At 43.5% G+C, this 144179-nt stretch overlaps 1 protein-coding gene across 3 annotated transcripts; it reads right to left on the bottom strand.

The window, feature by feature from the left end:
- Positions 1-44156: 44156 nt before the first annotated feature.
- On the bottom strand, positions 44157-125819 carry SEPTIN7 (septin 7). Of its 3 annotated transcripts, XM_073678237.1 has the most exons (14): positions 125748-125819; positions 109855-109957; positions 83336-83442; positions 80286-80386; positions 79919-80053; positions 67391-67508; positions 64229-64321; positions 64005-64101; positions 60971-61022; positions 60312-60437; positions 52867-52887; positions 51630-51765; positions 51045-51184; positions 44157-45214 (listed from the first exon to the last, which is right to left on the bottom strand). In XM_073678237.1, the coding sequence occupies exons 1-14, from the start codon at positions 125802-125804 to the stop codon at positions 45175-45177; spliced, it is 1326 nt and encodes a 441-aa protein (XP_073534338.1). In that variant the 5' UTR covers positions 125805-125819; the 3' UTR covers positions 44157-45174. The 3 variants fall into 3 exon arrangements, with proteins under 3 accessions (XP_073534338.1, XP_073534339.1, XP_073534340.1); XM_073678238.1 differs by lacking the exon at positions 52867-52887; XM_073678239.1 differs by lacking the exon at positions 125748-125819.
- Positions 125820-144179: the final 18360 nt, after the last annotated feature.

Here is a 144179-nt window from a genome sequence, read left to right as displayed (position 1 = left end):
TGTACTCACTGATTTTAAAAATAAATAAATACAATACTCACCGCTCCTTGTTCCCCCACTGCTCCGGTCTCTGCAGCGTGTCTCCTCACCTCAGCAGCTCCACTATCAGACACAGCGTGGCGTGATGAAGTGACATCATCGCGCCCACTGCGTCAGATGCAGAGGAGGAATGGTGGGAGAGGTCATCATTCACTGGACAGGGGGAAAGGTGCAGGGCTCAGGTCTCATTGTTTGAGCTTTTAATCAATTTACATAGTTGGTATCCCCCTGCTCTGTAAATCAACAACTAGCTGACTTAGTACAATATGTAATTAGCATATTAACAAACACTATTGTTCCCCAACACTGCGTCTCTGCCCTCCTTGACCAGCCAAAGAAACACACACAAGTCTAAAGTCAACACAAACACATTTGTGTATTTCTCTTGGCCTAACAAATCTAGACATCTGGCTAATTAAGATTAGAAGCTGTGTCATCACAGAGAGTCTCCCACATGTCTTTTGTGTGCAAGTAAAGGCTTTTTTTCTGTCCACTCTTCCATAAAGGTCACCTCTTTGGAGTGTGCGGCTTATTGTGGTCGTATGGACAGATACTCCAGTCTCTGCTTGGGAACTCTGCAGCTCCTTCAGGGTTACCTTTGGTCTCTGTGCTGCCCATTAATGCCCTCCTTGCCCGGGATGAGAGTTTTGGTAGGTGGCCCTGTATTGGTAGGTTTGTTGTGGTACAATGTTCTTCCATTTGATGATAATGGATTTGATGGTGTTCCGGGGCATCATCAGAGATTGGGATATTTTTTTATAACCCAACCCTGACTTGTACTTCTCAACAACTTTATCCCTGACTTGTTTGGAGATCTCCTTGGTCTTCATGGAGTTGTTTGGTTAGTAGCACCTCTTTCTTAATGGTGTTGCAGCCTCTGTGGCCTTTCAGAAAAGGTGTGCATATACTGACAGACCATATGACACTTAGATTGCAAACAGGTGGACTTTCTTCCACTAAGTATGTGACTTATGAAGGAAACTGCTTGCACCAGAAATTTTTAGGGGCTTCATCGCAAAAAAGGTGAATACATATGCACATGCCAATTTTTAGTCATTTGATCCCATAAATTAAATTTCTGCCTATATTTTTGTCACCTCACTTCACCAATTTAGACTATTTAATGCTGATGCATCACACACAAATCGGATTACGAAAATATTTCAACACAGGTTGTACTGTAACAAAATAGGTAAAAATACAAGGGAAATGAATACTTTCGAAAGCTACTATATTTCTGAGTCACCAACAAAAACATCATCAAAATACCATAGACCTTATAGTTTGAAGTGCCTGGCACCTCCTTTGTTCTCTCTTCCCATTTGGCTGACAACTATTGCATGTGAATGATCAACTTTACTCCGAGCCAAGCATTCGGATGTATGAGGGTGTCAGGAAGATTGTGTTAGGCTGAAAATTATCTAAGTTGTATGCTATGGACACTTTAAGACAACAGCAGGCAATTCACCATACTGACACAGTCCATGGGTCTCAAAGAAAAAAATAAATTTGTTCACATAAATTTAATGTCATCATCCCAGTATTTTTAATTTTTATTGTTTTTTGAGCTTTTGGATGATAACTGAATCAATGTTTTGTCTGGTTTTGAAAACATTTCTGAAGCTAAGATACATCATCAGAGGGTCTTCCAACTCATCATTTCTTAGCAATACTGTACATCTCCCCACTCAGTAACAGATGAGCAAGTAGAAATATACAATGGCCCAGCTTTCTATAAAGTGCTGGTGATTATCATACACTGGACACTATGGTCCTAGGGAACAGTATAATTATCTGGAACAAAAGTCAAAGTTCTTTATGTTTAAACAAGACCATACAATCCAGCACGATGGCATAACCAGGTCAACGACCAGCTTAGCAAATATTGTGAAACATTCTGCCTTAGGGAGTACTAACAGGGTTGGACTGGGTAGTCTGGGGCCCACAGGAGGAAGTGACACTAGGGGCCACCCTACAGCTATATGCAAATACCTGTTAGCCGTTATCCCTGTTATAGTGGAGCATTGACTGTAAAACACAGGAGGCTCCTGCACATCTACTGTGCGCACACCATAACTGGAATGTACAGACATAGCCAAAAGTGATGACACCCTTGAAATTGTTCCAGAAAACAAAGTATTTCTTCCAAAAAATGATTGCAGTTACATATGTTTTGCTATACACATGTTTATTTCCTTTGTGTGTATTGGAACAACCCAAAAAAAAAACAGAGAACAATAGCAAATTGGACATAATATCACACAAAACCCCAAAAATGGGCCGGACAAAATTGTTGGCACCCTCAACTTAATATTTGGTTGCACGCCCTTTGCAATAGATAACTGCAATCAATCACTTCCTATAACCATCAATAAGCTTCTTACACCTTTCAACTGGAATTTTGGGCCACTCTTCTTTTGCAAACTGCTCCAGGTCTCTCATATTTGAATGATGCAATCCCAAAAGCAATTTTAAGATCTCTCTACATGTGTTCAACGGGATGTAAAGTGGTGGCCAAAAGTAATGGCACCCCTGCAATTCTGTCAGATAATACTCAGTTTCTTTCTGAAAATGATTGCAATCACAAATTCTTTGGTATTATTATCTTCATTTAATTTGCTTGCAAGGAAAAAACACAAAAAGAATTGTACTAAAGCCAAATTGGATATAATTCCACACCAAACCTAAAAAAGGGGTGGACAAAAGTATTGGCACTGTTTGAAAAATCATGTGATGCTTCTCTAATTCGTGTAATTAACAGCACCTGTAACTTACCTGTGGCACCTAACAGGTGTTGGCAATAACTAAATCACACCTGCAGCCAGTTAACATGGATTAAAGTTGACTCAACCTCTGTCCTGTGTCCTTGTGTGTACCACATTGAGCATGGAGAAAAGAAAGAAGACCAAAGAACTGTCTGAGGACTTGAGAAACCAAATTGTGAGGAAGCATGAGCAATCTCAAGGCTACAAGTTCATCTCCAAAGACCTGAATGTTCCTGTGCCTTCCGTGCGCAGTGTCATCAAGAAGTTTAAAGCCCATTGCACTGTGGCTAACCTCCCTAGATGTGGACGGAAAAGAAAAATTGACGAGAGATTTCAACGCAAGATTGTGCGGATGGTGGATAAAGAACCTCGACTAACATCCAAACAAGTTCAAGCTGCCCTGCAGTCCGAGGGTACAACAGTGTCAACCCGTACTATCCGTCGGCATCTGAATGAAAAGGGACTGTATGGTAGGATACCCAGGAAGACCCCACTTCTTACCCCGAGACATAAAAAAGCCAGGCTGGAGTTTGCCAAAACTTACCTGGAAGAATGTTCTCTGGTCAGATGAGACAAAAGTAGAGCTTTTTGGGAAAAAGCATCAACATAGAGTGTACAGGAAAAAAAAGAGGCATTCAAAGGAAAGAACACGGTCCCTACAGTCAAACATGGCGGAGGTTCCCTGATGTTTTGGGGTTGCTTTGCAGCCTCTGGCACTGGACTGCTTGACCGTGTGCATGGCATTATGAAGTCTGAAGACTACCAACAAATTTTGCAGCATAATGTAGGGCCCAGTGTGAGAAAGCTGGGTCTCCCTCAGAGGTCATGGGTCTTCCAGCAGGACAATGACCCAAAACACACTTCCAAAAGCACTATAAAATGGTTTGAGAGAAAGCACTGGAGACTTCTAAGGTGACCAGCAATGAGTCCAGACCTGAATCCCATAGAACACCTGTGGAGAGATCTCAAAATGGCAGTTTGGAGAAGGCACCCTTCAAATATCAGGGACCTGGAGCAGTATGCCAAAGAAGAATGGTCTACAATTCCAGCAGAGCATTGTAAGAAACTCATTGATGGTTACCGGAAGCGGTTGTTCACAGTTATTTTGGCTAAAGGTGGTGCAACCAAGTAATAGGCTGAGGGTGCCAATACTTTTGTCTGGCCCATTTTTGGAGTTTTGTGTGAAATGATCAATGATTTGATTTTTGTTTCTTTCTCGTTTGTGTTTTTTCCTTGCAAGCAAATTAAATGAAGATAATAAGACCAAATAATTTGTGATTGCAATCATTTTCAGGAAGAAACTGAGTATTATCTGACAGAATTGCAGGGGTGCCAATACTTTTGGCCACCACTGTAGATCCAAATTCATTGCAGGCCACTTCAGAACTTTCCAATGCTTTGTTTCCATCCATTTCTGGGTGCTTCTTAAAGTACGTTTGGAGTCATTGTCCTGGTGAAGACCCATGACCTAGGACGCAAACCCAGCTTTCCTACACTTGACACCATATTGCGACACAAAACCCATTGGCAATTTTCCGCTTTCATGGTGCCCTGCACACAGTTAAGGCACCCAGTGCCAGAGGCAGCAAAACAGCTGAAAAACTTTTTTGAACTTCCACCATATTTGATTGTAGGTACTGTGTTCTTTTCTTTGTAGGCCTTATTCTGTTTTCAGTAAACAGTAGAATGATGTGCTTTAGCAAAAAGCTCTATCTTGGTCTCATCTGTCCACAAGACACTTTCCCAAAAGAATCCTATCTACCCATAAATGCAGGCTTTAGCCTAGGAGAGGATTCACATTAGATAGGTTCCCAGCAAATCGGAGATCGCCTTTTCGTTGGCTGTTGGGCATTCATGAATTGGCCAAATTATGTGCTAATCATCTCCACTTTTTCTTATTATCTACAGCAGTAATGCTATTCAAATTTCATATATTTCATGTTTACATGCTTTAGCACTACAAAGTGCAACTTTACTTATTTTTCATGCTCATTCTAACGACTGCGGTTACCGGCGGGCCCCCTCTATATCCAGCAAGGGGACCCACCGGAGTATCGTCTGGTGTCCCACTTGGTCAGTCGAATGCAGAGTACTACGCTTTATCATGACTTATTTCAAAGTCACAATTTCTCTAAGGTCTACGTTGCCCTGAGTCTCTGTAATATTTATAAATATTGGCCTGCTCAAAATGTTATGTCTTCAAGGTTGGAGTTATAAATGTAAACTTGTCTAATAGTGAGTCTTAGACTACATTCACACATCCATATGACACGTTTTTTTTCTCGGATTGCAAACTGACCCATCGATATATATGAGTGACTGTGATCATATACATCAGAAAACTCATAGAAAAAAACAACAAATACAAGAAAATGCACCAAAAATGCATCAATAACACAGCTAAAAAATTTTCGCTTTCTGAATTGCAATTGTGTGACTGATTCTTTTTATTGGTAGATTTTGTTACATTTTAAATTATTACGCATTTCTTCTATTTTGTGTGAAATAAAGTTCAATTAATGTGGGATTTAAAGAATGTGTGGTCACGCTCCAGGAAGAAGCCTGAGGAATAGGCGAAACCCAGAGTAAAAAAGGCATGTTTAATCAGCTTCTCACAGGTTGGTGACTGTTACCTACATTAGACCTTATGATTTTAATATACTGAGTGCTCTTTTACATAACATGATTGTGAGTATATAGGATAAAAGATTGAGTCTTTCTATAGTCCAATGGATCTGCACTTTTTTTCCATCGTTCTACAGGTAAATAGCTCTATTCTTGATGAGAAGACCAAAGGGCTTTTTTTACCGGGAGTAAAGTCCATACACTGCTGCTTTGGAGAATGGATCTTTCATTAGGAAAATTTATGTAGGAAATTTGTGTCTGTGTTTTCCCTCTAATTAGCAGTAGGAGTGGTGAGTTATTTGCTTTCCACACAAGCTTTTTTCATGGCTTAAAAAGGTGACGCTCGAGCACTCATATATAGTGCTGAATTTATGGGACTTTACTGGACTTCACCCTTTTGATAGTAGCTCTCTTTTGTGGCATCGCAACTTGTGTTTGAACTGATCCATAGAGTTTGGCCATGGCCCCACTATCAGTATTTGGTCGGTATTTTTTCTCAGGAGTGGGAGCCAAAACCAGATGAGGAACAATCAGAGAAAAGATATAATACAAACAAATGCAACAATTCTGCATTTATCACCCACTCCTGGTTTTGGCTCCCACCCCTGAGAATAAATACTGACCGAATACTGACCAAATACTGATAGTGGGGCCGTGGCTTTTCATTGAACCTTCACACATCAATTTTAAAACCAGATCCATATTTGTGGTCCATGAGGCTTAGAACATATCCTATTTTCATTCATTTTGCAGATTGGACTCGGCCATTAAAGTCTATGGGGATCCATGTAAAACGGATGAAGCTAGGAAGACATACCCTGTACTTCAGGGTTTCAACCGTTTTTAGCTAACACATTGTTAAGGATAAAAAAAAAGTTCGGACAGTCTACGTGCTTTGATGAAAAAAACGAATGAGAAAAAAAATGGATGCAACTTGGATGGCACTTGAGAAATAATAGTCAGTATTTTACATCAGTATTTGTAAGCCAAAACCAGGAGTGGAACAATCAGAGGAAAAGTAAAATAGAAACACGTCACCACTTCTGCATTTATCACCCACTCCTGGTTTTGACTTACAAATACTGATGTAAAATACTCACCAAATACTGAAAGTGTGAACGTTGCCTAATGAAGCATAATATGATTTTTTTTCAGATAAAAAAAAAAACTATGTATACTTTAAAATTGAATAAAAATTATGTAGAGGTACATTAGAGGGCCCATGCACTTTTATGGAAGACTTATGTGACGCGCCCCTGGGCCTGTGTCGCGCTGCGTTGCGCACGCGGGAGCTTACCCGGAGCCGGATCTCTTGAGGGTTGTAGTCTCGTGGCGGTGATCCGGTCCGTGCCCAGGGAGTCAGACTAAGTGGCGCTGTATTAGCGGTAGATGTTGGACGACTACGCCACCCGTTGAGTACAGCTAAGGAGCTGCCGCTGCAGGGCAGACCGCTGAGGCCGGTGGTAGGATTGTGCAGCGTGATAGTATAACCCCCAACGGGAGGGGTATGGCCTCAGGGCAGCCGACGTGGATGATGGAGGTAGCAGGAACCACTTGGAGACGGTACGGTGTAGTTCAGGGTCTTTACTGGTGACAAAGATAGACCCTCCCGGAGTACTGGCTAGCGATTGGGGCCTGGTCAGTCCTTGAGCAGATGGGATCTCCCCTGGCCAGGCGGAGTTGTAGGCCTCCCAAACTAACGATACTCTTCCGGCTACCTTGCTAGAGGCGGGTATAAGTAGCCCACGTCCCTGAGTGTACCGTGTGGTGCTCACCCGTATGGCCGGTGACTCGGGGCCTTCTAGTAGCTTCCGCTCCAAGACGGCGGTGCTGGTCCCACGCGTGTGACCGTGCCTTCGGGTTTCTGGGCCAGAGGACCTGCAATCCCCTGCCGGTCGGTTTCTGCTGCTGGATAGGAGTTAGTCCCCACAGCCTCGGACTCCGGGTCCGGTGATAACTTTTCAGTCAGGGCGAGCTCTGCAGCTGCCAGCCCCTGACTCCTTGTAGTACTGCTCCCACAGAGCTCCTGATGTTCTTTTCCTATATCTGCTTCTCTGTCTCTACTTCTTCTCTACTCACTAACCCTGCCTCAGCCCTAGGTTTATATAGGGGAAGTTCTTCCCCTCCCAGGACTGGGCAGGAGGTGTGGCATGCATAGGATCCCTGACCAAGAGACCTCCCACCTGCTCTCAGACATAACATTGCCGTTACTGTGGAAACCAGACCCCTGGGGTGCCACATTCCCCCCTAGTGAAATTTAGTACTCCGGGACTAAACATATTTTTAGAAAAACATAACAAGGTATAAACAATAATAATACAATAAGAAAAACACATAAAGATGGTCACGGCGTGTCCGCAACCGGGTGCAGTTTTTGAAGAAAAGCAAGGTGTCCATTTCACCAAAACAGGGAGACGTAACCAGGTAGGGGTCTGTCCTGCCCCGAGTTCTAACAGTCTTTAGTCCATTCCTAGGTTACGCTCCAACCATGTACAAAGGATTCCCGGTAAATCCACCAAGGACTCCTATAAATAACTAGAAACACATAATTATACACAAGCAACAAGAAAAACAGGTAACCACAAATAAAACAATTTATACATTTCAAATCCTCCAACGTGCGGGTAACTGGCCTCTAGTGGCCCTAGTGGACCTACGGAGCTGACTGTCTAGCCCTGAACTACAGGGTGTAGGAGCTGTCAAGGGTAAACTGGGCAGCTGTCTACCGGCTCTTTGGCTCACTAGGGGTACGGCAGGCTCACTATAAGCAGAGGGTTGATCCTCCTGTTCTGCTTGTGTGGAGTCTTCTGCCTCCTGGACCGGCTGTTCTTCCAGCTCTACCTGTTGCTCCGTTGGTGCTTGGGATGCTGGTTGGAGGAAGGTGAGTACGGGTACCACAACTGCGCCATTGACTTGAGTCCAAGACCGAGGGAAGTCTCCGAGCACAGTACTAACCATGTCTTCCCTTTCCTCTACGGGTCGAGGGTCTTCTTGTTCCTCTTCAGGGTTCCGTAGCTGTTCGGGACACTTCTTCAGGTGATCCCGGGATACAATGGTTGTGGTTTCCCCTCCGTCTTTACTGATGGTACAGACCTTTGGGTTGTCGTGGCTTGAGGGCAGTACGATGTACGGGTCCTTCTCCCACTGGTCGTCCAACTTGTGGAGCCGCCTTTTCCTCTTCAAGACCTGCTCTCCGGGTACCAGGGGAACAGCGGGAGCATACTGGTTGTAAGTTTTCTCTTGTCTTTCCCTAGCTTGACAGAGACTTCGCTCCACGCTCTCCTGTACTTTCCGGTACTGCTGCTGCCTCTCTGTGTCCCAGTCTGCTTCTGGTGAAGTGTCCTCGGGTGTCAGGACTCCCATCTCCAGGTCAACAGGTAGCTTACCAGGTCTTGCCCTCATCAGGTAAGCCGGGGTACAGTTGGTGGAACCTACCGGGATGTGGTTGTATAGGTCCACCAGATCGGGCAGCTTCTCAGGCCACAGACTGCGTTCTTCCAGGGGCAACGTTTTCAGAAGATCCATTACCACCTGGTTCATTTTCTCACAAAGTCCATTAGTTTGCGGATGATAGGGTGTCGTCCTTATCTTCCGGCAGCCATACAGATTGCAGAATTCCTGGAAGACCTCCGCTTCAAAGGCAGGTCCCTGGTCCGTCAGCACTTGGTCCGGGTACCCGTGTGGACGGCAGAAGTGCTGCTGGAAGGCTCTAGCTGCTGTTCGAGCTGTTAAGTCCTTGACGGGGACGACAACCAAGAACCGAGAGTAGTGATCCACGATGGTTAGTGCGTAAACGTAGCCACTTCTGCTTGGGGTCAGTTTTACATGATCCAAGGCTACCAGTTCCAACGGCTGCCGGGTGACGATGGACTGCAGGGGAGTCTTCTGGCTGGCACGGTCCTTCCTTCTTAGGTTGCACGGGCCACAGTCTCTGCACCACCTCTCGATGGTTCCCCTCATGCCTACCCAGTGGAACCGCCCGCGCAGCAGGAACTCCAGCTTCTTCCATCCGAAGTGTCCAGCCCCGTCGTGGTATGCCTCCATCACCATGGCTGCGTCTCTCCGTGGCACCACTACTTGCCAGATTAGTTCATGCGTCCGGGAGTTAACCATTCTGCGGCACAACTTCCCCTTGTAAAGGAACAGTCGACTCTTCTCAGCCCACAGTTGCTTGGCTTCCTCCGGAGCGTCTGGGTCAAGGCGAGCCTCTGGCCGAGTCAGCATCTCTTTTACCAGCCGGACGGCAGGGTCACTGTCTTGCGTTTCCTCCCAGTCGTAGTGAGGCAAGGGGTTAAACGTAGCGGCTTGCTTACTCCTTACCCAATGGGAATACTGGATAGTCCCATGACGGTGGAACGCGGGGAGTTCGACTTCTTCCAGTCCCTCTGGATCTTCTCCTGGAGTGGAAACCTGTAAAGACTGCACAGTTCGGGTTAGCGCAGCAACGCTTTTAGCTAGCTCTTGGACCTGATGGTGCAGGTCTGGAGCCGGGTCATTGTTCAAAGCCTGCGCATCAGCCCCCACAGGCCCTGCCGACAAGGGCGCCGCCTCCTGGTGGTAAGTGGCAGTGGGGCGTCTGGGGGTCACAACGCCACCTGGTGCCGGTTCTCGAAGCACCCGGATGGCTCTGTCCTTGAACTGTGCAAATCCCAGATGAGGGTCCAGTAAGGCCATTGCCCGCAACTGGGTTCGGTGGGCATTGCAATATAAACCCTCTATAAATTGTTCAGTCAACAGCCTGTCCTCGTCTCCCACGCCGTCAGGGTCGGTCTGCTTAATGGCTCTCAGGGCCTCTTGTAGGTTCAGGGCATAGTCCCTTATACTCTCATGTGCCCGCTGTTTGCACCCGTAGAATCTAAGTTTGATCTCGGCTGAGGTGCGGGTATCAAAGGTGTCCCTCAGCTGGGTTAGTATCCCTGCGACAGTCCTCCCCCCAGGTGGCCAGGACTTTACCTCCCTTTGGGCTGCCCCGGTTAATTGGGCCACCAGGATGCTCACTTTTTGCTCCTCTGTGAGGGGGTACACCTGGAAGAGGCTATCCAGCTTTTCTCTAAAGTCATGCAGGGTATGTGACTCCCCTGAGTACTGGGGTAGCCAGGCTGCCCCCGGGATATAGGGCATGGTGAAAGGCATGACCGCAACAGCGGTGGCGCTGGCGGGGGTTGAAGCGGTGAAGCTCTCCTCCGTATCCGACATCCTTCTCCCCCCTAGTGGACCGTGGCCTACCTTGCGATGATCCTCTTCCGTAGGCCGCGGCTCCGCAGTGGATCGTCAGGGTTGAGGACCTTCCGTCGCGCTCCTGTGACGTCGGCGTCTGCTGGGCTCCTTCCAGGACCTTACGCAACGTCCGGACGTGAGGCGGGGCTTCAGTTCTCGCGCGCTTTCGGAGTCCACGCCCCCTCTTCTTCCCGCGCGGCGTCTTCAAGATGGCGTCCAACGGCGGGAAAACTCCACGGAAGGCAGGAAGAAGGCTGAAAATGGCGCCGGATGGCGGGAATCTTCACCGATGGCGGGAAGAAGGCTGAAGATGGCGCCGGATGGCGGGAATATTCACCGATGGTAAGTTTAAAAGTCTCTTTTTTCAGGCACGCAGTACCCGGTGGTTGCGGGCACGGAATCCTGCCGACTACGCCAAAAGTTGACGCGCCCCTGGGCCTGTGTCGCGCTGCGTTGCGCACGCGGGAGCTTACCCGGAGCCGGATCTCTTGAGGGTTGTAGTCTCGTGGCGGTGATCCGGTCCGTGCCCAGGGAGTCAGACTAAGTGGCGCTGTATTAGCGGTAGATGTTGGACGACTACGCCACCCGTTGAGTTCAGCTAATGAGCTGCTGCTGCAGGGCAGACCGCTGAGGCCGGTGGTAGGATTGTGCAGCGTGATAGTATAACCCCCAACGGGAGGGGTATGGCCTCAGGGCAGCCAACGTGGATGATGGAGGTAGCAGGAACCACTTGGAGACGGTACGGTGTAGTTCAGGGTCTTTACTGGTGACAAAGATAGACCCTCCCGGAGTACTGGCTAGCGATTGGGGCCTGGTCAGTCCTTGAGCAGATGGGATCTCCCCTGGCCAGGCGGAGTTGTAGGCCTCCCAAACTAATGATACTCTTCCGGCTACCTTGCTAGAGGCGGGTATAAGTAGCCCACGTCCCTGAGTGTACCGTGTGGTGCTCACCCGTATGGCCGGTGACTCGGGGCCTTCTAGTAGCTTCCGCTCCAAGACGGCGGTGCTGGTCCCATGCGTGTGACCGTGCCTTCGGGTTTCTGGGCCAGAGGACCTGCAATCCCCTGCCGGTCGGTTTCTGCTGCTGGATAGGAGTTAGTCCCCACAGCCTCGGACTCCGGGTCCGGTGATAACTTTTCAGTCAGGGCGAGCTCTGCAGCTGCCAGCCCCTGACTCCTTGTAGTACTGCTCCCACAGAGCTCCTGATGTTCTTTTCCTATATCTGCTTCTCTGTCTCTACTTCTTCTCTACTCACTAACCCTGCCTCTGCCCTAGGTTTATATAGGGGAAGTTCTTCCCCTCCCAGGACTGGGCAGGAGGTGTGGCATGCATAGGATCCCTGACCAAGAGACCTCCCACCTGCTCTCAGACATAACATTGCCGTTACTGTGGAAACCAGACCCCTGGGGTGCCACATATGCACTTATGCAAAATAATGTGTGAGGTATGGGCAGTGACTGTTACAGGCACCTGGGACTTTAAGCACAGTGAGTAGGATAATACTCAACAATTAAAAAGAATCGGTATCTCTGCTCACATATTTACTTTAGAAAATGGGAGTATTCCCCATGAAAAGCTGGAGCGGCTTTTTAGAGCTCTTCATTATGCTGTTCCTCATTATTCCTGAGATATTTATGAATGAATCGACAGCTGGCTGTTACTATTCTCCTTGTCACAGGACAGTGCCTTCCCCAGTCTGATACTATCAACATTGATTAGACAGTGTCACCCCCAACTAGTAACACCCAGTTGTCCATTTATTCATAAATTTTTAAGGGCGATAATAGGGGAACGACACAACAGAAAGATGTTCCAGAATGGTTATTTCACGTGGAATACAGTTAATAACTAAAACAGACATGTCAGGAATTGTGACACATCCTTGTTAAATCCAACTTTTTAGGTGGCTTGCACTTAGAATTGCTGCAGTCCACCATCAGGGCTCTGGCGCATTCAATAACTAATTGAACTTTAGCCACTTGTATACAGTTGCTTGTGTCCACCATCTGGATCCTAGCAGGTGTCCGTCTATATGTACCATTTACATGCACCACATCTAATTGCACCTAAATGTACATTTGCCGGTGTCTATCATCAGGGCTCTGGTGAAATTGTACCTTATACCCTTTCTATTATGGTGCACATAGGCTGATATCCACCTATCGGGTCAATTTAGAATTTATAATTGTACTTTATCTATCTTGCATAATTGCTGGTGCTCGTCATATGGGTTCTAGCATTAGTATAATACTATTGTGCACTTAATAGAGAGTCCATCACCCCCAAAATGCATTTTAAATGTGTTATATAGTGTTATTGGGGACTTAGCCCTTATAGCAACCATACGAGCACTGTACCTGTTACTGGTACAGTGCCTGAAAAAAAGTAACTTTTAATTCATATGAGCAGGAGAAGATTCACATTATTTATATATAGGTTCTCTGACTGAGCACTCCACCGATCAGCCGTGGCAGTTTTAATTACTGCAGGATCCTACCTACCCATATAAATGTAGGCTTCAGGCTAGGAGAGGATTCATATTAGGATAGGTTCCAAGGAATGAACGTTGCCTTGTCATTGGCTGCTGGGTATGCATGAATTGGCCAAATTATGTGCTAAGTATTTACATATTTTTCTATTATCTAGAGTAGTATTGCAATTCAAGTTTCATATATTTCATGTTTACATGCTACAGCACTTCAGAGTGCAACTGTTATGATAGGCTACAAGCACTAAGGAAAGACAGGAGATCTGTCCCTACATTAGAACTAAGCTGGATCCCTACGATGTAACGGGGAACCTGATCCTGCGATCAGACCCGCTAAAGTCCTCAGCTAGTCTGAACGAAGACCTATAGATGTGAGGGAGGGATCCCTACAAGAACTAGGGACTGGGAGAAAGATGGACACCTCCTAGCAGAAATTGTAGCAGTAAAAAGACAAACACACAACATAGAACATAAAGGTCAAAAGACCTAGCTAAACTGACTGAGAAAGGTTACAAAGCACCTGGCTAGCTTAAGAGTAGAAATTACAATGAAGTCCAGCATGGCCAGAAGGGCGGAGCAGGATTAAATAGGCAAAAAGGTCATGTGACCAGCAAAATAGAAAAAACCTAACAGGAGAGTTCTAACAGTACCCCCTCTTCTAAGAGGATCCTCCGGATCCCCTAGGCCCAGGCTTATCTGGAAACTTCTTGTGAAACGCTCTGACAAGTCTGGAAGCAGAAACATCATCCGCCCTCACCCATGAGTTATCCTCGGGACTGAAACCCTTCCAAGCGACGAGATATTGCAAACTCCCCCTATACCATCTAGAACTAAGGATGCGGGAAATTTCATATTCCCCGTCCTCCACCACCGGAGGAACAGTGGCAGTGGCGTCTCTATCTGATACATCAGCTTTTTTCAATAGAGAAACATGAAACACGGGATTAATCTTCCAGGAGGTAGGAACCTCCAACCTAACACCAGATTGGTTAACTACCTGAAGCACATTAAAGGGCCCTACAAACTTGGGACCCAATTTTTTAGAAGGAATCCTCAACCGCAGATTCTTAGAGGACAACCAAACCATGTCACCAACCGTAAACAAAACCTCTTGACGTTTCCTGTCAAAGTACCTCTTAGATTTTTTGTTAGCCTCCTGAAGATTACCACGCACATCCGTCCAAACTCTCTCCAAATCACCGGAAAAACTCTCCTCCTCAGGCACAGCCGATACCAATTTGGAGAATGACCCAAAAGACGGATGTCTCCCAGAACAACAAAAAAAAGGCGAACACCCAGCAGAAGAGGATGTATGGTTGTTAAGAGCAAATTCAGCAAGCGGCAGAAACTCAGACCACCCCTCTTGATTGTCTGCCACAAAACAACGCAAGAACTGCTCAACATCCTGATTCTTCCTTTCTGTCTGGCCATTAGACTCAGGATGATATCCAGATGAAAACAACAAATGAACTCCCAACCTGTCACAAAAGGCATGCCAAAAACGAGCCACGAACTGAGGTCCCCTATCAGAAACAATGTCAGTAGGAACATCATGGAGTCTGACAATTTCCTTGACAAAGGCCTTAGCGAGTGTCTTAGCGCAGGGCAGTTTGATGAAGGGAACCAAGTGACACATCTTGCTAAAACGGTCCACGACCACCCAGATGACCGTGAAACACTCAGAGGAGGGAAGGTCAGTAATAAAGTCCATAGCCAGATGTGTCCAAGGTGCACTAGGAACCTCCAGAGGGCAAAGCAACCCCGCAGCAGGAGTATGAGAAGACTTAGATCTAGCACACACAGTACATTGACACACCCACTTAATGACTTCCTTCTGCCATCCAGGCCACCAAAAACTGCGACCCACAAGTCTCTTGGTCTCAGAAATTCCTGGATGACCTGCCAACCAAGACTCATGACACTCAACAAACAAATCTCTCCTAAAGGTCCTAGGCACAAACAACCTCCCATGGGGAGTGTAAGATGGGGCATTCTCCTGTGCTTTAAGAATCTCATCTTCCAAAACGGAGTCAAATGCAGCAATCACAACACCTTCTTGTAAAATGCTCTCCTCCTCCTCAGCACCGACCATGGGAGAAAAGCTGCGAGACAACGCATCAGCTTTAACATTCTTGGTACCCGGGATGTGAGTAATGGAAAAATTAAACCACGAAAAAAAAAGTGCCCACCTAGCCTGACGGGCATTCAAGCGCTTGGCAGCATCAAGATAGATCAGATTTTTATGATCAGTGAAAACCTGAATGGGAAATTCAGCACCTTCCAAGAGATGACGCCAGTGTTGAAATGCGAGTTTAATAGCCAGCAATTCCCGATTACCAATATCGTAATTAAGTTCAGTCTCAGAAAATTTTTTTGAAAAAAAGGCACAGGGATGTACTCCATCCTTATTTTCCTGAGACAACACCGCACCGACCCCCACAGAAGAAGCATCAACCTCAACCAAAAACGGCTTAGTCACATCAGGCTGCATAAGGATGGGGGCAGAGCTAAACCTCTCCTTTAGAAACACAAACGCTTCAATGGCCTCAGTAGTCCACTGAACCGTATTAGCACCTTTCCTGGTGAGATCGGTCAGTGGTTTAACAATAATAGAAAAATTTTTAATGAATTTTCTGTAATAATTGGCGAAACCCAAAAACCTCTGTATCAATTTCAAACCAAAAGGCCTAGGCCATTCCTGCACAGCTTGAACTTTCACCGGGTCCATCTCAAAGCCCTCGCTGGAGATAATGTAGCCCAAAAAACGAATTCTCTGTACAGCGAACTCACATTTCTCTAGCTTAGCAAAAAGCGAATTGTCAATTAATAACTGTAATACCTCACGTACGCTCCGCCAATGAGACTCCAGATCAGGCGAATAAATCAAAATGTCATCCAAATACACAACCACATTTTTGCCGATCAAAGGTCTAAGGATGTCATTAATAAGATTCTGAAAAAATGCTGGTGCATTGGTAAGACCAAAAGGCATAACCAGATTCTCAAAATGACCCACAGGAGTGTTAAAAGCAGTCTTCCATTCATCACCCTCCTTCATGCGCAACAAATTGTATGCCCCCCGGAGATCAATTTTAGAGAACCACTTGGCCCCACTAACTGGTTAAACAAATCAGGAATCAATGGCAGTGGGTAGGGATTACGTACAGTAATTTTATTAATCTCGCGAAAGTCCAGACAAGGACGTAAACCGCCGTCCTTTTTTTTAACAAAAAAAAATCCAACAGCCACAGGTGACTTAGAGGGTCTGATATGACCGGCGGCCAAGCTCGTCTGTATGTATTCCTCCAAAGCCTTTCTCTCAGGAATAGTAAGATTAAATAAATGACTTTTAGGAAGAGTCGCTCCAGGGACAAATTCAATGGTACAATCATAGTCTCTATGGGGAGGCAAAATTTGCGACTTCTCCTCAGAAAAAACTTTCCAAAAATCCTGAATAGGTACAGGTAATTCTCCTTTATCCACAGCAGCAATGCGCCCGTTACAACACTTGTCATAACACTTCGGGCTCCAGGACTTAATTTCATTAGTAGACCAATCCAGTACAGGATTGTGCAATTTTAACCAGGGTAACCCCAAAATTACTGAAGAAGGCAAATTATTTAATACTACCAAATCCAAATTTTCTTGGTGAATACCATTAATAGTGAGGGGAAATTCATAAACCTTGTGAGTAACACGTTTCAAGGGAGAGCCATCGACAGAAACCACGGCAATAGGGGATGACAAAGGTTTGGGTTTTAATTTAAGTTTTTCCAAGAATCCCCCATCAATCACATTCAGAGTAGAACCACAATCCACAAATACCCGAAATTCAATTAATTCTTCCTGAGCTGCAGTAGTAGCAGAAAGAAATACCCCCTTAGTGTTTAAACAGGCTATACGGGCGTAACTGACCTTTTTTTTTCCTTGTTGATACGAAGCACACAGTTCTTAATGAAATGGTCAGATTTTCCGCAATAAAAGCACAAACCTTCAGAAAACCTGCGGTCTTTTTCCTGAGAGCGGGGTGACATCGCCCCAATCTCCATCGGCTCTCCAATGTCAGTACAGACTCTCTCAAGACTAGGAGCTGACATGGCAAAGGATTTACTCTCATTAACCCTTGCACGCTGTCTCCTGTCCACCCGTATAGCTAATTGCATTGCCTCCTGCAAGTTTCCAGGTGTAGGGTAAGCAATAAGCAGATCCTAAACCTTTCACCTAGCCCAGCAAGAAACAAACTTTTCAGAGCTGAATCGTTCCACCCCACCTGAGCAGACCACCGACGGAAGTGAGTACAATAATTTTCCACATTACCTGATCCCTGTCTCAAAAGTCTCAATTCCATCTCAGCTGATGAGACACGATCAGGATCATCATACAACAACCCCAAAGCAGAAAAGAAACTATCCACTGATCTAAAGCACGGATCACTAGGTTGGAGAGAAAAGTCCCATCCCTGAGGTTCTTTGCGCAAAAGAGACATCATGAACCCTATGCGCTGTGATTCATCACCAGAGGATCTGGGTCTCAAACAAAAATACAATAAACAAGCATTTTTAAAGGAAAAAAAATCTTGTTGTTCACCAAAAAATAAAGCAGGCAATCGTACCTTTGGCTCCACAAAATGCGCTCCAGAACAGCTACTCACGTGTTGTTGGAGCTCGGCCACCTCCAGAGAGAGTCCCTGCAGTCGTTGAGCCATATCCTGAACCGACACCATGATGGAAACTGGAGGTCTTTCCTTAGAGATATTTTTGGGCTGAACTTACTGTTATGATAGGCTACAAGCACTAAGGAAACACAGGAGATCTGTCCCTACAATAGAACTAAGCTAGATCCCTACAATGTAACGGGGAACCTGATCCTGCGATCAGACCCGCTAAAGTCCTCAGCTAGTCTGAACGAAGACCTATAGATGTGAGGGAGGGATCCCTACAAGAACTAGGGACTGGGAGAAAGATGGACACCTCCTAGCAGAAATTGTAGCAGTAAAAAGACAAACACACAACATAGCACATAAAGGTCAAAAGACCTAGCTAAACTGACTAAGAAAGGTTACAAAGCACCTGGCTAGCTTAAGAGTAGAAATTACAATGAAGTCCAGCATGACCAGGTGGGCGGAGCAGGATTAAATAGGCAAAAAGGTCATGTGACCAGCAAAATAGAAAAAACCTAACAGGAGAGTTCTAAACAGCAACTTTATTAGTTACTAATCAGAAGAGCCGATAGGGATGGCAGCAGGTAGGAGGCTCGCAGGGCTCGAGTGCAGTGGCCACAGACTGCCAATGTGGCCACTGGACCAGGGTCCTACGAATTTATTTCTTCAACTCTATTGTTCTCATAAGGCATATGCATATTAGGTCTCAATCAGATGTCTGTTTTTTGTGTACCTGTGCTATTTGTGTGTCACGGGTTTACCGCGACAGAGAGGAGATAGAAGACCATGCTGTCTGATTTCTCCTACTCCTGCACTGATTAGAAGTACTTCACCTTCATATTAAACAGTGCAGGTTTCTCCCAGCAGTGCAGAGGTTAATCTGTTCAGTTGAGATCTCCTGGAATCTTACCTGTCTTAATGCTCTCAGCTGTTCAGTGTTGGCCACTCCCCTCTCCTATACATACTGGCCTCTGGCAAGCAAGCATTGCCAGAGTTAGCTTCATGCTGCATGGTTTCAGGAGTTGGTGGAGTTTTGTTGTTTGAGAAGGCGTTTGGTGGATTTATCTAAAGACTGTTGCTTGGTTTTGGTTGTGTGCAAATCCTTTCTTTCTTATACTTTGGTTGTTTCCCTTCCTTCACTCCCCGATGTTCCCCTCTGTTGTTTGTGAGAGCAAATTTGTATGATTGGTATTTTCCTTTATTCCTGTATGTATTACCTTTTCAGTCTGGTGGGTGTATTGCCATACATTACTACTCCCCTCTTCCCTGGGTGAGGGGAGGGAACAGGCTGAGGGCGGATTCAGGAGCTCCGGAAGGGGAGCAGGGATAGCTATGGCGCCTCTAGCATTAGGGACAGGAAAGGAGCCCCTGGATACCCTACAACAGAGTCGTGACACCGTGTTTTTCAAGGCGTCTATGGTTACCATAAAGAATTTCAAACTGTCATTCAACCAACCACAGAACAGTTTTTTATCTTTTCTCAGTCTGTTTTAAATGAGAATTGGCCTAGAGAAGATGGCAGCGTTTCTGGATTGTGTTGATATACAGTATGGCAAGGTAGAGCATTTGCAGATTCCATGGCAAATTGTGTTCACCAACAATGATTTCTGGACGTGATCATGACCAAATCATGCCTGTTTTTAATGCAATGCCAACTGAGGTCCCGTAGATCATGACCAACCATTGGCCTTGTCCCTTGTGTACATAGGTTTCCCTAGAATCTCTGAATCTTTTGATATTATTTGCAGTAGATGGTGGAATATTCAAAGTCTTTACAATTTTATATTGAACATTTTTCTGAAATTCTTCCACAATGTTTAGACGCATTTGTTCACAGATTGGTGAACCTCTGACCATCTATGCTTCTGAGAGACTCTGCCTCACTAGCATGCCTTTTTTGTACAGTCATGTGATTTAGTTGAAAATTTACCCTACAGTTGATTTTCTTTAGTGTCACTTATTTTTTTGGCCTTTGATGACCCAGTCCCAACTTTTTCAGATGTCTTGCTGCAATCAATTTCTAAATCAGTTAAGTTTTAAAAATTAAATTGAAAACTTTCACCTTCTGATCTGTGTTCTATGTTCTTTTTTGAATAAAATATGGCTATAAGAGATTTCTAAATCATTATTCTTGTTTTAGTTACATTTTCCACACAGACACAACTTTTTTAGAGATGGGGTTGTAAAAACAGTCTTCGTTTAATTTAACTTCTTCAACATCAAAGTGCAGCCAACCAAAAAGAAGGGTGCCACATTGCTGCACTGCCTGTAGATGTAGGTTACCATTGAGATGGAAATTGCCCCTTTCTTCTTATCAGACTTTATTCACAATTACTTGTATGGTGGCATTTCTGTAGCAGTTCATTGCATACTAATTCGCGTCTGGCTCTGAAGTAACCTCATTGGCAGTGAAAGGTTCACAAATACAATCTATGCAGTGTCGAAATGTGTGTGAAAGAGCTTCATAAAGAACACTCCTGAATTTCATTAGGTTTGGAAGCTTTTTTTATAGACTTAATGGTCCAGTAGAAAAAAATCATCTGATGGGCTGGTGTTTTGGGAGCTATTGTTGTGAAGAAAGTACAGTCCTCCCTGCTTCCGGGGCAGTTAGCTGTTTTATCTGCAGAACATCCATTGAAAGTAAAAGCCATTTAAGTCCAAGATCTCCTTCTTTTATAGCAGTTTGGCTGCACATTTTGCAGTAGGAAATAAAAAAAGAAATAAAAAAAAAGCAAAATTAAATAAGCAAAATTATTTTGGCAAATTATATCTTTATATTATTAAAACCATCCTTAGACCCATGAACAATGAGGGTTGGGGAGATTAATCATGCGGGGGATTTTTATCAAAGTTTTGCGCAACGTTTGATACATTCGATGCATGTTTACATATAATACTTTTTTATAGAGATGTTTTCCACTGTATAAACTCCTCCATCCTACTAGAGTGACAATTGCACTAATAAATTCCCCAGTGAGTTTGTATTATCCTTTCATGGGTAGAGTAACTTCAGCAGGAAAGTGAATTTTGGATGGGAATGCTCTTTACACTTTGTGAAGCTATTGCAAAATCTATTAGGACACATTCAGTTTGGATTTTATCCTCAATAACCCTGCAACCTTTATACAAAAGCTGATGACAGACTTGCGTCCCCACGATTGTATTAATCATTTCCAAGAAAAGTGTTCAAAGTTAACTATGCGATAGTGTGTGTATCTGCTTGGTTGTGTATTTGTGTGTGTATGTTTTATTTATTGCTTCTTTATATGGAGAGATTGGGAAATGGGGATTACTTGGATTAATGACATCTGAATTCTGAAGACTAGGGCAGACAAGAAGTAGGTAAATTGCCCCTCAGGCCGGGGTCACAGTAGCGTAGATTATCTCATGCGAGATAATCTGTCGGAGTTAGATCTGAGTGTTATCTTACTGTGCTCCAATTCTCTCGCATGAGAGAATCGTATAATAGGTGCGAAGAAGACGGAGAACTTAATTTCTCCATCTTTTCCATTGTTCCTGTGTGAGTACATTGGACTGCACTCGGCTGTAATCAGAGTGAAGTCCGATGTTTCACATGCACCCATAGACTTGAATAGGTGAGCTTGATCCGCTCAGATGCACTCGCAGTGTGCTGCGATTTTCTCATGCCGAATCAGCATGAGAAAAAAATAGCAGAACTGCACTACCCTAGAGAATAACATTGGGCCGAGTGCTGTCCTATAAAACATCGCATAGCTCTCGGCCATGTTATACGCTAGTGTGAGCGAGCCCTAGCAATCATACCAGCTATCATGATATCGTGCTCTTTAGGAACTTCCTTACTTATCCTTTGCACTATTTTTAATACATTTCTTGTATATGTTCTTGCCTACAACCACCTGCTCACATACCAATTTGTTTGCTTATAACCTACGAGGTGGGGACTCCTAACGAGACTCCTATTCTTAAGGCCCCGTCACACTTAGCGACGCTGCAATGATCCTGACAACTATACAACCTGTCAGGGATCGTTGCTGCGTCGCTATGTGGTCGCTGGTGAGCTGTCAAACAGGCAGGCTCACCAACGATCAGGGGAGCAGCGTCTGTTACTGGTTACCAGCCTGCTGAAGCAGGAGCAGGCTGGTAACCATGATAAACATCGGGTTACTAGGGGCACACGCGCACCTAGTAACCCATAGTTTATCATGGTTACCACTCTGCTACGGTGAGCGGGAGGATACTGCTCACTTTAGCAGGCTCGTAACCATGATAAACAGCGGGTTACTAAGTGCGCGTGTGCCCCTAGTAACCCGATGTTTATCATGGTTACCAGTCTGATCGCTGCTCTCTCTGGTCACACACAGTGATGTGTGCTGACCAGCGGGAGGGCAACGACCAAAAAATGGTACAGGACACTTTGCAGCGATCAGCGACCTCACAGCAGGGGCCTGATCACTGCAAAGTGTCACACATAGCGACATCGCTGGTGAGGTCGCTGTTGCGTCACCAAAACCGTGACACAGCAGCAATCTCGCTATGTGAGACAGGGACTTTACAGTCACTACAATCATCTACCAGGAGACAGTGAGTTATCTATCTGTTGTTGCATTCCTGAGTAATTAGCATTTTCACTCTTAAGCATGTGAGGTGCTAAGTGCTCTGGGTGAGACAGAGCACTTAACAAGCCTCTGGTCCCAGAGCTTATTCACCTGCCCTATCCAACACAGCCTCTTTAGCTTGTGTAGAGATCTGAGGTTGTGGGTTGTAAGTAATAAACTAGGCAGGTTAACGATGCAACAATATTTTATTGATCACAGCCATGGTAATAAAGCAATTCCAGGTAAATGGCCAAAATACAGTTCTCTCAGTCCTCAAGTTCCCAATCTGGGTTCAGTAGTTCCACTGGTTTTGTATAAGGCCATACTCACTGTCTCCCAACTTTTGGTTGGCCCAAAGATTTCGTATCTCCAGCCAGTATAGTCTGTAGCCACAGTCCATGATCCTCTAGACGGCAGAAAAAACGATGAAAGAACAGGTATCCAGTAGCAGCAGCTCTTTTAAGAAAGTTTAAATCCAAATGACATAATCCATAATGGTAACATGTTTATCAATCCATCCTTCCAAGTCCACGGACTCCATCCTCTTCCTTCAATCCTTCCACACAACTCTTCCTAAAACATGACTCTCCTTTCTTTCACTGGGATCAGTCCCCTCCCAGGTCAGAAGTGATCACCCTCCCCCTTAAGCATTTACTGTTAGCTAAAAAAAAATGAAGAATATTCTAGGAGCCTTCATCTGAGACTGCATGTAAGACCCCCTGTGGTGACAGCTCCACTGTGTCTCAATCTACACTCACCTTATGAGATTATTGGCTGTTGAGACAATGGACTCCTGAGATAGAGATTAGTGGAATGCTGGACATTTTACAAGTGAATCTTACATACTGACAAGTAAGCAGAAATATATAAAACATAACAAGTAAATCACTAATAATACACAATAATGATATTGACAAAAATGGTGGTCCGTTGCTGGAAAAGTATCATAGTCTTTAGTAAGTGGGCAGCTCCTCACAGCTTGATTGATAGCTCATTATCTATGTGATGTCAAGTGCTGGGCAAGTAAATCAAGCGGTGAGGTATCCATCAAACTGAAGAGACTGGTGCTGGGCAGGGAATCAACCCGGGAAGCAGAGGATTGTTAAATGCTTTGTCATCCGCAGAGCTTGGAATGCCTCATATGAATGAAACCGCTAATTACTTGGAACTGCATGGCCATATATGTGGTTTTGGAGGGGAAGGGTGTAGCGTCGGCGTCCCTGCCTCCTGCTAGGCAGAGATGCCGTTCCCCTCACCTCCCTGCTCCGTCCTCGGCGTCCCCTTCCCTCGCTGCTGGCAGCACTCGCTGCTTCCCGGGCACTGTGCTTAGGGGCGCACGCTCCCTCTCTCTTAAAGGGGCCGCGCGCGCCGTCCTAAGGAGTCCCCGGCCAATTGCCGTTGGAGCTCCCATATCTAAGGCACCTCCCCCAAAATGGAGGTGACCGAGCAAAGTTGTTGCAAAGCCTTTCACCTCTGCTTTAGCCCTCAGGTCCTGTTGCCAGTCTGTTTTCCAGCTCTGTCTACCTGCTTGCATTCCCTGCGGTCCGACAGTCTGTCTACCAGCATCCGCCAGTCTGTCTATGGACCAGTCTGCCTGCGGATCAGGAAGCACCTGCCTGATACCTGGCTGATACCTGCCTGATACCTGGCTGATACCTGCCTGATACCTGCCTAATACCTGCCTGAGACCACCTGCCAGCCAGCCGAGAGACTCTTACCCGCTCACCTGCTACCCGCCAGCTAGCCTACCTGGAGGCTCTGCCGTCACTTGCCGTGACCACCTGTCAGCCAGCCAAGAGACTCTTACCCGCTCACCTGGGAGCGCTCACCTGCTACCCGCCTGCTAGCCTACCTGGAGGCTTTGCCGTCACTTGCCGTGACCACCTGCCTGTCTAGAGACTCTTACCCTGCTGTCACTTGCCGTGACCACAAGTCTGTCAAAAGACTTTCCCCGTCACTTGCCGTGACCACCTGCCTGCCTAGAGACTCTTACCCTGCTGTCACTTGCCGTGACCACCCGCCTGTCAAGAGACTTTCCCCGTCACTTGCCGTGACCACCTGCCCTTCTACCCAGAGACTGTTCCTGTCACTTGCCGTGTCTACCTGCCCGCCTTCCCTGGGAGCCACCCGCTTCCTTTCAAGGACTGCCCCTTTGTATAGTAGCTCAGAGGTTCCACCTCCCAGACCCGTTACAAAGGGTAGTTGAACTTACTGACAGGTTCCCTTTAACTAAAGCTCATTTAGGATGAGAAGGTTGCAGCCACTCGGCACCCGCTATTTGGCAGCTGACATGTCACGCCCCCCAAAGGATGTTGATGCCGGCCAACAGTGGACATAGCTGCGAGAGCGCAGGAACAACGCACTTCAGGGACATGGTGCAGGGTTTTGGTTTTTTTTACTATATACCCATGTGGGCCAAGTTAAGTTGAGTGAAAATATAGTGGAAAAACTCTTTAAGGTGGCTATACACATTGGATTGGTAAGAATCCATACATATTTCAGTCCATATTTACCATTACAGTCAGATATCTTGGCCATACATATGTTCAATGACACTAGTTGAAAGACAAACAATTATTCTGAGAATGTTCTTTGATGAAAATTTCAAACATGGTGTAATGCAGCGGCTTGCTGCATTGCTAAAATTTCCAGGGGGTGTGTTCTGGCTGAACCATTTACCTCCCCCTCAGGTGACTGATAACATGACTGTGACATCATCACAGGTCCTGTGCGCACAGAAGGATATATAAATCCTGGTGGTTTTGAAACAGTTAGAGAGAGAGGCCTTGTGAGGCCTGGTGAGGCAAGAAGCCTGGTCCCTGTGTTTGGGATTCCACTAGCCTTGAAAGGCCTGGAGACTACGTCTGGGGAGCCTTAAAGCCACAGCTGTGGCAGGACAGAGGTGATAGAAGCAGCTGAGACTTGGCAAAGGTAAATCGGTGCTTGAAATGAATATTGATGCTATACCTTGCTGAAGTCTGTATCTGAAGCCAAGCGGGCATAGCTGCCACTGAAAAGGCTCTAGGATACATGTGTAACATTCCTGCGAGCCACTAAGATGGACTATGTTATAAGCAGTTTATGAGGTGTAATAAACTGCTGGACTTCATATTACCAGAAAACGTTGCATGTGTGCTTTAATTGACCCGGTGAAGTGAGTGCCCCCCAACAAGATCGATAGTGCTACCCCACATGTGGTTAGAGAATGCGGGCAACTGCAGCCTGGTTGCTAGGGGTAACGGCACAGGACAACGAATGTGGATGCAAGCATCTTGCTGTGGCTCGGCGGGGTCACGAAGATTAAAGCATCTCGCTGTAACTCGGCGGGGTTACGAAAATTGTCATCACACTCAAGTCTGGTTTGCTGTGGCTTGGTGGGGCCACGAAAATTTTCTGGGGAGAGCGGTGTGAAGTGTCTAGTGTGAACAGCGTTCTGCAGCGGAATGGAGTGTCCTGAAGAGATACGGGAGCTGATGAAGTTGGCTGTAAAAGCAGCAAATGAGACTGAAGCTATTGAGCGATTAAAATGCCTGTCAAAAGTGCAGCAGCAGGTGTTTGAGAAACAACAGGACATGGTACAGGAACGGCAGGAGCTGTTGGCCCCTTACTGAATGGCGGCAGCAGACCATTCCTTGAGTTCTCCTGTGGCGCCAGTACTATTTCAGAGTGCCCAGGGAGGTAGTAAGAGATGTTGTGAACTGAGTCCTAAGACTGTTGCGCGGTTTTTCTTTAAAGTACCCCCTACAGGTATGGTTGTCCAAAAAGGGGCAGAGTCTCAAAAGGGGGAGGAGCATACAAAACCAGAATTGGTTACTGGTCGTGTGCGGGTACCGCCTAAAAATGACAATCCGACCGTTGATAACTGGGTAGCTCCAGTAGAAGGGGTTGACGTCAAAGTGGGAGGTGACTTGTTGGTCCACAACACCATGGGGAGTGACACAGACCCCACAGCTGACGGTGACACTACGAAAGTAGAAAGAGAGTTCAGTCAGGAGAAGTTAAACGAGGTGAGAAAGTCCCCCTCTCGTCGTCGAAGGCGCAAGGGCCACAAAAAAGTTGCCCCTGTAGCCTTTGCTGAAAGGGTAAATAAAGAAAATGCAATGCTGTGTGCCTTTATTCTGAGTGTGGATCCTCCTTTAGAAGCAGAGGAGATCAGGATGGAAGAGGAGGTGACATTGCCAGTAGCAACCTCCGGTACAGTATCAGACAACAATCATGACCAAGAGCTGGAGCCTGTCAGGCAGCAGTATCAGAGTGATATGCAGCAACTAAGGAAAAACATGCAGAACGTGTCCCCGGACCAGCTGAGCCTGGAGTCTGAACGGCAGAAAATAAACCAGGTTGTGAGGAACTTGCAGCAAGAACTGGAGGAAAGCAGCGAGGAAATCAACAAATGGAAGGAAATGTTCCAGAAAATTAAAGAGGACCTCCGCAGAACCCAAGAGGAGGTTTTTCGGTTGAAGTTTGACAAAGCGGTGTTTGAAGATGAGCTGTACGAGATGAACGATCGTTTCTCCCTGGTATAGTTAGAGCTGCACCAAGTGAAGAAAGGCTCTGTGGATGCAGAAGAAGCAGAGGTCTCAAAGGAAGTGCAGAGATTTCAGGAGCAGGTGAAGCAGCTGATGCAGGAGAAGCAAAGGCTGGATGAGGGTCTACACCAGAGGGATAGGGAGCTATCTGCCTTGAAAGGGGCATTAAAAGATGAAGTGTCTGGTCACGACCGGGAGGCAGAAAAGATGTGTGAAAAATTCAATAGGGAACTGTAACAAACCAAGAGAGACTATGAGGATCTCCTCAAGGTTAAGAAAAAACTATAGGATGATAAGGCTGATGCAGAGCACATGCGCCAAGTGATTGAGACAACTCTACAGGACACCCGTGATGAGAATGATGATCTCCGCAGAAAGATCCCGGGACTGGAAGCTCAGGTGAAGGAGCTGCTGACGTTCTGTGATGATCTCCAGAGGGCAGAGACGTGCCTTAAGGATAGAATCTGCAGGATTGAGGCTGAACGGAAAAAGTTGGAGGAGTCTATCAGAGAAGCCACAGACCAGGGTCAGGAGTTTGCCACTGGAGAGGGGAGGTATGAAGTAAATACCACCTCGAATAATGCGAGCTTGGATGATTCGGTGGATGTAAGAGCCGAGATCAAGGAGCTCAAAGAAACGCTACAAGCCCATTTGAAGCAAGAGAAGCTTGAGAGACTAGCTGTCTAGAGCCGAGAGGGCGCATTGGAGACAGAGAGGTCTGAGAGAACTCTACTGATAAAGGAGCAGTTGAAGCAGGAAGAGCTTCAGAGATGGGCTGCTGAGAGGCGAGTAGCTGAGCTAGAGGAAGAAGTTTTCGAGCTCAAAGGTCGCCTGGCAGAGTACCAAGCAGTGAACGAGGCCGCCTTGGTGAAGGAAAAGGGTAAACAAGGTGCGCTTAATCCTTTATACCATGAGAATGTAGACCTGAGGAGAATTCTTAAGTTCATAGCTGTGAGTCAGCTCAAGGGAAGCATACAAGGTGAAGAAGCTGAAAGTCAGTTGTCCCTGAATCCTGAGCTAGATGGTCATTTGGAGACCACTGGTGAGACAGAAACTTCTCGGTACAAGTACCTCATAGATGTACCCGAAGATTTGAGAGAAGAATGCACCAATGAGTCTGTGCATGAAGAGTTTAAGAAGGCCGTGGGAGCGTGTAAGGTGTACTCGACCTCAAAAGCTAAACAGCTGGTGGTCCTGTCCACAACCGAAGTCACAGTGAAGAGGGGGGCTATCCTAAGTGACATGCACTGGCGATGTGTTCGCACAAAGCGGTTAGTCCGGTTGAAGATGGAACAAGCCATTAGACAACTGGAGCTTATGAGAAAAGCTCAAAGTCTGTGGAAAGAAGTCATCCGGGTGCCTCATGCTCTGGTAAGAAAGCTCATTGGGAGAAATGGCCAAGCCATGCAAATGATGGTAAAGAAGTCTGGTGTGATGAAAGTAAGCAGTCCACGTGATCGTCAGGACTGGATACCAGATGAAGACGGCATGGTGTCATTCTCCGCTGTAGGAACGGAAGAAAATCTTGCATATATACGCATGCTGATTGAGTACCGAGTGACCTACCTGCGAGAGGTAGAACAGTTGAATCTTGCCAGACGGTGAATGGAAAGACAGCATCGCCTGAGCAGCAGAAGATGGCAGCCGTCTATAAATTGTGAGACCAGGCAGAGAAAGGGCCCTCCAAATAATAGAACGGCTACAGTAGAAGTTAGAGACCTTTCAAGATGTCCTGAGGATAGTGGGCATGGGTTTAGAGGTAGTGAGACCTCCAATAACTCAGGGCTAAGAGGCCCATACAAACGACCCAATAGAGTACGGGACAGTACGAAGTTGGACCGGACCTTATATACAAGGGCAAGTGAGTCGCACTGCTGTATTGACCCCTGAGAGCGGGGGAGGTCTGACAAGGTTACGACTCGGAATTATGACTTGACGAAGTTGGTGACAATGACAGATGGTAGGTCCCTAAGGAATGGGCTAATATTGATGACTAATGTTCCAGGGGCTGAGCAGAAAAAATGTCAAGTACATGGTCTCTGTGTGAACTGTGCGTTATTATGTGTTCAACCCCACAGGTTTGCACAGAGGGGGGGGGGGGGATATGTAATGCAGCGGCTTGCTGCATTGCTAAAATGTTCATGGGGTGTGTTCTGGCTGACCATTTACCTCCCCCTCATGTGATTGATCACATGACTGTGACATCATCACAGGTCCTGTGTGCACAGAAGGATATATAAATCCTGGTGGTTTTGAAACAGTTAGAGAGAGAGGCCTGGTGAGGCAAGAAGCCTGGTCCCTGTGTTTGGGACTCCACTAGCCTTGGAAGGCCTGGAGACTATGTCTGAGGAGCCTTAAAGCCACAGCTGTGGCAGGACAGAGCTGATAGAAGCAGCTGAGACCCGGCAAAGGTAAATCGGTGCTTTAAATGAATATTGATGCTGTATCTTGCTGAAGTCTGTATCTGAAGCCAAGCGGGCATAGCTGCCACTGAAAAGGCTCTAGGATACATGTGTAACATTCCTGCGAGCCACTGAGATGGACTATGTTATAAGTAGTTTATGAGGTGTAATAAACTGCTGGACTTCATATTACTGGAAAACGTTGCATGTGTGCTTTAATTGACCCGGTGAAGTGAGTGCCCCCCAACATGATCGATAGTGCTACCTCACAATGGCCACCGTTGGAAACTGAACCTACCTTAACTTTTTCAGGAGCATTTAAAGTGAACCTTTCACCAGATTTTTTTATGTCATCCTTTCTTTTTTATTTTCGTCTTTCCGTTGAGGTGGTTATTAGCAACCAAAATATTTGGGACCTAATGAGTTGGCTTTTGTTAACTCCAAGTGGATGTTATTACTGTGTTATTACAGTTTTTACTGAAGTGTGTACTTCTTCTCCCAATATGTGTGTTGGCCAATCATGAGCAGACAGCAACATAGCAGAAAAAGAACACACCCCGTAATAGCTTTTGTTTCTCAGTGTGTGAGATGCAAGGATACAGCTATGATTTCCTGGTCTAACTTTCCTGCATGTTTAGAAAGTGCAGCTGAGTTTAGCTGTGTCATATTACAACCCCTTCTATCAGCCCTCCTTCCTCTCCTAGCACTGTATCTCCCCCACACTGCCTGTCCAGAGATGAGTCACATTTATGTCACAGCATCTCGCAATCTCTCTGTAGTGAGAGCAGAGCAGGGTGTCATTATTTCTCACACAGGGGTAGCTTGTTGTGCAATTACTAGTTGCCCTTAGCACAGCAGACATAAGTGTGACTCATCACCTCGCTCCACAAACTCACCCAGACAGGCAATGTTCGGGAGGAGAAGTGCAGCAGAGTTGACAGTGCTAGGTGGTAAGGAGAGCAGTTAAAAAGGTTTGTAATGTGACATAGCTAAACTCAGCTGTGCTGCACCTTCCGCCACTGGAACCTTATCTGAAATGCGTGAGTCATCTGTGCTCTAATTTCCCAGCACGTTCTAGTCATGCACAAGGTTAGATCAGGAGATCAGAGCTGTATCCTTACATCTCACACACTGAGAAACCTAAGCTATGGTGGGACGTGCTCTTTTTCTGATGTTCTGCCTGATTATGATTGGGTAAGTCATATAGGTAAAGGAAGTACATGCTCTCAGTGAAAAATATCTAATAACTCCCACTTGGACTTAATAAAAACCCCGCTGGAGTGGATCTTTATTTCACCGCTCTTAAGCCATGTTCTCTTCTATTAGTAATATACTTACCAGTCGCTGTCTTCTGCTCTACTTGGTGCCGCAACGGTCCTCGTTTCACCATCTTTTGACTGCAGCTTCTGACTGACCGGAAGTTAGAGGTATCGGTCACAAGCTCTCAATGCAAGTCTTGGAGAGCCTCATTCTGGCCTCGGTATGGCTCCCATAGATTTACATTGAGAAGTGGCCTCCCACTTGAGCGATCCGGAAAGTCATAACCTGCAGAAGACTGACCGAAGCGGCACTGAAAACAGATAAAGATGGTGGCTGGTAAGTATAATACTAGGGAGAGGGGACTTACATTCGTGATACCACTCGAGCAGTGAAATAAAAAAAAGCTGGAGTGCAGCTTTAACAAAAGTTAACTCATTAGGTGTCAAATAATTTGATTGCTAATATCTCTGCAGCGGAAAGGCAAAATTTAAAAACAAACATTTTATTACACTCTGCAGCCACCATTACATCATTTGTCCAATTCAGGAAAGGTCTTCTTTAATGGTGGGAAAAAAAAGAAAAATTACTTATGAATGGGTGTGAAATTTACCTCTATAAGGCTAGGATGGTGTCTCATGTTAGATCTCTAAGGTGTCTGGTGAGCATTAGAACAATTACATTCTCCATGTTCAGATCTCATAGCAGAATACACAATTTTATGGAAAAGTACTTACCCTCATCCAGATACTATATTATTGCTTACCTATCACAATCATGACACCCAATGTGAAATACTTACAGCTCCCATAAAGCTGTCTTCAGCAATTGGGGATAGCTCCTCTCCTGTATGTCTTTTTATTTATTTTTTAATCAAAAGTGTAAACAAATCAAAGTAAAATGGAGAAAGGAAACATTCCCAAACATTGCAATAATTTAAAAACTTTTTTTTTCTGATGGACGACAATGGGATAAATTATATACTTGCATATATGGAAAACATCAAAAATACATTTCCCTTTATTAAAAACCATAAAACAATAAGAATAATGAAAGCTGAAATATAGAGCTGCACCCTGTATTTACAATATATTTCTTTTTAGCAATATGGCTTCTTTTTAAAGAAGCCAATGGGCATATGTTTGCAGTCATTTAAAGAAAAAACTAGGTATAACTCAATCGTATTGCTCAAATGAACCCAACATGTGAATGTCCCACATGCAGGTGCAAAATGAACAAACATTCTACTCTCCTTTGCTGCCCTCTAGTGGCATATTATAAAAATTCAAGTTCTTAAAAAAAAGTATTAAAAGTTTGGGGTTTTTTTTAACAGGAAAGGTCGATATACCTGTCAGCCACTGTCAGGAGTAGGAAAAAAATAGGCGTAAGGAACAGAGTTACTAACATAAATTGTAAGGTTGCAAGCAGGGCCCTCACTCCTCTTGTAATTGTTGAATGTGTTACTCTAATGTCTGTTATGGTCTGTATGTGTTCCCACAGGCTGCTGAGGGGTCACGCCGATGAGGGAGGGGAGGCTGATGATGAGATACGCTGATGAGGGAGGGGAAGCTGCTGAGGAATCACGCTGATGAGGGAGGGGAGGCTGATGAGGGGACACACTGATGAGGGAGGGAAGGCTGCTGAGGAGACATGCTGATGAGAGAGGGGTGGCTGCTGAGGGGACATGCTGATGAGGGAGAGAAGGCTGATGAGGGGACACGCTGATGAGGGAGGGAAGGCTGCTGAGGAGACATGCTGATGAGGGAGAGAAGGCTGATGAGGGGACACGCTGATGAGGGAGGGGAGGCTGATGAGGAGACATGCTGATGAGAGAGGGGTGGCTGCTGAGGGGACATGCTGATGAGGGAGGGAAGGCTGATGAGGGGACACGCTGATGAGGGAGGGGAGGCTGCTTTGGGGTCACGCTGATGAGGGGACACGCTGATGAGGGAGGGGAGGCTGCTGAGGGGTCACGCTGATGAGGGAGGGGAGGCTGCTGAGGGGTCATGCTGATGAGGGGACACGCTGATGAGGGAGGGGAGGCTGCTGAGGGGTCACGCTGATAAGGGAGGGGAGGCTGCTGAGGGGTCACGCTGATGAGGGAGGGGAGGCTGCTGAGGGGACGCTGATGAGGGAGGGATGGCTAATGAGGGGACACCCTGATGAGGGATGGGTGGCTGCTGAGGAGACATGCTGATGAGGGATGGGTGGCTGCTGAGGGGACACACTGATGAGGGGACACGCTGATGAGGGGTCACGTTGATGAGGGAGGGGAGGCTGCTGAGGGGTCACGCTGATGAGGGAGGGGAGGCTGCTGAGGGGACGCTGATGAGGGAGGGATGGCTAATGAGGGGACACCCTGATGAGGGATGGGTGGCTGCTGAGGAGACATGCTGATGAGGGATGGGTGGCTGCTGAGGGGACACACTGATGAGGGGACACGCTGATGAGGGGTCACGTTGATGAGGGAGGGGAGGCTGCTGAGGGGATGCTGATGAGGGAGGGAAGGCTGCTGAGGGGACACGCTGATGAGGGAGGGGAGGCTGCTGAGGGGACACGCTGATGAGGGAGGGGAGGCTGATGAGGGGACACGCTGATGAGGGAGGGGAGGCTGATGAGGGGACATGCTGATGAGGGAGGGGTGGAGTCTCAAGGGGGCCCGGAAATTTTGACAGTATGGGGCCCACAAATTCCTAGTGGCAGCCCTGGGCCTCTGTTCAGCTTTGTCCTATTCAGAAATGCACTTTTATGCATGGCTAATAATAATAATAATAATAATTTTTATAGAGCCAACATATTCCGCACCACTTTACAAATTTTAATAAAAAGACGGATGCTAACAGATCACAGGCCAGACGGCGTCCACAGTGCATCCATCTGCCCCATTATAAGGAATCTTCCACCGGGGGCTATACCTGAAACACGTATTTCAGAGATTTACATGGAAGCCCAGTGTAAGCACAGAGCACAGGATAAATGTGAGCCGAGCTTTACTGCGATTTTTCGGAGGCAGAATGAAAATCAACAATAGGTGAAGAATGGGTTTTATTTATATTTTACGCCGTTCCTCGTGCGGTTTAATTGATTAGGCGACTTTATTCTTCTGGTCGGTGTGATTACATCGATACCAGATGTATAGCGGGTTTTTATGTTTGGCTGCTGTCACACACTAAAAGACGCTTTTCATTGCAAAAACTAGCATCGCCATATTTTGAGAGCTAAAATTTTTCCATACTTCGGCCGTCATATAATGGCTTGTTTTTTGCGGGACGAGTTGACGTTTTTATTGGTAACATTTTCAGACACGTGACATTGTTTGATCCCTTTCTATTCTGATTTTTGGAAGGCAGACTGAACAAAAAAAAGCAATTCAGAATTTTTTTTTTTTTTAATGTCGTTCCGCGTGTGGTAAAATTGATAAGGCAACTTTATTCTTTGGGTCAGTACGATTACAGCGATACCACATTTATAACGTTTTTTATGTTATGTTGCTTTTACACAAAAACTTTTATAGAAAAAATAATTATTTTTGCATTGCTTTCTTCTGAGAGCTATAACTTTTAATTTTCTGTTGATGGAGCTGTATGGCGGCTTGTTTTTTGCAAGAGAAGATTACGTTTTCAGCGGTACCATTTCTACTTACTTTCTTTTTTTGAGCACGTTTTATTCCACTTTTTGTTCGGTGGTATCATGATAAAGCATCGTTTTTTGCCTCTTTTTTTTTACAGTGTTCACTTAAGGGGTTAACTAGTGGGACAGTTTTTTAGGTCAGGTTGTTCCGGACAGAAAGTTGCGCATAATCTGGCAAATTTCCTAGCTCTGGTGACCCGGATGTCGTCATGACGACATCGGGTCACAATGGCAACGATCGGGACCCCGCGATAACGTTGCGGGGTCTCTGATCCAAAGGCAGAGTGGCTTTCTTCCCTCGGCCTGAACACTAAATACTGTGATCGCAGCATTTAGCAGGGTAAAGTGCTCTCGACACTTTACCCTGCTAACATGACATGAAATTCTCACCAGATGTCAATAACCACCCATCCAATCCACTCAGCAAAGAAATCACACCATAGTTGTCCATAAATTAAGTGTAATAATGAGAAATGACACAGGGAAAAAGTATTAGACACATAAAGAAAGATGTGCAAAAAGCCATGGAAAGTGATGATGCCAGCTGAAATCTATCAGTAATTAGGTTCAACTGATGGCCTATAAAAAGGTGACTCATTACCAAGGTGCCACACAAGAAACTTCTCATGATGGGTAAAACCAATGAGCTGTCTCAAGACCTTTGCAACCTTATTGTTGCAAAACATACTGAAGACATTCATTACAGAAGAATTTCTAAACTACTGAAGGTTCCAGTGAGCACTGTTAGGGCCATAATCTGGAAGTGGAAAGAACATCCTTTTATCATAAATCGGCCACGACCAGGCGCTCCCCGCAAGCTTTCAGACAGAAAAGAAGTGAAAAGAATAGTTGTCCAAGAGCCAAGAATGACCTGTGGAGAGCTACAGAAAGACCTGGAATCAACTGGTACAATTGTTTCAAAGAAACTGTAAGTAATGCACTCATCCTCCATGGCGTATATGCACACTCACCACGCAAGACTACATTTCTCCAAAATGTACCAAGAGCGTTTTTTCAACACAATGCCAGGCCGCATGATAGGCTCGGTCCACACTATGTCTGTGCACACTGTCTAGCACATACGCTCAAAAATAGGTGGTCCACAGTGTGCAGTCTAGATGGATGCCAAGGCTTCTGTCTACCATAGGGACCCACCATAGAGGAAATTTTGTTTTCATTTTTTGTTTTTACATGACTTTTCTTACTTGGTATTACAATTTCAAATGTTGAAGAGCATAGTATATAGATAAAACATTGACAAGCGACGTAAATGACAACGGAATCAGTCAAGGGGAGAGATACCCTAGACAGAAAGTGAACTGTTAGTTCATGTTGTAGTGTTTAAAGCAGGAAAAATGAGCAATGGTGAGCACCTGAAAATTTGGCCATGACAAAAATAAGCGGTGGCTTGATGACTGGGTCAGAATTTCTTAAAAATGTCAGTTTTTTTTGGGTGATCCTCCATATAGTCCTCCATACAGAATAATGGGCAGCACATAGTTCTCCATATGTCGCGGGCCAAATTAAACCACTCTGCTAGTGATGAGCGAGCATACTCGCAAGTACTCGGTACTCGCCTGAGCATCTCAGTACTCGAGATGTTCGGAGCTCGCCGAGTACTTGCGAGATGCTCGTGCGGATGCTCGGGTCCCCTCCTTGCATGTTTGGCGCTCATTAGAGTGCCAATCAATATGCAGGGATTGCCTGCCACTCACTGTAATGCCACAGCCATGTTGGTTGTGGCATTACAGTGATTGGCGCCGCTGTGCTCGTCAGTCTACTCCCCAATCAGGCAGCAGGGAGAGGTGCTGCTGAGAGATTTGGTTGGGTATTAGGTAGTGTAGGGAGAAAACAAGTACATTACACATATCCATCTCAACAAACAGTCCTTCTGAGGACTAATCCATGTACAGAGATATCAGGCAGGCTGTGTATATAGCAGACTGCAGTGCATATAGCGCAAGAGGATCCATTCCAGTTCTGCCTTCTGCTGCTGTTAGACATTTCTAGACAAAGGCCCAGGTCTCAGGGGCCAGGAATAATTTTTTTTGGATCTTAATCCTCATTATTTGCTTAAAAAGCAATGCAGAGAACGCTGTTTTTATGCGCCATTTGCTTGTTGGCACTGCTGAATACAGCCAGGTCCTTTCCATATTACAGCTATTTAAAACTGTGATTTGTCTGTCACACGTATCACATATAATTGCGCTGAAAATTCTGCCATTTCTGGCCTCCATTCAAATTTTTTTTTCAGTCTGTCAGCAAAGTTTGTGACACCGGTTTGCTGTTCAAAATAGTTACCTACATCCCAGGTATTTAAAACTGTGGTTTCTCCGTCACACGGATCACATATAACTTTGCTCCAAATTCAGCCATTTGTAGTGAGCGTGGAAGATATTGTGATGGTGCATGCAGAGGCCGAGGCCGTGGGCAAGCTGAAATTGTGCCACAACAAACACCCACATCTTCTCGCCCGACCTTCCTGTCCCAATTCCTAGGGGAACGCAGCACACCACTATTGAACCCAGAGCAGTGTCAAAAGGTTGTTGGTTGGATAGCGGATAATGCTTCCAGTCACTTTGCCGTCACCACCACCACCCTGTCTTCCACACGGTCAAGTCTCAGTAGCCGTGAGTCTGGACCGCATATTCCTCACCCTGATCCTCCTTCCTCCCACCGTGCTGAGTGCCCGCAGACAAACGATCCCACACTTGGACACTCCGAAGAGCTGTTCACTATTCCATTTATAGATTCGGGCCTCTCGCCCGGTCCACTTGAAGCGGGGAAAGAGGAGATCGCATGTAGTGATGCCCAAATATTTGAACAGCCACAGTCACATGAAGGCATCGGTGGGAAAGTGTCACAAGAGGTGGACGATGATGAGAGTTGCCAGAAAGTCAGGAGGAGGACCAGGGTTCGGAAGTGGAAGACGAGGTGGTGGATGATATAGTAACTGACCCAACCTGGCAGGACATGCAGAGCGAGGACAGCAGCACACAGGGGGAGGGAGGCAGAGCACCCCAACAGGCAGGAAGAAGCAATGTGGTGGCCGCAGACAGAAGGCAGGCAGCCATTCCCTGTAACACCAACACGAAGGAAGTTGCCAGTACAACTGTTAGGTCTTCCTGAGTCTGGTTGTTTTTAAAAGACTCTGCCGATAATCCCAAAAAGACAATTTGCACCACCGGCCAGGCCAGCATCAGCAGGAGTGGCAAAACGACCAGCCCGACCACCACCAGCATGATCAGGCACATGGCAGCAAAGCACCCGACTTTGTGGGCCGAACCCTAGGGTCCAGTAACAGTGTCTGCGGGTGGCACCACTGCTTGTTCCGCTGTTGTGCATGCAAGCCAATCACTTGTCCATGGTGCATGCGAAGATGCCTCCTGGCCTGCACCTGTCGTTGCACACTCTCAAGTAGCAGCATCAGGAAGCACGTCCATGTCCTTGTCCCAGCGCAGCGTTCAGTTGTCCATACCCCAGTCCTTGGAACGCAAGCGCAAAATCGCAGCCAACGCCCCCACAGGCCACACTACTAAATTCCAACATTTCACGACTGCTTGTGCTCGAAATGTTACCTTTTAGGCTCATGGAGTGGAGACAGAAGCATTCCGCAACCTGATGGCGGCGGCCGTCCCTCGGTACTCGGTCCCCAGCCGCCACTATTTCTCCCGGTGTGCCGTCCCCGCATTACACAAGCACGTGTCCCAAAGCATTAGCCGTGCCCTCAACAACGCAGTTAACGTCCACCTAACCACGGACACGTGGACAAGTGCATGTGGGCAGGGACGGTACATCTCGCCGACGGCACACTGGGTTAACATAGTGGAAGCTGGGACCCAGTCGGACCTTGGGACGGAACGCGTCCTCCCGACGCCAAGGATTGTGGGCCCTAGGTCAATCAGGGTTGCCCCCACAGTCTACAGCTCCTGCACCTCATCCTCCTTATCTTCAGCCTCCATCTCCGAAATGACCACATCAGGCACAAGCTGGAAGAACTGCCTCGGCCAAGCGGCAACAGGCTGTGCTGAAGCCAATATGCTTCGGTGACAAACCGCACAATGCTGAAGAGTTGTGGACAGCTCTAAAAGAGCAGGCAAATCTGTGGCTCACACCACTGAACCTACAGCCAGGCATGGTCGTATGCGACAATGGCCAGAACCTGGTGGCGGCTCTGAGGCGAGGCGATCTCACACACATACCATGCCTGGCCCATATGCTTAACCTCGTGGTCCAGTGGTTTCTCAAATCCTACCCGGAGCTGCCGGATCTGCTTGTTAAAGTACGCCGCCTGTGGGCCCATTTTAGAAAGTCACCTACATCTTCCGCTGCCCTTGCTGTGTTTCAGCAGCGTTTGCAGCTTCCGGCTCACAGACTGGTGTGTGATGTTCCCATGCGTTGGAACTCTACACTGCAGATGTTGGGAAGGATTTGTGAGCAGAAGAGGGCAGTTGTTGAGTACCAGCATCAACAAGGCCGTCGGTATTCAGTTCAGACTCCACACAAGACCTCAGGAGTGGACATGGATGTCAGACATATGTACCATCCTCCTAAACTTTGAGGACTCCAAGAAGGTGAGCGGCGATGACGCCATAATTAGCGTCACCATCTCGCTTCTTGGTCTTTTGAAACGCTCTCTGCTCACAATCAAAGAGGATGCATTTGAGGCGGAGCACGATGAGATGGAGCAAGGAACCATACAGGGTAATTACACACAGCCCAGCCTCATCTCAACGCGGATTGGGTGACAATGAGGAAGAGAAGGAGTAGGAAAAACAGGAGCTAATTTCAGGCGCTATAGACGGTACTACCTGCACAACTGTCATACCATCTGTTCAGCGTGGATGGCCAGAGGACAGAGAGGAGGAGAGCATGGTCAGTCGTCCTCTTGGGGAGGACACGGAAGTCTTGCCTGTTAGCAGTCTGGCACGCATGGCTGAATTTATGTTACGCTGCCTTTCCCATGACCCTCGTGTTCTCAAAATTTTGGGTGACAGTCATTACTGGTAGGTGACACTTCTAGACCCACGCTACAACTTTATATCTCTTATTCCTGAGGCGCACAGGTCTACAAAAATGGGGCAGTACTAGAAGGCGCTGAGCACACACTGAACCGGGCACATGTCAGCTGATTTATACAGCTGACATGTGCCCGCAACAGCCGCGGGTAGAATCGCAATCCACCCGCGGCTGTTAACATGTTAAATGCTGCAGTCAATCTCTGACAGCGGCATTTACCAGCGCCATGCCGGACGCATGTCACTTACCCCGCCCATCTGCTCATCACCTCTATGTAGCACAGGCGATCGGACAGTTGCTGCTTGTAGTCTCCTGTGGAGACTATAGAAGCAAGCAAAAAGTGTAAAAAAAAATGTTTTTAAAAATATTAAAAAATAATTTTTTAAAAAGTTTAAATCACCCCCCCTTTCGCCCCATTCAAAATAAAAAAAAAACAAAAAAAAACACATACACATTTGGTATCACCGCGTTCAGAATCGCCCGATCAATATAAAAAAATAATTAATTCAATCGGTAAATGGCGTAACGAGAAAAAAATTCTAAACGCCAGAATTACGTTTTTGGTCGCCGCAACATAGCAATAAAATGCAATAATGGGCGATCAAAACATCGGATCTACCCCGAAATGGTATCAATAAAAACTTCAGCTCGGCGCGCAAAAAATGAGCCCTCACCCAGCCCCAGATCCCGAAAAATGGAGACGCTATGGGTCTTGGAAAATGGCACCATTTTTTTTTATTTTTTTTAAAGCAAATTTTTTTTTTTTTTTCAACCACTTAAATAAAAAAAAACTTATAACACATCTGTGGTATTGCACTTTTTTTGCAATTTCAAGTACACAAAAAGAAAAAGTGGGCACTGCTGGGGAATAATAATCACAAATAGAAAGGGGTGCTACAGTAACCTGATGTAAAGACACAAAATTATTCGGAAGAAAAAGACTCCGGATATATAACCAGGCACACCCAATGTTGGAAAAGTGAAAAAAATCTTTATTACATGATTACATTTAGACAACAAAAAAAATTTTTTAAAAGCATTTAAAACAGACAAAAACATGTGCAATCTTCATATGGGGGAATTCATGATAATATGCATAAAAATAGCAATAAACCCCACTATGTTATGTGCCACAGGTGTATTTTACATCACTTATATAACATTTGATTAATGTAGACCTACTAAGCAACCCTGGCTATAAATAGCACAGCACAACCAGTCAAAATATGTGTTTATGACAAAGCAAACCCCCCTAAATAATATAAGGGAATCAAGGAATGAGTAGGAGAGATGGTCTATTGGCAATGGGGGCCCATATTTTAGAGGTATTGGCCAGATTGTGTCACCAAAGTCATATATGACGTGGCACAGTTGATCCACATATAAATAACAAGCCAGGCATTCCTGAGTGGTCAAGTCAAGAAAATAAGTAAATAAAAAATATATGGAAGAATAATTACCTGCTGGCACCAGAGATCCTACGCGTTACGCTACTCAGACGCAGCTTCGTCAGGGGTATGTTGTCTAAGAGCACATGTGTGTGTTATATAGTTGATCCCAAATGGTGTGACTAGTTTCAGGTGAGTGTTTGACTCCCTATGGTGTGTAGACAGGCCTGTTCTCATCAGAATGTGTTCCACCCAATCCACGTGGAACGCAAACGGAAATGGAATAATTTTTTGCAATTTCACCGCACTTGGAATTTTTTTCCTGTTTTCCCGTACACGATATGGTAAAACCAGTAATGTCGTTCAAAAGTACAACTCGTCCCGCAAAAAATAAGCCCTCACATGACCATATTGACCAAAAAATAAAAACGCTATGGCTCTGGGAACAAGGGGAGCAAAAAACGAAAATGCAAAAACGGAAAATCCCAGGGTCCTTAAGCGGTTAAGAATAATAAAGGCCGCCTGATGGCCCTTTAAAAATAGGCTTTGTGACTTTCAGAGTCCCTCCTTCATAAATGAAACAGGATGTGTCTGATGATGTGTCACACACCACATGGTCAGATAAGGTTATAAAATGTTAAATTGACATTTCCTGGTGAATGCATTTGTCACGGTTGAAAGCAATACAAAAGTGCAAAAATGCATCAAAAACGCTACATGTGAACATAGCACAAGGTATGGAGGAGTACTTTTGTTTTTGGTTATTTATTTTGCATTATATACAAGTCATTACCCTGGAAAGGATGTTCCTTAACATATTTCCCAGGAAAATTCATTTTGGTTTCGTTTTTGTATGTTTTATTGTGAGTCTGTAAAAGTGGTGTAACACTCTTGACAACGTTGTTGACAGCAGTGACCTGGGAGTCAGAGATGCTTCCAGGGGTCTTCCCCATGCTGTTCCCATGTCATTTGAGCACTGTTCCCATCGATTTGGGCAATTTTAAGGCCCTCTGCAGACAGCTGGGGGAGCCGCTGGAAAAATGCTCGAGTTTCCCATAGACTTACATTGGGCTCGTTGCTCGGGTCGAGCACTTGAGTATTCCAAAGTGCTCGACCCAAGCAACAAGTACCCGAGCATTTTAGTGCTCGCCCATCACTACACCCTGCGAGCCAGATTTGGCCCACGGGCCAGAGTTTAACATGTCTGCTCTAGAGTATTGATTGGGTGTGCTCTTCTCCCCCATTCTACAGATATATGAGAGTCCTGGTAGTGAAACCAGCCTCTCAGACATTTCAGGCATACATAAACTGCTCATAAGGCAAGATTTACATTAGCCCTTGGAAGTCATTCAATATAACAATGTGACCCTTAGACCAGATAAGGCTGTGCACCCGTTTTGGACGTATGGAAGCTGCACTCTCAATGATTGCAGTAAATAAAGCAGATTCATGAGTGTAACGGACACATTTCTACTGATGCTGCAGTTAATTTGGGCATTGACCAAGTTCTGTCATTCATCGTGCATACATGGAGATGGATACTTACACTGACATCTTGTAAGACAGTAATGTACAGCTATTGAGCATTTCCTGTCAAGAAACAGTTTCTAAATATCAAAGTGTAGCCATGCTTTCAGGTGAACTCTCAGAATGGGCCCTTGAGTAATGATATTTCTGACCACAATGTCACCAGTATGATGTATTGTTCAGCAGTTTCTCTCTCTGCAGGCTCATCTATAATGGTCAGATTCCCGTGACCTCAGCTCGGGAGGAGTGGGCACTATCTCCTATAATGTTCTGACATGCTCAGGAGCACTGCACCCTGTCCCCAGCTCATAACTGTGGCTGCTTCTAATGAACCAGCAGAAGATTCTGGGTAAGCGCCCCGCACTCTCACCATCTACTCCACCATCATACAGAACTGGCAACCTGTGAAATGTATGTGGTCGTTAAATAGCCTCATTAAACAGGTCGACCATGTGGACAGAATGATTGTTCAGTGTACATAAATTATTATTGTTCTCGATAGCACATGTCCTGTTTATGATATACTGCCAAAAACACGGAATTATAAGTAAGCTTAAATATCAATCAAGCCGATGAACGGGCGTTCGGCTTGTTCATTAAGTGGCAAAAATCAAGGGGTTGAAATTCATTTACAAAATCCTTTTGCTCTCCTTGAAGATTAGTCGCTGTTGGAGGATTCTGGGAGTGGGACTCGCATAGAGAACACAGGAGCGCCATGTTCAAAATCCTTTTTCGATGGCAGCCAATACTTCTGATTTTTGAAACTGTCTGAAAAAAACTCTCTTAGCTGTCATTGTGAAAGTTTTGATACAAATGTTGCTATGTTTTGTTTTTTTCAAATGGTTTTCCACTGTCAGAAAACTGGACTCCAAATGATTCTTATAATGTAAGATAACAGACAGATAGTACTCGCCCATCCCCTGGCCTCTTGCATTTCGGCTGCAGCCGTGACATCACATCAAAAGCTCACTTCACAGCTGCAACTAATCTCTGAGCTCATCTGTTTGTGCCATTGGAAGAGCTGCTGAGCATAGTGATGAGCTGCAGCAGTGATGTGTGCCATCAACGTGACATCACAGCCACAAACGATACACATATATTGGCACAGCGGTGAGGAGCCAGCATGAGAGGAAGGAGGGAATGGATACTATCACAGGAATCATTGGGGATCCACTTTTCTAAAAGTGGAAAACCCCTCTGAAGGTTCTTTAACACGTCCAGATATTTCCAGTACTGAAAAAAACAGTACCGAAGATATCCATGTCTACCTGTGTGGCAACAGTGTGCCGCATCAGGATCCCACGTACCAGCGCCTGGAAATCAGCAGTACAGTTTGTGGTGTTCCCAAGTGCCGGTTGCTAAAGGCATCTGTCATAATTGTCTCCTGTTGCACTGCAATCAGCGCCAGCGGGGACAATGTTGAAAGTAGTATTCAGTCCCCGATGTGTCCAGAAAGTATAAGAATAAAATGAAGAACATTATACTCCCTTTTACACCCAATTCCCTGGAGCCATTGTCCCCTGTAAAAAAAAATAAACACGGACACACGGATATCATCTGTGTGTCATAAGTGTGGACCTTTTGCGGCCCATGCAGCATGAAAAAAACGGACATGTCAGCGTGTTTTGTCCATGGACAAATGGTCCGTGGAAACACACTGACATGTGAGCAGATCCATTCATTTGAATGGGTCTACCAGTGTAAGTGTCTCCGGTACATGTGAAAACTGTCAACAATGTACAGGAGATACTGACATGTGAAAGAGCCCTAAGACTGCTTGATAAAATTTCTGACCCTGGTGGTTTGCAGTCACACCACAAGTAGAGGGAAATTAGGGAGCTGTACAGTATGCAGCAAACACCTAAGCTTCCCCTTGGTAGAGGCTTTTATTCTCTGCAACGGGAAAAAGGACCTTTGATTATATAGATGTAAAGAAAGTAATCAGCATAGAGGTTTGGACCTAAGATTATATGGGTCCTTTTGCACAAATACTGTAGAAACAAAAGTAAAAGGAAAGAGCACGTACTACAGTATTACATCACAACATTGTTTATTATGTGACTTTGTACAATACAAACAAAAAAAAAATACAGAATGCAGTATAGGAATACAGCTAAATGCAAAAGTGTGATGTCCCTCTCCTTGTGAGGCCATGATTCCCATTTCTAGCAAAACATAAAATAGACTGCACAATAGGGAAGGAACAGAATGTTATTTTATCTAGAAATGACCTATAAACGCATCATTCCTGCTGCATTACCACAAAACATAGGGAAGTATTTAGAGGCAGAAAGTAAAAAATAAAAATATATAAAGGTTTTACTCACTGACTCCTACTGCAAAGAAATAGGATATACTTTAAATCAGTAGGGCCCATACTCAGAAATAATATCTAAATGTTATTACAAAAAGGAAGCAGTAAGTAGAGTCTCCTGGAAAGAAGGTATTAAATGGAAAAGCATATATTTAAGGTATTCCCCACTCGCTAGAGTTTGGTTCTTGGGGAAAAATGAAAGAAGAGAAAAGCCAACTGTGCACTGTAAGCCTATAATTCCCATGTGTATCTTAAACAATGGAAGTGTCAAAATAAGAAGGAAATAAAGGTAAATGACAAGAAACCGTATGTATGGAAGTTCTCTATTACATGTGCGCGAGTTAGAAGATGGCGTTTATCTTCATTGTTAAGCCAGAGTCCTTGTATTGTGGAGTATCCTGCTATCAGCCACCAGACCACGCGTACACAACAGTAAAATGCTTTTTCCTGATTTTAAAATGAAGACATCAGTTAAAAAGAAAGAAGGGAGGAGAGAGGGAGCAGTTACCTGCAGTGTATAGTTCTCCAAGTATGCAAAAAAGAACCTCAAACAATTCAAGGCATCATCTTATTTTCCACTAAGATCAATAATAATAATAAAAAAAAAAAGTCATGCCGTTTAATCCAACATTTATGGATGCAACTGGTTTCAAAAGTGGCTGAATGGCTCCAAGAAACACTGATGTCTGTGCTGGCAAGTTGGCAACTGATACAGAGTATGGTGGTCAACAAATGTCTTAAAAGATCTTCCCTTTCTTCTTATTTTTCTCCAAAGTCCTAAGGAAAACAGAAGAAAATAATTAGGTGTGCACAAGCAAACAATCTGACATATACAATATTCAAGCGAGGGAGTGTGGAGATTTTCCATATGGGAGACATAGTATCACAACCTTACATCTGGTCCTTGGAAGGTACCCCGTACTGTGGCACCATCACCTCTGCCCTGTAAACAGAGTACTTTCCTATACTGGTACAATAGCTAAGATGTGTACAAAGCAGGCTGATGTAAGCAATTGGATGACCTCCGTACTACAGCATGCTGGATGCTAACGTGTCATCTGCTGTGTAATAGCAGGGCTGTAAGTAAATATGCCGCTAGTTGGCCATAGGTACAAGTGTGTAGCACAGAAAGTGAGAAAGGTTTTTATGCTTTCAAATAAAAAGGGAACCAGTCACTTGATTCATGCCCTAACCACGGGCAGCATGAATACCAGCCAGGTGCACTTTTCTCCGAAGCTGAAAATATAGCGCATCAGAGAAACTATACCTTAAAACCAGAGACCAGACTAGTCCAGCTCAGAGCCTGGCTGAGCAATTGCAGTCATGTGCGCTTTACTCAAACATTAGAGTGTTTCAGAGAAAACATGGTTTAAGCAGCCAGCCGGGGACTATAGGAAGAGTCCTGGAACAGACTGGAAAACTTCTGACAGTTATTTGTTTATTGCTAGGCTCGCAGCATGTCTAAGCCTACTTTCAAGACTCCATCAGGGGCGTCATCTGAACCCCCCCCCCCCCCCAAAAAAAAAGAGTTTGCGATAAAACTTGCAACAGAGTCAACTTTGGACCTTATTTGGCCTCCTTTCAGGAGGGCTTTTTTTTCTCAAAGGATATGTTCACACATCTTGGTTTTTTCAGCGGTTTTTGATGCTTTTTTATGCAAATTTTCAGCTGTGTTTTACAGTACTAGTAAAGTCTATGAGATTCCAGAAATCTCATGCACACATCTTGTTTCTTTTGATCAGGATTTTGTGCTTTGCATGTTTTTTTGCAAAATAGAGCATGTAACTTCTTTCAGTGTTTTTCCCCCATTGGAATAAATGGGTAGTGGAAAACCGCTTAAAAAACGCCTAGTGTGAACATAGCTATCAGGTTAAATAAGAAAGTACAACAGTATGTGAAACAATTATTTTTGTGATTTTACCATCTTGTCTTGGTCTCTGAGATGGTAGTTTGTATTGGGCGAGCTTAATTAAATTAGCGATGTTTAAGCGTAAACACTGGCTGAAGCTACCTGTGAGATTTAACAATATCTGTGGCACAGGGAGGTGTGAGATTGAACAATGCCTGTGCAACTGAATGGCAGACAACAGTGTGAATGTAAATAGTGTCATACAAACTCAATGCACTGCCAGTGTCTTCGGTAAACTATTCCTGAACAATTCACATCCCCCACAGTTACACCAAAACCAGAATGAGATTTATTTATTTTTTTCACTGAACTTTGTGTACATGCATAAATACAAAAGGACAGTGAAACGCTGAAAAACACCAAAAAACAAGCAAAGAAGCAAGAAAAAATCCTGAACAACCTCCTGGCAAGAGATCAGGTTTTGTTGCAGATTAAAAAAAAAAACAAAACAAACACTGAAAAATACATGATGTGCGAACATAGCATAAACCTGACAAACTGCACTATTGCTTCCGGCTAAAAAGACAAAAAGGAGGCCAAACAGAGTCCAAAGTTGGACTTTGGGCTCCGTTTGCCTCACTGTTCCCAATTTCCCAATGACTCTGTTAGAGGTTTTGACTAACACACAGTATTTTGGGGCTTCAGGTGGAAGTAGAAACAGAGACCTGGTGTGAAACTAGATTTATTGATATAGGACATAGATCTGTGCACCGGAATTGTGTTGTACTGTCAAATACTTGCAAACAAAAAGTACGTACAGTACAGACCAAAAGTTTGGACACACATTCTCATTTAAAGACTTTTCTGTATTTTCATGACTATGAAAATTGTACATTCACACTGAAGGCATCAAAACTATGAATTAACACATGTGGAATTATATACTTAACAAAAAAGTGTGAAACAACTGAAAATATGTCTTATATTCTAGGTTCTTCAAAGTAGCCACCTTTTGCTTTGATGACTGCTTTGCACACTCTTGGCATTCTCTTGATGAGCTTCAAGAGGTAGTCACCGGAAATGGTTTTCACATCACAGGTGTGCCCTGTCAGGTTTAATAAGTGGGATTTCTTGCCTTAGAAATGGGGTTGGGACCATCAGTTGTGTTGTGCAGAAGTAAGGTGGATACACAGCTGATAGTCCTACTGAATAGACTGTTAGAATTTGTATTATGGCAAGAAAAAAGCAGTTAAGTTAAGAAAAACGAGTGGCCATCATTACTTTAAAAAATGAAGGTCAGTCAGTGCGAAAAATTGGGAAAACTTTGAAAGTATCCCCAAGTGCAGTTGCAAAAACCATCAAGCGCTACAAAGAAACTGGCTCACATGAGGACCGTCCCAGGAAAGGAAGACCAAGAGTCACCTCTGCTTCTGAGGATAAGTTTATCCGAGTCACCAGCCTCAGAAATCGCAGGTTAACAGCAGCTCAGATTAGAGACCAGGTCAATGCCACACAGAGTTCTAGCAGCAGACACATCTCTTCAACAACTGTTAAGAGGAGACTTTGTGCAGCAGGCCTTCATGGTAAAATAGCTGCTAGGAAACCACTGCTAAGGACAGGCAACAAGCAGAAGAGACTTGTTTGGGCTAAAGAACACAAGGAATGGACATTAGACCAGTGGAAATCTGTACTTTGGTCTGATGAGTCCAAATTTGAGATCTTTGGTTCCAACCACAGGTGTCTTTGTGCGACGCAGAAAAGGTGAACGGATGGACTCTGCATGCCTGGTTCCCACCGTGAAGCATGGAGGAGGTGTGATGGTGTGGGGGTGCTTTGCTGGTGACACTGTTGGGGATTTATTCAAAATTGAAGGCATACTGAACCAGCATGGCTACCACAGCATCTTGCAGCGGCATGCTATTCCATCCGGTTTGCGTTTAGTTGAACCATCATTTATTTTTCACCAGGACAATGACCTGAAACACACCTCCAGGCTGTGTAAGGGCTATTTGACCAAGGAGGAGAGTGATGGGGTGCTACGCCTGATGACCCGGCCTCCACAGTCACCAGACCTGAACCCAGTCGAGATGGTTTGGGGTGAGCTGGACCGCAGAGTGAAGGCAAAAGGGCCAACAAGTGCTAAGCATCTCTGGGAACTCCTTCAAGATTGTTGGAAGACCATTTCCGGTGACTACCTCTTGAAGCTCATCAAGAGAATGCCAAGAGTGTGCAAAGCAGTCATCAAAGCAAAAGGTGGCTACTTTGAAGAACCTAGAATATAAGACATATTTTCAGTTGTTTCACACTTTTTTGTTAAGTATATAATTCCACATGTGTTAATTCATAGTTTTGATGCCTTCAGTGTGAATGTACAATTTTCATAGTCATGAAAATACAGAAAAATCTTTAAATGAGAAGGTGTGTCCAAACTTATGGTCTGTACTGTATGAAAAACTGTTTCTTAAAGTAGATTTTTAGGTAGCATATTTTGGCATACAGCCAAGAGACTTAATCTACTGTCCCTTTCTGTAAATATCTTCCACAATAAAGCCCCCGTCACACTAAGCGAGATCGCTGCTGAGTCACAAGTTTTGTGACACAACAGCGACCTCAGTAGCGATCTCGCTACGTTTGACACTTAGCAGCGACCAGGCCCCTGCTGTGAGATCGCTGGTCGTGTTGGAATGGTCTGGACATTTTTTTGATCGTTGAGGCCCCGCTGGGTAGCATGCATCGGTGTGTTTGACACCTTACCAACGACCTTGTTAATGACTCAGACACAGAAACACATAGGCGTGCATCGTTATACAGATCGTTACGGTTCGCTGCATCGCTTCTGCGTCGTTGGGAAGATCTGTCGGTTTGACATCTCACCAGCGACCACACAGCGACGCAGCAACGATCCCTGACAGCTCGTATCGTTGTCGGGATCGCTGTAGCGTCGCTTAGTGTGACGGGGCCTTTAGGCAAATTACTTAAAGGGGTTGTCCAGGCTTGTGGTACAAGTCTGCAGTCACAGTCCTGCAGCACACACAGTACACAGTATCAGGATTCTCTGACACTGGGAATGGGCAGTCACATGACCGCTAAAATGTGCTTTTCATACTCCAGGACACATTCAAACTAGACGTGTTCAGCCTCGTTCAACACACTTGCATTGAGCAAGGCCGTGCATGTCTAGTCAGCATGTGACTGCATGAATGTAAATTACATACTTGCAGTCATGCGCCTGCCTGCTCCTGGCACCAGAGAATCCTCACAATGGGCACTGTGCAAGCTGTGAGGATTTACAAGTTTGCAGTCATACAGTGTGACTGCGGACTTGTACACCAAGATTGGACAACTCCTTGGTATTAAAATAATTATCTCACATTAAATCAGATGATCTGAGAAGTCATAGTCGTGGTTTTATTTCACAGAGACCACACACAGGGGGACCTGAAGAATTACTGTTTCCATCTGTCACTGACAAGCTGTGATGGAAAGGTCTTTTTCCTTCCTAAGCCACTGTACATACACAGTCCATCTTTGTTTTTCAGCAATGAGCATTCACTTCTAGAATCCACAGGAACAAATAAAGTGTACAGGTCATTTATGAAGAAGATTTTAAAGACTGTGCCAAAAAAAGTCTGTGGGAGCAAAATGCACTTATTATAAAATAGGCACATCCTTTGCTGTGTGTACACCAGAAAATCTTATTGGATTTGCACTATAATTTATGTGAATTACTGGCATTACAGCAGATTTATCAGACTATAAGCCCTCTTTCTCCCCCAATGATTTGCCCAATAAATATTGCATATATGTGCAAGAAGAATGAATAAATTCCCTCACGCTACTATTTTAAAGAGGTTTTAGCAGAATGACAACTACAGAAGTAAATTATAATGTGGGCATTGTAAGATGAAATGACAATCTTGGATCTGTAGCCTGACAGAAGCCAGTTTTCAGGAGGAACAATTTTACATTGTTCAGCCTGTTACTATGGTAACAATAAATTACACACCGACACTGTATATTCCCACTATAGCGCCATCACTATGACAACAATATCCATATGCTACCAAATAAAATGCTGCTGGGTTTCTGGGCTGTCAGCACCCTGCATTGGAAGGTCCGCACTTCTAGTACTGCTTACATCTAACATGGGAAGGTCTAGCACAAAAGAGTGCATACAGCACGTTGTTTCTTTGCTCCTATGAACCAGAATGTCCCCATTGCACATATTTTCTCCAGCCTTCGTCACTCCGTGCCCTGGCATCTGACTTGACAAAGCCGCTGACTGATGTCACTGCGTCGTGCTGTCACTTGGGCAACGCGCATCATAAAGAGATGGTCCGAGGCCTAGTGGAGCCGTAACTCAGATTAAAGTTGCCGAAAAGAATGCACGCAACACGTGAAGGGAAAGAAAAGACGCGCCAAGGACCAGACTGCAAGCACGGCAAGGCAGGTAAGTAGGGAGGTGTTTAAAAAAAAAAATAAAAAAAATTAACATCCTATCTTTATTAATTTCTGGGTCTGAAAAGACCCCAGAGCATAATAAAGAATATTTAATGCAGAAAATAGTTTTACTTCACATACAATTTCCCTGTAATATCCACGTGATTTGTAGAATTTGAAAAATTGTCAGATCCGCTCATCTCTTGTTACCGACTTTGAAGTCTTATTGGAAATGTACATACTGGAGAAACAAGCCTCCAACCTGGAGGTCTTACAAACACAACTCCACCACCTAAAATACAAAGCTATGGTCAGTACCTGGAAGAATTCTGCTGTTCCAGTAGACGTTGCTGAGTTTCCCAGTTTATTTTCTCCTCTTCGAATTGACGCCTCTTCTCTTCGAGCTCTTTGTGCTGAGCCTCAAGGTTCTTTTTCATCTGCTCGTGACGTCGTTGGAGCTATGAGAACATAATATAGAACAGTTATAGGCTGATACATTACAAAAAAGCAAAAAACAATATAATATGTCCCTAATATATCAAGACTCGTGATATTCACACCAGTCTTGATGATGGGGTGTGTAGGAAGCAAATGCTCCCGATTCATGAAGCAGTGCACACCTCTTAATGAATCAGGAGAGTCTGGCGAGTGGTATGCGCCTCGCCAGATCTCTCATTCCAGTCAGGGACTAGAGTGAGATTTCTGGCACAAGGAATGCCACAGCTCGTCATGAATTAGATGAGCTGTGGCATCACGCCCACCTCGCCCCTGTCCCAGCTCCGCCCATTTTGGCAAACATAAAAAAATTGTGAAAATTGCAAAAGTCGCAATTTTTTTGCACAACTCCATTCTGTCAAAATTGCTTTGATTAATCGGACCCTATAAGTTTATGCCGGTTCCTACTTCTGCTTCGGAATCCTTGAGCTTCTGGACTTTTTCCTTGACTTTCATCTCAAACACTTGTTCCATTTCCATCTCCATTTTCTTCATCTTTGCCACATGTTCCCTTCTCTCTTCCTCCATCTGAGCTAGAGGACTCCTAGAATATATGGAAAAAAAATCAGGTTATTTAAAGTAGCATAAACTACAAATAGACAATAAACACAGCCCATGGGTTAAATAAAAGAAAGAAAATTATTTAATGGTAAAATCATGAGATGGATGAAGTGATGAGTTATTAATGACTGCTACTCGCTACAGAGATTAACACGACTAATAGGCCTATTATCTTTCTACAGAAATGCTGGAGATATGCAAATTCAGTAAGAATGTAGAAACACATTACTTTTTCTTTGCATTTTCAGCATATTTAAAGGTACGTGTACATGGGTTTTGGGACAGACTATGCTTAATTCTGTGCTAAGATCTGTATAATTAATGCCTACAAAAAGCCATTTAACGCAGACAGTTTAAAGAGGAAATCCATGCAGATATATTTTTTCAGTGAGAACATAACCTAATGAATCCATCTAGACAAATGTAATAAGGTGTAGAAAACAAGGGACCTGACGTGAGATCTATAAATGATATTCTAATCCATGCACAAAGTCGTAGATGACCAGGAAAAAACTATGCAAATAAACTGCTTCTGCAATGGTGGTAGAAAAAGCAAGAAAATCCACTCCTAGCAGCTGCTATCCCTGGTGCCATTTGTTTGGATTAGGATGAAATAATTACTTTGTTCTTCCGTGAGATAATCTTAAACCATACCAAACAGCTACAGGTAGATGCACATTTTTACCCAAAAGCCAATACAATTCAACATGAAAAGGTTTAGTAGCTACGGTACATTGAAAAGTCTATAGGAACAAGTAGTCATTGCTTGCCCATTTGTTCTCTTGGGAAAAGAAAAGATGGCACCAGAGGAGTCTGGTAGCTCCCTGACGTGTGCATGTGTATCAGGGTGGATGTAGGATGGGAAGACTTTCTTCAAACCTCTCTATAGAGAAACTTCATATGTACTGGCACATATTAAAAACAATCCTCAAAGAATTATTTTTCAGCTTGAAGTAAAAATGCTGTAATCTGGTATCTAATGGTGGTGTCATTATCTTTTACCTGTGGCAGAACATTAAGAAGGTAACAATAATTTGATAGACAAGCAAAAGTGATTTGGGAAGAGTTTAAAAAGACCACTTACATGCCTTCAACGGTTTCAAGTCTAAAAAAGAAAAGCAAAACAAAAAAACAAACAAAAAAAAAAAAAAACACAAGGACTTAGCATGCGTAAATTAAGCAAATTAAAATTAATTCATTAATGAAAAGCTGTAAAGGTGCAAAAGAAATAATAAATTGTGTAAAGAAAAGGGAGATCGGTTTTTAAGAAGCCAAATTCAGATTATAGATTAGACAAACAGCCAAATATAGGGAAGATATTGAGGAATTTTAGATTTGTAAAGTGGAAGGGGTAGATCATCAATTGGTGCAAAAGTGCATTGGTAATAGTGCGATCAGTACTCATGCATTACATTTCATAGAAACTGAACATTCAGAGATTAAGACTAAAGCGCTTAGGAATCTTGGGGGATATTAAAACGCCATTTTTAAAAGATAAATGTTCTTCTACACCGGGCTACTGGAGAAAAAAGAAGAGGGCAAGAGTCTATTACCTTATGTTACTGCCAATACTAAAGAATACCTGATGGACAGCAAGGACCTCTGTGGTTTATTCTTACAGCATTTTGTGGGCAAAGAACATTACAAAAGTCCTCCAAACAGCAGCTATCTTCAAGGCTGCTCAGATATATTTATTTCATACAGGTTATATAGGGCCAACATACACCACAGTAGGTAATAACACTCGTTAACTAGACTTTCCTGATTTACTTATGCATTAGGGATTCAATTACTTAAAGCAAATTAACCCATCAGTATGTGTTGTGGGTCTTCAAGGGAATGTGTAATCATAAACAGAGCAATTGCTTAAACCAGGTTTTTATGTTAACAGTATTTTTGTTTAATCAGTGGCATGGAAAAATAAAATATCACTATCTTCACACTGGCCACAAATCAAGCAGGTACTTCTGTTTGTTCTTTTCAGCAGCCACATGGAGATGTTTTCTAGACCTGCTCGGCTCTTAGCGAAGGTCAAGGTGAGCCATGATCAATCACCTATGGTGAATGGTAACTCCTGTCATTGTAATCCTGCCGCTTCTACAGACCAGCAACTGTGAGTCTAGTATCAGGCTTAGTGGTCAGTGTCAATTTGTTTTTTTAGTTCACACAAATTGTGTGATATCGAAAATTGGAAGAAAAAAAAGCCTATGATCAAAAGTGAAGAAAAAAAAAATAAAGAACAAAGTCTGATTTAAAACACAGGATCGTTTCTAATTACACATTCCTTGGAGAGAACTTTAGGAACTTCTTTTCCTCTGTACTGGAACATACTCCTTAACTGGAGGTATACTTTCTGAACATACGGATGAAGTAGACTTTTCATTATTGGTTTAAAATCATATAATAATCATATATGTGGAGTGCCAAGGGTTTATGGCAAAGAGGATTATGGAATGGAGGAAACATTTACCACTATTTAACTGTATTCATTGACAAACTTTGGGATAATCATTTTCATGTTTTACAAGACTAAATACATGGACATCAGCTAATGAACCATCAATACATGCACAGTCAACACACCCAAAACACGAAATGCCACCTCATACATAGAGAAACCTCTTCAGAGACCACCTCTCTCCGAAGACCTCCCCCACATCCAGATACTTGCCGGTAAAGATTTACACTTCCATCATATATTATGCATGCTGTTCATAATCTTTGAGAAAAGCACCACACTCCCCAGAAAGATGACATTTTAAAGCAATATTAGTTGTTGACTTAAAGAGTTTCTGCTCTGTAGACATTAAGAATGGCCAGTGCCTTAAGGGTATGTGCACACGATGCAGAAATGAAGCAGAAATTTTCTGCATCTCCCTGGCAGAAAAAACGCATGCAGATTGTGCATGCGTTTTTCCTGCGGAATACATGCGGATTCACATGCGTTTCCACATGCATTTCCGCATGGGGTTGACAAGCGCTTTCCAGGCGATTTTAGCATCACTTGGAAAGTGCTTGACAACTAGGTCACACTATATAAATCCATGCAACCGGCATGGATTTATATAGTGTGACCCGAGAGAGTGTATATACTTACCTCCGATGGCCCGCGCTGTCCTGCTCAATCCATTCTCCCTCGCCGGCAACTTTGAATTGAAAGACCTGCCGACGTCAGCATCACGTGACCCGTCACATGACTCTGACGTCAGCGCAGGTCCTACAACTCACTGCAAGTGCCGGGAACCAAGCAGGAGCGGTGCGCGGGCCGACAGATGGTAAGTATATATATATTTTTTATTTTATTCGTTTTACAGCTGTTTTAATGGTACCTGGGTGTGGATGAGACTCTCTTCTCCTCCACACCCGGGTACCATCCGCACATTAGAACGCACCAATTACGCAAGTACAAATGCAGTCTTGCGGAATTGGAGCGTTCTAATGCAAGTCAATGGCGGCGAAAACGCGCGTTTACGCAAAATTAAATGACTCAGCCTGAGTTCACACGATGCGTATTTAATGCGTTTCCGCAGCGTTTTTGCAGTTGCGTAAACGCCGCGGAAACGCATTAAAAACGCATGGTTGAAGGGCAGCAATGTTCCCCAATGATAATCCACATGTGCTGTGCCCATGATGCGGATTTTTCCGCAGCGTAAACGCTGCGCTCAAAAATCCGCAGCATGTCATTTAATTTTGCGTAAACGCGGCGTTTTCGCCGCCATTGACTTGCATTAGAACGCTCCAATTCCGCAAGACTGCATTTGTACTTGCGTAATTGGTGCGTTCTAATGTGCGGATGGTACCCGGGTGTGGAGGAGAAGAGAGTCTCATCCACACCCAGGTACCATTAAAAAATCTGTAAAACAAGAATAAAATAAAAAATATATATATACTTACCATCTGTCGGCCCGCGCAGCGCTCCTGCTTGGTTCCCAGCACTTGCAGTGAGTTGAAGGACCTGCGCTGACGTCAGAGTCATGTGACGGGTCACATGACGCTGACGTCGGCAGGTCTTTCAATTCAAAGTTGCCGGCGAGGGAGAACGGATTGAGCAGGACAGCGCGGGCCATCAGAGGGTAAAGTATACATTTATTTTTTATTTTTAACCATTCTCTCGGGTCACACTATATAAATCCATGCTGTTTGCATGGATTTATATAGTGTGACCTAGTTGTCAAGCACTTTCCAGGTGATGCTAAAATCGCCTGGAAAGCGCTTGTCAATCCACATGCGGAAATGCATGTGAATCCGCATGTATTCCGCAGGAAAAACACATGCACAATCCGCATGCGTTTTTTCTGCCAGGGAGATGCAGAAATGATGCAGAAATTTTCTGCTTCATTTCTGCATCATGTGCACACACCCTAACTCTTGGTTTGATTGCGGCCTGAGGATATATAAAACATGGGCATGCAAAACTGCTTTTTCTCATATTTATAGGATCACAAAAATAAACTACAGTGATGTATCATAGTTCTCCGGTACAGAACCGAACCAGCACTGCAAGGGGTATATTAAAGAGGCCTGTGCCATACACCAATACATGGGACAATAGTGCGAAAGAGACCACCAGGTCAGCGGCCCAATACAGTCTGAAGGGAGAGAGGCCGAGTTCTCACACATTACGCCACCTAGTGTGACTTCCTCAGGGGTAACAGGCAAACAAGTCTGTGCAAAGTTACCTTTAATTAAAACGGTGTGGGCATTCATAGAGGCGCAGGTGGAACTAGTATCCCACTGTCATATTGTTATTAGCGGTGTGGAAGCCACACCATTCATGCATGCATATAATATATATATATATATATATATATATATATATATATATATATATATATATATATATATATATATATATACACACACAGTACAGACCAAAAGTTTGGACCCACCTTCTCATTTAAAGATTTTTCTGTATTTTCATGACTATGAAAATTGTACATTCACACTGAAGGCATAAAAGCTATGAATTAACACATGTGGAATTATATACTTAACAAAAAAGTGTGAAACAACTGAAAATATGTCTTATATTCTAGGTTCTTCAAAGTAGCCACCTTTAGCAGACTACCTGTTGAAGCTCATCAAGAGAATGCAAAGAGTGTGCAAAGCAGTCATCAAAGCAAAAGGTGGCTACTTTGAAGAACCTAGAATATAAGACATATTTTCAGTTGTTTCACACTTTTTTGTTAAGTATATAATTCCACATGTGTTAATTCATAGCTTTTATGCCTTCAGTGTGAATGTACAATTTCCATAGTCATGAAAATACAGAAAAATCTTTAAATGAGGTGTGTCCAAACTTTTGGTCTGTACTGTATATATATATATATATATATATATATATATATATATATATATATATATATATATATATTATATATATAACAGAGATATATATATCTGTAATACCTGAAGAAGGCTCATAACAGCTGAAACGCGTTGTATGCTATGTTAATAAAATTTGGTTATTCAATATATCACGGCATCCTACCTACTGTGTTTCGGGAGCGCATACCACCTGGAGAATAATTACATATGTGGTTTCCTATTGAAACACCTTGAGTGCTTTCACAAGTGCCCAGGATTGTGCTACAAACCGTGAACAGGAGGAACCTACAACTAACTCACCCAGTGGGACTATTGACAAGTTTATTATGACGTCAAAAAGGTGAGTGCAACCAGCACATATATACACTTTATATATATATATATATATATATATATTATATATATATATATATACACATATATTATATTATATATATATATATACACATATATTATATTATATATATACACATATATTATATTATATATATACATACATACACACATATTATATATATATATATATATATATATATATCTATATCTCTATCTTAATTGTCTGCACGTATTTCACTCTAATTCTTCTCTAATAGTCCATGCATGTCATGGGTATAAGTTCCAGGTCTATATATATATTTTGTATGTAGCTTCCCTAATATATGTACCATTGTTTATGTGAATATTGGACTGTTAGGGAGATTGTGCTTGCCTCACTCTCCTACTGTGTTTTGAGGTATAATCTCACATTCGTACTTTGTTTTTACTTGTTTTTAAATAGTTCCAGTGTTTTTTTGTATATAATAATAAATATCTAATATATCTAATGTATATAATAATAAATATCTAAAATATATAATAACTTTTTGACATATTACAAGTCTTATTTCACTTCTATTATGGGCCCTGGTGCCAATCATACCCCTATCCATTCTCTCTTTCACAGTATCATAGCTTTCACAATGTATACAGACAGAAGGTACACAGCACTCGTTTTAGCTACTATTGAAAAATAAAGGTGAACGTTACATTGTTTGCATATCTGCATGTTCATTTATTATGAGAGCAGCGTAAGCTAAAACGCTTATAGGCAGGACCCTCCCATGTGAGCGCAAAGTACCCTAATAAGACATACATACTGGGGTCTGTGAGTAGTAGACGACACATTTGGAAATTCAGGCTCACATTAGAGGGTCATAACACACAATCCCTAAAATACACCAAAACCAGCAGGGCATACAGCGATTTAATGACTAGCAGGAAAGACTGCGCTTACGCTTCATGATGAGACTAAAACAAAAAATAACTAAAACTAAAGTTAACATTGCAAAAATGTGCAATGCAGTGAATATCAGAAATCGGGAAGGGCTATATTTCAGCTCTATAACTGGTCAGATACAATGTATAAGAAGAAAAGTGGTGACTCAAAGGATGCAATATCAGGATGGAGCAAAGCGCAGGAGCCAGTAGATGTTATTGCTGTACACGACATTCTCCGCTGAGCCAGTAGGGGTCACCACATACACAAGATCCTGATACCCCACCACTCCCATCTCAGCATCCTGAACTCTAATTGGCCTCAAATTAAATTAAAACCAGACCCTACACTACAAAGGAAGCGCACCATTCAAGCCTGGGCTGCACATTCCTGATCAGATCTACCAATACACATTCCTGTAGGCTGGGGGGACCCAAGATAAGGGGCCACGTCTATCTAAGGAGTCAAGTAATCTGACATTACAGATTTGAAAAAAAAAAAATCACCATTAATCAGAATGAATGCCCATTAGGCTGGGGCTATATGGCAACGCGTCACATAATGGCAATTGTCTGAAAAGTCAAGAGGCAAAAAGATCTGTGCAAATTATCTGCGACTTGCTGTCACACAACCTATTTAGGACGGTGATTTAGCTGTAAGTGAAAGAATAACGTGTGCTGCTTGCATTTAAGTCTATGGATAAGGAATTGCATGTAAATCACGACCAGCAACAGAAAATCCACCTCATTTAGTAAAATCTGTGACTGTCGCAATGCAACACCACAGGAAATAGTCCGATCCGAAGTCGCAATAAGGTCTGAGATTTCAGTGCCGTGTGGCCCTAGCCATAGCGTAGATCAGAAGATCTCCAATAAAGTTTACCTCTAACTTTTTGCTTTTAGCAGTTTTGAATCCTCTAAGCATCACTGAAGCTGCACACCTGTCTCCTTTATTGGGGTTGTCTACTACTGGAGAACTTATGAAATTACCCAATATGCATCATAAATAAAAAAAATGATTATACTTAACACTTGGACCAACGCTGTTCCTTGATGTCAGCTCCCCGACGGATATGTGAAAGTGCAGACATCCGATGAGCGGGGTCAGACTTGGAAGTATAGCATTTTTTTATTTTATGATACAATCTAGGGTGATTTAAAAGTTGTCCAGTAGCTGCAGGTAGAAATGGTTCAGGCAAAACCATCTAATGATTTCCTATGATGTCGCATTGTGACCTGCATCTGATTCTAACTGCAACACAGTAGCAAATATTTCCAAATGTCTTCAATTCTCTCTTCCTGACACAAGTCAAATGCAGCTCGGTTGCCATAGACCTCAATGCAAGTTGCATTCTTTTCTGCAATTTGACTTTTTTAAAAACAAAAAAGGAAACTCGCAGTTTTAAAATAGTCGCGACCTAGTTACACAAACGTTTTTCGCCACATGACTTTTCTGGGCATTGCTGTTGCGCGACACATCGCCGTCTAGTCCCAGCCAAAAGGGGTTTTCCAAGAACAAAGTCTATGTATTATTCAATGATTTTTCAACTCTCTCAGGCAGTGTTGAAAGTCTGGACTCTGCTTGACATGATATCAGGCATGAAGCATTTACATAATGACAATGTACTCTATCATATAGAACATGTAGCACCTCTACTTTTATGACACAACTTTTTATAGAACGTTTGACGCTTTGAACATCGACAAACAAGACACCTACGGTAACAATACAAGGTCAAAGGATGCTGATCTACAATTCACAGAAGGCTCTATATTTCTGTGTAAAGATGGTAGTGTCATACTTGTAACAATGGTGAATGACTGGAGACAACAGACAGATATGAGACACAGACAAATGATGGCACAAGATGGAAAAGGAATGATAAGAAATGGAGAAGTGATACCAGCACAGAGAAGGCAGTGATGAGACATGTGGCTGGCACTTACTTTGTTAGCTGTCCTTTGTTCTTGTTGTTATCCACGCCGTTGTAAGTGACAGCTGCTAGTTTTCTGCTTCTGTAGTTCTCATAATGTACATTATTGGTGACATCCTTCAGATCCTGCATGTGAGTCCTAGAATAGGATACAAACAAAATCAATTACTGAGCTTCCATACTATAACAGTACTGAGCTCCTTGTGTTTCTGAGCATCAAGAAAAGGCAGATGTCAGAATGATTCTATCCATCCTTGTGACGTCTGTTTTCTACATTGATTTTCTCTGTGGATTCTGCACTACTGTGACCACAGATGACCTACAGTCACAACCACCACAGGAATCAGGCCAAACTGGACAAAGATTATGGACTGATTCAAGAAGTCTGGTCTACAGATTTTTACCAGTATATTTAACTTGACAGTACTGGCATGGACAATAGAATCATTTTCTATCATGTTCACTGAAGTTTAAATTACACATCACGTGTTACATGTGCAGAAACACAACATTCCATTAGTATCTATTAGGTTCACTGATTGTATCTAACCCTAATAACCTTTATTAAAATACACTAGATTCTATCTGGCACTTGTTTGTCCTTCTACACTCTCTGATGGTTACGGGATTGTCCCTGCTGGCATCAGTAGAAATCACAGTAGATATATTTACCTTATCAACATGTTCCGCAGTATAGTGAAATCACAGTGTTCGCTGTTTTCAACTATAAAAAAAAATACAAATCTTATTAAAAAAAAAAGCCATCCAAGGAAAAATGAGAAGAGTTAAAGTCCCTCAGTCGATGTGCTACAGAGCATATGGATAATCCTATTAATAATGCCACCAGAAAAAGTGTATTGTAACGGCCAAAAGACAAGAAAACATTATTTCAATTCTGGGATTTTAAGGGCGTTTTAAACAAAATGTATAGAAAAAACACAAAACAAGTCATGTAAGCCTGCCTGTTTTACTGTATGTTTACAAGGGAAGAGAGACAATGAAGCCTACTAATCAGGCAGATGCAAGCATTGCATGGGTCAGGAATCATCCTTGCACCACCAGAGAGGGATGTTCTCCTGAAAGGGACAATTGTACTACTGTACACAATCCAGGCTTGTGTGTCCTGCCCTGGAGGTGACCGTGTCATGTACTAACCACACACTCCGCATACCCAACAACAAATGTAATGCTTTACTTTACACTTAACTCATGCGCTTCCAGATCTGTGTACCTCTAATAAACCAAATTAAAAAAAGAAAAACAGATGTAGTATCAATGTTTAAACTGCACTCCATTAGGATTAATTGGCTTTTCAGTTCTTGAAACCTTGTGTGGAAGATGTTTCAATGTGTGTACAAAGTAAAGGACATCACCCAAGTACACACAGTTTATCAGGCTGTCCATGTGAGGAGCACAGACTACCAAAATCATTTTCTGCTCTCCACTCAAAGAGGAAAGCAGTAATCGCATTACTTAGTCTACACTAGCCTTCATGCTTGAGGCGGACAGCAGGAGGACTCCCTCTTTGAGATGCCTAAACCCACCCTTAAAAAAAAAAAAAAAAAAAAAAAAAAAAAAGAAGTGGAACAGATCAGTATTGGAGAGAGAACAAACACTTCATACATTCTGTCTGACATTCAGGAACCTAGTGAGTTCTAATGGTCCTGGATAATGGCAGTTTCTAACCCCCATAAGGCTGTGTGCCCAAGATGCGGATTTAATGCATTTCCGCCGCGAAAAGACATTAAAAATGCTTGTTAAGTTGTTTGCCACATTACCCAATGATACACATGCTGTGGAAATTTCCGCTGTGGATTATCATTGCGGAAAAATCCAAAGCACAACCATTTCTTGTGCATAATCGCCGCCATTGACTTGCATTGAACAGCATAACATCCACATGTATGCATGCGGAGGTTATGAGGGTCAATGTGCTGTTGGTACCCGGGTCTGGAGAAGAGGAGACTCTCATCCGACCTGGGTACCATTAGTAAAAAAAAGAATTAAAACGTAAAAAATAAAAAAAACATTATACTTACCTCTCCAGTAGCCCCCGGTCCTCGGCATCCCACGGTGTTCTGAAAGGACCTGCGGTGACGTCATTTAGTCATGTGATGGTCACGCGACCGCTGATGTCGGCGGTTGCGTAACCTGTCAGCTGACTAAATGACGTCAACGCAGATCCTTTCAGAACACCACAGGACGCCACCAGAGAAGAGACCGGGGGCCACTGGAGAGGCAAGTATAATGGGGTTTTTTTACGTTTTAATTCTTTTTTTTACTATTGATGCTGCATTTAAAGCAGCATAAGTTGGTCACACAATATAAATCCATGGCAGTTGCATGGATTTATATTGTGTTACCAACTTGTCAAGCACTTTTCCAAGTGATGCTCAAAATCGCTTGGAAAAGCGCTTGAAAAAACACATGCGGAAATGCATGCAAAAAACGCTGAAAAAACGCATGTAAAATCCGCATGCACTTTTTCTGCCAAGGAGATGCAGAAATGCTCAGAAAAATTTCTGCTTCATGGGCACATAGCCAAAGGCTATGTGCCCACGTTGCATTTATGAAGCAGAAAATTTCTGCTGCATAAATGCAAGTCCTCTCCCGGAAAAACGCATGCGGAATTCCGCACGCGTTTATCGCGCATTTTTCGCGCGTTTATCACGCGTTTTCCACATGCGGAATTGCCTTGCGTTTTTTATGCATTGGACTAAGGCAATTCCGCTTGCGGAAACGAAAAATTAAATGACATGCTGCGGATTTTTGAACGCGGCATAAACGCTGCGGAAAAATCCGCAACATGTGCATAGAACTTGCGGAATCCCATTGGGGACCATGGGGTGCGGATATACATGCGTTTTTCAAGCGTTTACGCTGCGGAAATTCCGCAACATATACGCTTGAAAAATGCTACGTGGGCACACAGCCTAAAACTTACAACCAGTTTAGACTTTGAGATGTTTTTTTGTGTGTTTACATCGCTGCCTTCCAAGAACTTGATTTCTGCAGCATAAGCTCTAGTTTTCATTGATACCATATAATAAGATCTTTATCCATTTTTTGGTGAGATGAATAAAAAAAACTATTTTGGTAATTTTAGTTTTAGGACATATCCCATGCAGGCTAAATATTGATAGGTTATTGTTTGGGGTTTTTATGAGAAAAAAAAAAAAGCACAACAACTTCTAAGCCCCCACTACTGAACAGCATTACACGTAACAATGGTTTCTCAGCAGCCCCACACCCAATTGTATATGATGGAAGCTTATAAATTCAAAATACAACATTTCAAAGCTGAAATCTATGTAAAAGGTGTCACTTTGTAGATCCTCGGCTTTACTTCTCTAGTCATCAGTTGTGATTTACATGTTGCTTTCTTCTCCACTTCTGCAGACAGATCCATTCTGCTGGGTTCTTGTGTGTGGCTAAGGTGGATAGACACCTTGGGTAGAAGTCGGCCGAACATTCAGTCAAGCAGCATGAATGTATAGAACAATCGGCAGCCAGGACCTTTACACTGATCTCGATATTGAGAATTATAATAAACAATTTGAAAGTGAATAACCTTGGAAACAAGGACTCAATCATTCTGTAATCTGTTTTTGTACATTCTGTAAACCACATTTTTTTAAACTTGTTGGACTGAAAGCTGAAAAGATAAAACATTTTGTGAGGTTTTCTTCCTTCATCATTTTCTCACCTTCTGCAACTCCCCATGGGTACTGCCTTCCTCTTACTCTCTTGCCATTCACTTCTATGATCGTGTTGCTACCCACCACAGCAAGAGGTAAACGGTCCTACATGATAAAACAAGTCACAATTTAGTTTTTATATTAGAGATCTGTACAAAAGGTATTTCTTCATTTTAGTTGAAATCCATATTTGTTTAGGTTACTGGAAATGTGAATATACGACTGATCAAACCTTTATTTTTTTCACCAGCTTATTTTCTTCTTCATCATCTGTCTCAGGAAATTCGTAGATCTTTATTTTGTGTTCCTGAATTTCCTTCATTATCTATAAAACAAACATTTTTATATAGGATTCTGAATGGACTTCTAAGGCTCTAGGACGAAAGTCCCTCTATATGTGTAGGAAAAAAATCATTTGCCATCTGGAAATAATCCTGCATTATGCTTTTTACTGCTAATTCTTCCATGCACTATGGCCTTGATGCATCATTGCCTTTGGATCTCTTTTTCTGTCTGGTTTTGTGCAGTTTGTGCTTTTTTTTTTTTGCACCTTATTATTCTAGTTGTACCTTTTTTAAGGACATCTGTCAGCAGGGTTTTGCCATGTTAACTAAAGACCGCATGCTGTAGGAGTTAAAACACAGATTTCAGTGATGCCTCTCTTATAAAGCTCCTCAGTGGACATTGTATATACAGAGCCTGGTGTGGGCGGGGTTAGCTTCCTCAGCTCTGCTGCATTGCTAAATCTAAAAGCTCTGATGGTGAAAGCTGCACCCAGTAATTAAGTGATATCTTGTTGGATTCAGGGTCTCTTTTCCTACATTATGCGGATATCCTATGAGGTAAAAAAAAATGCTGACAGATCCCCTTTAAATGTTTTATATGTGCTTACCCGTTTATTGGTTTTTAAGCTTTGTAGGTGTAATCTAGCAGTTCAATATGTTCTCTGGTGTGTTTTTGAAAATGCCAAAATTTTGGTGCAATTTTTGAGACTTTTTGGCTCCAAAAGTCATAAGAACCGCTCAAGGCAGAAAAAAAGCCTATATTTTTGACTTTTCACCCAATTCATAATTTGTGTGCCATTTTGATTAATTTGGCGCCAAAAATGGAAACTAATACAAGACAAAAAAAAGGAAAGCGAGTTAAAACAAAAAAAACAAAACAAAACCACAAATGATGAATTAGGGCCTATATGCGTCATTTAAAGGGGTTGTTCACTAGCTAGACAGCCCCTCTTTTAAATGAAGTAACCCCCCACCCTTGTAAAATATAAACAACAGACACTCCTCTCCTGCACCAGAGCTGTTCTAGCAATGTTGGTGTCTGCTGTGGTTCACATGGCATTGTTGTGCCAAGCGAGCCCTGTAGGCAATCAGCTATTGGGCTGTTACTCTAACGTCTTCTGAGGTAAGGAGGAGTATAGCAGCCCAATAGCTGCCACCAATTACCTGCAGAGCTCACGTAGCATAACCCAGTGGTGAAGGGAGTATGTATGTATATATTTTTTTGTTATACAAGGTGGGCTAAGATTTTAAAAAAAGGGGTTACCCAATTAGTGACAATAACATACACCATATGGCCAAAAGTATGTGAACACTCCTCACAATTTATCAAGTTCAGGTGTTTCCAATTCAATTATTGCAAATAGATGCAGAAAATCAAGAACCCAGATCTGCAACATCTATAGATAACACTAATAGTAGTATGGCTCATACTGAAGAGCTCATTGGCTATATAAATATGGCCTGGTCACAGGATACCACTTTCGGCATAAGTCACAGAAGTTTCTGGTCTGCTAGATATCCTCCATTCAACCTTAACTGGAAGTGTCTACAAGTAACACCAGGCTCATCCTCAATGACTTAAATCAAATTATGAATCACATGGAAAGTTTAAAAAAAAAAAAAAAAAACACATTTTCTGTCCATTATGACATGGTTTGAGGAGTCTGGCGTGAAGAAACTAGAGTGTGCACAGAGCCCCGACCTCATCCCATCCAACACCTTTAATGATTGAGATGCCGACAGCAAACCAGGCCTACTTGCCCAACATCAGTGCCTGACCAAGCAAATGCTCTTCCGGATGTATGGGAACAAATTCTCAAAAAGCGTCCTCCCATAGTAGAGGCTGTTAAAGCCCCAAAAAAGGAGACCCAACTGCCTAGTAATGGACAAGATTTGGGATTCGATAGTCCACTAAGCTCATCTTATAGGGTGTAATCAGGTTCCCACGTCATTTTAGCCATACGGCACAAGTCAACAGCAGCCTGGCTTCTAATCACAACTCCCAGGGAGCCACAGGATATTTTTCCATGCACTGCACACAGTAACAAATTGAAAAAGATATTAAAACCGCAAGACAGGACATGAAGATACAGCTTTTATTTGCCCAATTAAAAAATACTACCATATATTGTTCTTTTTGAAGATGTTCAGTATTGTTTCAATAATACAAATACTAATTACGTTGAACACATTTTTCGAGCACGCTGAAGATACTCTGCTAGCACCCAAGATAACCCCTTATCCGAGCATGTTAGCCCATCACTAATGATGAACACAATACATGGGCAAGTGGTGGGGGATGCAGTGTTGGGTTTGGGAATAAATTAAAATTTGAAGGGGTTCTCCGGGAAGTAACCCAAGAGGGCTTCCATCACCTATTTCAGACTGCAACCCATCTTAGGCAAGCATTAGCAACAGATTAAAGTCTGAATAAACGCTGCTTGAGACAGATGTGTATAATAGAGCAGGGTCGTCTCACTCAGCCCGACAGGTTTATAATGGGACACAGACCAGTAGAAAAAAATAAGCCAGCTCTGCTAGTCTCTTGTTTTCAGCATTATAGTTCACAACAGAGCACAGAGACTCACTGAACAAAATAGAGCAGGATTTAAAGATGACTCAATGTATCAGAGGTGGCCAGTCTCCTAGGCCATGAGCACAGCCCTCACAAGATCTTTGCTATAGAAGTCTCAGGCACTGCTCTGAAGCTGGCTGGACAAGCTGGATCGGGTCAGCTTCAGTGTCACCAAGGTCTTCAGATGTTACAGAGGCAATGCTGCCTTTGCATGTAGCGTCTGACAGCGCACAATCGCAGCCAGCGGTGGCACTGTGCAGCTGGTCTGAACTGTCACATCATCAGGATCGCACAGTGCCCAGAAAGCCGGGAAGCAATGCTCCCTAAAGCAACATTACAATTAAAATCTGCTATGTAAATGGAAACCAGATACAAATATTTTCTGCCATTTTCAAAATTCTGTTTCAAATCCACTTACATCAAGCAGGATTTCTTACTAAAATTACATTTTAAAAAACACAGTTTAGTTTTAGTTGTAAATGAAAGCATGCCAGGCACTCCATTTCCCAAGATGAGGGCACTTCTCTCATCTTACTTGTTTTTTGAACTGTTGGCATTCTTCTGGTGTGAGGGTATCAGCTTTAGCAATAAGAGGAATGATATTGACTTTTTCATGGAGACGCTTCATAAATTCAATGTCCAATGGCTTCAGCCTGCAATAAAGCATAATTATGTGAGGTTTTTTTTTATTTATTTTCAGGGTATGTCAACGTCGGACAATCTTAAGTGAGGAAGACCACTAAACTAGAAATGACACAAAATCAGATATTCAGACGTGTCTCAACAGATCAATGTTCATCAGATGGACATAGACTTTCAGCCTGAAGCACTTTGATTTTGCCATTACAAGCATTCAGACAAATTCTTCTGCACATGTCCGATTACGATCATTAAAGAAGAATGTTCTTTGTATGAAGGCTGCACTCACCCATATGTTCCACTAAGTCAATGCAGACAAGAAACAAAAAATAAACTAAATGAGAGATTAAAGAAAAATAGCAAATGACATCAGGACAGCAAAATGCATGAAAATGATACAGAATAGAGACAGAACAGAACTCTAGACAGCTAGAATTATAATTCTCATATATATCGTTATGACTTGCTACTAGAGATGAGCGGTGTTCGACTAGAACTGTTCGCCAATCTCAAATTCGAGCTGTTTTGGGCGGTGTTCGAGTTGTTCGACGAACCCGAACGATTTGCAAAAAATTCGGCTGTTCGAGGTTATGTTCGATAACTGTTCGTGCACCAAAAGCGTGTCCTGCATGTCTGGCGCTATTTAGAGCACCAATCATGCAGGGATTGCCTGCCACTCACTGTAATGCCACAGCCATGGTGGTTGTGGCATTACAGTGATTGCCCAAATCGATGGGAACAGTGCCAACAGTGAAACATGAAAAGCCGGCAATTCAGCAGCGGCATACACCTGTACCCGACAAATTAGAACCGAAAGAATAGAGCTTCACACATAGATTAGATAGATAGAAACATGTCAGCCACATATATACGAAGTACAGTGACAGTGCTGCTTACTGTACTTGTCATTTAGCGTAAAGGATTTATCAAAAAAAATAATAGTGTTTTCATGCACCGTCTCTTTAAAAAAGCCGGCCGGCAATTCAGCAGCGGTACCCGACAATTTATAACAGACAGAATAGAGCTTCACACATAGATTAGATAGATAGAAACATGTCAGTCACATATATATGAAGTACAGTGATAGTGTTGGTTACTGTACTTGTCATTTAGTATTAAAATAAAGGATTTATTATTAAAAAAATTGGCGTGGGGTTCCCCTTAATTTTAGGCTCTAGCGGAGGTCAAGCAGACGGCTGGGGCAGATGTTTGAAGCCTGGGAAGGGGGTAATACCCACGGAGCTTCCAGGCTACTAATATCAGCCCCCAGCTGAATACATAGCCTTTACTAGCTATTAAAATGGGGGACCCCCCAAAAAAAATGACGTGGGGTCCCCCCTAATTTAATAGCTAGCAAAGGCTAGGCAGACAGCTGGGGGCTGATATTAATAGCCCAGGAAGGGAGCCATGAATATTGGCCCCCTCCCAGGCTAGAAACACCAGCCGTCAGCCGCCCCAGAAATGGCGCATTCATAGGATGCGCCAATTCTGGCACTTAGCCTCGCTCTTCCACGCTGCCCTGGTGCGGTGGCAGGGGGTAATAGGGTTGGGGTTGATGTCAGCTTATAATGCCAGCTGACATCAAGCCCAGGTTAGTAATGGAGAGGCGTCTATAAGACACCCCCATTACTAACCCCATAGTCAAAGTTAAAAAAAACACAAACACCCAGAATAAAGTCCTTTAATTGAAATAAAGACACAATCCTTTATTGTTCTAAATTAAACCATACTTACCGTCACGCCCATTCCAGCTGAAGCCAACGATCTCCTGCAATAAAAGAAAAATAATAAAGCAACCTCATCCTTACCTTTCCATGGTTCCCACGACAGCTTCAGCTCTGCTACATCGAGATGAAAGGCTGGACCGCAGCAGAACGCTGCCATCCAGCCTCTCATCCCGCAGACACTGAGAAGCGCAGGCTTGCTTGCACTGCTCAGCGTCTCTCTGTGACGACATCCAGATGAGCAGAGTTCATGTCCAATGAACTCGGCTCACCTCATGCACGTCACTGACAGCGTGGGAAAATTCTCAAGCTGAAGCGGTGAGTGCAGGAGAATTCTCCCACGCTGTCAGTGACGTGCATATGGTGAGCTCATGTCCAATGAACTCAGCTCACCTCCTGCACGTCACTGACAGCGTGGGAGAATTCTCCTGCACTCAGCGCTTCAGCGTGAGAATTCTCCCACGCTGAAGCGCTGAGTGCAGGAGAATTTTCCCACGCTGTCAGTGACGTGCATAAGGTGAGCTCATGTCCAATTAACTCAGCTCCCCTCCTGCACGTCACTGACAGCGTGGGAGAATTCTCCTGCACTCAGCGCTTCAGTGTGAGAATTCTCCCACGCTGAAGCGCTGAGTGCAGGAGAATTTTCCCACGCTGTCAGTGACGTGCATGAGGTGAGCCGAGTTCATTGGACATTAACTCGGCTCATCTGGATGCCCTCACAGAGAGACACTGTGGAGCGCAAGCAAGCCTGCGCTTCTCAGTGTCTGCGGGATGACAGGCTGGATGGCAGCGTTCTGCTGCGGTCCAGCCTGTCATCTCGATGTAGCAGAGCTGAAGCTGTCATGGGAACCATGGAAAGGTAAGGATGATGTTGCTTTATTATTTTTCTTTTATTTCAGGAGATCGTTGGCTTCAGCTGGAATGGGCGTGATGGTAAGTATGGTTTAATTTAGAACAATAAAGAATTGTGTGTTTATTTCAATTAAAGGACTTTTTTCTGGGTGTTGTGTTTTTTTTAAATACTTTACTAGAAATTCATGGCGGTCATGTCTAATACTGGCGTGACCCCATGAATTTTGGGCTTGGGGCCAGCTGATAATACCAAGCTGGCCCTAACCCCTTTATTACCCAGTGAGCCACCGCATCAGGGCCCTGGATGAGTTGGGTACAGCGCCAGAAGATGGCGCTTCTATGAACGCGCCATTTTCCGGGGTGGCTGCGGACTGCAATTTGCAGCGGGGGTGGCCCAGAAAGCTTGGGCCTCCCTGCGCTGCGGATTCCAGCCCCCAGCTGCCTAGTTGTACCTGACTGGACACAAAAACAGGGCGAAGCCCCACGTCAATTTTCTTTAAATTATTTCATGAAATAATTAAGAAAAAAAGGGCTTCCCTATATTGTTGTGTCCGGCCAGGTACAAATAGGCAGCTGGTGGTTGGGGGCAGCCCGTTCCTGCCTGCTGTACCTGGCTGGACACAAATATAGTGCGAAGCCCCACGTCAATTTTTTTTAAATTATTTCATGAATTTCCTGAAATAATTAAAAAAAATTGAAGTGGGGCTTCGCACTATATTTGTGTCCAGCCAGGTACAGCAGGCAGGAACGGGCTGCCCCCAACCACCAGCTGCCTATTTGTACCTGGCCGGACACAACAATATAGGGAAGCCCTTTTTTTCTTAATTATTTCATGAATTTCATGAAATAATTAAAAAAAATTGAAGAAGTGGGGCTTCGCACTATATTTGTGTCCAGCCAGGTACAGCAGGCAGGAACGGGCTGGCCCCAACCACCAGCTGCCTATTTGTACCTGGCCGGACACAACAATATAGGGAAGGCCTTTTTTTCTTAATTATTTCATGAATTTCATGAAATAATTAAAAAAAAAGTACGTGGGGCTTCGCCCTATTTTTGTGTCCAGCCAGGTACAACTAGGCAGCTGGGGGCTGGAATCTGCAGCGCAGGGAGGCCCAAGCTTTCTGGGCCCCCCTCCCCCCCCGCTACAAATTGCAGTCCGCAGCCACCCCGGAAAATGGCGCGTTCATAGAAGCGCCATCTTCTGGCGCTGTACCCAACTCATCCAGGGCCCTGGTGCGGTGGCTCACTGGGTAATAAAGGGGTTAGGGCCAGCTTGGTATTATCAGCTGGCCCCAAGCCCAAAATTCATGGGGTCACGCCAGTATTAGACATGACCGCCATGAATTTCTAGTAAAGTATTTAAAAAAAACACAACACCCAGAATAAAGTCCTTTAATTGAAATAAAGACACAATTCTTTATTGTTCTAAATTAAACCATACTTACCATCACACCCATTCCAGCTGAAGCCAACGATCTCCTGCAATAAAAGAAAAATAATAAACCAACCTCATCCTTACCTTTCCATGGTTCCCACGACAGCTTCAGCTCTGCTACATCGAGATGACTGGCTGGACCGCAGCAGAACGCTGCCATCCAGTCTGTCATCCCGCAGACACTGAGAAGCGCAGGCATGCTTGCGCTCCTCACTGTCTCGCTGTGACGGCATCCAGATGAGCCGAGGTCATGTCCAATGAACTCGGCTCACCTCATGCACGTCACTGACAGCGTGGGAAAATTCTCACGCTGAAGTGCTGAGTGCAGGAGAATTCTCCCACGCTGTCAGTGATGTGCATGAGGTGAGCTCATGTCCAATGAACTCAGCTCACCTCCTGCACGTCACTGACAGCGTGGGAAAATTCTCCTGCAATCAGCGCTTCAGCGTGAGAATTTTCCCACGCTGTCAGTGACGTGCATGAGGTGAGCCGAGTTCATTGGACATGAACTCGGCTCATCTGGATGTCGTCACAGAGAGACGCTGAGCAGCGCAAGCAAGCCTGCGCTTCTCAGTGTCTGCGGGATGACAGGCTGGATGGCAGCGTTCTGCTGCGGTCCAGCCTGTCATCTCGATGTAGCAGAGCTGAAGCTGTCGTGGGAACCATGGAAAGGTAAGGATGAGGTTGCTTTATTATTTTTCTTTTATTGCAGGAGATCGTTGGCTTCAGCTGGAATGGGCGTGATGGTAAGTATGGTTTAATTTAGAACAATAAAGGATTGTGTCTTTATTTCAATTAAAGGACTTTATTCTGGGTGTTTGTGTTTTTTTTTAACTTTGACTATGGGGTTAGTAATGGGGGTGTCTTATAGACGCCTCTCCATTACTAACCTGGGCTTGATGTCAGCTGGCATTATAAGCTGACATCAACCCCAACCCTATTACCCCCTGCCACCGCACCAGGGCAGCGTGGAAGAGCGAGGCTAAGTGCCAGAATTGGCGCATCCTATGAATGCGCCATTTCTGGGGCGGCTGACGGCTGGTGTTTCTAGCCTGGGAGGGGGCCAATATTCATGGCTCCCTTCCTGGGCTATTAATATCAGCCCCCAGCTGTCTGCCTAGCCTTTGCTAGCTATTAAATTAGGGGGGACCCCACGTCATTTTTTTTGGGGGGTCCCCCATTTTAATAGCTAGTAAAGGCTATGTATTCAGCTGGGGGCTGATATTAGTAGCCTGGGAAGCTCCGTGGGTATTACCCCCTTCCCAGGCTTCAAACATCTGCCCCAGCCGTCTGCTTAACCTCCGCTAGAGCCTAAAATTAAGGAGAACCCCACGCCAATTTTTTTAATAATAAATCCTTTATTTTAATACTAAATGACAAGTACAGTAACCAACACTATCACTGTACTTCATATATATGTGACTGACATGTTTCTATCTATCTAATCTATGTGTGATGCTCTATCTTTCTGTTCTAAATTGTCGGGTTCCGCTGCTGAATTGCCGGCCGGCTTTTTTAAAGAGACAGTGCATGAAAACACTATTATTTTTTTAAATAAATCCTTTACACTAAATGACAAGTACAGTAAGCAACACTATCACTGTACTTCATATATATGTGACTGACATGTTTCTATCTATCTAATCTATGTGTGAAGCTCTATTCTTTCTGTTCTAAATTGTCGGGTACAGATGCTGAATTGCCGGCCGGCTTTTTTAAAGAGACGGTGCATGAAAACACTAATATTTTTTTTAATAAATCCTTTACACTAAATGACAAGTGCAGTAACCAACACTGTCACTGTGCTTCTTATATGTGTGACTGACATGTTTCTATCTATCTAATCTGTGTGTGATGCTCTATTCCTTCTTGTCTAAATTGTCGGGTACCGGTGTATGCCGCTGCTGAATTTGCCGGCCGGCTTTTTTAAAGAGAGCGTCTTCTGAGCAGTTTGTCAGCTTTTGGACACCTTTGCAGGTGTTTTCTATGTGTTTCTATGTGTTTTTGTTTGCCTGCCATTGGTTTTAACGGTGTTCGACGGTGTTCTAAGGTGTTCGACGAACAGTTCGACGAACAGTTCCTCGAACATCCCGGTGTTCGACGAACCGAACCGAACCCGAACACTACGGGGGTGGCTCAACACTACTTGCTACACGATGCATAGGTAATATGAAAGAAGCATTTTTTACCCACTTAATTTCAGTACAGGAAGAAATGGATATAAAAGTATCTTGATCGACAAGGAATCAATGGGAACAATGTATCATAACCCAGTCTTGAACCTATTGCCTGCTGGAGTAGGTGCACCATAACAGATGCAGGCCAAGTAATACACTGGGTGTCACTCTAGGCTGTCAGGGGGCCTGAAAATGAAATTTACTTCAGGAATGAGGTGGGATAGACTTCACCCACCATGCATGCCAGTTATCTGCTTCCAATCAGTGGCACTATAGAGTTCAAGTCCTCTTTTTCTCTGAAGAGGCAATTGTGACGGATCAACCGCGTACTCCAGGATTTTGCCACATGGGGGTTGTCGTAGCGTCTATGCAGCTAATGGGACATAATGTTATAAAGTGGGGTAAATATTGTGGATCGCATATTGTTGGACATTCTGTGATGTGACCGAAGAACTCTTGGCCCCCACCTTCCTGTGCTCACTTAGCAGTGGCAAACAGGCAATGTGCTGATTAATGGGTTGTTGCATAACTGCTGTCTGGGAGCCTACTGTGGGTATTATTTGGTGAGAACAGTGGGGGCTAAAAATAGCCTGTGTGATTCTCTATAAAACCGGCTTGTGAGAATAAAAGTTAAATCAATCTTGGAGGCACTGTGCGATAGTCATATTTTATATATCCCAGTGTAAGAAAAGCCTTTCCATGTCAGTGGCCTGCAGAAGAAGATTGGACATCTGCGGATGGGGTAACTAGTTCCCGTCACAGCAATTTGCATACTGGACCTTATAGTACATTTATCGCTTGCACCATGCCGATTACCTTTTGCTAAATTTACCCACTTTTGGTGAATAAAAATTGTTGTTTGCGCTGAAACAAAATGGTAATTAATGAAGAGTGAACAGTTTTGCAAATAAAAACCTAGTAGAGCGGTACCCCATGCTTAGGCGTCATTCACACGTCTGTATATAAACACATATGTGAAAAATATAGTACCAGTGTCAGTATATGGTCCATGTGTAAGCTTTTCCCATCACCCATCAGTGTTTTCCATGAATGGATAAATAAAGTTACAAAGCAGAGACAGACATGTGAGTAGCACCATAGATTATAATGGGTACTTGTTGTATCCATGAGAAAAAACAGATACAACCTGTATGTGCAACACAGATGTCTGAATGAGGCCTTAGGCCTGGTTCACATATACAGTGGCATGTAAAAGTTTGGGCACCCCTAGTAAAAATTACCGTTATTGTGAACAGTTAAACAAGACGAAGATCAAATGATCTCTAAAAGGCCTATATTTATACATCTTTGACCAGAGGTGCCCAAACTTTTACATGCCAGTGTATCAGTTGTGTTGTGTCTGAGCTGTGCACTTTCTGCATTTGCCAACATTTTGGATCATGCAATGGTGTTTAATTTTACTCTAGGACCAGTCCGACATATCAAATATTGTGTTAGAGGCCAAAATCGATCTCATAGGAAAAGCAATAGGATCAGTTTTGACCTCAAGTTCAAGCCAGCATGGAAGAATGGCAGGATATATGTAAACAAGGCCTTGTTTTCACCAGGATTTGGCAACATATATGGAGTGGCAAACAGATCAATCCACTTAAATGGGTCCTTGGGAGTGGCACAAGGAAAAGATCACGGCTTCACCACAATGTCTAAGGTGGGAAAAATTTATTTATGGTAAAGATATTAAAGAGACTCCATAAAATTGCATAAAGCGTGTCGCTGGTTGCAGAGAGCACAGGAAAGCAACTCAGATGTGCTCTAACCACCAAAGTTCGGTTTCTTCTGGTACGCTCACGTGTGTCTTGCCGCTTCCTGTGGTAAGAATGTAAGTGACATATCTATATTATAAGAGCTAACATCGCTTAGCAGGCTAGCAATATACTATGTTAGTTATACTGTGCAGGCTAATTTCGTAGTTTGGCTTCTTGAGTCATGCAACCATCAAAATCAAATTATATGATAGACCTGTTTCTAGAAGAACAAGTGATCCACACGCAAGGACTGCACTTAATATGCTTATAAATAGAAGAGAGAATGAAGACAGACACGGCACTGAAAGCAAAGCATATTAGCACAAAAATAACCTTATTACACCAGACGTCACAAACCAGGAACTAACAACAGTTTCAAGTTGCAAATCTAAAAATGCACAAAGGCATCGTTACAATTGTTTTCAGGTCACAGGCTTTCAGACAGCAGAAATTATAAAGGGAAAAAATAAAGTATCAAATTTACTTAGTAGGGCTACAAAGTAAAAATAAATAAAAAAAAGCGATGCACGATGAGAAGAATCTGTTTACGCCAGCCGCACTTTTGGATTTCAAACACACAGAAGAAATTCCACCAACATCTGCCCACCACCTTACTAATACATTCCCTGCTTATTGTGCTGTATAATGGACTGTGTGCACGCTCCTCCACATGTGTCTGACAGAGCCATGATTTGCTCAGATAACTCAATGGCCATTTCTTCTCCACATTATCCACATTAGTGGCAGGGCCTTTTTAGTTTCATAAAGTTCTGTAAGTGAAATCAGGTGAATTATCTGCACACAATAAATAAACTGTAATGTTGACATGTCCTCATACAGTTTTTAGGTCTGGATGAAATGCTGTCCAAAATCCGGATTATATGATAGGATGCAATGTTACCCTAAGTATTACTCATACCTGACACCATGTCAGTGTTCCTCTAAAAAGTGACAAAGTGTGCACTGTGTGTTATCTGCATAAACCAAAATGTATCCATTACATTACAGTAAGATTATACTAGTACTTCACATGCAATGCCGGGGGGCTACGTAGTAACAAGAAATTCGGCAGTAAATCTGTAACTATGACTGTTTCCCTACGGAGAATATATTCACAAGCGACCTCAACATCATTAGCGCTGCAGAAAATATCAGATATCAGGAGCAGCAGAGGCGGAACTAGGAACGACGAGTAAAGGGCAGTTTGTTTTATTTATAACAAACTGTGCCCGTGTATTGGGATTTTTTTTTTAAAGTGAATAACCCCTTTAACCATAGATTATTTTCAAGAGAGGTCAGAGTGGCTGCAGACCGAGCAATCAGAAAGCTCAGAAATAACAGGATGTAGCAGTCTTCATTGTAATGTATTACATGCAAGCTCTACAAGTCAAACGATTGAACATTATAACTGATTTGAATAATTTTATTAAGACTTTAAAAGGCATATAAAGTATCTAGTGCCATATTGGCTGTCTAATACCCGATGAACGAGGAAAACGCTTGTTCATCGAATGACATGATCTTCTGAGCAATGCAAAACCTCATTGTTCTTGGCGGTATATCGTTTTGTGTAACCAGTACTCACAGCGCCAAGAACCATTGCAATCTATGTGCACAGAGCGATCTAGTATAGATCACTGTGCATCATTTACTGTGGTCTGCCTCCATTCCAAGAATATTAAACGATCGCCAGATCGGTTAAGGTTTACCGATCAGCGGTAATATCGCGCCACCAGTATAAGGCAAAGATTAGTCATTAGATTTGTTTTGCTAACAAATCCTAGCATGTGCCTTTCTACTTGAAGTTATTGCACAACAGAAAATATAATGTCAAGCAGTTCTTATTCTGTCATGTGATCCATCAATACCAGAAACCAAATTAATAGCAGTTTCTATAAAAACAAAAACAAACAAAAAAAAAAAAACAAAAACAAAAACACAATTTACAAGTGACAACCAATGTGGTTTCTCTTTTTTTGTCACCTTTTCAAACATGTCTGCCATAAAGTATGGTAATAAACTTTGAATGCAGGTTCAACTTGTGATTTACTAAAATAAAAAACATTTTATTTTATTAAACGGAGAAGTGGTTCATTTGATAGCCTATATTACTGTTGTGTCAGAAAGGAATGAATGTAAGGAACACTATGCAATTATGAACTTGAAAACCTGCCTGGTTCAGTGATGGTAATGGCAACCTCCTACAGGGGTGTGAAACAGAGCATAACTGGATCCGAGTCTGACGCCTTCTGAGAAATGTGAAAATTGTATTATGCAGATCAAACAATTCCCTACTAAATCTATTCACATAAACTCCACAGAATGCCAAGCGTCTCATCAGCAAGCTTAGAAAGGAAGTAGGGCAGTGTGCTGCTTCAGGGGGCTTCTTTAAGCGTAAAAGGGCATCCTGGTAACAGATCAACATCTATGCAGAAGACAGGTGATAGATTCTGCATCTGTGGCGGTCCGACCTCAGACTCCAACAGATGGCCAAAGAAGGGAATATTTGACCTTGTTTGAATGGAGCAGCACTGCACATGCTTGACCACCACTCACTTTATTCTCTATGGGAGTGCATGAGATTACAGCACAGGTAATAACTTCTTACTGGAATACCCCTTCATAGTAACTTTCAAGAAAAAAACAAAAAATCATTGTGCTGTATAGTGTTTCAACATGTCCCGACAACGCTCAATTTTTTTTTTAATACAAAGCTGCAAATCCCTTCTTAGACAGCATTAAATGATAACATTTAACTCCACAGAACTACCCCACAGGGGAGTGTACTGCATTTCACTAATGTTCAGAGGCATCACTAATCAGCGGGTTGTCTCAAGTTCAGAAATGGATAAAATTGCAAAGTGCTTGTAAAAAAAAAAAAAAAAAAAAAAAGGCAATTTTACAATTTACTCATCCGCTCTGTTTTGTTCCACCGGCTAGCAGAGGTATAAACTGAGCAGGCACTTGCCTTCTGCTGCTGCAGTGTTGGCACTACATTGTGGCTTTGGTGACTGATTGAAGGCAGCAGTAACATCACAGAGCACATGACGGCTGCAGTCAGTTACAAAGCTCAGCAGCTTGTACCCTCTATATAAGCTGAGTGATTGACCGCAGCTGTAATGTGCGCTGTGACGTCACCGCCGCACCTCTTAAACAATCCCCAGAGCAGCTGTGGATAGTCGGAGCAGGGGAAAGAGTATCAGCTCAACTTGATCCATTATAACACTGGTAGCCTACTGAACAAAAAAAATTACTTGAGAAAACCCTTTTAACAGTTTTTTTATGCTGACAATATCATAGGTTACATTTTTGGAGGCATTTGCGACATGTTGCCATTGAAAGTTTAGGCGCAGTCAGAGGCCATCTGAAGTTTTATCTATAAAATGTTCCCATAGTGAAACAGTCAAAATATCTCTTTACATGTAAAATATATAATAAAAAAGTTACATGCAAAAAAAAAAATAAATAAATAAAAAACAACAAAAATAAACAGAGATGTGAAAAAGTCTCTGTTGCTTCTTGGCAGTCATTACAGTAGAATGCTGCCTCAACCATGAAGAGCTGCAAAAATAACCTATTGGCCAATGTGCACACTTTGTCTGGTGTCACTCCTTCAGATTTGCTTCAATTATCTGACAGTGTTTCCGTGTGCTAATATATTCAGTTGAGCGCCTACAGTTAGCGTGTGTGTGTATTTAAAATAAATATATCTAACAAATAAGTCTTAAACTAATTTGCTACACAACTTTTTGCATTCATCCCAGCACAACTGTCTGGAGAGGAAGCTTTGCTGCGGTGCCCTGTGTGCAATAGGCCGAAAAGATAGGCTTCACACTAGGATTGGTGACACACAGGTACCCGCTCCTAAGCATAGAAGGTGGTGACAGCAGTGTTGTGTCCCCTCTTTAGTTTTTCCTTTGCGTTGCAGCTGAATAATAAACTAGAGACACGTGCACCTAACCCAATTCACGCAAATGGTGCTGGCTGCAGCTCCCTGCACAGTTGGGAGCACCACTCTCCAGCAAAACATGAGAAAGAAATACAGTCCTAAACCAGAGCTGCACAGACTTCATTCTCAGGATCGGTGGGGATTTATCAGATTATGAACAATTAAGAAAACCCACTTTTAACCCATAAAATTCCATTTGCTATAACATATAAGCCAACTATAAGATCAATGTGCTGAAGTAATGGACCAGAGCAGCACAAAATGCTGGATTGTTGAGGCATCAAGTACGGATAGCATGCTAGCTCAGTTCATCATCCAAAGTGTGTCACTTATGACGTATGTCGTAAACGTCTTTGGAATTTGTGTGGAAAAAATTCCTATGACGCGCACTATGCAGCTAAGCCCTATATACAGTAAGTATAGTTTCTCAATTACAACCTAAATATATGTTCACACACAAAAAAGACTAGGATTAAAAAAAAAAAAAAATTACAAAAAAACGTAACAAAAAAAACACTAACCCGTGCCCTGAAGGCGCAATGAAGTATAAGCAGCACTGCACCCGGTTGTCCGGCATCTGACGTCTGTTGACACGGGATTCTGCATTAAGGTAGTCTTCAAATTTACTGTCAATGTAGTCGATAACTGGCTGCCAACTGCAAATCAAGGAACATTGCACAGTATTTAAGGCGTTTGCCAAATGACAGATAAACAAAAACAAAATAGTTAAAAAAAATAATAATAATTGATGAGTTGGTAGTAATACACTTTTTGATGAAATACAGACAATAAGCCAAACTCGCCAATTATACATGTATATTCTAAAGGGAACATTTAATTACAGCGATAATCTGTACAATAAAATAGGTAGAAGAGAACAAACATTACCAGTTACTATTATCCACTGCATCTCCAAACCCCGGTGTGTCTACTATTGTGAGAAGAAGCTGAACGCCACCTTCTTTGATTAAAACTTTTGACTGTTCAACCTAAAAAAAATAAAACAAATTATGCTTGTTGTTTTTTTTCCAGAAATGAATGTAAGCTAGCAATCAGAGTATACTCTGACATATATATAATTTAGTGCTGTGACCACCGCAGAATCATGGAAAAATGCTGCAATATCAAAAATTGCAGCAATGTGCTGCGATGTTACAGGAGTTTAGGTAATAAAATGCGACATGAATATAAATCTATAGTTAGAAGAGACTTCAGGTGGTTCCATTTGGTCCTAGAATTAGAGGATGAAGGACAGTGTGATATTTGATGTCCTTGCTCCTATGAGAACCAGGCATGTCCATTGCCTTTGATGGCTGCATGACATCATGTCGGGCCTGTTAATCACTAGGAATACTGGCGGGTAGGAGGTGGTCCGCAGGCTCCGAACTGGTAGCTGCTGCCTACTCTACAGAAAAAAAAGTTTTACTGAAAAAAGATCAGGCGTCTCCCAGGCCTAAAACATTTGTACTGTGGTCAGTTCGCTAAAATAGCCAAAAATGTCATAAGCAGTTCCATTAAAAAAATATTAAAAAATTAATAAAAATTCCATTTTGGAAGGCAAAATCCCAATCTATCGATTAATAAACATCAGTGAACATCAGCATTACCTACATGAAGAAATACACAATATTTTATTCAATAAATGCAGATACTGGTGTATTATAGGATCTGCAGCTGGCTGTGCTCACAGCTACAAGCACATGCATCTCATCAGTGTAATTCCCAGAATGCGCAGGAAGGGGGCGAGGAAGGAGGCGAGGCAGCGCAGGCTTTTCCCAAGCTTTCCTTCCCTAGGTTTGAATTCAGCAGCCTATAGCATTCTGTGCCCATACATGGTCAAGCACGCAGCAACACATCTGGAAGTGATCCAAGAAAACAGAACTGTATAGCAGCGGCCTTCACAGTTAAACTTCCAACTGTATCCCATCATCTGCTTTTGCCAGAATTCCCAAGAGCCTCATGGAAAACAAATTAGCTGGAGTTCTGGAATTTCAAACTTTTCTCAGCAGATCTACTCCAAATGGCTTCTTTCCCATGCACTCCATACGGCAGGTCACTTCCATCCATTTTCCAGATCTGCGGCCCTTTAGAGCCTGACTGTGGAATGTAGTAGTAGCAGGGTTGTGCATACAGCGTGGGACAATGAATGAGCGCACAATGCCTGACATCAAACACTCACGGGTGGGGAAGCTCGTCAGGATCTTTCCTCTTTCCTCAGTATAGCCGGGAGAGCAACAGTTATATGATGCATTTCACTTACACATTTACTTAGAATGTCTACCCCCCACCCACTGCGTGACACTGACAAATGGCAAACATTTCTTTATGCTGGTATAACCGGGAGCTGGACAGGATAAAGCACAAAACAAACACTGAATAAAAAAAGATATGCTTTTTAAAAAAATTCCATGTTATATTGCAGGTCTAAAGTGACACAAGTGTGCAGGTGATGGATGTTCTGGATTATCGGATGCTGGATTACAGAAAGGGAGAGCCCTAGATAATGGGGCGGTTACGCACATTACGCAATTCTAACGAGCCCCATTCTCAGGCTTGGCTCCTGCAGTCTGAACCCACTGATCGGCAAGTTGACACCCATCATGTGGATAGTTTATCACTTGTCAAAATAGGACTAACCTAACAAAGGGAACCAGTAAAATTACCATTGCAACCAGGCACATAACTCTGAAACATTGCCCAAGCCGCAGCTTTTCAGAGCAAGGCCACGTTCACACGTTCAGTATTTTACATCAGCATTTGTAAGCCAAAACCAGGAGTGGGTGAAAAATTCAGTAGTGGTGACGTGTTTCTATTATACTTTTCCTGATTGTTCCACTGTTGATTTTGTCTTACAAATACTGATGTAAAATACTGACCAAATACTGAACGTGTGCGCACATTCCTGGCTGCAATCGTGCAGCCAGTGTCTGATTCATACTGTGGCTCAGGCAGCAAGAATATGATGACTGGTTCCCTTTAAGGAAACATTTATATAGATTTTCACTATTCATTTCAATGTGAATCCATGATAAAAATTTGCATGAGTGCCACCGACTGTACCATTTGCATCTATTTTGCAAAAGCAAATACTCTGTTGAACTGATGACATTAATAAACCGCATCTAAAATTGTACCAAAACTGCAGCACTTCTCACTGTAAAAAAAAAAAAAAAGAGAAATATGTATTCATAGTCAAGCTGTAGAGCAGGGATGTCAAACTCAAACACACAGAGGGCCAAAATGAAAAACTTGGACAAAGTCGCAGGCCAACCAGTATACAGGGTAACGGGCCCCACATAGCCCTCCATACAGGGTAACCGGCCCCACCTAGCCCTCCATACAGGGTAACGGGCCCCACCTAGCCCTCCATACAGGGTAACGGGCCCCACCTAGCCCTCCATACAGGGTAACGGGCCCCACCTAGCCCTCCATACAGGGTAGCCAGCCCCACATAGCCCTCCATACAGGGTAGCCGGCCCCACATAGCCCTCCATACAGGGTAACCGGCCCCACATAGCCCTCCATACAGGGTAACCGGCCCCACATAGCCCTCCATACAGTAAAATGGCCCCACATAGTCCTCCATACAGTATAATGGGCCCAACATAGGGGTGGAGGTTCTGGTGTTGCGGGTCAAATATAATCACCCTGCGGGCCAGATTTGGCATGCGTGTTGTAGAGTTTAAAATAACATAGGCAAAAGGCACAAATCAGCCCTGCGATACTATTCAAAGTACACTAGATCTATTAGGACACGTGTGCCTTTTAATAATTTAGAAGAGAATCTCGGCAAGTACTCTTCTCCAGTTTCATTCATGCAAAACACAGAATCCTCAGTAAACTTGGGCTGTTGAATCCTTTTTCCCGCCCTATACTTTACAGAAGCACATAATAAACGCTACACTATTAGTGACGTGTCGCCTGATATTACACTGTACCTGAACAGTTTTCTTTATTCTGTGCGATGGACCAGGGTAATCTGGGGCATATAAATCCGTTAAGAAGAGTGAATTAATAAGCGTCGACTTCCCCAAACCCGATTCACCTACAGATGAAAAAAAAAAAAAAAACACCTCAATTAACATTGTTGGAAAAAAATATAGTCATACATTTTATAAAAATCAAAACATATTGTAACTCGCAGAGATCACACAATTCTTGAAACATAAATATGCTCCTTGGTATAGAATGAAAATAAACAAAGACAAAACAAAACCTTAAGTGACCATTTTCGTAAAGAGAATCTGTCAGTAAAATCAAAACCACCCCCACCTCCCCCCCTCAAACTCACCAGAAGGGCATGTAGGTCTCCTACGATGAATGTATATTTCTCATTTATATTTTTTGTAGTTGCTTTCCTGAGACATTCCTATGTTAGTTCATGTGCAAATGAGGCGAGTGCTTTGGGCGTGACCCCTTTCCCATCCAAGTCATATATATGGACATGTAAATCCATGGACACCTTTACATCTTTTATCTGTTGCTGCATTCCAGACAAATTGTTTCTAATTCATATGCAAATGAGAAGCTAGGTGTTCTTGGTGATACTGAGCACTTAAGGAGCCCCTGCCTCCCCCAGGTTGTTTCCCCATCCAGCACCAGCCGGTTTAGCTTGGTTGATACCTCACGATCTGATTTCCTTGCCCGGCACCCAATATTGCAGAGACCGTGAACTATCAATCAATCTAAAGAGGATGGTACTGTGCAGAGAAACAACCTGGGGAAGCAGTCTTAAGTGCTCCGTAACACCCAGAGCACTAAACACCTTATTTGCATATTAATTTAAGCACCAATTTCTCAGGAATGCAGTAACCGATAGAAAATTTAAAGGGGCTGATGGATTTACACATCCCTATATGCTACTTAGATGGGATGTGGGGGGGGGGGTTGAATCTACTGACATATTCCCTCTAACATGTGCACAATAAAAGGATGCCCTAATTGAACACTCTGCCATTAGTCTTTTTACTTCCACAGCAAGGATAGATTGAATGGGATAACATGACTAAGATCAGACAACACACAGGTGCTCATAGTCTAACCATAGAGACACATGGATACAAGAACTGCATACACAAAATTGTAGGATATTTTTTAATCAAGACCATTACATATTTGTTTACTTTAGATGTCCTAAAATAATGGCTTCAAAAAGGTTGTGGTTTTATTAGAAAAGTCTTATGTCAATCTCTCCATAAAGTAGTCAGAAGGCCAGCTAATGTAAGAAAGGATCGGCATGTTGCTCTACAGAACTGCACATATCACATCAAAACTTAGAAAATAAAGTAGGAATTGTTATGGCAATTAGGGTAATATAAGATACTTCAGAAGGCTCGCCTTATTGGATAATCCAATATCATGGAGTTCAGCCTGTCAGCAGAACATGTATAGGCCGTGCCAAACAAGATCTCCTCCAGCAGAAGAAAAAATCCTAAACATAATATTCAGAAGCCAAAAGTTCCTTCATTAAACAGCTACAAGACAGGTCATTGGCAGCTAGCGCAGAAAAGACACCCTTGATATAGGATTTTTTTTCCTCCTTAGAAACTATTCAGCTACATCCGCTATTTAGGATGCTGAATAACACATTTTAGAGCCAATGTTGGGGGCTGCTTGTGTTTCGTTGCTAAGGTGGGGACAAAGACAGAATGCCAAGCATAAGGAAATAAGCCTCACAGACTAAACAGAGCAAAATGCTAAGTATCCAAGCTGGAAAGTATGGTGAGGACCTGTCACCAGGTCAAAGTGGCCAGTTCTTGCTTTTATTTTATTCCTATTGCCCTCAAGTATGCAACTATTTATTTATTTTTTTTAAATCCGCCACGCTGTTCCAGAGATATGGGACTTTTTTCTGGTGCTAACTTTATGGCGTGTAGTTAGGTGCTCTTCATTATTATCCTGTTAGCCACACCCCCTTGTTAAAAAGACCAGACAAATTAACATTGAATAAAAAAGACCCATATGTCTGGAACTGTATGGAAGATTAAAAAAAAAAATACCGTAAATACTTCATTCCTGCTTCTCCCTTGAGTAAGAGCAAAAACACTTTAAAAGAAGTTGTCCACTGCTTGGACAATCCCTTCTCATAGCCAATATATGGCCCCGATAAAATAAAAAAGTTCATACTCACCTCCCGTGCCAGCACTCGCATTCCCGATGCTCTTGTGCGATTGTTATGACATGTGACCCTGGCGCCCAACCAGCGCTGGCGTCACTGGCCCCGCCTTAGGACAAATGGAACATCAAGAGTTAGTCCGGGCTGCGACTGCTCTTACTTCCCCTTGATGTTCGATTTGTCCGGAGGCGGGACAGTGACGCCCGTGGACAGGTAATTAGAACAAAACAAAGGAAACCATCAGCAAAATTTTAGTGATGGAGAAAGGGATAGTATAGTATAGGTCTCCGGAAATCTACAAAACAGGTATCACAATGTAAAATAGCAGAGAAATCACTCTATGACTTCAAATGGTAATCAGACTGCAAGTGCATTGGGGGGAGGGTGGGTGCAGTTGAAGAGCCTCATCCTTTTTTCAGTACTCCTAACCCAGTGCAGCTTTCTTCCCTTGAGAGATCTCTCTTCCCGTATGGTCATCCCTCTGACTGTCTAAATTCTTGTCCCGTACGTGCCATATGAAATTGAGGCATTCGCCCATGTACTGAGCATGAACCGACCCAAGCAGTGATGAAGGGTGTGCAAGATTTAAATGCCCATGGGCATAATCAACAACTGCTGCACTCGTTCTTTAAGTGACTGCTAATGATTTTGTCATTGGTGACCAACTGAACACGAGTGCCGCAGTAGTGGTAATGAAAAAACTGTTCAGAAATGGAAATTGTGAAAACAATCTTGGAATATTGGTGTAAGGAGAAGACACAGACATAAAAGTAATGGATTAAAGATACAATTTCTACAAATATTCAAAATAATTGTAAAAATAGCAATGGTCAGAGTCAGTATTTGCAAGCCAAAATCAGGAATGGAACATGAAAAACATGGACGTGATGCAAATCTTTCCATCGAACGTATCCCATTTGTAGATTACATTCCATATTTTGTCTTACAAATACAGACACAGAATATTGGTAGGTGAATGATGCCTTATATTAATCAGCTGTTGTCTACAAAGGATATTATTGGGCTACTTGATCCAGTACTGACTCTCATACGGAGGTCTCTCTTCTGAATTTTCTGCAAAGATGTTGAAAATTATTATTATTTTTTTAAATAAACTGTCTGTTTCACACGTCCATGTGAATAGCTCCATATAGTCATATTAAATGCTCATTGCATATATTCAATAAATATGCAGAGTGTAGATCAGTTTATGTGATACCAATACATTTTGAATTGTGAAAGTAAAGTACCGTATATACTCGAGTATAAGCAGAGTTTTTCAGCACACTTTTTGTGCTGAAAAAGCCCCCCCCCCTCAGCTTATACTCTGTTATATACTCAAGTATACAGAAATTCTGTTGGTGGATAGTGGTGGGGGGGTTGGTTGCAGCGGCGCGCACACAGTAGCCGCTGCTGAAGCTACTACGTGTGCCCGCTGCTAAAGGGAAATTAATATTCCCTCTTCTCCACTCCCATGGGCGTGGAGAAGAATTAATATTCATTCTCTTTAGTAGCGGGCACAGAGGAGCTGACAGTGCCCGTTACTAAAGAGAATGCATATTCACTCTTCTCCACCCCCATAGTCCCGGCGTGGAGAGGAGCGAATATGCCGGCAGCTCACATTAGCGTCTGAGGGGGCATGGCAGTGGAGAAGTGAGTGTTTATTTTTTTATGTGTGCAGTTATGGGGCCATGCATACCAGGATTGGGGGACGAGGGGGCCATACATACCAGGATTGGGGGATGAGGGGTGCCATACATACCAGGATTGGGGGATGAGGGGTGCCATGCATACCAGGATTGGGGGATGAGGGGTGCCATACATACCAGGATTGGGGGATGAGGGGTGCCATGCATACCAGGATTGGGGGACGAGGGGGCCATACATACCAAGATTGGGGGACGAGGGGGCCATACATACCAAGATTGGGGGACGAGGGGGCCATGCATACCAGGATTGGGGGACGAGGGGGCCATGCATACCAGGATTGGGGGACGAGGGGACCATGCATACCAGGATTGGGGGATGAGGGAGCCATGCATACCAGGATTGGGGGATGAGGGAGCCATGCATACCAGGATTGGGGGATGAGGGAGCCATGCATACCAGGATTGGGGGATGAGGGGTGACATACATACCAGGATTGGGGGATGAGGGAGCCATGCATACCAGGATTGGGGGATGAGGGGTGACATACATACCAGGATTCGGGGATGAGGGGTGCCATGCATACCAGGATTGGAGATGAGGGGGTCATACATACCAGGATGGGGAAATTTACCAGTAACTGCTGCATTTCCAACCCTAGACTTATACTCGAGTCAATAAGTTTTCCCAGTTTTTTGTGGTAAAATTAGGTACTCTGCTTATACTCGAGTATATACGGTAAGTCTCTAGCTTTCAGCTGGAAATGAGAAAATGAGACACCAATGAGAACAAAACATTGGATGTTAAGACACAGGATGGTCACAAAAAGCCTTTGTAAGCGAAGACGACCTGAGATGTTTTAATTCATCTTACTTCCAAGAACCCATTAGATCTGCTCAGCAGCCCAGAAGGTAAAGCGGATGAATGAGAAAAACAGATCTGCATATTCGGTACAAGATACTTGCATTCATGCTAACAGAACTGGCAATTCAAAAATGGACAATTTAATGAACCCACAGATTAACAAACATGAAGACTCTGATGTACTTCTGACAAACCTAGGGTCCCCGCAGAATGGAATGAATAATGAGGTAACCGGGTGTTTGTGCTGCTCTCTATTCTCTTCTATGGCACCAGCACCGATCAGACATTTATAGCAGCCCTATGGCAGTGTGGTTAGCGCTGTTGTCTTGCAGAGCTGGGAACCAATCCCACCAAGGACAACATCAGTCTGGAGTCTGAAAGTCCTCGTCTTTGTGTGGATTACCTTTCACACCCCAAAGACACACTGGCCGGCTCACAATTCCAAAATAACCGAATTGGCACAGAGAGATGTGAGTAATGACAATCTCTGTACAGCGCTGCAGAATCTGTTAGCTCTACATAAACGAGTAAATAAAGTACATATTTTATAGGAACACCCCTTCAAATAATAATATTTCGAAATAGGAGACAAATAGAAGAAACGTGGCATTGGGACAAGACGTCTAGTGGAAAACCATCATTCCAAATACAGAGAAACGTTAGTGCCGAATACTCAATTAGAGTAGTAGGAACCCTAAGCGAGTGCACACAAGGATGGAGATACAGGAGGGTGAGGGCACCTGCAGGAGAACGACGTTCACTCACTGCTAATCAGTTCTGCAAAGCGTTTTCCCTGCCTGTGAGAACAACGCCGGCTTCATTCCCTACAACCAAAGGTATGCTGCGGTTATTCTCTGCAGAAGTGTACTGGCAGCACCATGGAGGAAAGTATGCCACAATGAACGGATAACAGTGCTTGACGGCGTCCACGGGGATGAAATGATACTATTCTAGCTTCTGTGCAAATATTTAGATACAGCAAAAAGTGAGAAACAGGGATGGGTTACAGGATAAATATGGCTGCCTTAGTATTCTGGTATTTGTAATAAAAAAAAAAGTGCATCAATTCCTGGGAAGGATCATCTCGCCACCCACTTATCTGCTACAGAAGCAAAATGATCAGGCATGTTGAAATCCAACATGACCAGTCTTTTTTCCTCTTGATATCTGCCATCATATGTGTGTGTATAGGGAGGGGGCATGTGGCCTCAAATATTAAAGGAGTTTTCCCACGAGCAAGGTACATTTTAATTAAATAGATCTTCGAATAAAAATAAGATCCACAACTGGATGTGTTATATAAAAAAAAAAAAACAACTAAATATTCCTGTCCCACGGTAATATTATAAATGGACTCCCATGTAATGTCTGTCTGACCGTGCAGGAACATTCTCTGTGATAGCACATCTCCTGAGCAGGGTAGGAAGCAAGAGAGTATACAGACAGGACAGCAGAGGATTGCAAATGATTCTATGAGATAAAACACTATTTTAAAACAGGCAGGGAAATGTTTTACCTCACAGAAACCAGCAGCAGCTGTGATGATCCCCTGCTGTAATGTCTGTATACTCTTTTCCTTCCTCCCTGCCCAGGAGATGTGGTATGATCAGACCATGTTCCTGTACTGTCAGACACAGCCATTACACAGTACACAGCAGGGGCACATTTATAAGATTATCTCAGCACAGGGACATTTTATTTTTTGAACACATGCAATTGTGGAAATTATTCCAAGATCTATTGATTAAAGTGTACTTTGTTGGTGGGATAACTTCTTTAAATTAGCTGGTCTGGTCGAATTCTACCTATCTACAGTATATGGGTACTCCTCAGCACAATAAGTCTAAACATCATGAATTTCCCGCTCTGATGGCGGAGACATGTATCACAGACATCTTCAATGCCCCAAGCAAGTTAAACAACTGATCGGAAGGAAAAGCAAGCAGAGAGGAGCGAACTCCTACATCTTCATGTGACCACACAGAAGGACCTCTTTCTCTAGTGAGAAGGTCTTGTGGTTTATGAAGAATCTGAAGCATGCTAGTGCTGTACTCATAACGCTGAATAACTAAGTCTGCAGCCAAGTGAGAGCACAGAAGAGTTTGTAGGAAGCGTTAATAGTACAGGGTGGGCCATTCATATGGATACACCTAAATTAAATGGGAATTGTTGGTGATATCAACTTCCTGTTTGTGGCACATTAGTACATGGGAGGGGGGAAACTTTTCCAGATGGGTGGTGACCATGGTGGCCATTTTGAAGTCAGCCATTTTGGATCCAACTTTATTTTTTTCAATGGGAAGAGGGTCATGTGACACATCAAACTTATTGAGAATTTCGTAAGAAAAACAATGGTGTGCTTGGTTTTAACATAACTTTATTCTTTCATGCGTTTTTCACAAGCTTATGACCACTTATAAAATGTGTTCAAAATGCTGCCCATTGTGTTGGATTGTCAATGCTACCCTCTTCTCCCACTCTTGACACACTGATAGCAACACCGCAGAAGAAATGCTAGCACAGGCTTCCAGTATCCGTTGTTTCAGATGCTGCACATCTCCTATCTTGATGGTATGGTGGGGTATATGGTATATAGTAGCCAGGCGACTGGTGAACACAGGAAGCAGCATGGTGGAACAACAGGAGTTCAACAGAAGACACTTCTTTTTTGTTTTATTATGCCCACAGGTGCCTTTTAATGATGTCCTATTTGAAGTCAGCGAAGTACATTGAGTCAGTGTATAAGTCCAGCCTAAAAGGTTAGAGAAAAACTTTCCAGGTTCTATAGGAATAGAAGACAAGCAGCTAAAATCAAGCTGCAAAACGTACATCGTGAAAACCAAATATTCAGTGTTCATGCTCCACATAGCTCATCATTATATTTTTGGTCTAAGTTTTTATAGACCTAGTATAAATGTTCTGTGGTGGTCAGGGGTCAGAAGTCAGAGGAGTCTGGAAGTGGCTCACGCCTGTCTACCCGTTGAAACCACATTAATGCCCAGCCGCGTGCTTAAGGGGGAGCTGCAAGAGATGACTGACTGTCAACATCAGGGCTGTGGAGTCTGAGTTGGTATAAAATGGACCGACTCCAACTCCTAAAATATATAATAAATTGGGTACAGTAGTTCAAAGCAGTTTGTGGGGAACATTTTTTTCATAAGAATTTGGGAAAGTTATGAAATGTCCTATAAATGTCTGTCCTATTCCTGATCTAGACTTTTAGCTGAGATGAATCTGTGCCACAGTAAATTTATCACTTAAACATGAGCCGTGTATGAGGGAGTCGGAGTCAGAGTTATGGAAATTGAGGAGTCGGCGGTTTGGCTTACAGACTCCACAGCCCTGCATCTCATGTGTATGGATCACTTAATACTAAAGGTCTCATCTGTTATTGACCCAGACATCAATAGCTAGGTGGCCACATTTTCTGATAAATGCCAGTTTCCTATTTGAGTATAAATACACTTATCATTTGACAGTAATTCTTTTAGTTTATGCCAGTTTTTCCAATTCCATAACCAAGCATAGAAGTTACGGTAATGATTAAGAAGTTTTACCTTCATGTAGCTGTTTGGGCAGTCTCAGTCATTGGAGAGACATTCCCAACTAACAGACAGCTGTCAATTTACTCAGAACTTTCTAGGATAAATAACAAACAGTGCAAAGCAGCCTTGTGAGGATCTATATGTTCTGTTAGATTATGGAGAATTCAATTATTTACTAAAATAGACTTGGGGAGGGAATAGGTCCTACTTGGCAAACATTAACAAAATGGGGAGAACCCCACATAGAAATCCCTCTCTAACAGGCCAGAAAACTTAGCTTTTATTATTTACTTTAAAACGCACAGAGGGTATGAAAAAATGTCCCTAGTCTGCCTATAACTTTCCCTTTTAAAGTTGCCACTTATATAATTTCATTTGATGACATCCCGGGGTGTCACCACTTATATAGCCCCCTGTTTCCTTGTGCGCTTTAAACAGAGTTTGTCCTATTCTGCTATACAAGTGGCGACACCCCGGGGTGTCATCAAATTAAATCATGTAAGTGGCAACTTAAAAGATAATGTTATAAGAAGATTAGGGACACTTTTTTAATAGCCTCTGTGCTGTGCATTTTAAATGTAAATAATAGAAGCTACTTTTTATGGCCTGTTAGAGAGGGATTTCTGTATGGGGTTCTCCCGATTTAGTTAATAATTGATTATATATTCCTCCAAGGCCATTTTTGTCCTCCATTTGATTTATCTGCTTAGCAAACAATACATACATGGTGCAGTGATCCAGGATGATGATCACATAATTCATTGTTGGGTTGGATGGTCTGTGACACTTAGGAACTTGCATCCATTCACCTTGTGCAGCGTTGCAGCGTATGTTAAGGCCCCGTCACACTAAGCGATGCAGCAGCGATCCTGACAACGATACGACCTGTCAGGGATCGTTTCTGCATCGCTAATACATCGCTGGTGAGCTGTCAAACAGGCAGGCTCACCAGCGATCAGGGGAGCAGCGATATCGTGGAAAGAATCGTTCCACGATGTCCTGCTCCCGTTACCAGCCTGCTGCAAGCAGGAGCAGGCTGGTAACTATGGTAAACATCGGGTTACTAAGTGCGCGTGTGCCCCTAGTAACCCGCTGTTTACCATGGATACCACTCTGCTACGGTGCGCGGGAGCCTCCGTGCACCGTAGCAGAGTGGTATCCATGGTAAACAGCGGGTTACTAAGTGCGCGCGTGCCCCTAGTAACCCGATGTTTACCATAGTTACCAGCCAGATCATTGGTCCCGCTGTTAGGGGCATTACAAGCAGCAGCTGTAAGAATGTCAACAATTTCTTTAGCAGCTGCAAAAACAAGTAAAATTTGTAGCGCTATCGGATGGATGGACCAAAGTCTTATTCCTTGGGAAAACAAAAAAGTGTAGATTTCCTATTCCTTTAACTTTCTTTTTTATGCATTTCCATTTTTTTTTTTTACTTCTAGAAACACACATTTTTGGAACAGTTTTGCATTTTTTTTTTCTGCCAATGCGAGTTATGTTTTACATTATTCTTGTTCAGATAATGTGTAAGAGAAAAAAAAATTATATACACTGTACATATACAGTATATCTATCAAGATGAATAGTCAGTGGCAAACCATACAGTCTGCAATATCCACTGAGAAAAGAACGCAACTGATGTCAACAGGAAACCTAAGCTCTTTAGCCAGCAGTCATTTATCAGGTCACCACTTCACCCTGATTTTGTCCCGGTCTTCTCAGTCAATGAATTCATTGGTTGAATAGTTAAAAATTACTGAATCCTCCACAGCCAAAGAGTTAACATTTGTTACACATTCCATTCCCTGTAAATGCCTTTCCCTTCCTTCCGCTTCAGGATACTCCTGCAGAGAAATCTGTAAATTCTGACAAGAATGCAAGTCACAAGCTAAAGATACGTTAAGAAGGCAAAAGAAGCACTATCACATCCCAAGCTCCAAAATGGTATACAGAGAAATCTGTCACTTGGGCACCCTTACAGAACTGGGTACGATAAACCAGTGTTTATTGCTGCATGCTAAACAAACGGCATGTACAGTGACATGAAAAAGTTTGGTCACCCCTGGTCAAAATTAGTTATTGTGAACAGTTAAGCAAGTTGAAGATGAAATTATCTCTGAAAGGCCTTAAGTTAAAGGGGTTTTCCCACGAACAAAAGTTGTTTTTAATCAATAGATCTTGAAATAATAATTTCCACAATTGGATGCGTTTAAATAAAATGTTCCTGTGCTGAGATAATCTTATAAATGTGCCCCTGCTGTGTACTGTTTAATGGCTGTGTCTGACCATACCACATCTCCTGGGCAGGGGGGGAAGCAAAAGTGTGTGCAGATATTACAGCATGGGATCACAGCTGATTCTTTTTGTGAGGTAAAACATTTCCCTGCCTGTTTTTAAACAATGTTTTACTCCAAAGAAAGAATCAGCTGTAATATCTGTATACTCTTTGTTCCTCCCCTGCCCAGGAGATGTGGTATGATCAGACCATGTTCCTGCACAGTCAGACACATCCATTACACAGTATACAGCAGGGGCACATTTATAAGATTATCTCAGCACAGGAACATTTTATTTAAACACATCCAATTGTATAACTTAGGCTGTGTGCGCACTATGCGCTTTTTAAGCGTTTCCGCAGCGGCAATTCCGCTGCAGAAACGCTTAAAAAAATGCATGGTAGAAGGTCTGCTATGTTCCCCAATGATAATCCGCATGTGCTATGCACATGCTGCGGAAATTTCCACTGCGGATTATCATTGTGGAAAAAAACACAGCACTACCAATTATTCTGCATAAACGCGGTGTTTTCGCCGCCAATGACTTGCATTGGAATGCATGGAATCCGCATCACTGCATCTGTACATGCGGAATCCATGCGTTCAATGTGCGGATGGTACCCAGGTCTGGAGGAGAGGAGACTCCTCCAGACCCGGGTACCATAGAACCTGTGAAAAAAAGAATAAAATAAAAAGTATAGATTATATTCACCTTCTGATGGCCCCCGGAGTCCTTGTCTCTGCTTGCAGGCAACTCGCAGTAGACTAAAGAACCTGCGCTGACGTCATTTAGTCATGTGCCGGGTCAAGCGACGCTGACGTTGGCAGGTCCTTAAATCTACCGCGAGCTGCCAGCAAGCCGAGACGCATCGAATAAAGACACCGGGGGCCATCAGAAGGTAAGTATAATATTTATTTTTTACCATTCTTTCGGTCACAATATATAAATCCATGCCGGTTGCATGGATTTATATAGTGTGACCAAGTTTTCAAGCACTTTCCAAGTGATGCTAAAATCGCTTGGAAAGCGCTTGACAACCCGCTTGCGGAAATGCATGTGAAGAACGCTTCATTTCCGCTTGTCCATGGCAGGAAAAACGCATGTACAATCCGCATGCGTTTTTTCTACCAAGGGAGATGCAGAAACGCTCAGGAAAAAATCCATAGCATTTCTGCATCGTGGGCCCATAGCCTTATTATTCCAAGAGCTATTGATTAAAATGAACTTTTGTTCATGGAAAAACCCCTTTAAACTTTAGGCAAAAAAAAAAGTAATATATAAATATATATATATATATAAATATATATATATACAGTGCCTACAAGTAGTATTCAACCCCCTGCAGATTTAGCTGGTTTGATAAGATGCAAATAAGTTAGAGCCTTCAAACTGCAAACGAGAGTAGGTTTTATGAACAGAAGCATAAATCTTACAAACCAAAAAGTTATGTTGCTCAGTTGAATTTTATTAAATTTTAAACATAAAAGTGTGGATCAATTATTATTCAACCCCTATGTTTAATATTTTGTGGAATAACCCTTGTTTGCAATTACAGCTAATAATCGTCTTTTATAAGACCTGATCAGGCCGGCACAGGTCTGTGGAGTTATCTTGGCCCACTCCTCCATGCAGATCTTCTCCAAGTTATCTAGGTTCTTTGGGTGTCTCATGTGGACTTTATTCTTGAGCTCCTTCCACAAGTTTTCAATTGGGTTAAGGTCAGGAGACTGACTAGGCCACTCCAACACCTTGACTTTTTCCCTCTTGAATCAGGCCTTGGTTTTCTAGGCTGTGTGCTTTGGGTCGTTGTCTTGTTGGAAGATGAAATTACGACCCATCTTAAGATCCTTGATGGAGGAGCGGAGGTTCTTGGTCAAAATCTTCAGGTAGGCCGTGCTATCCATCTTCCCATGGATGTGGACCAGATGGCCAGGCCCCTTGGCAGAGAAACAGCCCCACAGCATGATGCTGCCACCACCATGCTTGACTGTAGGGATGGTATTCTTGGGGTCGTATGCAGTGCCATCCAGTCTCCAAACATCACGTGTGTGGTTGGCACCAAAGATCTCGATCTTGGTCTCATCAGACCATAGAACCTTGAACCAGTCTGTCTCAGAGTCCTCCAAGTGATCATGAGCAAACTGTAGACGAGCCTTGACATGACGCTTTGAAAGTAAAGGTACCTTACGGGCTCGTCTGGAACGGAGACCATTGTGGTGGAGTACGTTACTTATGGTATTGACTGAAACCAATGTCCCCACTGCCATGAGATCTTCCCGGAGCTCCTTCCTTGTTTTCCTTGGGTTAGCCTTGACTCTTCGGACAAGCCTGGCCTCGGCACGGGAGGACACTTTCAAAGGCTGTCCTGGCCGTGGAAGGCTAACAGTAGTTCCATAAGCCTTCCACTTACGGATGATGCTCCCAACAGTGGAGACAGGTAGGCCCAACTCCTTGGAAAGGGTTTTGTACCCCTTGCCAGCCTTGTGACCCTCCACGATCTTGTCTCTGATGGCCTTGGAATGCTCCTTTGTCTTTCCCATGTTGACCATGTCTGAGTGCTGTTCACAAGTTTGGGGAGGGTCTTAAATAGTCAGAAAAGGCTGGCAAAAGAGATCTTTAATCCACACATGTGAAGCTCATTATTCTTGGTGCCTGAACTACTTCTTAATACTTTAGGGGGACCAAACTGAATTCTTGTGGTTTGAGGGGTTGAATAATAAATGACACTCTGAATTAACTTTTAACGTTTTAAAAAAAAAAAAAAAAAATTTGCTGCAGTGCATTTCCCACTTCCAGGCTGATCTACAGTACAAATGTCACAATGCCAAGTTAATTCCGCATGTGTCAACCAGCTAAATCTGCAGGGGGTTGAATACTACTTGTAGGCACTGTATATATATATATATATATATATATATATATATATATATATATATATATATATATATATATATATATATATATATATATATATATATATATATATATATATATATATATATATATATACACATACACATACATACATACATCTTTTACATTTTAAAAATTACAAAAACGAAAATGAGCCGATGCAAAAGTTTGTGCACTCTTGGAGATTTGTGAGCTCAGATAACTTAGACTAAGGTTTCACACCTTAACTTGCCCGATAGGGCTATGGCTTGTTCACCATCATCGTTAGGAAAGGCCAGGTGATGCAAATTTCACAGCTTTACAAAAACCCTGCCTCCTCTAACCTTGTGCCAAAAAAACAGCCAAGGGTTCTTCCAAGCAGATGCCTAGCACTCTGAAAATGAAAATAATGGAGGCCCACCAAGCAGGATAAGGCTTTTTCAAGTTGCCCTTTCCTCAGTTCGAAATGTAATTAAGAAATGGCAGTTAACAGGAACAGTGGAGGTCAAGATAAGGTCTGGAAGACCAAGCAAAATTTCAGTGAGAGCTGCTCGTAGGATTGTTAGAGAAGCAAATCGGAACCCCCGCTTGACTACAAAAGACCTTCACCAAGATTTAGCAGACTCTGGAGTTGTGGTACATTGTTCTACTGTTGAGAGACAACTGCTCAAATACGGCCTTCATGGAAGAGTCATCAGAATAAAACCTTTCCTGCATCCTCCCCATAAAATTCAGCATCAGAAGTATGCAAAAGAACATCTAAACAAGCCTGATGCATTTTGGAAACAAGTCCTGTGGACCGATGAGGTTAAAATAGAACTCTTTGGCCACAATGATCAAAAGCTATGTGTGGAGATAAAAGGGCACAGAATTTTAGGAAAAGAACATCTTGCCAAGCATGACCGGTGAATCAATCATGGTTTTGGGTTGTGCTGCAGCCAATGGCACAGGGAACATTTCATGGGTAGAGGGAAGAATGGATTCAATGAAATTTCAACAAAATTCTTGATGCAAACATAACATCATCTGTAAAAAAGCTGAAGTTGAACAGAGGATGGCTTCTACAAATGGACAATGATCCTAAACACACGTCAAATTCCACAATAAACTACCTCAAAAGGCACAAGCTGAATGTTTTACAATGGCCCTCCCAGTCCCCTGATCTGAACATCATTGAAAATTTGTGGCTAGACCTCAAAATAGAAGTGCATGCAAGATGACCCAGGAATCTCACAGAACTGGAAGAATTTTCCAAGGAAGAATGGATGAAATCCCTCAAACAAGAACTGAAAGACCCTTGTGTGGCTACAAAAAGAATTTACAAGCGGTGATACTTTCAAAAGGGGGTGCTACTAGGTACTAACTATGCAGAGTGCCTAAACTTTTGCATTAGCCCATTTTCCTTTTTGTAATTTTTAAAATGAAAAAAAAATATTTTTTTTGCCTAAAATACAAAGGAAATGTATCATCTTCAACCTTAGGCTTTTTAGAAATAATTTCATCTTCAACTTGCTTAACCATTCACAATAACAGTCATTTTGATCAGGGGTGCTCAAACTTTTACATGCCACTGTATTGACAACTGCATTCCCTTTAGCAAGCCTTCTCAGCCATGTGAAAAGAACAGTGGTTGATCATGCAGACTGCTGACCCAGTCATTACTGTGGAAGTGGCAAACACTAGCTGAGTGCAGTGCTAGGCCATCTCCAGCGGTCCCTTTAATAATCTAATGGCACTGCGCAGATTGACGACCACCACTCCCTTCACACACAGCTCTTCAGAGCCCCAGGGGTCAGACCCCTAGTGATCAGGAAGTGATCACATATTCCACGAATAAGAAATAACTTCAAAATTTGAGTTTACAAATTTAATTAAAAATTCACCATGCATCTCAATGCTTACGCGCTAAAAACAAAGTCTGAGTAGTGTCTCTTAAAGGCATGTGCTCTGCCTTTTATGTTCATAGGTCCTCAACAAGAGCAGGCATAGGTATTGGGAGTTATGCCAATAATCAGTGAACAAGGTTTTGTAGGAATCATTCGCTCATTCATCGGGTAATTGTATTACGGACGCAGCACAAAGTTCATAGTTATCAGCAGCACACTACACCATGTGTAAACAGGTGATGTGCTGCCGATAGCAAGACACTGTATGCACACAGAACGACTGTATCAATGGTCAGTTGGAGCAAATAGGACGTTCATCGGTCTGTCTAAACAGGTCCGTAAATGATCGCCAATTGGCTTGCAAAAGTCTGATCTGCAGTTTAGTTACAGCCTGTGCAAAAGTGCCATAATATGTTACTGTGGGAGACGGTCCACATTGTTTGTTCATATTCTGTAAAGATGGTAACACAGCATAAGAGCGGTGTACAAAAATAAGAAATAGGTAGGTATGGATAGAAGTATAAAGATTTATCAATGATCCATTGGAATAAGAAAAAAAAATATTGGTTGTAAAAGTATACACACCCTTTTGTTAAAATGAACATAATAAAATAGGTTATTTTTGTTGAAGGTGTTATTTTATAATTATGTATGGAAATGATAGAACCTCTTCTACAGATCAGTCCCATATGTAGTATGTACATAGACAAGACACTCTTGTGTATATGAATAACCTTCCTGTGAAATTAATTATAGGCTAAAAACAAATTTCTGTGGAATGCGCTCAACCTAATGTGAACCATATGTCATATCCCAAAAGTTTCTCCAACAAATGGTTTCAGTTTCAGTAGGGATTCAATTCGGAAGTCGTTCCAAGGGAAGCGCGTTCTCTTGGCACAGAATTAAGGCTCATTTTCACTTTAGACTGTAGGTGTGGTAGATACAACAAACGCTAGAGATGCCGGTCATAACATGGAGACATAATGAAAGGCAAAGAGAATGCAGCACAAATGCTTTATAATATGAGAGCTGTAAGGTGCAGTAATGTCCAGAGTGAGAAAGTAATGTGGAATCCTACTTAGATCTATATGCATTATATGTATTATAGCAATAAAGTGGTCATAGTGATAATACCATTAGACCACGTGCACACGTTCAGTATTTTAGATCAGTATTTGTAAGCAAACCAGGAGTAGGTGATAAATACAGATCTGAACACCATCTACTCACGTTCTCATCCCTGTCCTCCTCACCTGTCACCCATGTCCAGCAACTAGCACACCCCCACAGAAACCTTGCATATCTAGACACTCACACACTCTCTGACTCTATTCCACCACTGACATCCATATCTTCACTCCACAACACAGACAGCGCCACTGCTTTCTACAATGCCACTCTCGCATCAGCTATTGACTCGGTCGCCCCTCTTATGCATGGAAGAGCACGACGAGTCAATAGGCAACCCTGGCACAACCACCTCACTAAACAGCTTAGACAAGAGTCCAGGGTTGCGGAGCGGAGTTGGAAGAAAACACATGCGCTAGATGACTTCACTGCATTCAAACAAGCAACACTCGCAATCAAATCAGTCCTCACCTCTGCTAAACATGCCTACTTCACAACTCTCATATCTTCCTTATCTTACTACCCCAAAGAGCTATTCAACACTTAACTCTCTCCTCCGCCCTCCACTGCCCCCTCCGACCTCCATCATCTCTGCAGAGGAGTCTGCCACACACTTCAAAACAGGATCGACCAAACAAGGCAAGTCTTTACTGTCCAACCACCACAAGCCTTTGTTTGTTTTCCAGACCATTGCCCTTCCCCCATAACCTCCCTTCTCAACATCACAGAATGAGACCTTACTCGTCTCCTCTCCAAATCACACCTCACTACCTGTGCACTAGACCCCATCCCATCTCACCTCCTTCCCAACCTCACCCCCACACACATCCCATCCCTAACCCATCTTTTCAACCTATCACTAAACTTCTAGTACCTTCCCCGCTGCCTTCAAACATGCCACAATCACGCCCATTCTCAAAAAGCCATCCCTCGACCCAACTGCCTTGTCCAGCTACCGCCCCATATCACTGCTCCCATTTGCCTCTAAACTCCTCGAGCAACACGTTCATGCTGAGCTTTCCTCTCACTTCTCATCTAACTCTCTCTTTGACAACCGACGATCTGGCTTCCGCCTCCTCCATTCCACTGAAACTGCCCTTACCAAAATTACCAATGACTTACTTACAGCCAAAGCCAACAGACAATTCTCTGTACTCCTTCTTGACCGGTCCCCTGCTTTCGACACAGTTGACCACTGCCTCCTACTACAGATACTTTCTTCATTTGGCATCAAAAACCTTGCCTTATCCTGGATCTCCTCATACCTTTCTAACCGCAAATTTAGAGTCTCCCACTCCCACACTACCTTTTAACCCCTCACCCCGCCCCCTTTCTGTTGGAGTCCCTCAAGGCTCTGTCCTAGGACCCCTACTCTTCTCAATCTATACCCTTGGCCTGAGACGGCTCATAAAATCCCATGGTTTCCAATACCATCTGTAAGCGGATGACACCTAGATCTACCTCTCTGGCCCAGATGTCACCTCTCTGCTGTCCAGAATACCAGCATGTCTAGCAGCCATATCCTCCAGCTTCCTCGAGCTCAATGTGGACAAATCTGAACTCATCATCTTTCCTCCATCTTGCGTATCTTCCCCACCTGATCTTTCTATCACAATAAATGACAACATTTTCCCCTGTACCGGCAATTCGCTGCCTCGGAGTAACCCTAGGCTCTGCCTTGTCCTTCAAACCCCACATCCAAGCTCTCACCACCTCCTGTCACCTCCAGCTCAAAAATATTTCAAGAATCTGTGCTTTCTTCAACCCTCAATCTACTAAACTGCTTGTGAATGCCCTCATCATCTCCCGCCTTGACTACTACAACATCTTCCTCTGTGGCCTACCTGCTAACACTCTCGCACCCCTCCAGTCCATCCTTAACTCTGCTGAACAACTAGTTCATTTCTCGCCTCGCTACTCCTCTGCTACCCCCCTTTGCAAATCGTTTCACTGGATCCCAAATGCCCAGCGTATCCAGTTCAAACTACTAACACTGACCTACAAAGCCATCCATAACCTCTCTCCTCCGTACATCTCTGAACTAATCTCCCGATACATACCCTTACGTAATATCCGGTCCTCCCAAGACCTCCTTCTCTCCTCCACACTTATTCGTTCCTCACCCAATCGCCTCCAAGATTTCTCCTGAATATCCCCCATCCTATAGAATTCTGTGCCTCAACACGTCCGATTAGCCTCCACATTTGGATCCTTCAGACAGAACCTGAAAACCCATCTCTTCAAACAAGCTTACAGTCTGCCATGACCTTGCCTGCTGCCACCTCAACGACACCGGAGCTACTGCAACCCCCCAACCTTCTGTCTCCTTCCTCATTCCTGTAGAACGTAAGCCCGCACGGGCAGGGTCCTCTTCCCTCTGTACCAGTCTATCATTGTTAGTTTGTTTACTTTAAGTGATATATGTATTTTGTATGTAACCCCTTCTCATATATAGCGCCATTGATTCCATGGTGCTGTACAAGTAAATAATAAAAAAAAAAAATAAAAAAAAAGTGGTGACGTGTTTCTACTCTACTTTTCCTCTGATTGTTCCACTCCTGATTTTGGCTTACAAATACTGATGTAAAATACTGACCAAATACTGAACGTGTGAAAGTGGGCCTTCATGTTTTACCATCACAATATATTTTTTTATCTTCCCCTGACCCCACTTCTCATTTTACATTTGTTACTATAAATGTGAAAGTTATTTTTATGCCTTTATTTCACATGTTTTGCCATCCTAAATGTGTTACCTTTACAATAAAGTTAAGTCATGGGGATATTTATTGTATTTTTTAACAATTCATTTTTACCACATTTATTGTTATTTCTACTGAACAGTTTTTTTCCCATCGTTTTGGTGCACTTTCTTGAATTCTTGTCAATATAAAGATAAAAAACAAAACAAACAGCATTTTGTTGTTTTAGAGGCACTGAAAAAAAACAATATTGCCCATAAAAGAGCTTGAAAATAAGTGGAAAAAAAAAAGTTTTTTTTTTTATAAACCACCTAAAAAATTTGCGTGAAGGAAGCCGTAATATGCAATTACGCAGAATAAAAAATAATTCCAATAAAGTCCTGTATAGAGCAACATCTTCATCACTTCAAGTTAGGCGCAGATATGTAGGACATTGCCCTAAGGAGATAAGGGTACTAAAAACCACAAAATGACACTGACAAAACAAACTGATTACAGGTCCCAAGATTCAGCTCATGCCAAACAACTAGATCATTAATTCTCAAAGCTTCCTTCTGTTAGTTCTGGCGCCGTAGTTCCTCATTTCTTTGACAGTCCGACCAGCAAACCAGTTATGAAGTATAAAAAAATGTGGGTATGATTAATCCATAACAAAAATACATTTCAGGGTGATATTAGTCACTTGTGGTATTAGGAAAAAGTCCAACATCTTAATTAACTTGCAGGATCTTGAGGAACTCATTCTGCATGGAAAACCTCATCCTAACACAGCCTATAACTATAAAAGCCTCTGTTGTCGCTTTATGTGAATTGATTACATAACCAAAGCAGGTATTGCCCAGTTTTCTATGCGCCGGGGGAGTTTCCCTCCTAAAAATCGAAGAATTAAGGATTCCAACACATCAATCCATTCAATAAAAGTTCAGTTCAGTCCTTTAGCTCTAAGCTCTCCCTGCTAGAATAAAAAACACAGGAAGTTTCCCAGACCAAACCAAGAGGAACTTGGGGGATGGGGAGAGAGTTATGCCAAGACACAAATTGTTTTTAACCTCTACTTGGTTGATCGTGCTTTTCCTATTACTGTGCTTTAGGGATTTTATTTTAAAGCTTGCAAATTGCACTTCAAGATACAATTTCATGAATCATTGATGAAAATAAATACATACTGTACTGTGCGAATATTCATGTCAGAAGGAAAAATACTGTCCTCAATAATTTACTGATTGAAGCCTAATTTATGACATTTAAGAGGAGATCTTGACCTCAGGATGTGATGCCACTATATCAAGGCTATATGAGCAATCTCATATATAGTACCAGCATTATTCACATCATGATTACACCAGACATGTACGCTGGGAAAGCTCCTGATGTACATGCTAAATGTCCATGGAGATTCAGTGTCAGAAAAAGGCTAAAAAGTGCCCTTTTGCTATATTACTATTAGTATTGTCTGGCCATGATATACAGGTGAATCTCACTAAATTAGAATATCATCAAAAAGTTAATTTATTTCAGTTCTTAAATGCAAAAAGAGAAACTCGCAGATTATATAAATATAATGACTTTTGTGTTTTCATTGGCTGTAAGCCATAATCATCAACATTAACAGAAATAAACACTTGAAATCGATCACTCTGTTTGTAATGACTCTATAGAATATATGAGTTTCACTTTTTGTATTGAAGAACTGAAATAAATTAACTTTTTGATGATATTCTAATTTTGTGAGATGCAGCTGTATATGCTATCGTATAGGAATTAGATGGCAATTTAAAACATTTTATAAGTGATCTGACTGGTTGGCTATGGGTCTAATAGGCACAAATAACCCTACTGGCAAGTGGAGATCTTGATTTGTCTGGCAAAGTGAACAACAACTTAAGGCCCCGTCACACTTAGCGACGCGACAACGATACGACCTGTCAGGGATCATTGCTGCGTCGCTATGTGGTCGCTGGTGAGCTGTCAAACAGGCAGGCTCACCAACGATCAGGGGAGCAGCGACATCGTGGAAAGAATCTTTCCACGATGTCCTGCTCCGGTTACCAGCCTGCTGAAGCAGGAGCAGGCTGGTAACCATGATAAACAGCGGGTTACTAGGGGCACACGCGCACCTAGTAACCCGCTGTTTATCAAGGTTACCACTCTGCTACGGTGAGCAGGAGGTTACCGCTCACTTTAGCAGGCTCGTAACCATGATAAACATCGGGTTACTAGGTGCGCGTGTGCCCCTAGTAACCCGCTGTTTATCATGGTTACCAGCCTGATCGCTGCTCCCGCTGGTCACACACAGCGATGTGTGCTGACCAGCGGGAGGGCAACGACCAAAAAATGGTCCAGGACACTTTGCAGCGATCAGCGACCTCACAGCAGGGGCCTGATCGCTGCAAAGTGTCACATATAGCGACATCGCTGGTGAGGTCGCTGTTGCGTCACCAAAACTGTGACACAGCAGCGATCTCGCTATGTGAGACGGGGGCTTTATGCAAGCACAACATACAGTACTTCTGCCTTCAGGAGCTGCAACGGAGCTTATAGTTCAGGAACTGTAGCGTTTTAGCTGCTTATTCTTGTCTCTATATACATGTAAGCCAAAGAAATAGTGACGCTACTTTTATAACCAATCTATAAATGTTAATCTTCACATGTATTACAGATTATATCAGCATAACTTTTAGCTAAAATGAGAAAAAATTCAGCTAACATAAGTGCTGAGAATGACGTCCAGGACATCAATTCATTAAGGGAAACATCTCAAATGTGTAAACGAGATAGAAGCTGCTTTGAACAGATGTGAAAAGAGGGAAAAAAATTCTTCCAGCTGAAACATATGGGCCTTTGTTTGCTAATGTCATTAACTGTGGGCTTCTTTGAGTCTGTGCACAGTGGAGCTAAATCATACCAGCACAATGAGGCTTCAGGCAGCAACACATCCATCAGCCTGCAGACACAGCTATGGAGTGGTCATCTCAGCCCCCAAGATGGAGAAAAGCGCTGGTACGATCAGGAGCTAGCGGGACAATAGGGTAAACGTCTGAAATTGTACTGAATCTGTACAAGGTTAGACCAAATTGGCTTCATAGTGCCCCAGTAGGTCACAGGTCGTGTAAGGTATTGTAGCTAGACCACATTCAGGTCTAACGCTATACTAGAAAGTACATGTAATAAGTAGTGTTGAGCGAGTATGTTCTATTAACCCTTTCGCCAAGTATGCTCGGCTGAGCTCCGAGTATTTATAGCTCCTCGGTGATATGGTTGAATCGCTCCAGTGTGCATGATTTGCGACTGTTTGACAGTTTTAATACATGTGACGAATGTCTATTTCTTACACATTCCTCACATTAAAGCTGTCAAACAGTTGCAAATCATGCACACGGGAGCGATTCAAGCATATCACCGAGCAGCTGTAAATACTCGGAGCTCGGCCCGAGCATACTCGGACAGAACATACTCGCTCAACACTAGTAATAAGGTGTGATGCTGTTTCTGTAGAAAAGTAGCCAACACTCTAAAAATCAGCTGCAGTTATTGCTGGCTGGGGCACGTGAACTGGCATTGTGCATAGCAGGAGAAGGCCAACAGCCTGTAATACCAGGGACCCCTCCAATGTGCTGATATTTCATCTCAGAGGAAAGTTTACTTCTTTCATGCACGCTATAGCTGTGAAACTGTATGTACCTATATACATACACACTCTCTCTCAGAAATTCTTTGTTGGAAAGTCTGCAACTGAACACAAGTGGTTGTTAGTGATCACCTCCTCTCTATCTGGAAACCATTTGAGCGGACAAGATATTAGCATGAAAAGCTGAAGGAGAAGTGACAAAAGGGAGAAAACTCCATATAGAAACTTATTACAGTTTTAAACTAAATCTATTTATAAAATTCTGAAAATTAGCATTTATATTACAGACATCCAAGAAAACGCCACATGTCTGATAATAGATTGGGCCACACAGATTGAAGTCTGGTCTTCAGCTTTAACCTGCAGATTTACTTCACAGGTGTACAGTCATGGCCAAGAGTTTTGAGACGGACACAAATATTGACATGAACTAGGATGGATGCTTTACTGTTGGCATGACACATCAGAGAAAATAACTTTGGAAGTATAGGGATTTTGACAGCGGAGGACTGGGGTAAAGTTATTTTCTCTGATGATGCCCCCTACAGACTGTTTAGAACATCTGGCAGAATGATTGTCTTGAGAAGAAAAGGTGAGCGCTACCATGAGTCTTGTGTCATGCCAACAGTAAAGCATCTTGAGACAATTCATGTGTTTTCATCCAAGGGAGGGGGCCACTCACAATTTTGTCTAAGAACACTGCAATTAATAAAGAATGGGATCTAAGCATCCACCAAGAGAAACTTCTCCCAAAGATCCAGGATTAATTTGGTGATGAACAATGCTTTTTCCAGCATGATGGAGACCATGTCACAAGGCAAAAGTGATAACTAAGTGGCTTGGTGAACGATGCATTCAAATTTTGAGACCATGACCAGAAAGAACCCCCCCCCCCCCCCAATTCGAAGGTTTGGACAGAAAATAATACAGAAATTGTGATAATCTTCAAGCACTGATGATAAGGCAAAATGTTCTATCATCAGTCCGGATTTTTCCCAGGAGCGGATACCCAGCTGCCAGGGAGAATTGCAGAAATATCTATAATATAACGGCAGAAGCATGTCTCTGTCCGAAGCCTTGATAGACTGCGCATGCGTGACGCGCAGTCTGGCTCCAGACAGAAGACCGCATCCAGCCATTACAGGTAAGACAGCCACTGCTATGGGGCTCGGACCCGTGGCCGGAGGGGGCCCGTGAGGGCCCCAAGCAGCATGGGAACGAGGAGGATAGGTGAGTAGGAGGTTGCGGCGGCAGAGGAGCGGGTTGCGGCAGTGGAGGAGCGGAGCACACTACCACGTGTGCCCGCTGCTAAAGGGACATGAATATTCCCTCTGAGGCCTCTCCCATGGGCGTGGAGAAGACGGAATATTCATTATCTTTAGTAGCGGGCAAGGAGGAGCGCTGAGCTCCGGCTCCTGCTGTCAGTGGCCGCCGCTAAAGAGAAAGCATATTCACGCTTCTCCACGCCCATACTCCCGGCGTGGAGAGGAGTGAATGTGTGGCAGCAGCTCACCTCAGCTTCTGAGAGCGCGCGCAGCTCAGATGCCGACATGAGCTGCTGCAGACAGGACGCAGCGCTGGAGCAGAGGTGAGGAAGGAAGGCGAGTATAAGTGTTTATTGTTTTATGTGTGCAGTGATTGGGGGGATGAGGAGGCCACACATACCAGGATTGGGGGGTTGAGGAGGCCTCACATACCAGGATTGGGGGGTTGAGGAGGCCACACATACCAGGAATGGGGGATTGAGGAGGCCACGCATACCGGAAATGGGGACGAGGGGGGGGAGCCACACATACCGGAAATGGGGACGAGGGGGGGAGCCACGCATACCGGAAATGGGGACGAGGGGGGGAGCCACGCATACCGGAAATGGGGACGAGGGGGGGAGCCACGCATACCGGAGATGGGGATGAGGGGGGGAGCCACGCATACCGGAAATGGGGATGAGGGGGGGAGCCACGCATACCGGAAATGGGGATGAGGGGGGGGAGCCATGCATACCGGAAATGGGGATGAGGGGGAGGGGGGCCACGCATACCGGAAATGGGGATGGGGGGGGGGGGAGCCACGCATACCGGAAATGGGGATGAGGGGGGGGGGGGGGGGGGGAGCCACGCATACCGGAAATGGGGATGAGGGGGGGGGAGCCACGCATACCGGAAATGGGGATGAGGGGGGGAGCCACGCATACCGGAAATGGGGATGAGGAGGGGAGCCACGCATACCGGAAATGGGGATGAGGAGGGGAGCCACGCATACCGGAAATGGGGATGAGGAGGGGAGCCACGCATACCGGAAATGGGGATGAGGAGGGGAGCCACGCATACCGGAAATGGGGATGAGGAGGGGAGCCACGCATACCGGGATCGGGGATGAGGGGAGCCACGCATACCGGGATCGGGGATGAGGGGAGCCACGCATACCGGGATCGGGGATGAGGGGAGCCACGCATACCGGGATCGGGGGATGAGGGGAGCCACGCATACCGGGATCGGGGATGAGGGGAGCCACGCATACAGGGATCGGGGATGAGGGGAGCCACGCATACAGGGATCGGGGATGAGGGGAGCCACGCATACAGGGATCGGGGATGAGGGGAGCCACGCATACCGGGATCAGGGATGAGGGGAGCCACGCATACCGGGATTGGATGGTGGGGACAGGATGGGGGCAGCACATACCAGCATGGGAGACCATATACCAATAAAAATGCTCGCCACCCGGGCGTAGAACGGGTTCAATAGCTAGTTGAAATATAAGGGGCAACACTGTATATATTAAATCCTTGCATACACTTGACAAATTTGTCAATAAGTGTAAAACATATGAAATGCTTATAATTGTACTTTAGTAAACATAGAAACATCTGACTAATAGATCTAAAAACACCAAAGCATCAAACTTAAACTAAAACTAAACTGTGAAAACCTAAATTAGTGTCATTCTCAAAACTTTAGGCTTTGACTGTACACATATTGCAGATAAAAAAAGTCTCACATTATGAAGAGCATTCATCATTTTTAAAAGTCAGTTGTCAGACAATCTGACCAGTGGGGATCCTGAAAAACTCAAAAAGCAATGAAGGAAGGTGCTGAAGAGCTTATCCAAGTGCTGTGCTCCAGCATATCCCATCTGCACACTTTCCTTGGAGAGCAGATTGAGTGGTAGAAAGCAAAAGCAAGTCAGTCAGGAACAATGGAGTTCAATGATTAGATGAGTGGCACTACACCTTCCTTTTAGTGATCATGGGGGTCTCTGCTCCAACAACCCCACAAACCAGAATTTCTAAAAGCGCATTATGAAATCTAAAAGGTTGTTTTTAGTTGGTTGGTTTTCTTTTTAAATGATTGGTACCTTTAAAACAAGGCAAATAGGCAGACAAATCTCAAACACAATTAACACAGTTTAAAAACAGTAAATTCCATAATAAAAAAAATCATGAGTGAAGGAGTAAAATTCAAAATGAATATAGTACAAAGAAGTTTTACAAAAAAGGGACGCTACTCATAAGACGACATTTATCACTTATTCACAGGATAGGTGATCAATAATGGATGGCTGGAGGGTCACTGATCAGGGAAACAGCAGTCCTGATAGACCATTCCTCCACAATGCGGTATTGAATGGGAGATTGTGACCCTGCTCTCGTAATCTGTGGGGTCCCAGGGATCAGACATATACCTGTGCTTTGGATAGAGGATAAATATTTTTCGTGGGAAAGCCTTTAAGGAAGTTCTGAAAATGCAAATACATTTTAAAATGAAATTCTCTCTTACCTACAACCATAAGTGTGAATTCAAACCCCCTCTTCACAGATTTCCTGTATACTTGATTTGGCAGATTGGCAAAGCCCACATATCCTTCAAGGTTCTTCTGTTGCTGCAGTCAATGCAGAGAATACAATATTAGGTGATATAGGTTACAGAAAGTAAACGCTTTATGTTCATTCATTTGGATTCAGGAGGGTCTATTTCTAGAAGAACAGCTGCACTTCTATTGAAATGTTTGTGCATATTGCAATATAAGGACAAGCAGACATTAGTTCACATCATATCAAAGGGAATGTCCAAGGTTAAAGGGAGGGCAGTATTTTCTAGTCAAAGTAGAGCTATATATTGGTAATACAGCTCTGCTTCTTTCAATTGAATGGGTTTAAGTTGCAAAACCAGACACAGCACATGTGCAATAGTCCCATATTTTACTTAAATTTCTAGATATCCCATTCATGCCACAGCCAGTGATGAAAAGAGCACAAAAATGGATCTATAACGTGCTTCAATCAATGAAGGTCTCCTTTACTAATATACATACAAAACTCATTTCTGAACCAACAGTCTACGGCATCTGAGTAGGTTGCAGATGTACAATAAAAATTATATTGTGGTACAGTGTTAGCCAGAAAAATCTATGTAAATACTGACCGTATACACCCAAAATGACAAAAGTATTCTAAGAGTGATACCTTTATTGGCTAACCAGAAAAATTATATTTGCAAGCCTTCAGGGCACAGAGGCTCCTTCTACAGGCTGGTTTACAAATATTGCATTTTTCTTAGAATACTTTTGTCTTTTTGGGCATAAAAGTATTTACACAGTAGGTTACAAGAATTATTTGGAAGCAGAATCGTTTCCCAGACTTTTCCATATGGCAAAATTTAGATTTTATTAGTATTTAAACTATTAATCTGAGTAAATAAGAAAATGTTTTAAAATTGGCAAATAATGTCAAGCTTCGAGCAAAAAATAAGTTCGCACTTACTGCAATTAACTTATTTACTATTTAAAATGAGGCATTTACCATTTTACTAAATGATGGTGGCCCACAATGCTAAAGGAAGAAGCTTCTGGAGCACAAAGCGATTGACACCTCAAGCAGTGTGAGCGGTGAATACTAACACCTAGGGGTTTGGACCAACAGAGTCTGATGGTGATGAAGAGCTGGAGATGTCTGGAGTGAGAACTCTATTCACAAACCACTCCAAACCCTGCTGTCCAGGACTCCCAGGTCATACACCATTCACACTCACTGATCACTATTTCCCCAGGCCTGCCGCCAGTGCAAGATCCTGCAAGAATCTGTCAGCGCCCTCCTCAGTTGTGTCCCATTTGTGATGGGCGATGATGATCAAATTCCAGCACAGACATTTCCCAACATTTTTTCTGGCACGGCTGCTTTATGCATTGCCAGTGAACTGTGAAGTTCATCATTTCCTGTATGACAGCTATAATCAGATATAAGGTGTTCTACATACAATCCCTGCCTGAAGTCATCTGTAGGTCTCAATCTCTAATCAACTTACACCCATCCAATCCGCTGTCAAGAGATGGGTCCATAGCTGTAACATGTTCATTTAAAAGGATTTTTCAGGGCTCGAGACAAATTTGTGCAGTCACTCCATATGACTACAATTTGCTGAATCAAAACCGTTTGCAATGTGCACACAGTCACAATTCCCCTGTAGTACCAGCAGTCACACAAGTATGTGAATTGCATAGTTGTAGTCACATGCATTCTACATTTTCATCCGTTTCTCTCAATGTTTTATCGAGAGAAGCGGATGAGAACATAGTCAGCACTTGAGCACAAGTCTGCAAATCACATAGCTGCGGTCACGTGACTGCCCACTTGTGCTAGGAACAAAGAGGAATCCTGACAGTGTGTGCAATGCACACTGCCACAGTTCAGCAATCTGCAGTCACATTGTGACTGCTGCCCAGAGAAACCCCTTTAATATAGGCTCTTTAGCAATTAAACATTGATAGTATAGGCTATCCATTATTCATCGATGGGGGCAAAATGAAGAAGCCACAGAACACAGGATATAATGTTCATTCCAATTGGAAGTATATATAAAAGTAATAGCTGGGTATGTCACTCCCGCATACAAAATAAGTATTTGATTTCTACTTTGACAAAAAAAAAAAAAGATAAGAATGTATAAACAATTTTATATATTATTTTTTTTGGCTCACATCACATAGACCTGGTTCACAGTGCATTTTGATGCTAGTACCAGTGTTCGGCCTTTCCCTCCAAAGCTAAACCAATTTGCTACAAATCTCTCCTTTTCCTTAAGAGTGTACTTACAAGAGTTGGGTTGCAAACTTTATCACAGCTTTGGTCAAAGTTTCTTTGGCAATTTCTTAATGTGTGCAAAGATGACATATTGGTTTTATAAAAATATTGCAGTTTTGCTCCAATTACAAAAACAAATGGCAAAGAATGAAAACTAAAAATATCCTAAACATCAAAGTCACTAAAGCCCCTATACACTTTAGATATATGGTGAATATCTGGGACAGCTCCAAAAAGTTGTATCTGACAAACGCTACTCTCATGACCATCTTCAATGCTCACACACGGAGCGCTCTTCCTCTCCCGACACCAATAACAGGAAGTGACCTGACCGGAGTGAGGAGTTTTAGATGTGGTCAAGTGAGTCAGATCTAGTCTTACAAGACACTAAAAAAAGCCTCTTCTGGCCTTCCAAGCCACAGTTTGATATTTCTCCTTTACAACACTGTATTCTTATGACTGGGCAATGTCAGAGGGTAAAAAGTAAAGTACCCCAGAGAAGAATCTTTGTTAATACTCACTGAAAAGCCTGCACCTCTGTAATTCAAGATAGGTGATAACATGCTGATCAGTGGGAGTCTCATCACAGGGACACGATCCGCAGAATGGGCAATTTCTATAACTGAAGAGGAATTTTTAAGCTCAGTACAAAATGGAGAGGCAGATCGGACGCCTGACCTCTGTTTCATTTGTTCTCTATGGGGCTGCCAGAAAGCCAAAGCAGTCTTATAGGGGATGAATGGAGCAGCAGTCAAATATGCCCATTGATGCTCTATAGTGGGCATTTAAAGAGAGAGACGGCAGGCAGAATGTGTGGGATTTCCAGCCACACACCTAACATCAAAAGGCAAGCAGGGAAGGGGGAGAAATCTAGTATAATGAGAGAGGAGGCAGTCTCATCTTCCCCGGGCAGCATATGCCCCATAGCCTGGAAGATCAAAACAAAGAGAGAGAGGATTTTTACTGAACAAGGCATCATCAAGGAGGCATACAAGTATGATGAGTTTCAGCTTTATACAACTTGTATGCCCATATTAGCTAAAAACGCTGCAATGGGGTGACAGATGCCTTTTAAGCTTTCTGACACTGAGCAGCACCAGTTCACTACATATGCAGTTGATAGTCTTGAAATTTCATTTTAGCCTCCATAGACTCAAGACACACTGTGCCAGATGCGACAAAGTAGTCCCAAAACACAACTGAGCTTCCTCCATGTCTCACAGTAGGTATGTTTTCTTTGTATGCTTCATTTTTGTGTCTTTAAACATAGAGCTGATGTGACTTGCCAAACAACTCGAGTTTTGTCTCATCTATCCAAAGGACATTCTCCAAGAAGCTTTGTGGCTTGTCAATATACATTTTGGCAAATTCCAGCTTCACTTTTATATGATTTGCTTTCAGCTGTGGTTTCCTCCTTGATAGTCTTCCATGAAGTACACTGAATGTTGCGATCTGACACTAATGTACCTCGACCTTGCAGTTCACCTCTAAGCTCTTTGTAAGTTGTTCTGGACTCTTCGGTTACCATTTGTATTATCAGTCTCTTCAATTTGTCATCAACTTTCCTCTTTTGGCCAAGTCCAGGGAGGTTAGCTACAGTCCCATGGACCTTAAACTTTTTAATTTGTGCAACTGTAGTAACAGGAACATCAAGCTGTTTGGAGATAGTCTCATATCCTATACCTTTAATATGTTTGTCTAGAATTTTTTTTTCTAATCTCCTGAGACAACGAGCTCCTTAGCTTTCTTTGCTCAATGTTCAGTGTGGTACACGCCATGATGCCAAACAACACAGTAACTACTTTTAATCCTTTAAACAGGAAAACAGTTTGTAGACACCTGTGATGCCATTACAGTTAAGAAAATGCCAAATTTAGGGAGCACATGAATTTTTGAACATCACATTTTATATTTTTTCACTTTGATACAGCTTTTTTTCAGTTCTTTAAAGCAACGTACTGTAGGTCAGAAGACAAAGGGAACCTGCCACCAGAAAAACTGCTATTATACTGCAGATATGGGGTTAATCTGCAGATTAAGAGTTATTAACCTGCCCGGCGCCCGTACTTAGCAGAATGCCGCCGGGGGGTGGGGGGAGGGGGGGGACTAACTTTATTCTCCCCGTCAGGCAGGTTAATAACACTAGTAACCTGTAGATTAACCCCATATCTGCAGGTTAATAGTGCTTTTCTCTGGTGACAGGTTCCCTTTAAATATGACAAGTGGTGTTAAGCCTCACTTAATGTCAAAAGTTAAGCCTACTACATATGGCCATGTAAATAAGATTTATACGCTTGTTTTAAAGGGTTTATCCAGGACTTTTATTTTATTTTATTTTTTCAACTATGGGCCTAAAAATGAACAGGCAGGTAGTTGCTACCTACCTGCCTGTTGTGCCCATCACTTATCTCTGCCAGTTCAGCGGTCACAGACTGATCCAGCTGACGATTCAGCGGCTTTTGCAGCCGTCACTTCCACAGAGCAGCGGCTTCTGTTCTGTTGACATCAATCTGGTTGACAGCCAGCTCCCCACTGTCTAACTGAGCCGACTGTCAAGCGGCATAAACTCGGCAGTCATGCCCCGTCGACAGAGCAGCCAAGGAGATCTGCTGTGTTGACGTTGAGCAACTGAATCGACGTCAGGAAAGGTTGTCAACTACCTGCCTGGGATTTTTTTTATACTATGGGCCTAAAAACTAAGTACTGGATAAACCCTTTACCTGCCATTGTGCTATTGACGGCTTTTACCTTTCTTTGCAAGTTCTGTTCTACTGTTTTAAATCCCTGCCTCAGTTCTTCGGAAACTGAAGTAAAATCAAATATGTGCTGTGAACCTTTGGTGTAGCCAAAAAGTGAAGGACACTGTTCCACCCTTCGGTTTTTCATGTCCATCTCCCCTAACTTGAGACTGACAGTGCTAGCTTGCCTGGAGCAACCACTGTCTTAAGAGAAAGTTCAGGCAAGTCAGCAGTGTATTACCATTGTGAGTGCAACAGAGGGAGCACCCACCCCTTTTTCTAATCACTGAGGGTTAAATACATAGGATAAGAGTTATCTCTGTCTCATAAAGCAATAGTAGGGTGTCTGCTGTATAATATAGCTGGTAACTTAAGGCCCCGTCACACTTAGCAACGCTACAGCGATCCCGACAACGATACGACCTGTCAGGGATCGTTGCTGCGTCGCTATGTGATCGCTGGTGAGCTGTCAAACAGGCAGGCTCACCAACGATCAGGGGAGCAGCGACATCGTGGAAAGAATCTTTCCACGATGTCCTGCTCCTGGTTACCAGCCTGCTGAAGCAGGAGCAGGCTGGTAACCATGATAAACAGCGGGTTACTAGGGGCACACGCGCACCTAGTAACCCGCTGTTTATCAAAGTTACCACTCTGCTACGGTGAGCGGGAGGTTACCGCTCACCGTAGCAGAGTGGTAACCATGATAAACAGCGGGTTACTAAGTGCGCGTGTGCCCCTAGTAACCCGCTCTTTATCATGGTTACCAGCCTGATCGCTGGTCCTGCTGGTCACACACAGCGATTTTGTGCTGACCAGCGGGAGAGCAATGACCAAAAAATGGTCCAGGACATTTTGCAGCGATCTCACAGCAGGGGCCTGATCGCTGCAAAGTGTCATACATAGTGACATCGCTGGTGAGGTCGCTGTTGCGTCACCAAAACTGTGACTCAGCAGCGATCTCGCTATTTGAGATGGAGGCTTAAGAGATGAAGTTGGCACAGCTATTGTGACTGCAGCACCACTGCAATGTACTAACGCCTAAAGTTCACAGGAGTGTGATAGTCTCTGTAATGTTAATACGGCACAGGTCAAATTAATGAACTGGAGTGTTTACTGCTCTCTACAGATAGCAATGGCAGTGAAACAAAGCTTATTCTTTTAGCTAATCATTACGCGTCAGAATTCCTTGGACAATAACTGAAGTCACATCGCTTACAGAAGGCTGTAGCCGCCATTGTAAATAGAAACTACAGCTAATTTTATAGCACAACTGAAAACTGTGTCACTGTCACAATTGAGACTATTTTAGCTGTAATTAGTCCTCCAAAAATTGTTTGAAATATCCGGCAACTAGAATATATCAGATTAGGCTGTTCAGTCCACTAAACTACAACGAGACGTGTTTGGTGCTGAGCACAATAAAAATGGAACAGTAAATAATGAAATTATCTATAAGGAAAGCGATATATCCCAGATGTGCAATCTGGATGCCATGTTTTTCTTTATCAACAGTCAGTGTTGGGCCCAATGGCCGTTCTTTGGACAGTCCCTGAAGCGGAGCTCTCCTGCAAACTTATGGTACATCTCTATATTTTACAATTCTTCATAATAGTAAAGCCCCAACACATAATGCCCACCATAAAATGTATTAACATCTTCTAAACAGAAATCATGACATTATTAGTTCCAGAATGACTCTAAAATATAATATAAAATATATATATATATATATATATATATATATATATATATATATATATATATATATATATATATATATATATATATATATATATATATATATACACACACACACACATATATGCGCAACTTACAAATGAGATTTCTAGCATGAAAAAGTGGAAATAACCCAAGCATGGATACAATATTTATAAAGCAGCTGACCACCAATTTTTGCCTTTTGCTTGGTCTTTTCTGTTTGTGGTGCAGGCTTTCTGACCATGGAGTGTAGGCATACATATAGAAGGGTTTGTCTAACTTGGAACATTTTCACCTTCTTTTGTTAAGTTCTCTAAAGATTTCCTACATTTGTCACATGTCCAGTAATATGACATTATGAATAGACTTGGTCATAGATCACAGTCCTGTTAAACTAGATTTTAAAATGAAAATGGCTTTATATACCAGCATTGTTTGAGGATGCTCTATCTATAGTTACACGGCTTTGCCATTGGTTTGTTATACACCACTAGTTAATTTTTATATTCTGGGCACCGCTGGGTAATTTAACATTCTGGTTAGGCTGGTTTCACAGGTCCAACATTCACGGAACGAGTACGAGCCACAATGTCCAGACCTTCTGTGGGTCTCCTGGCCCAACCTCAACAGACTAAATATATGCCATGAGGCTGTTGAATTAGGGTCAGCAAATGCATGGCTAGTCCGTGAATGTTGAACATGTGATACCAGCCTTAGATGTACACTTGTGCTTACCTGACTGGTTAGCTGCTAGAGGGACAACCAAACAGCTGCTATGGCAGGGTAGATGTCCATATCCCGAACAGCATCAATGAAAGTTCAATCATTTGCCCTGAGGCCAGTGGTCCGCTGCTGGTCCAGGTGCTATCTTTTGGAAACTAATAGATGGGTTTCTATTTGTGTTAACTCCGGTATAATTTCACATGTTTGGATAACCACACAAATACATAATAACTTGATATGGTTTTATGGGTGTTAGAACAGCTTCCTTTGGTAGTCAAGGGGTTACATAGACACTTAGGTTGCATAAAGCACAAGACCATCAAGTTCCACCTTTCTCAGATCAATAATACTTCAATCAATGCTAAATTATTTAGAACCTTTAATGACATTTGTTATTAGATCATCTAGCATAGCTGCATCTAGCTAGGACTGGCAGATTTTGCCTAAAAATAAGATCTCAAATTTTTTATTTTTTTTAAATTATAGCCATTTTTTGCTCAAAAATCTCCATTTTCTATTTTTTTTATTAATCTAAAATTGCATTTACACTGAAAACTTATGAACGCTCCTCGGTACACTCATTTCATGATAATTTTGCAGTCTAAACACTCGTTCATCGGGTGAACTGATCTCTGGGTTTTCACAAAAGAAAACATCGTTCTCGGCAGTGCATTTAAACAGTGCTTTGTAAACAGGACTCGGGCTCCAGAGAACAATGGCGGCCTATGAGCGCTGAACGATTAGATAGTTCACTACGTATTTTTAAGTGTGGTCTGCCTCTGAAAATAGACTATTAAACAATCCCCAATTGGTGGTCATTTAAAGCTGCCAAGTCCAGTAATAGAAACCCACCTTTAGGCTATGTGCCCACGATGCAGAAATGCTCCGGATTTTTTCCTGAGCGTTTCTGCATCTTCCTGGCAGAAAAAAAGCATGCGGATTGTACATGCGGATTGTACATGCGTTTTCCCTGCCAGGGACATGCGGATGTGAAGCGTTCTTCACATGCATTTCCGCATGGGGTTGACAAGCGCTTTCCAAGCGATTTTAGCATCACTTGGAAAGTGCTTGACAACTTGGTCACACTATATAAATCCATGCAACCGGCATGGATTTCTATACTGTGACCTTAAAGAATGGTAAAAAAATAAATCTATACTTACCTTCAGATGGCCCCCGCAGTCTTGCTTCGTTCCGTCCTGGCTGCCGGCAGCTAGTGGTACACTACACTGAAGGACCTACCGTCACATGACTGACGTCAGCGCAGGTCCTTCAGTCCACCGCAATCTGCCGGCATGGGAGGACGAGCGCACCGTGGGCCATCAGAAGGTAAATATAGTATTTATTTTTTATTTTATTCTTTTTTTCACAGGTTCTATGGTACCCGGGTCCGGAGGAGAGTCTCCTGTCCTCCACACCGGGGTACCATCCACACATTTAAACGCATGGATTAAGCATGTACAGATGCAGTGATGCGGATTCCATGAGTTCCAATGAAAGTCAATGGCGGCGAAAAAGCAGCGCTTCCGCAAAATAATTGGTAGTGCTGTGTTTTTTTCCGCAATGATAACTCGCAGCGGAAATTTCCGCAGCGTGTGCACAGCACATGCGGATTATCATTGGGGAACATGGCAGGCCTTCTACCATGTGTTTTATAAGCGTTTCTGCCGCTGCGGAAACGCTTAAAAACTGCATCGTGGGCACACAGCCTTAGGGCAGTTAAAGCTCCAATAAAACAAAACCCACTATGCTCACCTCATCTGCATCATCCCGGCCTTCAGCAATAAGGTGTGGTCACGTGAGAACAGCAGCTGTCATGTGCGGATGCAACATAATGCCAACAGAAAGAACTGGAAGCAGAAGGCACATGATAAAGGCAGGGGGATGGGATTGCAGAACTCCATTACACAGATCAGCCATACAATAGTTTAGAAAAAAAATAGTAGGAAGTCAGCGCTACTGTAATATCCTTTATTCAAGCAGGGAATAATTAAAAAATGCAATGTCTCAGGTTAAATAGATTATCAAACCTGGTGAAGGCTAAAGCTCAAACATCCTATTTTATAGTATTCCCTGCCGAAAAAAAGTGGATTATTGGTATATGGACATTCCTACTATTGCTTAAGGCCAGGATGCATTTTCTTACTTGAAGCTGGGCCACATCTAGGAGTTGCTAGGGGAATAGAGCCCACAAGCGCTGAAGGATGGGGGAGGCATGTGGTACCAGGGAAGATCAGAGTGAGGGCACTTCACTGCCAGCTACAGTATTAATCAAGGATACTTACCGTAGCCCATGCTTTGCAATGCTCTATTTTATATCCATTCAGCCTGAGCTAACAGGAGCGGATGCAGGGATCAACTACTTTTTAACTAACCACCCTCCCTGCAATTAAAGAGAACCTGTCAGCAGGAATTTTTCACTGAGCCGAAATCTCGATCTGCGCATGCGCCACCTCTGGCGCCATTTTAGTGAAATCTTGCACATAGGACAGGGACTCACACTGCGCACGCGCCGCTCACACAATGGTGGTGGTGCGGAATTTTAAAAAGGAGGCAGGTCACTGAATAATCAGTGACCTGTACATGAAGCAAAGGAGGAGGTTAGGGGGGGGGCCGGAGAACCAGAAGAAGACCCTGCTCGCACCGCCCCCCCCATGTCCCGCCCCAAAGCACACAAGAAACCATCTTATGAAAATGTCATAAGGTGAGTATTCAGCAGCCACTGAGTGGATTCCTTCACATCAGGTATCAGATTAATCAGCATCACAGCGCCATTATGGCCATGCATTTAGTTCATAGGTTTCCAACCGGAACGCCACAACCTCATGGTGTCTGACTGGCTTGGCCGGATTCACACATCCATATGTCATGGTCGGGGTACGAACCATGATGCACAGTTTGTGCATCACGGTTCGTACTCCGACCACAAGATATGGATGTGTGAATCCGGCCAAGCCACAGTCAGACAACTAACAGTATCTTATGTCTTAAGAGAAAAAAATGTTAGGTCATTAAAATTCAACATGCTCAATTATTGCTTGTTTGGCTAACTTTTTTCTTATGTATTTGGGCCTTAAAGGGTCAGTATTGTTTCCACAAACTTTGTATAAATTATTAAATATGACAATTTTTGATAAATCTTAGAGAAATATGCTTTTTTTTTTTTTTTACTACTTACGAACCAATTTCCCTCTCTTTAACTCATTATTCCCTTTGAAAAACAACTCAAACTTGTTTTGCAGCCTTTGTCAAAGAAAGGTTGACTTCCAGCTCACTGTAGTATCAGATTACAGCTCCTATTAAACTCTATGGAAAGGGGAAGGGTTGGTTGAGTGAGGAGCACTCAGCAAGTCATGACAGGCAGGGAGTGCTGCAGCTTCTATTAATTGTTTTAGCTGACTTCAGAGCTGGATTCACAGCCACACAGCTTACTGCAGTTTAATGCCCTTAATGCTGTGGTGCACTTTCCTCCATGTTGCAGTCTCTGAAAATGTGCTACATTCAATTCGACAGGAAGCAGGGACAGTGACACCAGAGCTGACTGTGCATCAGGCTCACGTGTCACAACAACTGCACAGGAGCCCCGGGACCAGAACGGGAGGAGAGTACAAGTTTTTTATTTTAACAGGGCCAAGCATGGGGTATGAGAAGGAGTTGTCCAAGTAGTGGACAACGTCTTTAAGTACATGTGCGCTATGTATAGGAAACATCATAGCATTTACCAACTAGCTCAGACACATGAAAGAGCATGTTGAGGGAAAAACTGAGAAAAATGCAGGATACGAGTCATATATTTCATATAATGGCTAGAAATACTCTCATTCTTCATGTACAAACAGAAAAAATATCAATGTCCCCAAGTCCTTTTACAGTTCTTAGAATGAATAAACTGCTCTAAGGCCATGTTGACATATTGCGCTTTTTGCTGCAAATTTAAAGCTGCGTTTTACAGTACCAGCAAAAGCTGCAAAATTTCAGAAATGTCACACACACTTTTTTCTAACTAAATCGGAAAACTGCTGCATTGTTGAAAACTGAGGCATGTCACTTCTTTCAGCGTTTTTGCACCCTTAGGGTATGTGCACACGGTGCGGATTTGCTGTGGTTTTGACGCTGCAGAATTTCTGCACCTAATATGCAAATTAGGTTACTTGCGGTTTTTGGTGTGGTTTTTACATGCGGTTTTGACGTATGCGTTTTTCATGTCTTCATGTTGAAACTAGAGAATAGTTTTGTTCTTTTTAAACAAACTATTGATCATCATGTAGTGTTTTTGTGTGTGTTTACCTCATGTCAGTGTCCACGGGTGATCCGCAGGTGCACAAAAACGCATAGTAGACATGGGATTTCTAGAAATCCATCCACTATGCTGTAACATCTGGACTCTGAGGTTTTGACGCTGCATGAAAAGGCAGCATCAAAACCGCAGCAAATCCACACCGTGTGCACATACCCTTAGAAAGCAACGGGTAACGTGCAAAAAAGCAGCAGAAACGCAGGCATCAGCTTTTGGTGCATTTTTGGTGCAGGAACAACAGGCATTAAACTGTATCAGCATGAAAAACACAGCAAAACCTGCTTTTTTAAGCAGCTTCTTTACTGCCAAGAGAGCAGGTTTTGCCTGCGAGAATTAAAAAAAAAAAAAAAAAAAAAAAACACAGCAAAAACGCAATGTGTGACCGTAGCCTGAAAATGCCAGAAATACTCATACATATAAATAAGACAAACAAAGGTTTGGGACTGACATAAAAAGCCCATTTTGAATAATTCCCATAATAAACTGCAGGGTATTATAACAAACAGGGTTTCTGTACTGTAACAGCAATCAGATTGTAAAAAGACCTTCCATAGAATGCCGCAATTATGAAAGTAATGTCTTCAAGAAAAACTACTGTTTAACCCCTTCCTGCCACAGCCATTTTTCTTTTTTTTGCTCATTCATACTCCCCCAACCCTTTTTTTTCCAAGAGCCATTGCTTTTTAATTTCAATATCTGTTACAAAAAAAAAAAAATCTGTAAAAATATATATCCATCTCTCTTTCACTATGAGTGTTAGTCTAATAGGCTTAGTGGCTTAATAGGCTAACACTATTCTGTAGAGATGACTATTACAGTTCACATGTAGCTTTTTTTCTGCATGAAAAAGCAGACTATGGTCAGAAATCTGCAGTGGAAATAATGTGTTTTGTTGGGGTGATCTTATGGCCGCTTATCTATTGTGAATGCAATGGGGAACAACTATAGTAAAAGCACTGACAACGATCATGCTGCATATTTTTTTTTTTTAAAAACACACCACAGGTCACAAACAAGAAAGGAAAAAAAAAATTAACCATGTGAATGGGATTTTAGAAATGTAACTTTCTGGTACTTTAAAAACAATGCATCTTTTACTGTGTCAAAACATGCATGTAGAAAATACATAAAAAAATATATTGTTCATGTAAGCCCTAAAAAGTAATGTTAATTTCACAAAAGATTCCAAAGTATCATCTATATTTTGATGACACGGAATCATCATTGACAGAGGTGAAGGACACAGCGCACCTCTCCTTCCCCGCCAATGACCTCTGCACAGTTCATAGAGCATGTCTAGGACACTCCTACAGTAGTCCGTAACATCTCCAGACTATTGTGTCCTGTGGTCCATGTGGCTACTGGAAAGCATCTCTAAATGCTGCTAACAGAAATTCAGATATGATGCTCCAATCCCCCATACATAAGCAAGTAAAATTTAATTTTAAAAGATCTACAATCTGAAAATATGGATAAGATTAATAAATAAAATACTAATCAGATTCAGAGAGCTTTCGTTTAATCCCTACTCAAAAAAAAAAAAAAAACCTCCACGTGGAAATACAATACCATAATAAGATGCTTGTCCAATTTCGTCAACCTTACAGCGTTCTAACGTTTTTAAGTGCGGCTCTTACTACTGTCTTGTACGAATACAGCAACCCCCCACCCTCCCAGTCTCTGTACAGTTAAATGGTGTATTCTGTGAAATGTAAGAATAGGTTATTTAGTCCTGGCATTGCCTTACTCTCCATTACCCATTAGTAGGAATAGACTTATTGGTTATTACACCAGTGCCTCCTACCTTCTAATAGTTCCCCCCTGAAGTAGTAAGGGAACATTCACACTGGCGGTATTGGCTTTGCTATAGTACAGTAACAATGTGACTCATTGCTGCACCATGTATTGTGTTCTTTACTGCCATTTTACCATGTGTAAAATAAAGCTTGAAGCTTAACCCAGTACTGGTGGAGTACTTCACCCCATTACGTGTTACTGTACCCTAACAATGCAACCCCCACTGTAGGCACTAACATCCACAGCTACTCCTCCTCTCATGTCCATGGCAGTAACAGCAATACTCCTCTCCCCTGTCCATCCCTTTGTCAGTAGTCACAGATCAAAAAAACCCATCATTTTATTATTTCAAGAAAGGCAACCAGTACCTTATTAAAGCAATCTAAATGGAATGTGTCTTCTATATTCTTTTTTTTTTTTTTTTTTTTTTTTTTTTAACACCAGTTTAGGGGAACAAAATCCTGTTGGATTTCAAGCAGCTTACCCCCGTGCTTATGGTAGTAATCATGCTCATCAGAGTAGAGGCTTTATTTAAGGGTATGTACCCAGGGAGAATTGTTGCAGAGTTTTTGAAGCACAACCTGAGAGTTTTTGAGTTTTTTAAAGAAACCGCACACACTGGGGTGTAACGATAGCAGTGGCAGAGGATGTGACATAAACCATTCCCGTGCAGGAGTGGGGACTTGTCGACGCCAATTTCACCTGGATGTGCGTCTTCGGATGCACATTCAGGTGAAGTGTACTGCGGCGCAGGGACCTGGCAGGTCCCTGTGTTGCAATACATGCTACCAGCCTATCAGAGGCCGGCAGCAGACATCGGCTTGTCAGTTACACATGGCACATGACAGTCACGCCATACGCTGCCCGCACAGTCACGCTGAAGTCAGCTGCCAGCTACAGAAGAGGACACCGCACAGCGTGGGAGCGGGTGAAGGCAAGTACAATCATTTGTTTCTTTTTAAAATGTGCTGAAAAACGGAAGGAGCCCAGGAAGGTGGCATTATGCCAGGAAGGGGCCCAGAGAAAAGGTTATAGGATGGGTCCCAGGATGGGGGAGATTATTAAAAGAAGCCAGGACGGGGGACATTATCTAGAACACCACAAGGGCCCATACATCTGACCAACATGGAGGTGGGGGCCCAGGTCCAAATTTTGCACCAGGGCCCTTCGGAGTCTAGATATGCCACAGTCCATATGTTACATTGTCAGTAGATCCTGTTGAATGTGATTTGTTCTAACAATTATCAGAATTGTATAGAAAGCTTTATTAACATCCCTCCTGTCCATGTCGGCATTGTTACAATAGAGTAATTGGTCAGTATATCAGTGGAGGGACAGATACAATTGTCAAAAGATCACGACAAATGGGAGTCCGCCTCTGTATGAGGCTATTTGCTCTCAGGGGAACCAAGGGTGTCTGGTTGGGTACATCCTACCGTTTAGTAATCAGAGAGAAAATGCATGTAATGGTCCACAAAAAAAAAACCTGATACATGTCTGTTTGTTGTCTGATTCACAAACCTAACTCAAATATCAATGAATGGGTCTTTGATGTAACAAGCAGCACACTATGGCCATTCGTGTTCTATCAGTTTGCTGTCTGTTAAGAGACACTGAGTGAATTAGGCCTTATGCCTCATTCAGACATCGGCGTTTGTTCAGGTCCAAAAAAAAAAAATGGTACTATAGGGTTTTGGATCAGTTTAATCAGTGTTTGGTCAGTTTTTACTGTCAGTGTTTTAAACAAAGATTCTCCAATACTTTGCAATGTTAATCACGGACAGCACACGCATGCCATCCATGTGCTGCATGTGTTTTTTACCGACCCGTAGACTTCTATTGTTACTTTTCAACAGTAAAAATCGGACATGGCTCCATGATTTTTGAACGAGGACATGATCCGCAAAAAACAGACACGTGAATAGCCCCATAGACTATAATGAGTGCGTGTTCTATCCGTGAAAACCACAGATAGAACACACATGTGAATACCGTACGTATAAATGAGGTCTCATGGTGCACAGAAAAGCTGAGGAGCAGCCCAATTCAATAAATATGGGGCTAATCTGTGTTTGCATCTGCAGCATATTCCCAGCATAAACAAAAGGGTCAGTCTCAGATTTCAGCAGCTGAAATAAGGAATTTTCATGCCGATTTGGGAACATAGCCTCTTTATACATTGCAATCAGTTTAAAAACTAAAATAATATTTATAAATAAAAAAAAAAAAGGCACAATAAACTAGTAACAAGTAATCATTTAAAAAAGTACACTAAAAGGAGGAGAACAACCTTAAATTAGACATATGAGGGCTACTTACAGCTACTTTGTAAATAATATATTTCCAGCATTCATGGATTCCAAGCGTAAAGGACATCCAAATGGTAAATCAACCATTCCAACAGAACGTCGGAGGAGCACGAGGCACAAAGGGGGGAAAGGAGAGAAAGATAAAAAGTCAGTTAAATGTCTATGTGACAAACATCTCATGTAAATCACAACGCAAATATGAATATGTAAGAAAAAAATTGCTACCATTGTTTCTTCAAAACTAATATACTAGTTTATATAGTACATTATACATTTAACCTATTCAGCACATTCTTGAACACATGTAGAATAGCCTTTTCCACCTATTAAGTCAACACCAGGACACAAGGATACTAGCCCTTTCCGTCTACTAAGTAGATACAAGGACACAAATTAAAAAAACAAAAACCCACAACCTCTTCCTCCAACTAAATACATACGGGACATAATAGAAGATAGGGGTCATTTATTATCTATATTAAGTACATACCGAAACACATGGATAAAGATCCTCTTAGGCTGCGTGCACACGATGCGTTTTTCATGCGTTTATGCTGCGGAATTTCCGCAGCGGAAATGCATCAAAAACGCATGGTAATCCGCCCCCCATGGTCCCCAATGGCATTCCGCAATGTCAATGCCCATGCTGCGGATTTTTCCGCAGCGTTTCTGCAGCGCTCATAAATCCGCAGCATGTTCATTAATTTTGCGGAAGAGCCGCCATTGACTTGCATTGAGACGCATAGAATCCGTGTCTGTACATTTGTACACGCGGATTATATGCGTTTCAATGTGCGGATGGTACCCAGTTCTGGAGGAGAGAAGACTCTCATCCAGACCTGGGTACCATTGTACCTGGAAAAAAAAGAATAAAATAATAAATAAAGTTATATTCACCTTTCCGACGGCTTCTCTCGGCATGCCGCCAGCGCTGAAGGACCTTCGGTGACGTCACAGTCATGTGACCGCAGGCCCTTCACCGTTGTGTCTCGCGATATGCCGGCAGCCGGGAACCAGCGCTGCTGCACACACCGGGGCCTCGGGGGTGAGTATAGCTTTATTTTTTTTATTTTTACGGTCACACTATATAAATCCATGCCGGTTGCATGGATTTATATAGTGTGACCTAGTTGTCAAGCACTTTCCAAGTGATGCTATCGGCTGGAAAGCGCTCGTCAATCTGCATGCGCAAACGCATGTGAATCCGCATGTATTCTGCAGGAAAAACGCATGCGCAATCTGCATGCGTTTTTTCTGCCAGGGAGATGCAGAAATTTTCTGCTTCATTTCTGCATCGTGGGCACATAGCCTTAAAGGGTTATACTTCTCTTGTCCTATCATGGCGGAGACAGAAAAATCCCCATTCAGACTCCAACCACTGCAAGTGGGGCTATGGACACATCCGAGAGAGTCTTTGCTATATTGTTTCAGTAATATATATTTCTATGGGCACTATGGAAGCCGCAGAGGTCAGCCACTCACCTATGGTTGGTGCCTGGACTGAGTTTTTCCAGTCTCAGACATGAAAGTAAGTACAGGGGTACAAATGGATAAATAACCTCGTCAACCTATTAAATGTGAATCAAGACCTCAAAATAGAGACGCTTTATTACATCGATGACATGAAGAACACAAAGTGATATCCTGTATTCATTTCACATAACAGAAACGTACAAGTAGATGCAAGTAATGCAAAGATAATCTGCAGGGGTCTCATATCTACACAACCCCCAACCCATGTTTAAGTACATCTAAAAGTACAAAACCTGGCACAGCTCATCACACGGCTGTTACAGAGGTGATGTGTAGGACACAGCGTTAAACAACTTTATCAAGGGAAAATATAGGACAATTACACAAATGCCTGCAACTTTGTCACTGTAAAGATTTTAGCCCAAGGGCGTCACCAACCTTCGGTGACAAGGTTAGTACAATGATTTTCATCATCAAATTAGAAACAGATTGCCTATATCTATATACATTTCTACAGGCTACGAATACTAACCATAACCAAGCAAAACATTATGTCCACTATAATAAACATTATTCATTTATTCGGCTCTGATTAACTGTTACATTTGTGCCTTATTTTTCTTTTAATTTACACCTTTTTAAAGTACGGTAAGTTTAATGGTGACCCTGCTGTCAGTCAGTGCCGTGGGTTACATCCGATGCTCCCTATACACAGAGCGGTCACTGGAGTCGTGCCAGTGCCGCCCCTATGACTGAAAGCTCGAGGCTGCGGGAAGGAATAAAGCCAATTTTCTCCTGGTAGCCGGGCTCTCAGTGAAGCGGCCACACAGATTCAGACCCGTATAATCCTGCAGATAAACCCCATATGTGCAGATTAATAGCATTTTTGTTTTACATGACAGGTTCACTTTAAGCTGCAATACCTCTTTAAAATGGTACAGAATTTCCAAGGCCCAAACATGAAAATAAAAACTAGTAGATCTGGAATAACATTCCAGAAAACATCAGAAAGAACAGTCGTCACCTATTAAGGATGCTCAGGGCAGAGGATTTGTGGTCATGAAAGCCAATAGTCCTAACTGAAGACAATGATAAATGATATATTAACAGTGGTGTTACTACTAAACACAGGAACCACCTCATTGTAACCAGATCCTTTATACAATCAAACATCTAACTATTTCTGTAAAAATACATTTTCTTTCTTGCAGCATTGTCCGAATCAGCCTGCAAGCCTCTCTCTACAGTAATCTGTGCTGTCACGTGTCACACCAATGACAGTCTAATGGTATCTAGTGCTAATTGGAGTTGATGACTTGGAATAGCTGCTACTTTAGAACATCAAAAGCCCTTTAAGAATCGAAAACCAGGGCTTAGCCAAAGCTAAAAACAGCAAAAAACAACCAATGTGTTAGCTTAATAATGGGTGATGAATATGTAAGATATCGCCTATTGTGCCATTGCTGACAAATAATGACTGGATAGAGCGGACCCAAGGCCGCTTCATACTATTGTCGTGTTGTAGCAGTAATATTTTAAGTCAGATTTGTACAAAATCTGACAAAAACAAAACGGGTCATGCTCACTGCATGCTGGAGTACAGACCTCTCCCCCATAACGATTATAGCAGTGGTTTTGTCATGTTGATTGGAACGCTGTCAAAGAGGTCAGACCTCCGACTAGCATTATATTATGGCTCATCACAGCAGTAGTTAGACCATAATATGATGGGAATGTCCCATTAATAGAGGCGTGTCCTAAAGGGATTTAGAAGAGGATCAATCTGCGCTCCTGACATGTCTATTTTAGCAATTACTTACATTCCTCCCCTAAAAAAAAGAACAATTAAGCAGCAATTGGCAACTGGTCACAAGAAAGCACAGATAATTATAAGCATGCCTCTAAAAGGATGAAATTCAAACCATTCTATAGCTGCATCTCAAGTATGATTGGCATTCATACTTTTTTACATACATGGTCTTATGGCCCCTGCAGGGGGAATATGTAGTCTTACATGCCGATCATTCACATGAATGGCCTAACAATGCATAAACAGTAGAGATGATGTGAATAGATTTGCAGGATCCGGCCCCGCGGCCACTTCGATGATCTGTGGTTGCTGGATGAGAGTTCAGGGAACGGCCTTCTACATGACTACTCTCTGCTCCTTTTCTCAATTAGCCAGCTTGGCAATATGTCATCATTGCGGCATGACGAACATGTGATGCCGTGCCAGGACAGCTGATCAAGAGAGCCACAGATGGTGGATAATATAAGGCAGGTCACTGGGCTCCCATCTGACAGCCACAGAATACGGACAAGGCCACCGGGTTCTGCGAATCAATTTGCAACATCTATAATAAATAGGCCAGGTCTGCAAGAGTCACTCACTGATCGCAGCTGTTGCTCAGGCGGCTTTCACACATCCGACATTCCCAGACGGCGATATCTGCCTCCACCAGTGGGTCTCCAGACCCTAGGACAACAGCCACGTATGTGCATATGAGGCTATCCAGTGTGAATCAGGAGACTCACGAGCGGACTGGACATCACAGTATGTACTCGGAGTATGAATGTCAGATATGTGCAACTGGCCTAATGTGGTGGAACTCCTAAGCCCCCACTATGGCATGTACCCTCTTAAGGGCAACTGGAGATTAGGGTCTTCAAGGATATATTCACAAATGGCTGATTTATTGCCCTAATATCTGTGACAAAATAAATAAAATAGGTTTCATACATCTACATGGGGTTGTTTGGACGAAAAGCACATGGTGAAAGCCTCATTCAAATTAATGGGACGGTCTCAGAAAAGACTGCAATAGATCTGCCATGTGCATCTGAATATGCAGCTTGTGTTCAGATACTTGTTGCCATTTTAAAAAGCAATTCTAACAAAAAAATTAACCAAACTATGTCAAATGGAGAATTCAGTTATTTTCTTTCACGACACATGTATCCAGTCTTTAGAGAGACAGATGCAGTACAACATTGGAGCACGTGCCAATTTCTCAGTTACTAGGTGACCAGCGCTATGGTATCTGTACTTATACTGCTTGTTCATATTTTCTGAATAGAAAGTAAAATAAGTTGACAATATTACAATGCGCTAACATACTGAAATATTAATACTGCACTCAGGGCTGGACAAAGGCAAGGAAATCTAGAACTGGCAAGGAACAAGTCAAAATAGCGTGCTTGTGGGCTGATCGACCACATCGCTGAAGGCCATTCCTGTTCCAAAATAATGAGGATGGGGAGAAGAGAAAGCAGAAACTTTTTATACACCAGTTTTGAAGATTGTGAACGCAGCACTCTACAGAGATTTCCCTTATATACAGTAAGCAAGAAAAAAAGGGAAACCACACAGTAATGCAGAAATGTCGGAAGAGGAAATTCCAGAAGGATGAGTGAACCATCTAGCACGCAGGCCGGAAAGGCACAAGGCGATTTCTGGAGGTAGAAACGTAAAATCATTTATACACTGTAGTAAACTAACTCTCAACAAAAGTAGTTCAATTAATAAACGGCTAAAGCGGCAAAGTTCTTGTAAAAAATAAGCAACTTCACAATTTGCCTCCTATTAAAATTCTTTTGTTTCAAAGAATGGAGGGATTTTTAACCTTATAATATACAGCCAATTGACCACCTTGCAGTCGCAGCACAGCATCTAAACAAGGAGCAGGCGGCACGAGTAAACTCTATGCTTTACAGCGTTGTCAGTGCCGCTTTGAAACTGTCCGGATTGCTGGATCCAGCCAGCCTCAGTTCCCTGCGATTCTCCCATGCAACGCTGACTCTACTAGCAGCCTGGAAAAGAGCACAGTTCAGACTATGACGCTTGTATAAACTTAACCTTTGGAAGTACACCGCTACCAGCAAAACAGGAAAGCAGTGGCAAGGAGCAGAGAGCTCCTGAAGATTCAACTTGAGGAAACACCTATAATCTACCAGATATTATCAGCACTCTCCAGAGAAGTATAGAAATGTCAATCTACAGGTAGATCAAGAAATATTTGTCCAGTGACAAGTCTTGACATTTTTAGCTGTTTACAAAAATATATATTCAGGCTGAGTTCACACGATGCGTTTTTAATGCGTTTCCGCGGCGTTTTTGCAGTTGCGTAAACGCCGCGGAAATGCATGAAAAACGCATGGTAGAAGGGCAGCAATGTTCCCCAATGGAAATCCGCATGTGCTGTGCCCATGATGCGGATTTTTCCGCAGCGTAAACGCTGCGCTCAAAAGTCCGCAGCATGTCCATTAATTTTGCGGAAATGCTGCTTTTTTGGCGCCATTGACTTGCATTAGACCGCATGGAATCCGCATCACTGTATATGTTGATGCGCATTCCATGCGGTCTAATGTGCGGATGGTACCCGGGTGTGGATGAGAGGACTCTCATCCAGACCCAGGTACCATTAAAAAAAAAAAAGAATACTCCTGCTTGGTTCCCGGCATTTCGCGGTTGAATGAAGGACCTTCGCTGACGTCGGCAGGTCCTTCAGTCTTCACTGCCGGTAGCCGGGACCGAGCGAAGCAGGACACCGGGGGCCATCAGAGGGTAAAGTATATATTTATTTTTTGACATTCACACACTATATAAATCCATGCTGTTTGCATGCATTTATATAGTGTGAAGTTGACAAGCACTTTCCAAGTGATGCTAAAATCGCTTGGAAAGCGCTTGTCAACCCGCATGCGGAAATGAAAGTGAAGACCGCTTCATTTCCGCATGTTCCCTGGCAGTAAACCCCATGTACAATCCGCATGCGTTTTTTCCTGCCAGGGAGATGCAGAAATGCTCAGGAAAAAATCCTGAGCATTTCTGCATCGTGTGCACATACCCTCAAGATACAGTTTTATAATCTATGCGAGCGTAAAGTGCAGACTCTGCTTTAATTTTAGGGTAATCACATCCTAATTGGAGTAAGGGTTTCGGAATAACAGCACTTTAATATGTAGCTGCATCTTTTTAAAGGGACCAAAAAAGTAATTAGACAATTATCTCAAAAGCTCTTTAATGTGCTTTCCCCTCATTAATCCATTATCAATTAAGTAGGTAAAAAGTCTGGAGCTGATTCCAGGTGTGGCATTAGCATTTAAGTTGTTGCTTTGAACCCACAACATATGGTCAAATGAGCTCTCAGTGGAAGAGAAACAGACAACCATTAGGCTGAAGAAAAGAAGACCAGAAATGTTAGGAGTGGCCAAATCAACAGTTTTTGTTTTTTTTTGCAGAATGTACCAAAGAGCGCACTGGTGAGCTTGGCAACTCAAAAAAGCCTGGACGTCCACAGAAGACAAGAGTGGTGGATGATCACAGAATCTTTTCCATGGTGAAGAAAACCCCCTTCACAACATTCACCCAAGTAAAGAACACTCTCCAGGAAGTAGGTGCTTCAGTATCTAAATTTACCATAAAAGAGAAGACTTATTGAGAGCAAATAAAGATGGTTCACCACAAGGTGCAAACCATTAATCAGCTTTAAAAATAAAAAGGCCAAATTAGACTCTGCAAAAAAAAAACTAAAGAAGCCAGCCCAGTTCCGGAAAAGCATTCTTTGGACAGATGAAACTAAGATCAACCTGTATCAGAATAATATGAGGAAGAAAGTATGGAGAAGGCTTTGAATAGCTCAAGATCCAAAAGAACACCACATCCTCTGTAAAACATGGTGGAGGCAGTGTGATGGTATGGGCATTAGTGATGAGCGAGCGTGTTCTGTTAACCCTTTCGGCAAGCATGCTCGGGTGCTCACCGAGTATCTTCAGCGTGTTCTGGTTTTATGTTTGAGTGGAGCTGTGTGCATTATTTGCGACTGTTTGACAGCTTTAATAGATGTGAGGAATGCCTAAGAAACATGCATTCCCACATGTATTAAAGCTGTCAAACAGTCGCAAATGATGCGGACGGAGTGACGAAAACATAACACCCGAGCACACCGAAGATACTTGGAAAACACCTGAGCTTGCAAGTAAATCTCGAGTAATGAGCATGCTCGCCCATCACTAATGGGCATGCATGGCTTCCAGTAGTGTTTATTGATGATGTGACTGAAGACAGAAGCAGCCAGATGAATTCTGAAGTGTACAGGGCGATACTTTCTGCTCGGAGTCAACTAAATGCAGGTTGATTAGACAGCTCTTCACAGGACAGATGGAAAATAACTCAAAACATACCGCAAAAGCAACGCAGGAGTTTAAGGCAAAAGAAGTGGAATATTCTGCAATGGCCGAGTCAATCTACAGATCTCAAGCCAATCGAGCATCATTTCACATGCTTAAGGCAGAAAGACCCACAAACAAGCAAAAAGTGAAGTCAGCTGCAGTAAAGGTCTGGCAAAGCATCACAAAGGAGGAGCAAACCCAGAATTGTGTTACGTTCATGGCTTCCAGACTTCAGACAGTTATTGCCTGCAAAGGATTCTCTATAAAGAATTAAAAATTAACATTTTATTTATGGTAAAGTTAGTTAATTTATCCAATTTCTTTTGAGCCCCTGAAATGCAAAGACTTTGTAGACAAATGGCTGCAATTCCTAAACGTGTCACAGGATATTTTTGTTCAACCCCTTTAATTAAACCTGAAAGTCTCCACTTCAATAGCATCTCAATTATTTCATTTTAAATAAAAAACTAGTGGCATGCAGAGCCCAAATCAGGAAGATTCTGTCACTGTACAAGTATTTCTGTACCTAACTGTATATCTATCTATATGTAACATTTTATTATTAGGGGCTCAGTTTAACTTGAAACAAGAGCAGTTTTCAGTTTTCTCACGATGATCTGCGGAGTATCACAGGTCACACTCCTGAAACCCCTCAATGATTAGCAGTCATCGCCAAGAGGAAGTTACAAGAGGCCATACATTTCCATTGCTGTTACTATATTCCCCAGAAGAGGCGCAGTATAACATTCCAAACATTAAGATAGTTGTCCAACCATGCAATACATGAGAAAGGTTTTCCAACATGGGAGCTGCCCTTATCAGCTTCTGATTTTCGGAGGGGAATTCCTTGTGGAGGACCCACTTCATGTCATCCTTAAGAGCACATAAAGAACCTCCATAAACATCTGTTTAAAATTTCCTAAAGTTACCAAACAAAAAAAGACATGAGTTGGAAGCCATGATGCCAGCAGGCGCGCTGTCTGGGTGTTGTGTTTGACACCACTCTTTCCTTCACCTCCCATAAACAATTTCTTGCCGATTGCATCTGAAGAACATCTCTACAATCCACCCCTTTCTCACCATGGAAACAAAAACCCTCACTGTTGTCCAGGCGAGAGTGGATCAGGGCTACTGTAATTCTCTATTAATTGGCCTCCCCCTCACTCGACTTTCCCCTCTCCAGTCTATCTGGCTAATCGTTACTCAGACTCCTCCGCTCTGTGCCAGTCATTGCACTGGCTGCCCATACATTATAGGATCAAATTTAAATTGCTTGTTCTCACCCACAAAGCCCTCCATAGTGCGGCACCCCCCTACATTTTCTCCCTCATTTCTGTTTATCGGCCTACCCGTTCTCTACGCTCCGCAAGCGACTTCCGACTAACAGCCGCACTAATCCGTACCTCCGACTCTCGACTCCAAGACTTCTCCCGAGCTGCACCTATCCTTTGGAATGCTCTATCCCAAGGAATTAGGACGAACCACAACCTACACAGCTTTAGGCACTCCCTAAAAACACATCTGTTTACGGCGGCCTATTACTTTCCCTAATCAAAGTAAGTGTATGTATGTATGTGTATATATATATATATATATATATATATATATATATATATATATATATATATATATCCCATTCACTATTTCCCTAAACATAACTCTCCATCAAACTCCAAAACTCCACTGCACCCAAAAGCACTACAAATACTGGACAGTAACTAGCTCGCGCAGCCTTTATCCCCATTCCCTCAATATGTCTGGACCACCAAGGTAAATAAGCACCTGTACTTTTTTTGTCACCCCAACCTCATTGTAGGTTGAAAGCTCTTCTCTTACGAGCAGGGTCGTCATTATTTTTGTTTTAATTATTATATTATCTTTAACTTTGTTACTTATGACTGGTGTATATGACCTTCTGAATTGTAAAGCGCTGCGGAATATGTTGGCGCTATATAAATATAGATTATTATTATGGCAGTAGTACAGCACGGTAGCACAGATTGTTAAAAAGCGGCTGGCATATGACTGCAGCTAAAGACTGGGAAAACCCCTTTAAAGCAATACTGCCATCTTGGACATTTATTGCATATCCATAGGATATTCCATATATGTCTGATAGATGTGGGTACCACATTTGTGCTCCGCAGTTGAACAAGTCATTTGATATGGGTAACCTACTTTTAACATTTTAGTATATTTTATTTCAAATACTTTTGATTAAAGGTTACATTTTAGACATTCGCTTTTTTTTTTCTTCTTTTACATTAAGGGAATAAGTCAAACTTTCAAGTTAGAGGGAAACCCCTTTAATGGACTTAAGAACAACGTGGCTAACATTGATACTTCCTATAAAACAATGCCCACTGGTTACATAGTAGCTGAAAACCAAAATTTAACAATGAATAAAAATAAAAACTTGGCGCTCTAATTTTTTACCAGATATGTGAATGAAGAATCGGACTAAACAGATGTGAGGACTTCCTCTGCCCAGGGAGAGCCATGGGAACTCGTCTATCAGTCACAGCTTAAGTTCCAGGGCAGGGCACATGAGGCTTTCTGCTCTCTGCATGAAGCTTTCCTCCAAGTTCTGCCGTTCCAGCGTGACACAAAGCAGTTTTCTTCAGAAGCTCAATGGTCTGTAAACTACGGGAAGAGCCAAGATCTTCACTTCTCAGGAAGCCTGGGGTATTTCTTTTGGAGTACAATTAAATCTTCATCCCTCGGAAATTATATTTGCATTTCAGTACAAGGGCATCATAATCCACTGTACTGGAGCCTGTCTCACACTTGCATCACTTTTTTGGTCAAGATAGAGAGCGGGATTCAACAAACCCCCCCCAAAAAAGAATGCTGATACTATTCATTTTTAGAACTGATCTCAACAGGGGAAAAGTATAAACCTAAAGTCAGTAAATGTGCACATCATATCTACACAGCAGAAGACCACCACACAAAGCTATCCTCCAAGCATAAAATCAAACGGGTTACAGAACATTAGGGTGAGGTTTTTTATTAAATGGATGTAACATCTAGACTGAGTATATCACAATACCATGCATCAGCCACATGAGGGTCACCATCTCCTACATGGGTTATTGTAGTGCTGTCTCGATATACTGTATAATGCAAATATACTATTGCAGAATGAAATAAACTAACTGGAAAGGTCTTTTGAGAGAGCCAATTTGCATGATTTTCTCCTATGGAACATTGCCTGGGAGACTTCATTACTCAACTGGTTGCTTTAAGGAGACCCAATACTCCCCTCCCGATACATAAATGTAGAATTTCTACATTACATCTTGCATAGATCACAATGGTTCTGTAGTATCTGTGTGGTTGGGATGTGTCAGCAGTCATATGATGGCTGTAACTTCCATTGTAAGGAACTGTTTTAGTAGCAGTTAACGCACAAATTCACTAAAACCGTGCTACTGAATATTATCTACAAAATAAGTGGTGCGTCACAGTATAGAACATTAAAGGAGAAATCCCAGCTATATGTAATGATGAAACACACCACATATAAGCCTGTGTGATCCAAGTTCAAGCGCGCTGCAGGGAACATGTTATCATCTGTCTGACAGCTGTCCTGTAAAACTAGATGACTTGCACCATGCCTGCTTTTTTGGATTGTTTTCCTCCCATTGCACATCTATATGGGAGGGGTCCTGACTTCAGACATTTCATGAAAGCGTGAACAGTCATCTTGTAAGATCCTAATGATCAGCATCCCTCACCCTTAGGAAAGGTGTGACGAGTCCATCAGTGACACAGACCGCATCACTTCCATAACTACCACTTTCCACTCCTGAATCAGACCTACTTCTTACAGGAAACCGTTGCCATAGTTTCATCTCAATTCGCTGTAACAAAGTTACATCTATTTTCAAGTATGAACCCCACCTTCCAGAAAAGTAAGAGAACGATGTCAGATGCTACTGTACAGGTCCTAAACATAAATGAGGCAAAGCAAGAAGAGGAAACGACAAAACAAAAAGTTCACCTTCTGATTCTTGCTCTTCCATTTCCTCCCGCATGTCGTCGTCTGCCTTTCCGGCAGGACAGCAATGCGGCCCCCCAGACATAAATTAGGTAAAAGCTGGTCACTGATCGCCACCCACAGCCAAACCCTTGCATCCCCAGTAATTTTATGAGGGAGGAGTCACATCCTGAGGTCCAGCCCCGAGTAGACAGATGAGAAAAACTTCTGTTCCCACAGTCACCATTGCAATTTGCACACATTCACAGGCGAGCCTTCCTAGTGGTCACAATTATAGGGAGAACTGCAGTTTGAGACATCAGGAATTGAAGGGAGGTTGCCCTATGATGATATAAGCAGAACCTTCTTATTTATACACTGGAGCAATCTCGTCCCTGCAAACAGCAGTCCCATCCTAACACCACAAACGGTGCAAAGCCAAAAGAAAGGAAGATAAAGACAGGGGTTTTCAGGAGGTTGTTTTTTTCTTTTACACACAGGTGTAGAGGGAGAGTAAAAAAAAAACCAGGAGCATTACTTATACTTTATATCGCCTGCGGTCCTGTAGTCCACACTATTACCAAAAAGTTACAAAGTCCCATCCATCAGTCACATGATCGCCAGCTTTAGTAGTGACATGTACAGCATGTGATTATTGAGGCCAGTGATTGGTTGGAGCTGTCATGTGATTGATTTGATACCAGCTGGGACCACAGCAGTGAGCGGAGGTTCAAAGAGTAAGTAATGCTTACTTTTATTTAGATTTTTCCCTAAAATTGGCCTAAGATTAAAATATCCTGGAATCCTCATTAGTATGGTAATGTGTGCTGACAGCCAAGAGGAGCAGTACAAGTAGGAGGCACTAGTCGCGGACACATGACTTCTGAATAACCAGTCTGCCATGGAGGGATATCCCTTCAGAGGAAGAAGGGATCTGGCATGCTGAATTTCACCAACCCCCTTCCTTTGTTCCCCAAGGGAGATACAGTTTCCAAAGGTCTGTTTGCACAAACATCTCCCACTCTCCCTATGTCAGTAACCTGCACACATCACTACGAGCATGAACCTCTGTGTAAGGGTGGTCATACACATTAGATACCTCGAATGCCTGTCCTCTCAACAGATTTTTCTCCTGACATCATGTTATGTTGAGCATCCATGTATTTTGGACTAACACTTCTGGCAGCAGCTAATCTCATTGAAGACAAATGGGTGGGACACTTTGAAATCCAGCTGCCCCATCCTTTATTCCCCTGAATACCTGCCGATGGGGTAAAGGACCTCATATATCAGATCTAGAACCAGAACAACATGACAGCTACAAACTAGGAGCTGGAGTTCCTGATCTCAGCCTAGAAGCCAAGATGGTCAACCAGTCTCGTTGATCTCATTGTAACGCGTATAGCCAAGGGACACAGCTGTCAACCAGAAGAGGATTCATACTGCCATCTTATTCCAGAAAATATACCCATCAATGACAGAAGTAAGGGACATTGTAGGGCAGTAGACAAGATGAACTGTGGCTTTCTGTGCCTGCTGCTCCATAGACGGTATCCAGGCTGCTATAGATGGAAGCCTGCCTTCTGGTGGATCAGTGGTTAGCACTGCAGCCTTGCAACGTTGGAGTCCTGGGTTCAAATCCCACCAAGGACAACATATGCAAGGAGTTTGTATGTTCTCCTCATGTTTGTGTGGGTTTCCTCCGGAGACTCCAGTTTCCTCCCACTCCAAAGACATACTGATAGGGAATGTAGATTGTGAGCCCCAATGGAGACAGTGCCAATAATGTCTGTAAATTGTCTGAATTGTAAAGCGCTGTGGAATATGTTGGCGCTATATAAATAAAAAGATTATTATTATTATAGGCCCCAATGCACTATGAGCTTATTGCCATGGCGGCTTTGTAAGATCTGCAGCACCGCTCAGCTTTCTGTGAAACTGCTACCAGTCTGTGCAGTAAGGGAAACAAATTCTAAATTCCACTGTGAAGGAAGTGATGTCAATGGCTGAAAAGTATGCCAAATATGACCTGACATGCTAGCTCTCACATGTACAGGATACCCAGCCCTTCCAGGCCACAATGGACATCAAGCAGCCTGTATCGTCCCACAGCATCACGTAACCCAAGTACAGAACAAGAAAAGACCTCGGACGCATATTTAGGTGTAAATGTGAAAGTGAACTACAACAATGGACATTGCCTGCTCTCACACAAAACGTAGAAAACATAGCCCTGCTGCCATCATGGCCCACAAGTTAAAACCGCACATAGCAGCCTAATAAACCCAGAAACTGTCCAGATTCTCCTGTTCTCCTTTCATTTGAGTAGGTGGCGCCTCTTCATCAACATTCTGACAGCACTATAGGAGCTGGAACTTACTATTCTCTCACTTCTCAGTATACACTGTGCCTGTATTTGTTAGATTACTTCTCTTCCTCTCCACTATGCCAGTGTGACAGCCATAAAGGCCCACCACCACCTCTTGTAATCCGTGTACTTGGATTACACCTGACAATAAGCTATAGATAGCAGATTAGACAAAAGTAAGAAAATTAGATGCCAGCATTGTGAAGTGATTTTTTTTTGTGGTGGGGGTAAAATTGAATTTAGAAATAATGTAAATATCTGAAAATCAGTTTATCTATCAAATCAGATGAAGTTCTCTGACAGTACAGTGACCTTGAAGGAGAACCTATCACATGCAGACAGATCTGTGGACAGCGTGGTAGAGAGGACAAGCAGAGTGATAGAAGGGGGTTCTGGAAAAGTTTCAGTAAAGCTCGTATTTTATTCATTGAAATCCCTGGTGTGTGCATAGGAGTCCAGTGGGCGGAGCTACTCGGGCTCCAGTCTTCCCCTATGACTGTATGCAGAGAGCTGTCAGTCACTAGTAGGCCCGCCCACTGGACTCCTAGCACACACCAGGCATTTCAGTGAATAAGGTGCAGGATCAGACTGCCTCCCTGCACATCAGATAGCATTGTAAACAGGACAGGGTCTCATTGATTCTACAATAAAGCTTTCCTCTGACTTCTAGTGGAAAAAAGTTGATCTTTCTTCACACGTCGCTCCACTAACATGCGGCAGATTTCTGATTTCCGCCATTTCTCAGAAATATTCTGACAAGTGTCTAATTGTCACTTGTCTGTGTGGTCACATAGTGATGTGTCGCTTGTCCCAATGGTGATGGCCTGGTTACTTCTGAAGTGACTCCTCTGCACTGCACCCACTGCTCACTGTACCCTGTGCCCACTTTGCACTGCACCTCCTGCTCACTGTACCCTGTGCCCACTTTGCACTGCACCCCCTGCTCACTGTACCCTGTGCCCACTTTGCACTGCACCCCCTGCTCACTGTATGTACCCTGTGCCCACTTTGCACTGCACCCCCTGCTCACTGTACCCTGTGCCCACTTTGCACTGCACCCCCTGCTCACTGTACCCTGTGCCCACTTTGCACTGCACCTCCTGCTCACTGTATGTACCCTGTGCCCACTTTGCACTGCACCTCCTGCTCACTGTACCCTGTGCCCACTTTGCACTGCACCTCCTGCTCACTGTATGTACCCTGTGCCCACTTTGCACTGCACCACCTGCTCACTGTACCCACTTTGCACTGCACCCCCTGCTCACTGTACCCTGTGCCCACTTTGCACTGCACCTCCTGCTCACTGTATGTACCCTGTGCCCACTTTGCACTGCACCCCCTGCTCACTGTACCCTGTGCCCACTTTGCACTGCACCTCCTGCTCACTGTACCCTGTGCCCACTTTGCACTGCACCTCCTGCTCACTGTACCCTGTGCCCACTTTGCACTGCACCCCCTGCTCACTGTACCCTGTGCCCACTTTGCACTGCACCCCCTGCTCACTGTATGTACCCTGTGCCCACTTTGCACTGCACCCCCTGCTCACTGTACCCTGTGCCCACTTTGCACTGCACCCCCTGCTCACTGTACCCTGTGCCCACTTTGCACTGCACCTCCTGCTCACTGTATGTACCCTGTGCCCACTTTGCACTGCACCTCCTGCTCACTGTACCCTGTGCCCACTTTGCACTGCACCTCCTGCTCACTGTATGTACCCTGTGCCCACTTTGCACTGCACCCCCTGCTCACTGTACCCACTTTGCACTGCACCCCCTGCTCACTGTACCCTGTGCCCACTTTGCACTGCACCTCCTGCTCACTGTATGTACCCTGTGCCCACTTTGCACTGCACCCCCTGCTCACTGTACCCTGTGCCCACTTTGCACTGCACCCCCTGCTCACTGTACCCTGTGCCCACTTTGCACTGCACCCCCTGCTCACTGTACCCTGTGCCCACTTTGCACTGCACCCCCTGCTCACTGTACCCTGTGCCCACTTTGCACTGCACCTCCTGCTCACTGTATGTACCCTGTGCCCACTTTGCACTGCACCCCCTGCTCACTGTACCCTGTGCCCACTTTGCACTGCACCTCCTGCTCACTGTACCCTGTGCCCACTTTGCACTGCACCTCCTGCTCACTGTATGTACCCTGTGCCCACTTTGCACTGCACCCCCTGCTCACTGTACCCACTTTGCACTGCACCCCCTGCTCACTGTACCCTGTGCCCACTTTGCACTGCACCTCCTGCTCACTGTATGTACCCTGTGCCCACTTTGCACTGCACCCCCTGCTCACTGTACCCTGTGCCCACTTTGCACTGCACCTCCTGCTCACTGTACCCTGTGCCCACTTTGCACTGCACCTCCTGCTCACTGTATGTACCCTGTGCCCACTTTGCACTGCACCCCCTGCTCACTGTATGTACCCTGTGCCGACTTTGCACTGCACCCCCTGCTCACTGTGCCCACTTTGCACTGCACCCCCTGCTCACTGTACCCTGTGCCCACTTTGCACTGCACCCCCTGCTCACTGTACCCTGTGCCCACTTTGCACTGCACCTCCTGCTCACTGTATGTACCCTGTGCCCACTTTGCACTGCACCTCCTGCTCACTGTATGTACCCTGTGCCCACTTTGCACTGCACCCCCTGCTCACTGTACCCTGTGCCCACTTTGCACTGCACCTCCTGCTCACTGTACCCTGTGCCCACTTTGCACTGCACCTCCTGCTCACTGTATGTACCCTGTGCCCACTTTGCACTGCACCCCCTGCTCACTGTACCCACTTTGCACTGCACCCCCTGCTCACTGTACCCTGTGCCCACTTTGCACTGCACCTCCTGCTCACTGTATGTACCCTGTGCCCACTTTGCACTGCACCCCCTGCTCACTGTACCCTGTGCCCACTTTGCACTGCACCTCCTGCTCACTGTACCCTGTGCCCACTTTGCACTGCACCTCCTGCTCACTGTATGTACCCTGTGCCCACTTTGCACTGCACCCCCTGCTCACTGTGCCCACTTTGCACTGCACCCCCTGCTCACTGTACCTTGTGCCCACTTTGCACTGCACCCCCTGCTCACTGTACCCTGTGCCCACTTTGCACTGCACCCCCTGCTCACTGTACCCTGTGCCCACTTTGCACTGCACCCCCTGCTCACTGTACCCTGTGCCCACTTTGCACTGCACCTCCTGCTCACTGTATGTACCCTGTGCCCACTTTGCACTGCACCTCCTGCTCACTGTATGTACCCTGTGCCCACTTTGCACTGCACCCCCTGCTCACTGTACTCACTTTGCACTGCACCCCCTGCTCACTGTACCCTGTGCCCACTTTGCACTGCACCTCCTGCTCACTGTATGTACCCTGTGCCCACTTTGCACTGCACCCCCTGCTCACTGTACCCTGTGCCCACTTTGCACTGCACCTCCTGCTCACTGTACCCTGTGCCCACTTTGCACTGCACCTCCTGCTCACTGTACCCTGTGCCCACTTTGCACTGCACCCCCTGCTCACTGTGCCCACTTTGCACTGCACCCCCTGCTCACTGTACCTTGTGCCCACTTTGCACTGCACCCCCTGCTCACTGTACCCTGTGCCCACTTTGCACTGCACCCCCTGCTCACTGTACCTTGTGCCCACTTTGCACTGCACCCCCTGCTCACTGTACCTTGTGCCCACTTTGCACTGCACCCCCTGCTCACTGTACCCTGTGCCCACTTTGCACTGCACCCCCTGCTCACTGTACCCGCACAGATGTAGTCCCCGCTCCGGACACAGTGGGAGAGTCCAGCATCCAACCGTCCCAGCCTGCCGTGCTCCTCACACATGGACACTACACAGCCCCCGGTAGCGCCGGTTCCGCCGGCCGCCTGTCAGCAGCAGCAGGCCATCCCTGTCTTCCCCTCTTCCTCTCTGAGGGGCCTCTTCCCTTCATTCAGAGGGGCCCAGCCCGCTGTTCCCGCACACACGCAGCCACGCACAGGCCGGATATGAGACTCACCCATGGTGCCTCCGGTGCTGGACCCTCTGCCTCCGCCTGGCTAGCAGTGTCTGTGCTCTGAGCTACTGACACAGCCCCGGGACGTCGCCGTGCGCGCTACGTCTACGGACGGCAAGGAAGCGGCGACTTCAGCCCACACAGTGACGTCACGGAATAGGAGGAGCTGTGGCTGTGGAATCCGCCCGCCCTGCTCGTACAGCGGGAGATGGGAGGAGGGAGTGGCGGCTGAGGAGAGGACGTAGGCCTCTTCCGCCCGGACTCCGCGGCCGCCCAGAAAAAGGGGAATGACGAACACTGCGGCGCTGGTGTGTGACAAAATGGAGGCCGCACAGCCTGACGTGAATATCCTGTGCGCGGACGGGGGAGACCATGTCCTCTGCTGCGGATACCGTGTGCACACAGGCGGAGTACGGGGTACAGTTACACGTTTGTCCACAGCTGGT

This window comes from Phyllobates terribilis, unplaced genomic scaffold, assembly GCF_046119375.1.
Source record: "Phyllobates terribilis strain yellow unplaced genomic scaffold, ASM4611937v1 Scaffold_4__5_contigs__length_816908805, whole genome shotgun sequence".
NCBI classification, from domain to species: domain Eukaryota; kingdom Metazoa; phylum Chordata; class Amphibia; order Anura; family Dendrobatidae; genus Phyllobates; species Phyllobates terribilis.
The sequence above is the reverse complement of the archived record's forward strand: the minus strand, read 5'-3'. Positions and strand labels throughout refer to the sequence as shown.

What these genes read in the sequence shown, in the direction of transcription:
- SEPTIN7 (XM_073678237.1), bottom strand. Translation starts at nt 125,804, where the DNA reads ATGTCCTTTACGCTTGGAATCCATGAATGCTGGAAATATATTATTTAC. An exon ending in ATTGCGCCTTCAGGGCACGG is followed by an intron (nt 67,509 to 79,918) that starts GTTAGTGTTTTT and finishes GCTTTATTGCAG; the next exon opens with GCTGAAGCCATTGGACATTG. An exon ending in GAACAGCAGAATTCTTCCAG is followed by an intron (nt 45,215 to 51,044) that starts GTACTGACCATA and finishes TGTTTTCCTTAG; the next exon opens with GACTTTGGAGAAAAATAAGA.